Genomic DNA, 144,179 nt, shown 5'->3' on the forward strand with positions numbered 1-144,179 from the left:
ATTAATTATGAATTATTTAGAACATATAAACAATATAATGACTAATTATAGAACACCTTCAAGCTTAGAAAGCAAATGTGTACAAATCGATGGAATGTGGTAAAGAATCTGCCTGCCAGTGCAAGAGACATGGGTTCAATCCCTGGATCAGGAAGATCTCCTGGAGAAGGAAATGGAAATCCACTCCAGTATTCTTGCCTGGAGAATTGCATGAACAGGGGAGCTGGGTGGCCTACAGTCAATGGGCTCACCAAGAGTTGACCATGACTTAGCAACTAAAGAGCAGCGGTATGTGTAACATCACATGTGTCCTGTGCTGGTATGAACACTGTAGAGGTTTTCATTCATATACATATCATCATACTTGTAGTGCATATATGTGTATCCACAGAAAATACTGCTTTTTGATTCAATAGTATATATTTATGATATTTACATAAATGTAGCTCTGATTTGTTCATTTGATCTTGTGTATACTATTCTCCATTTCATGAGTACATAGAATATATGTTTACCATTCTCCAGTTTTTAGGCATTCACAGTTTACAAGGCTTCATTTTTAAAAATACAGTTATTACGAACAATCATAAGCATGCTAACTGACGCAATGCTCCAGAATGTTTTGCTCTGTATTTTTGTCAGAAGTTGATATAACCACACTTTTAAGTGCTCATCAACATCTCATGTGTAAAAGAAAGAGTATGTCTTTTCATTACTGATCTTGGCAAAACTAATACAATTATGTAAAGTTTAAAAATAAAATTAAATTAAAAAAAGAATAGAAGATATAGAAATCTAAAAAAAAAAAATAAAAAAAAAATAAAAAACTTTAATTTTACTCAATTCCCATCAAAATGAAGAGCTCGCATTGGAAAGACCATACTCCCTAAAATCTGGTGGAAATTTATCATTTAATTAATGTATCCAGCAAAACACCTTTCATATTCCTTTTTATTTTTTTGTGAAAGGAAAACTCCAGAGGTGGTTGAATGTAGAATTTATCCAGGCTGTTACTGTATAATTCATATAATAAAAATTTGGATTCATCCTTGTTAAGAAAAAGTAATACAGCTCTAGGATTTATTTAATGGGAATGTTTATTTTTCAAATATCTACTTTAAGCCATTAGACAAATGTCAATTTATCCTACGATAAAAAGTGATATATGTTTTTGTAGTGAGCTTCAGATTAATATTTTTTGACAAAAACCTCAATGTTAAACAATATGATTAAACTGTAAATTAAAAAGTGATGGTGCAAATAACAGCAAATTTCTGTATACAGATCATGTATCAGCCCTAAATTAGGATCACAATGGTGATCTTAGTTATGTAAGGCACTTATTGTTATATAAGACACTGCTACTTTTGTGAATGCCCTTTGTCCACTCTGTTTTATATTCCCAAGTTCTTTTTTTAATTTTATAAATGATTCAATGACCACTTGAAACATATTGTTCTTCTGTTATCTTAACATCTTGCTACTGACAGAACAGTTAATTTGGGGGTTTAATGTGTATGTGCTGTCTTATTTAGGTAATGTATTATGATGGCTTTAGGATCTGTAACATCCCATGCTTATGCAAAAGATATAAAAATATGCCAGTCAGCTTTGGTTGAAAATTAGCACTCATTCTTTGGGAGGTTTGGGTCTTTGTGTTTTCTTGTTGTTGTTGTTTTTTCCCTAGCAACAAGAGTTGTCTGAGAAATAAGACACAGAGACAAAGGAAAAAGACTGCACGTAAAAGTCAAATGACTTACCATCTGACTTACCTATGGCAAATAATTAGATATCTCAACCACTATTGCTTTTCAGAAAAGAAGAATGATGCTCACTTTACAAAGTTTTACTATGTCTCTTCAGTGTCTTGTTGATGAGCGTTCTAGTCAGAATATCAATCCAATGCGAACTAATGTTAATAACAAACGACATAAAATAACAAATTTGTAACATGTCACATTATGCCACATAATGCTTTTGAGGGCAAAGTATTTCTCTACAACAGAAATTTCTAAGTTACTATTTATTACACAGCTTTCTAGATGCCAAGGATCTGGCAATGTTTAATACTTCCATGTCCATACAATTTAGACCAAAATTTATTACATACATTCTGAACAATCTGGACATAAGCTCATGTAATTATGCTGGTTAATTCATATTTTTTTGTTTTACTTGTATTAGATATAAATATTCAGATCAGATAAGATCAGATCAGTCGCTCAGTCGTGTCCCAACTCTTTGCAACCCCATGATCGCAGCATGCCAGGCCTACCTGTCTATCACCAACTCCCGGAATTCATTCAGACTCACGTCCATTGAGTCAGTGATGCCATCCAGCCATCTCATCCTCTGTCATCCCCTTTTCCTCTTGCCCCCAATCCCTCCCAGCATCAGAGTCTTTTTCAATGAGTCAACTGTTCATATGAGGTGGCCAAAGTACTGGAGTTTCAGCTTTAGCATCATTCCTTCCAAAGAAATCCCAGGGCTGATCTCCTTCAGAATGGACTGGTTGGATCTCCCTGCAGTCCAAGGGACTCTCAAGAGTCTTCTCCAACACCACAGTTCAAAAGCATCAATTCTTCAGCGCTCAGCCTTCTTCACAGTCCAACTCTCACATCCATACATGACCACAGGAAAAATCATAGCCTTGACTAGATGAACCTTTGTTGGCAAAGTAATGTCTCTGCTTTTGAATATGCTATCTAGGTTGATCATAACTTTCCTTCCAAGGAGTAAGCGTCTTTTAATTTTATGGCTGCAGTCACCATCTGCAGTGATTTTGGAGCCCAGAAAAATGAAGTCTGACACTGTTTCCACTGTTTCCCCATCTATTTCCCATGAAGTGATGGGACCGGATGCCATGATCTTCGTTTTCTGAATGTTGAGCTTTAAGCCAACTTTTTCACTCTCCATTTATTAAGAGTACTAATTTTATTGGCAATGGTTAATAATAGACAAAAAGCTAAGTATATTTTGATGGTTAACTAAATGAGTTCACAAAGTTTGATTCCAATCCCATCACTTCATGGCAAACAGGAGAAAAAAATGGAATTAGTAACAGATTTTATTTTTCTGTTGGCTTTTCTGATTTTTGTGGCTCCAAAATCACTGTGGGTACTGACTGCAGCCCTGAAATTAAAAGACACTTGCTCCTTGAAAGGAAAACTATGACAAACCTAGACAATGTATTAAAAAAACAGAGACAGCAGTTTGTCAACAAAGGTCAGTATACTTAAAGCTATGATTTTTCCAATAGTCATGTATGGATGTGAGAACTGGGCCACAAAGACGGCTGAGGACTGAACAACTGATGCTTTTGAATTGTGGTGCTGGAGAAGACTCTTGAGAGTCCCTTAGACTGCAAGGAGATCAAACCAGTCAATCCTAAAGAAAATTAACCCTGAATATTCAGTGGAAGGACTGATGCTGAGGCTGAACTTCTAATACTTTAGCTATTAGAGAACCAACTTGAAGAACCAACTCATTGGAAAAGACCCTTAGGCTGGGAAAGATTTTAAAGTAAAAGGAGAAGAGGACTGTAGAGAATGAGATGGTTAATTAGCATCACAGACTCAATGGACGTGAATTTGAGCAAATTGCAGGAGATAGTGAAGGACAGGACAGCCTGGCATGGTGGAGCCCATAAGGTCACAAAAAGTTGGACACAAGTTAGCGACTGAACAACAACAAACCCTCCCCCCCCCCTTTTTTTTTGCAAGAGTTTGAAAATAATATATATGTGGTAGAAAAACTGTTTCCTATAGCATAAGCCAAAATGGTCATAATCCAAACAGCTAGGCGTTATCTCAGCCACTGTCAGAATCACATATGAGTATCAACAGCTGATACAAAGCTTAGACTCAACAGCTGAACTGTCTCATTAAAAAAAATGTATTACAGGAGCCAGTTTAAAAAGGAAGTTTCATGTTTAAATCTGGGAAAATTCGAGCATCAAAATAATTAAAGACTATAATGAATCACAAGTCTGTAGAAAAATAATGAAATCATGAGTCTGTACAACTTATAAGGTGAATTAGTAAACAGAAGAGAAGGAAAAGCTCTTACTACAGGAGAATGTTGAGTGCTGCAGTAGATGGCTCATCAGTTTGTATGTTTATCAAATCCACCACTTATATTCCAATTTTTTAATTGAAATGTTATTATCATCATGGTAAATATTGGATAGCAAAGGAAGATAAAAAATTAGATGCCTAATCTAGGGCAGGGTCCCCCAAACTCTGGACCAAGGGCCAGTATCTCCTGTCAGATCAGTGGCAGCACCAGATTAGAAACAAAATGCACAAATCATTTTGTGCAGATGGTGACTGCAAGCCATGAAAGTAAAAGGCACTTGCTCCTTGGAAGAAAATCTATGACTAACCTATACTTAACATTAAAAAGGAGAGACATTACTTTACCAACAAAGGTCTGGATGGTGAAGATCCCCTGGAGAAGGAAATGGCAACCCACTCCAGTAGTCTTGGCCTGGAAAATTCCATCAACAGAGGAACCTGGTACCTGACAGTCCATGGGATGGCAAAGAGTTGGACATGACTGAGCAACTTTATTTACTTAGTCAAAGCTATGGCGTTTCCCATAGTCATGTATGGATGTGAGAGTTGGACTATAAAAAAAGCTGAGCACTGAAGAATTGATGCTTTTGAACTGTGGTGTTGAATAAGACTCTTGAAAGTCCCTTGGACTGCAAAGAGATCCAACCAGTCAATCCTAAAGAAGATCAGTCCTGAATATTCTTCGGAAGGACAGATGCTTAAGCTGAAGCTCCACTACTTTGGCCACCTGATACAAAGAACATACTCATTGGAGAAGACCCTGATGCTGGGAGGGATTGAAGGCAGGAGGAGAAGGGAACGACAGAGGATGAGATGGTTGGATGGCATCACCGATGCGATGGACTTGAGTTTGAGTAAGCTGCAGGAGTTGGTGATGGACAGGGAAGCCTGGCATGCTTCAGTCCATAGGGTAGCAAGGAGTCGGACATGACTGAGTGACTGAACTGGACTGAACTAAACTGAAAGTGCACAATAAATGTAACAGGTTTGAATCACCCTGAAATAATCCTCTCTCCTGATCTGTGGGAAAACTGTTTTCCATGAAATGGGTCCCCACAGCAAAAAAGGTTAGGGACCACTGATCAAGGGAAATCTTTGGTAAGGAGCAAAATATTTGCATGACTCAAATTCCTTTGAATTTGGTTTTCAGTAGCTTGGTGGGATTTGAGCATAGTTTAGGCAGTATAAAACAGACTCTGTTGAATAAATCTAGGTTGATGAAATCATTTTCATTCACTCATTTAAAAGTATTTATTGAGTACTTAGATGTATCATGAGCTGTTCTAGCCACTGGATACCAAAATTTTGTCTTCTTAACACTCTTTACCAGAGAAGGCAATGGCACCCCACTCCAGTACTCTTGCCTGGAAAATCCCATGGATGGAGGAGGCTGGTAGGCTGCAGTCCATGGGGTCGCTAAGAGTCGGATACGATTGAGTGACTTCACTTTTGCTTTTCACTTTCATGCAGTGGAGAAAGAAATGGCAACCCACTCCAGTGTTCTTGCCTGGAGAATCCCAGGGATGGTGGAGCTTGAAGGGCAGCTGTCTATGGGGTTGCACAGATTCGGACAGGACTGAAGCGACTTAGCAGTAGCAGCAGCAGCAACACTCTTTACTTTGTAGCAAAGTCTTGGCTTATGATCAAAAAGACCTTCTTGTCACCTCTTTCATCAAAACCTTGAGAACATATTCTCTGAAAGAGGCATTACATTGCTAAGTATGCATTCCATAATTCATTCATTGGAGAGACAAGACATAAACTTAAGACAATGTATTAATATCTGCCAGTAAACTTTAAAGAAAAACAAAACAAAATCTGACAGTGTTTATAAAATAAAGTGATCCTTATTGACTCTAATAGTGCCAACCTTGAAAACTTGCATGAAAACTGAGCATGTGTATGCCTAGATGGAATTTCACTCAAAGCCTCTGCATCAAATCCAGCAATGAACCCTGTGGATGGGTTTGGTTCATAAAATGTGGCCAACTTTGGAAGGCATTCGCAGAGGCTTGAAGCTCTTATTACTGGCCCCATACAACACAATCTACTTTGGAGATGGTAGGAATCATTAGTCATTCTGGTTGAAAGCTAATGTATTGGATTTAGGTGAAAATTACCATAATGCAAAGCTCTAAAACGTAATATTCTTCCAATCAGTCTTTATGTAAATATGAGTGATGCTGATTAAACATTGAGTATAAAATCTGCTACTGCCTGAGTACAAAATTCATAGATAGGTTTTGTGAGACTGTCATCAACCACCTAATATAATTAAGCAATATAAAAAAAGTAAAAGAAGACACATCAAGAAAGTCATAATTACATTTTGCTCTTAATTTCATTAAAGCAGCATATAGTTCCCTGATTTTCCAGGAAGGAAGGGAGTTGAGTTTTCTGCTAAATTTGTGTTCTGCCGATGACCTTTTAGTCTGCATGCTTAGTTTATCATCTCCGTGTTCTCCTCTATTTTTTTTTTCACTAATAATTTACTAGAATTATCTTACAAATTATACATTATAGTGTAATGTCTGGCATTTTTGTAGTTGTATTAGGCTTTAAGGATGTATCACATTTTATGGACTATGTGTAATGAGTAATGAAACATTCTAATACATTTTGTACATGCAGGTTTAGTATACTAAATTTCCAAACTCTTTCTAGATAGGACTAATTAATTATTAACATTACCTGTAGCTATATCATAACCCAAATGATGGAATCATATATAGATATGAGTGTGTTTATGTATCTATTTATTTATGTATATACATATACATGTATATATCCATACCATTTTATATAATTTAAACATTTTAAACATTTAAAGTTATTCTGTTATGCATTGTTCTTTCTTTTCTTCCTCTACTTCCTAACGTACTCCAGACCTCTGCCTTACCCCAAAACCAAAGAGAAAATCTTTCCTGTGTTTTATTGAATATTTATTTTTCAATCCAGCATTATGCATAATCACAGAGAAAATGATTCTCCTGTAACAGTATTTTCTGATTCCATATTCATACTCCATAGCAAATCCCATCCTTTTTCAGTTATATCTTCAAATTGAAAAAAAAAATAATAAAAAAAACAATTTAAACAAAAATAAAGCAAAAACACTCTTTTTCGTTCAGTAGAGATTGGATTCCAAATCATAACTTCTGGAATAGGAGGAAGCTCAGTGACAGATTTTGTTGACTATGGCTCTATACATTTGTCATAAAGTAAGATTCCAATGAGTTTTATGTATTTTCACAGAGATGACAAACCTCAATGCCTGAGGATATCAGCCTCACATGTAATGTTTGCAGGATTATTACTTTAAGTTTTAAAGATTTTTAAAAAGACATAGACATGAAGATTAAAGCAAATACATTAGTTTCATTAAAGACTTGATCGAGTGGCACAATAATACTCCTGAAATCCTGCTTTCAATCTGCCCTCACTGTGCCTCCTTATGTATATTCCAGGGGCCTGTATTAAATCCAAAGCTATATACTTCCTTGTTCACGTCCAGCGAGAAAGAATATTTGTCTTCCCTCTGCTTTCAATGATATCTTTTGACTAGATGGTCCAAAGTTGGCTTGTTCTTTGTCTTATCAAAATAATTATTAGAGAATACCCTGGCAGTCCAGTGGTTAGGACTGTATTCTGTGCTTCCAAAGCAGGGGCTGCATGGGCCATCCCTAGTCTAGGAACTAAGATCCCACATGCCATGTGGTGTGGCCAAAGAAAGAAAGAAAGAAAGAAAGAAAGAAAATCATTAGCTAGTGCAATGGAGTGCACTGATTTATTTTGTCCCAAGTTTCTACATCCCTACAGTAACTGGCATGTAAGCACTTTCTCTGCTAGAGCCACATGAAGCCTGGAATGGAAACTCAAGTTGTTAGGAAAGAGAAGGGGAGCATAAATGCAAAATATTTCTACAGTAGACACTATTTAACAAGACATGTTTATGGCTATGCTCATTTATAGAAACAAAAGCACCTCTTCTTAATGAAAAAAAAAAGGCACTCAATTCACAAATTCTTTATGTATCACACAGTGCAATGTAATCCAGGTTACAGGGATAGATAAGACCTCACAGATTTTATAAACATGTCATACTATGAATAAGTGCTGCGATTCATGGGGTCGCAAAGAGTCGGACACGATTGAGTGACTGAACTGAACTGAACTGAATGGAATCATTAATTCAGAGAGAGGAAATTTGTCTAAAGCCAAACATCTAGATGGTGACAGACTAGAACTTATTCATCCCAGATTCATACTCCTTATATTAAGTGTCTCTTGAGAATTATTTGGAAGCAATGAATACAAGACAGAAAATCTCTTCTGCTGCAATTGATGAGAACAAAAACACTTGTATCCTCCCTTTGTCAGTGGGAACTGGAATTTCAGATGTAAATCCTTCACATAATGGTCTTCTAGTTTGGAAATCTGTTGTTGTTTAGTCACTAAGTCGGGTCTGACTCTTTTGATATCGACATGGACTGTATCCCACCAGGCTCCTCCGTCCATAGGATTTTCCAGGCAAGAATTCTGGAGCAGGTTGCCATTTCCTTCTCCAGGAGATCTTCCTGATCCAGGAATCAAACCCACATCTCCTGTGGCTCCTGCATTGGCAGGCAGATTCTTTACCACTGAGTCACTACTATTTCAGTTTGGAAATAGCTCTAAGTATAACTTTCCAAATTAAGAGCATTCACTTAAAATAATGCAACCGTATGTACTTTTTTAAAAGAAATACAAGCAATCATTATGAAAATACACTGCTTTGTACTTAGGAATTAACTTGTGTTAGTAATAGATCCACTATGCAAGCACATAATTCTTTACTTGGGGATTAGCTAGTGTAGGAGGAAAAAGGATTTTTCCATTAAATTGCTTTATTTGTTAACTGAGTATAAGTACATCACTTTGGAAAAGACATGTATTATTTCAAAGCACAAAAGAACAGTTGGTTAATAAATAATTCTCTTGTGCAATGATCTCTAACCTTTCTGGAGTTGCCTAGAGATAATTTCTCATAATTTGTTTGATTTTGTGATTTCCTCCAGTCTTTCTCTTGGGTCCAACTGAAATTCTACTTCTCTATGAAGCGTTAGGAAAAAAAAATTATTTAAACTGACAATTCCCAACTTATCTGTTCTCTCCCAGATCTAAACTTTGCAAAACTTGAACTTATGTACCACACAGCTTGGCATTTAATTGTATTTTGTTGACCTCATGGGACAAAATCTTGCTTCTAAAATACAATCATAAGCTACTCTATTTTCTAGAAACTGAGTATTTCTTTCCAACCTGATAGCTCTTAGATTTTCACAGTATTTAGAACATAATATATAATGAATACATGGTGAATGACTAGTTGAATCCAGAGAAAGAAAAGAGTTTTGGCTTTCTTTTTTTTTTAGCAAAAAAAAGTAGTCATTATTTTATTATATTTATTAAGATTTTTGTGACCTGAGAGAAATAAATAAATCCAGTAAGTGTCACAAAAGTGGATGAGGCTTTCTTAACTAAAAAAAAAGAAAAATAAAAACTTGAAATTGTATTTATGCATACAAATATTTGAAGCTTTTTTCAAAATTGGGCACTACAAGTGTAGAAATGTGCATAAAATATAAATGTAGATTTTAATGAATTATTTAAAACTGAACACTTGAATAAGAGCCTCCCTTGAGTAGAAACAGAATACACTAGCATCCCTTCATATCACAACCCCTCCCCTCTCCCTAATGCCTTTTAAAGCCTACTTCCTATCCTTATTTTTCTCATTATTTTCTCTACATAAATATACATGACTGAACACTACCAGCATGCATGGCTCCCTGCCTCTCTTGCTTCAATCAACCTTATGTTTATAAGATAAAATCACGAGTTGTGTGTAGCTAGAGTTTGTTCGTCTTTGTGGCTGTGTAGAGTACCGACTGAACGAGAATACCATAAGCATGGATTTACCACCATTTGCCTATTCTATAGTCATTAGACATTAGACTGGTTCCAAATTTAGACTATCATAAACACTTGATGGTCTTCTGTCTCCTGGAGCATGCATACATGCAGTTTTGTAGGTTTCCTACTTAGGACACGTTTTCTCAATGGAGGCATATTTGGGTATTTCAGGTACTATAATTCTTTCCATTTTTTTTTCTTTTTTAAATTTTATTTTCAATTGGAGAATAATTAGTTAATAATATAATGATGCTTTCTACCATACATTAACATGAATCAACCATAGGTATACATATATCCCCTCCCCCTTGACAATAATTTTTTTTTTTAATGAGCTATTCTGTGAATTATAAAATGTCTGGCCCCTACCCACTGGATCCCAGTGTTATTAACACTACCACCATCACCCCTAGATGTGAACAGCCAAGAATGTCTCCAGGCACTTCCCTGGTGGTCCAGTGGTTAGGAGTCCATGCTTCTACTTCAGGGGGCATGAGTTTGATCCCTGGGCTGGGAAACTTCCCACATGCCATGCAGAGTGGACAATACACAATGCCTCCAGATACTGGCAGATGTCTTGGGGGAGTGGTGAGTGACACCTGCCCCAGGGGAGAAATACTGACCTTAGGAAAATTTCTATAAATAATAGCAAATATACTTTTCTAAGAGAAATTTCCAATTTTTACTTCAACCTGAGATTTCCCATTACTCACCCTTCTCACCGGTGCTTGATGTGTTTGTTTTCTAGGACTGTCATAACAAACCCACAGACTGGGCGACAGAAATTTATTTTCTCAAGTTCTGGGGGCTGAAAGTCTAAGATCAAGGCACTGAAGGGATTGGCTCTCCTGAGACCTCTCTTTCCTTGGCTTTCATATGCTCACTTTCTCACTGTATTCTCACGTCCTTTTTTCTGTACGTGAGAATCCCTGGTGTCTCTTTCTCTTTCAAGAACACCAGTCTTATTGGATTAGAGCTTCACACTTATGATCCCAAATAATCTTAATTACCTCTTTAAAGGCCCTATCTTCAAATACAGTCACATTGAGGGTCAAGGCTCAAACACAGGAATTTTGAGAAGAGCCACTGCTTAGTACATAACACTTTGTATTATCAGTGTTTCAGTCTGCAATTCTGGATATGTGTCTTTTATCCATAGTGAGTCACTCAATTATGCCCACTTCTTTGCACCCCATGGACTGTAGCCCACCACGAAGCTCCTCTATCCATGGAATTCTCCAGGCAAGAATACTGGAGCAGGAAGGCATTCCCTTCTCCAGGGCACCTTCCTAGCCCAGGGATCAGATAGACCCAGGTCTCCTGCATGGCAGACAGATTCTTTACCATCTGAGCCACTGGGGAAGCTCCTTCTATCCCTAGTAATTTTGATTTTTGTTTTCTTAATAATTAAGGAGCTTGACACTTTTTCAAATGCCAATCGCTTATGCAAATTCTTAAGTAGGTGACCTTTCTGTTTGAATCTTTTAGTCCATTGGCTTTTTATAATATCTTTTAAATAGCTTTTTATTTACATTTTTTTTCTTATGGATTTGTCAAAGTGCTCTAAACATTCTCTTTGTCAGTTATTGTCATTACAGGCATCTCCTCCCCCTTTGAGGCTTTACTTTTTATTCCCTTAATTGTGTTATTGAAGAAGTAAAATTTTAGTTTAACTGTAGTTACGTTCTTCAGTCTTTTTCATTCTGTCCTTTGATTTGTGTATGTGGCACTTAGTGTGAGGTTAGAGTCAAGTTTTACTTTTTCTTTATGGACATCAATGTGACAGATATTATTTAGTGAAAGATCATTCTAGCATGTTTTTCTGTCATGTCTAACTTCGTCCAACTTTGTCATATATCAAACTGAAGTAACTAAAATTACTTTGTGTCCTATTTTTAAAAAATATATAAAATTATTAAACCCTGGAATGTGAAAACTCTCTTCAACTTGCTTTGAACAGCATTCAGTACATACTTCTAAGCAGAAGTATTTTCGGCAGCATGATTAGGTGGAAATTTTGATAAATTACAAGAGATTGTCTCTCCTTTTACATGCCTAGTCTCTGAGCTCAGTGTTCTGTTCTATTTCAACAACATTGGAGAGAGGTTAAATTCCTAACAATTGAAAACAGAATGGAAATTTCATTCCCAGAAGTTGGACCAAATTATTGTAAGCCAACCTAGATGTCATAAAAGGGCTTATTTGAGGGAGTTCATATCATGTCAGATATTAATAAAGCTATGTGTTTTTTTTTTAATTTTAAGATTTAATAGCACTGATACTGCGGGGTTTTTTTGTTTTTGTTTTTTTTTTTTTTTTTTTTTTTTTTTTTGTAACCCTCAAAGCAGCCCAATAAATTAGGTCATTATATTAGACTTGCTATCTGGTAGGAAACTTGTGTGCCCAAAGTTTTTTCAGCTAGTAATGTAAAGTCCAGATTCAACTCTTTTCTGCCTTAATTCAGAGTCTACATTCCTGAACAGTTATTTATAATGTATCCAGATTGATAGGAAAAAAAGAAAAAAAAAATACAAGAGGAAGCCTCATTAAGTATTTTGGAGTATTTGAAGTTTCATCACTGAAAAATACTGTAATATTCCAATAATTGGAGACCAACTATTAAGAGTTTTAAGGTGCTAGATTTTGTCTCTATCTTAGAAAAAAACAAACTTAATTGAATAACAATTCTGAAAACAAAAACAGCTCCCTTAAGACTCGAGAGTTTTCTGGCACCAGTGGCATTTTGATTTAAAAGGTGGAGGATTAAAAACAAAAAGCTAGAAGAGATTTCGTCATTGAATGGGATGTCTTAGTAGAGGACTTCTAAGTATTCTCTAGATTAAAGGTGTTGCAATTTATATTATTAAATACTATATATATATAATATTTTACTTAGCTTTGTGTGCATGGGATGAAGATTCTGTAAAAGAAAAATATGCATATATCTACCTCCTATTGACGTATGATAAAGAATTCACAAATATAATTGGTAGATAATAGATTTAAACTGAAATATTTAAAAATAGCTACTATACTTGACTTAGATACTTGACAAAGATAGCTTTTAAAATGTATCTCATTATGTGCATGAGACACTTCCCAGGTGGCTCAGTGGTAAGAATCTTCCTGCCAGCCAAGGAATGTAGGAGACGCAGTTTCGATCCCTGGGTCCGGAAGATCCCCTGGAGAAAGAAATGGCAACCTACTACAATATTCTTGCCTGGGAAATCCCACGGACAGAGGAGCCTGGTGGGCTACAGTCCATGAGGTCACAAAGAGTGGCACACGATTCAGGGACTGAGCACACATGAGAGATAATGGAGTTTCAGTTCTCCCCTTTGTGCTGTTTACAAAGTGTTATACTGTTTAAAATGTAAACCAAAAACCCATGCCATTAATACCATGCTTATAAAGCTAGAAAGTTTATTTCATTAAGGCATTGATCAACTGGAGATGTTATACAAAATAGAATTATAATTTAAAAAGAGTACAATAACAAAAAAAATTAGGCCCTAATAGTTTTCCTCTAATCACTAAATCCATAAAGATTACAAATTTGACATTAATAAACATTTACACTCTCAAACATTTCTGAAAATTTATAATACTATGTCATATTAAAATAATTATTATCTATACATTTTTCCCATATAGGATAATCCATTAACTGCTGATACTGTACAGAAGGATATTGATAAGATTAGGACAGACTATACTGTTCTAACAAACATCTCCTGAAACTAAGAATATTTGCTGAGATGTATGACTTACACAATGCCTCCTGTAGATTGGGACTTCTCTATGGGACAGCTCTCTCCTTTTCACAGAACTAGACCATTGATTAAGCTTCCATTATATGAAGACATAATCATAGCAAGTGAAGTGATAGATTCCACCAATTACAATTACATAAATGTGTTGTTGCTGTTCAGTCGCTAAGCCATGTCTGACTCTTTGACATTCCACGAACTGCAGCATGCTAGTCTCCTCTGTCCTTCACCATCTACCAGAGCTTGCTCCAATTCCTGTCCATTGAGTCACTGATGCTATCTACTATCTCATCCTCTGCCATCCCCTTTACATAAATTGTGTAAATAATTCAATAGTGAAGTGAAGTTGTTCAGTCGTGTCCAACTCTTTGCGACTCCATGGACTGTAGCCTACCAGGCTCCTCCACCCATGGAATTTTCCAGGCAAGAGTATTGGAGTGGGTTGCCTTTTCCTTCTCCAGGGGATCTTCCTGACCCAGGGATCAAACCCAGTTCTCCCACATTGCAGGCAGACGCTTTACCATCTGAGCCACCAGGGAATAATTCAATAGTTAATGCCAAATCACAATGATAAAAAAGTTTAAAAAGGAAGAGTCATCTATTTCACATTAAATTGCTAAAAATATGATCAAAATCAAAGACCTTGATTGCTTTGAATCAGAGAATATAGTTTTCATCTGTATCTTGTGTTGTGATTGAATATGAAAGGAAAACACAAGGATTTTTAAGAATTAAATTCTATGCACTATGGAGAAAATGATCACATGAATAGCCATAAGCATCATGGATGAAATATATTTGTAAATTCTTGGCAGTCATACTGTTTAGGTTTATGGTCATAGAATTGTACTTATCTTAAATAATAATGACATCCATTAAGGTCAAAATTGTTAGACTAAATCTCTTGTTTCATCTGGCAAAGTTCAGTTAAACTGTCATTCAGTATTTTTTTTTTAATTGTATCACATATTAATATTACTACTTAGGTAATAAAATATAAATAGAATTTAAATACACTTTATTTTTGTTCCATAAGAGACAACTTATTAGATTTAAAGGAGGCATAAAAGTGAAATGTGCCATCAGATGAGGTAATAATTTGAAAAATTATTTTGTTAAAGTATCATTTCAGTAAAGTTTAACAGAAAAGATAATCCATAAAATGCCAGTTCACACTCCCATTCTGGAAATCAGACCTGATGTATTTCAGAATTTAGATTTTTCTGATTAGAGAAAGATGAGGCAGAATTCAACACCCAAACAGTTTGAAATTTCTCCAGCAAATATAATAAAATTCAATATAAATGTCATGCATCAACAATACATTGCCATATCTATGTGGGACAGTTTTTTCAACATGAGTTTTGGTCAGGTCAAATTTGCCAATAAATGAATTAAAAAAAAAAAAAAAAAAACCCTGGATTTTCTGAGTATTTTGGATTTTAGCATGATAGATAAAATTTGTAGATGTGTATTAGTTTGTGATTACTGTCTGTTAAATGCGTAGACAATAGCAAATGCATAGCTATTTTTGTTGGTTTCATAGAGAGTAGTGACCAATTCATGTAATTGATCAGAGAGCTGGATTGTCCTTAGTGGCGATCAGCATCACTTTCATCTCCACCTTGTAAAGCTCCAGTGTAATAGATTGTTCCAGAGAAGAGTCTGGGACTACATTTCCCAAAACTCCCTTCTTCTGCCTTTGACAAAGAGTCATACAACAGTTAAAAGTTGGAAGAGAAAAATAAGTGTTTCAACTGAGGTTTACTGAGTTGATGAATTAATGGCAGGAGTAAATTTCTAAGTGGTTTGTTGATGAGAGCCTGAGAATCACACATCCAAGTGCTACATTCTAAAATAGGATAAGGCTCTTCCTAGACTAACACATTCACTTTCAGACATTCCAGAGGACCCAGGGAGTTTCTCTGTGAGCTCTGGAGGACCCACCCCACCCATCCCTCTGAGGCTGTGGTTGGTGATGGTTTCCCTGTAAATCTAGCCGAAATCTTTAAAACCAAAGTGACTTCTGTTTTTCTGAGTGAATCCTAAGTACACTTAATGAATCGAATATACTCAATGAAGGACCAGTTTCAAATAGTTAAGAGGGCTACAATTTGTTGTGTTAATTTTTAAATTTATTTAAAAGCAAATAGAATGTTAATGTAATAATCTCAGATTTTCTATATTTAACTTATCTAACCTATTTAAACAAGGGAATTTTCATTGAGTATTCTTTCATGCCCACAAGGATCTTCACTGTAGACTCATGCCTCCAATTTTTTTTTATAAAATTAATCTGTTGTGGATCAAACAAGAAATTGTTAGAATTATAAAAATGCTGCTCTCTCAAGACATTTATTATTATTATTATTTAGTAAAAAATATCAGGTGGCCAAAGTATCAGAGCTTCAGTTGCAACATCAAAAGCCCTTCCAATGAATATTCAGGGTTGATTTCCTTTAGGACTGACTGGTGTGAGCTCCTTGCAGTCCAAGGGACTCTCAAGAATCTTCTCCAACACCATAATTTGAAAGCATGAATTCTTTGGTGCTCAGGCTTCATCAACCCTATGATGAATCCCAAATCAAAATCTTCAATATAATTTTTAAGTTCTTTAGGGTTAACTTAGACATAAAGAATTTTGCTGAATGATGATTGTATTATATATCTGAAGTTGCTAACACAACATTCTTTAGGCTTAACTTAGGCTTCAAAAGGGTGTTGTTGAATTTATGAAAGTGTATTTCTCTATTCCAAAATGAGAGTTTGTAAAATGAAGTGCTAATCAAAGTTAAATGCTTCCAAAGACCTCCATGTGATATTACTGCTAATTTAAGATTTATGCTACTAAATATATGCTGACTAATAAATCCATCCTGGAATGATAACTCTACAGACTATTTGGCATGGGGACAATTATTCACAGCTGCATGCAAGATGCCACTAAATGAAAAGTGGCATAAATACTTATGTTTGGCATACTGTTAACCACTTCCTGTCAAAAAATAAAAATAAAACAAATCTACCAAATCCTCTTTTTTCAATAAGTTTTGAAGAGGGGGAAAGAACTACAGCTGAAGAAAAAAAAATAAAATGGAAAAGATAAGTTCTACAGACATGTTGGAGAGAAATTATTTAACTGGGTATTTACAGGGCTCATGGACACCATCTCTGTCTTTGTTTCATTATATAGACTGGATTCCTACCATAGGAATGCTATCATAACCTGACATCAGAGACTAACAGAGATGGGTGAACAAGTCCACTCTGGATAAATGTCACCTTACTTCACATAAGTGAACTCATTGACTGTTTCATGTAATCTTCAAACCCTGTTGATGAATTAGGCTACATATATGGGTGTGTGTGTGTGTGTGTGTGTGTGTGTATAATGCTAATTTTCTAGAGATTATCTTTTATTTTCATTTGTTTCCAGACTTATTTTCTCACATTACATTTATATTCCTTCACTCTTCCGCAAATTTCACTGTGATCTTTTAGAAAATAGAAAGAGGTTTACACTGAGAAAATGTCTGGGCTGTGTTTTAGGTTTGTTTTATTTTAGGTTAAGAAATAAATTACAAACTGTATTTCAATAACATTTCGGTAGAAATTAAAACCAACTGGCAACTTTTGAAATAAATGCTAAAGAAAAAAGTATGTGCCAAATATTTAGCTGTTAACTTCAAATGATGACCTTATTATAAACACCAAGATGACCTTTGAAACTTAAAGTCTTTTATTTAAACATCTCACAATCTATTGCATGACTATTAACTTTCTCAGACAAATCAGTAGCTTTTTCACCATCATATCATTCTGAAAATTTCAAAAAAATGGTGTAGAATATACCATTGAGAATATACTTAACAATTATCATAATAAATTATATTCTATATTGCAAGCAGTTGCTTTTTCTTCCAATGAGTTGACCTCCTGTTTGAGGAAAAGGAAGGAAACAAACACAAAAAAAAGTATTCTTTTATTTTGGAGTTAAATGGTAGAAAGCAAAATAAGTCCTACTAAAGTGAACCTTTTTTCAAATGCATTGAATTTACAGAACAGGCTAAGGGAGAGTTGGCTGTCAGCAAGCTGTTAGAGTTTATTGTGTGTTGAACTTCACACAATTGTGAAGTTATTGTGTGTTATCTCTTTCCTAAGATGACCTTGATGGAAACTACAACTGGAAAAACTAGAGTAGTTAAATAGAAATAATGCCGTGTCCAAATTAGATTTTATATTTTTATGTGATATTACCAAATGCCAAAACTATTTTTAAAAACAATAAATACATAAGAGTGATTCACTTTTGCCCATAGCAAATGGTTTTCTTGAATTTTTCAAGAGGGCGGCCTTGTGCAGAAAATATCATTCATGGGGATTTGGCTTAGATGAGCTTATTATGCACTGGAGAACAATAGGAATGGAAAGAGAGGATACTGATAAAAAATTTTATCAAGTGTTTCTGGCTGAAAATCACATTTTTCTCAAGATTTGAGTTAATAAATGTAACACATTTTGTGCTGATTGTAGGATGAGAATAATGCATGATTGTAAATCTGTGTCATCACTGAGCATCATGGCTGCTGTGAATTGACCTTTGATGATGACACCTCATTCTCAAGAAAATGTCTGTTCTCTCCGTCCACTCAAATTTGTTGTTACTGTTATTTAGTTACTAAGTCATATCGGACTCTTTGTGACCCTATAGACTGTAGCCCACCAGGCTCCTCCATCTGTGGGATTTCTCAGGCAAGAACATTGAAGTGGGTTGCCATTTCCTGCCCCTGAGACTCTTTCTAACCCAGGAATTGAACCTACATTTCTTCATTGGCAGGTAGGTCTTTTACCACTAAACCACTGGGAAGCCCAGTCTTTTTTTTTTTTTTTTCTTTAAATCTTTTTATCACTTTGCAAAAGGAACCCTTAGCTCTCTACAAGCACTGAGTTGACATCCTCCTGTGACACTTTTAAGGGATTTTGTTTTAAAGTTCTGGCAGTGTGGCAGTGTCTGTAGTAAAAACAGAGACAGATGACATTGACCTGTTCTACGTTCATAAACATTAGTGATCTTTCTTTTAAATTTTTGCAATAAAGTTGAATAGACAAGATGGTAGCCAATTATTTAAAATTGCTTTTTTTAAAAATGAATCTTGACTAGCTCTAATGCCAAATAGAATATATTTTGATACCACCATGTGTGATAAAACTGAACTTGATGCCCTTGACCTGCTACTAATGGGTCAGGTACTATTCTTTCCAGGTTTTGTGACATCCCTGGAAGGACCAATATTCAATAAATGGCAGGTTTGAGTGAAGACTAAATTCATGGAAAAGTCCCCTGGACTTTCTGGATGTTCAGTTCAGTTCAGTTCAGTTGCTCAGTCGTATCCGACTCTTTGGAACCCCATGAATCGCAGCACATCAGGCCTCCCGGTCCATTACCAACTTCTGGAGTTCACTCAAACTGACATCCATCAAGTCAGTGATGGCATCCCGCCATCTCATCTTCTGTTGTCCCCTTCTCCTCCTGCCCCCAATCTCTCCCAGCATCAGAGTCTTTTCCAACGAGTCAACTCTTCGCATGAGGTGGCCAAAGTACTGGAGTTTCAGCTTTAGCATCATTCCTTCCAAAGAAATCCCAGGGTTGATCTCCTTTAGAATGAACTGGTTGGATCTCCTTGCAGTCCAAGGGACTCTCAAGAGTCTTCTCCAACACCACAGTTCAAAAGCATCAATTCTTCAGTGTTCAGCTGTCTTCACAGTCCAACTGTCACATCCATACATGACCACAGGAAAAACCATAGCCTTGACTAGACGAATCTTTGTTGGCAAAGTAATGTCTCTGCTTTTGAATATGCTATCTAGGTTGGTCATAACTTTCCTCCCAAGGAGTAAGCATCTTTTAATTTCATGGCTGCAGTCACCATCTTCAGTGATTTTGAAGCCCCAAAAAATAAAGTCTGACACTGTTTCCACTGTTTCCCATCTATTTTTCTTGAAGTGATGGGACCAGATGCCATGATCTTTGTTTTCTGAATGTTGAGCTTTAAGCCAACTTTTTCACTCTCCTCTTTCACTTTCATCAAGAGGCTTTTGAAAGGTTGTTTTTGAATCACGCGAATACACCAGGATTCTTGGCTCCCGGAGGAGAAGAATTCAATCCGGGGCCAGAGACAAGGCTTGATAGCTCAGAGCTTTTGTGTAATAAAGTTTTATTAAAGTATAAAGGAGATAGAGAAAGCTTCTGACATAGGCATCAGAAGGGGGCAAAAAGAGTACCCCCCTGCTAGTCTTCAGCTGGATGTTATATAGTCACTAGCAGTCTGTTAATGAAAGAAAGGAATGTCTTATAATTCAGAATAGCACCAGGCCCCTCGCCCATAAGATGCATTTTGGGATAATCTTGGCACCAAATGGTTTATCTTGGGCCATAAAATAATTAACTTGAATCTTAAAGAAGGGCAGACCACCATACAAATAGTTTCATTTACATAGATTAGGGGAACAATATCTGAGTATAACATACTGGTTTGTCAAGTAGGTTTTGGGCCAAGAGGCGGAACCGACTTGGAGACAGAGTTTGGGGTAAAGGCGTAGTACATTAGCATAGCTTAAGACAAACATTTCCATAAGAAAAAGGCATTGGTTATCTCTAGGCTCAAGAATAGCTAACTGTCATTATGGCAACACAGTATTTTAAGAGAAACCTCTCTTTAAATTTGTATAGAGAAGGAAAAAAATATTGCTAGTTTGTTTCCTCCTGCCGCTTAAGAGAGATAAAAATGTCTGACACTTGCAGGCTATGTCCTCCATTTGGAGACCCCTGGCCTTCCTGCCTGTTACCCTCTCACTTTTTAGTTCCTCTTCACTTTCTGCATATCTGAGGTTATTGGTATTTCTCCCGGCAATCTTGATTCCAGCTTGTGCTTCTTCCAGCCCAGCGTTTCTCTTGATGTATTCTGCATATAAGTTAAATAAGCAGGGTGACAATATATAGCCTTGACATACTCCTTTTCCTGTTTGGAACCAGTCTGTTGTTCCATGTCCAGTTCTGTTACTTCTTGACCTGCATATAGGTTTCTCAAGAAGCAGGTCAGGTGATCTGGTATGCCCATCTCTTTCAGAATTTTCAAGTTTATTGTGATCCACACAGTCAAAGGCTTTGGCATAGTCAATAAAGCAGAAATAGACATTTTTATGGAACTCTCTTGCTTTTTCAATGATCCAGCAGATGTTGGCAATTTGATCTCTGGTTCCTCTGCCTCTCCTAAAACCAGCTTGAACATCTGGAAGTTCACTATTCACATATTGCTGAAGCCCGGCTTGGAGAATTTTGAGCATTACTTTACTAGCATATGAAATGAGTGCAATGTGCAGTAGTTTGAGCATTCTTTGGCATTGCCTTTCTTTGGGATTGGAATGAAAACTGACCTTTTCCAGTCCTGTGGCCACTGCTGAGTTTTCCAAATTTGCTGGCATATTGAGTGCAGCACTTTCACAGCATCATCTTTCAGGATTTGAAATAGCTCAACTGGATGTTAAGTTGCCCCATTTCCAGTATATAATCAACTGAAATATCAGGCATAATTCAAACTTTAAAATAATCATAGATGCATATATTTTGTTCTGATAGCCAACCTAGACAACATATTAAAAAGTAGAGACATTACTTTGCCAACAAACATTCCTCTAGTCAAAGCTATGGTTTCTCCAGTTATGTATGGATATAAGAGTTGGACTATAAAGAAAGCTGAGTGCTGAGGAATTGATGCATTTGTACTGTGGTATTGGAGAAGACTCTTGGAAGTCCCTTGCACTGCAAGGAGTTCCAACCAGTCCATCCTAAAGGAGACCAATCCTGAATGTTCATTGGAAGCACTGATGTTGAAGTTGAAACTCCAATATTTTGGCCACCTGATTCGAAGAGCTGACTCATTGGAAAAGACTCTGATGTGGGGAAAAATTGAAGGTGGCAGGAGAAGGGGATGACAGAGGATGAGATGGTTGGATGGCATCACTGACTCAATGGACATGAGTCTGGATAAACGCCGGGAGTTGGTGATGGACAGGGAGGTCTGGCGTACTGCAGTCCATGGGGTCACAAAGAGTCAGACATGACTGAGTGACTGAACTGAGCTGAACTGAAAGTGAACAATAAATGTAGCAGGCAAATTTGGCCTAGGAGCACAGAATGAAGCAGGGCAAAGGGTAATAGAGTTTTGCCAAAAGAACTCACTGTTCATAACACACTCTTCCAACTACATAAGAAAAGACTCTAACTCTGAGCTTAGGATTAAGAGGTTAAAACCACAGTATCTTATTTAAAGGTCCTTTGAACGTACCTAGCTACATGGGCTTCTATCACTAGACATTCTCTATGTACAATCCCTTGATGGGTAGTTCCTTTTTTCATGTTGATGTATGGCAAAACCAATACAATATTGTAAAGTAATTAACCTCCAATTAAAATTAAAAAAAGAAAATAAAAAGTTAAAAAAAATATATATATATATATACATATAGTTAAATTACAAGATATTGGCTACCCTCAAAGCAGTATTTTTTTTTTTTTGCAAATATAATGTTTATATTTTATTTTTTAATGATGTACTCCTACAGGCTAATTGCCCTGTAGTCCTCTCTTTTGACCATTGCCCTTAGTCCTATCCATCAAGTGTGAATTATGATTTTATCACAGGCAATGGCATTCACATAGCTGATGAACTGATATGCCCCTGTGTATGAAACTGAACTGTGAAACAGATATTGGCAAAAAAAGAAAAGACAGAAACAAGGATAAGTAAAATAAAACGAGGATACATTGGATCATCACATAGCCAAACACAGGCAGGGTAGGAATGCCACTTTTAGGGAATTATGGGAACAAGACTTGGTGCCCCTAGAGCTCTTTCTCTGGACTGTGCTTCTCCATGTGGTTGACTGAAGTCCTAGTCTTCTTTGCTTAAATTGTTGTGGATTTTTAACCTATGTGATTAATCTAGAAGTAGGAACTTGCATTCCTCCATTATCACAATTCAGTTTTTAGAAAACATCAAACTGCATTAAAAATGGTTGAAATGAGAAAAAAGGTATTTCTCTCTCTAGTAAAAAGAACAAAAAAATTCAGAAGTTGCTGATATGGGGATGGCATGATCAACTGTCATTCATTAGAACCACAGATGCCTAGCTGAAGAAAGATGCTGGGTCTCCAGCTCTGAACTGTATTTCTGCTAGCAGAATGGAAGTTCCAGAAGTACAACATGCCCCACTTTGATAAAGAATTTCAAGAAACTCCATAGATCATATCAGCCCTTGCAGCAACAAGGGAGCCTGAAAAGTGTCACCTTTTAGGTGGAGAGCAATGTACTGGTTATAAATTTGTGTTCTGTTGCTAAGGAACCAAAAGAGAATAGATGTGAAAGCACTGAGTGGTCTCTGAGCTATGCAAATATGAATGTATGTGTATTTTGATACATTTTTTTTTTTCTTATTTTTAAAAGTTGTAGTGAAAATGTATAATTGACTTTTTCATGGCACTTAACTGAGAAACTTTGAATAAAGGAACTCTAAGGAAGGCTTTTTTGAGAAAGCAAAGCTCTGAGTTCCTTATTAGATTTGCTTAGTTATAAAACTTAGTCTAGAAAACATTTACATTTTAGTTACTATAAAATTTAAATCTATGTGATTTGTATTTTTTATCATGACTTCAATTTTCTGGATGTTTTCTCAAATGTCCAGTAGATTTTCTATAAAAACTGCATAAATAATTCCAAGGATCATTAATTTGGTAATTTCATATTATTTAAGGTATTAAATTTATTAGAATCTATCTATATAAAACTTTATAGAATCAAGATTGCCGGGAGAAATATCAATAACCTCAGATATGCAGATGACACCACCCTTATGGCAGAAAGTGAAGAGGAACTCAAAAGCCTCTTGATGAAAGTGAAAGTGGAGAGTAAAAAAGTTGACTTAAAGTTCAACATTCACAAAACGAAGATCATGGCATCTGGTCCCATCACTTCATGGGAAATAGATGGGGAAACAGTGAAAACAGTGTCAGACTTTATTTTTCTGGGCTCCAAAATCACTACAGATGGTGACTGCAGCCATGAAATTAAAAGACGCTTACTCCTTGGAAGCAAAGTTATGACCAACCTAGATAGCATATTCAAAAGCAGAGACATTACTTTGCCAACAAAGGTTCGTCTAGTCAAGGCTATGGTTTTTCCTGTGGTCATGTATGGATGTGAGAGTTGGACTGTGAAGAAGGCTGAGCGCTGAAGAATTGATGCTTTTGAACTGTGGTGTTGGAGAAGACTCTTGAGAGTCCCTTGGACTGCAAGGAGATCCAACCAGTCCATTCTAAAGGAGATCAGCCCTGGAATTTCTTTGGAAGGAATGATGCTAAAGCTGAAACTCCAGTACTTTGGCCACCTCATGCGAAGAGTTGACTCACTGGAAAAGACTCTGATGCTGGGAGGGATTGGGGGCAGGAGGAGAAGGGGATGACAGAGGATGAGATGGTTGGATGGCATCACTGATTCGATGGACGTGAGTCTGAGTGAACTCTGGGAGTTGGTGATGACAGGGAGGCCTGGCATGCTGTGATTCATGGGGTCGCAAAGAGTCGGACATGATTGAGCGACTGATCTGATCTGATCTGATATAAAACTTTGCATTTTTATTTAAAGGTGGGACTATATTTGAAATAGGAAGTTTATTTTACTTGCCCACTTTGTAATAATTAATAAACTGACTACAAACTCATTAATCTTTTATGGGTGGCAACTATTATATAGCACTAGAAAATTTTTGCAGAATTAGTTTTATATATGTGTATATATATATGGGTTTCCCAGGTGGCACAATGGTAAAGAATATACCTGTCAAATCATAAGATACAAGAGACACAGGTTCCATCCCTGGATCAGAAAGATCTCCTGGAGTAGGAAAGAACAACCAGCTCATATATTCTTGCCTGGAAAATTCCATGGACAGAGAAGCCTGGTGGGCTACCATCCAGGGAGTCACAAAGAGTTGAACACAACTGAGCACATACACATACACACACACCCCACACACAACTGTTCTTATATATGAGTGTGTATACATATATGTATATATGTGTAAACATAATGTACAGATACACATTTTTTCAAGCAAAATAATTTTAGTGTATTAATTTTGAAACACAGAACAGAATCTTCATTTTCTACAAAATTAATTGTTAGTTTGGCAAGACAAAATTTTCGTTGTGCTGTCAAGTATATATGAGATGGTTTAATGGCATCACCGACTTGATGGACATGAGTTTGAGCATTCTTTGGGAGCTGGTGATAGACAGGGAAACCAGGTGTGCTGCAGTCCATGGGGTCACAAAGAGCTGGACACAATTGAGCAGCTGAGCTGAACTGAATATTAAGAATCTTTGACATAAGAAACGGAGAGAGTCTAGGTTGCTGGATTCATCTGTGAACATGTGTTGAATATTATCAGTCAAGTAACACTGACACTCTGCAACTGTATTATCAGTCAGGCTAGATTCATGATATTATTCAATACTCATGCTGTTATTCAAAAGCTTATCACAATTTGGTATATAAAATGCCTTTCTGAAATGAAAGTGACCTATAGATGCCATTTTTCTAGAAAAAATATATCTATCCAAAAGAAACAAGATCAATTTGAATTATTCTTAATGAAACAATGATGACCTTTAGAAATTGAACTTTAATTGCAAGCCTTTATAAAATATCAGTTCAGGTTCCATTTCATAATCTTACCAGGCATTGTGTCCACAGAATTAAAATTATTTGCATGTTTTATTGTTGTTGAAGAATAATTGATTCACAAATTATATTAGTGTCATGTGTACAACATAGTGATTGAAAATTTATATAGGTTATAAGGCAATGCCAAAGAATGTTCAAACTATCGCACAATTGCACTCATCTCACATACTAGTAAAGTAATGCTCAAAATTCTCCAAGCCAGGCTTCAGCAATATGTGAACCATGAACTTCCTGATGTTCAAGCTGGTTTTAGAAAAGGCAGAGGAACCAGAGATCAAATTGCCAACATCCACTGGATCATGGAAAAAGCAAGAGAGTTCCAGAAAAACATCTACTTCTGCTTTATTGACTATGCCAAAGCCTTTGACTGTGTGGATCACAATAAACTGTGGAAAATTCTTCAAGAGATGGGAATACCAGACCACCTGATCTGCCTCTTGAGAAATTTGTATGCAGGTCAGGAAGCAACAGTTAGAACTGGACATGGAACAACAGACTGGCTCCAAATAGGAAAAGGAGTACATCAAGGCTGTGTATTGTCACCCTGATTATTTAACTTATATGCAGTGTACATCATAAGAAATGCTGGGCTGGAAGTGAGTCTGAGTGAACTCCGGGAGTTGGTGATGGACGGGGAGGCCTGACGTGCTGCAATTCATGGGGTCACAAAGAGTCGGACACGACTGAGCGACTGATCTGATCTGATGATACTTCATTTAAACATATTATAAAATATTGGCCATATTCTCTATGTTGTCCAATATGTTCTTGTAGCTTGTTCATTTTATGCAAATTAGTTGGTACCTCATAACTCCCTACCCTCTCTTTCACCTTCCTCCTTATCCCTCCCCACTGGTGACCACTAGTTTGTTTGCAGCAGGATAATTTACAACAGCCAAGACATGGAAGCCCCTTAAGTATCCATCAACAGATGAACAGATAAAGAAGATATTATATATAATATATATATATATATATATAGCAAAGCCATAAAAATAATGAAATTCTGACATTTGCAGCCACACAGATGGACCTAGAGGGTATTCTACTTTACTGAAATAGGTCAGATAAAAACATATACTGTATGTTATAATTTAAATCTGGAACTAAAAAAATAAAGCAACCAACTGAATATAAAAAAAAAATAGAAATACACTGGTCCTCAAGGACTGACCTACCTCTGTTCTGCCACTGTCATAAAAATCGTGCTGCAATGGCCACAGTGCTCCTTTTCAGACAGAGAACTTCCTCTGCCAGGGGTCAGGGCTGTGACCTGATGACAGCTTCAGCCTTCGCCCTCCCTTTGAGAACTGCCCTTGGCTAAAGAGGAAGCCTGGTCCAAGGTTATCCTTTTGCTTCCAGTGGTACCATATTTGCAATGACTGGTTGACGAGGCGATAGAAAGGCCCAAATGTTTGGACCCTTAGTCCCATGTGGGCACAACTCAGATGGACTAGCCAGCTTCAAATTATATCATATGATGTCCTATGATTGCAACTGAGTGTTCTTTATTACATAGGATTTAATTTTCTTGAAATGGCAAACTAAAGCTCATTTAATATAGTAACAACTTGACATTATTTTCTCATAATTATGTAGATGGAACAACAGACTGGTTCCAAATAGGAAAAGGAGTACGTCAAGGCTGTATATTGTCACCCTGCTTATTTAACTTATATGCAGAGTACATCATAAGAAATGCTGGGCTGGAAGAAACACAAGCTAGACTCAAGATTGCTGGGAGAAATATCAATAACCTCAGATATGCAGATGACACCACCCTTATGGAAGAAAGTGAAAGGGAAGTCAAAAGCCTCCTGATGAAAGTGAAAGAGGAGAGTGAAAAAGTTGGCTTAAAGCTCAACATTCAGAAAACGAAGATCATGGCATCTGGTCCCATCACTTCATGGGAAATAGATGGGGAAACAGTGGAAACAGTGTCAGACTTTATTTTGGGGGGCTCCAAAATCACTGCAGGTGGTGATTGCAGCCATGAAACTAAAAGATGCTTACTCCTTGGAAGGAAAGTTATGACCAACCTAGATAGCATATTCAAAAGCAGAGACATTACTTTGCCAACAAAGGTCTGTCTAGTCAAGGCTATGGTTTTTCCAGTGGTCATGTATGGATGTGAGAGCTGGACTGTGAAGAAAGCTGAGCACAAAAGAATTGATGCTTTTGAAGTGTGGTGTTGGAGAAGACTCTTGAGAGTCCCTTGAACTGCAAGGAGATCCAACCAGTCCATTCTGAAGGAGATCAGCCCTGGGATTTCTTTGGAAGGAATGATGCTAAAGCTGAAACTCCAGTACTTTAGCTACCTCATGCGAAGGGTTGACTCATTGGAAAAGACCCTGATGCTGGGAGGGATTGGGGGTGGGAGGAGAAAGGGATGACAGAGGATGAGATGGTTGGATGGCATCACTGACTCCATGGACATGAGTTGGGGTGAACTCCAGGAGTTGGTGATGGACAGGGAGGCCTGGCGTGCTGCAATTCATGGGGTCGCAGAGTTGGACACGACTGAGTGACTGAACTGAACTGAACTGAATTATATCTATTATTAACTTCATAATATCCAGTCAAATTTGCTTTACCTTGAATACAAAAGCAAAAAGTAGATTAAACTATTATTCTTCTTTATTCTAATAAGAAATATCTATCTTCTATCCTCTATGCATTATACAATGTGAAGTTTTCCGAGAAAATGAAAGGTTCGCTTAACATCTGAAAATAAAACAATTAAACTTAGCATATCAACATAAAAAAAGGAAAAAAGCTATTTCCATAAAGGCACAAAATAGTATTTATTAAAAGCCCTCTCTCCCTGCACCAACCGCCCACCCTGACACACACACACAAGCAAACAAAGAAAAGACATTCTCAGTAAATAAAATTAAAAGGGCATTTTACAAAAGTGAAGTTTACCTACAAAAAAAAAAAAATCTACATGTCTACAAAAACTCTATAGCTAAGATTATATTTAACAGGGAAAGGCTGAAAGCTTTCCCCTTAAGCTGGGGACAGGACTAAGGTGTCTATTCTTACTATAGCTACTTCTAAGAGTTCTGCTGCTGCTGCTGCTGCTAAGTCACTTCAGTCGTATCCAAACATGCAACCCCATAGAGGGCAGCTTACCAAACTCCCCATCCTTGGGATTCTCCAGGCAAGAACACTGGAGTGGGTTGCATTTCCTTCAATGCATGAAAGTGAAGTCACTCAGTTGTGTCCAACTCTTAGCGACCCCATGGACTGCAGCCTACCAGGCTCCTCCATCCATGGGATTTGCCAGGCAAGAGTACTGGAGTGGGGTGCCATTGCCTTCTCCATCTAGGGGTTCTAGGCATCACAAAAATAGAAATAAAGGGCATCTTGTTTGTAAAAGAAGAAACAGCACATTTCTTAATTGTCTATTTAGAAGATTTCATGAAATCAGTAGAAAAGCAACTAGAACTAATAATAGCTTTTGTATGGATATAAGATCAATATACAAAAACTGATTATATAACTACATATTTCCAATAGACCAGATTAAAAACGTAAATTCAATTTTTAAAATGCCATGTAAAATAGAACCAGATTCCGATACTCTAAGACATGCGAAGAGTTGACTCATTGGAAAAGACTCTGATATGGGAGTATTGAGAGCAGGAGGAAAAGGGGATGACAGAGGATGAGATGGCTGGATGGCATCACTGACTTGATGGACATGAGTTTGAGTGAACTCCAGGAGTTGGTGATGGACAGGGAGGCCTGGCGTGCTGCGATTCATGGGGTCGAAAACAGTCAGACACGACTGAGCAACTGAACTGAACTGAACTGAAGACATTAAGTGGACAATGGCTGTGTTAAGAGCTGTGCGTTGAAAACTACAAACTTTGCTGAGAGAGTTTAAGAAGACATAGTTCAATGGAAGACATTCTGTGTTCTTGGGTCAAAAGAATCAACTTTGCTAAGATGAAAATTCTCAAATTAATTCATAGATTCCACAAAATTTAAATACAAAATCTCATAGCATTTTGTGCTAAAGATTATGTGCCAAGCTTAGTTGCTCAGTCATGTCCTACTCTCAGCAACCCTATGAACTGTAGCCCGCCAGGCTCCTCTGTCCATGGGATTCTACAGGAAAGAATACCGGAGTGGGTTACCATGCCCTCCTCCAGGGGCTAATGTGATAAACTCTTTAAAACCCATAGAAATTCAACGAAGTAAAAGGAAAAGGCAGTTTTTCAGGACTTATACTATCTGAATCCAAGTCTCGTTACAAGTCTACAACATTCAAGAGGGTATGTATTGGTGTTAATTTAGACAGGTCAATAAAATTCAACACAGAAATAAAATCCAGAAAAAGCCCTACACATATCTGGTTAATTGATCAATTAAGCTGGAGCAATTAACTGCTGCTTCTGCTGCTAAGTCACTTCAGTCGTGTCTGACTCTGTGCAACCCCATAGATGGCAGCCCACCAGTCTCCCCCGTCCCTGGGATTCTCCAGGCAAGGATACTGGAATGGCTTGCCATTTCCTTCTGCAATGCATGAAAGTAAAAAGTGAAAGTGAAGTTGCTCAGTCGAGTCCAACTCTTTGCGACCCCATGGACTGTAGCCTACCAGGCTCCTCCATCCATGGGATTTTCCAGACAAGAGTACTGGAGTGGGTTGCCATTGCCTTCTCTGAGCAATTTACTAGCAATATATAAAAAATATAGTCATTAATCCCTGCTTCATACCATTTAAAAATGAATTTAAATGGATCATAGATCTTTACAAAAAGTGTATAATTGTAAAGCTTCTGCAAGAAATAAAGGAAGAAAAATATTTTGATTCTTGAGTTCTTGTGTACCACAGAAACAAAATTCATTAAAAAAAATCATTAATCGAATTGCTTACATTTTAAACCACCCATTCTTTAAAAGGACTTTCCCCATGACTCAGATGGTGAAGAATCTGCCTGCAATACAGGAGACCCAGGTTTGATCTCTGGGTCAGGAAGATCCCCTGGAGAAGGGAATGGCTACCCACTCCAGTATTCTCACCTGGAGAATTCCACGGACAGAGGAACCTGGCAGGGGTCGCAAAGAGTTGGACACGACTGAACAACCAACACTTCACTGTTAACAGAATGACATGACTGTCCTCAAACTTGGAGAAAAAATGTGTAAATGACATATCTGGAAAAGAATATGTGATTCAAAATATATAAAGAAAGTAAAAAAAAAAAAACATAAATGGCAAAAAAAAATGCTTTTCATTCTATATAGTCTTTTTTTTAAATTTTATTTTATTTTTGAACTTTACAATATTGTATTGGTTTTGCCAAATATCGAAATGAACCGCTTATATATACTTATAGTCTTTTACTTCCTTTTCCTCTCTTTATGGTACATCAGTACCAAATGGTTTTGATTTCATATATCATAAACTCTAGGGAATTTTATCTCAGCTGCACGTAGCATTCTGTTAATAATGCTCATCCACCCCTACACTTCATTTAGCTAATTAACACTTTCTCCTCAAGTGGCAATCCATCTGTCTATGACTCTTTCACCCAGGCTTGTTTTAGATGATTCTCTTCTGTGTTCTAATAGCATTCTCTGCGTATTTCTAGCAAAATTCTTAAAGGCTATGTGCACTTCCTTTACGGCACTTTTGGCTTCTTCAAATAGTGACCCTGAATCCCACAGCCTCTAGCAGAGGGAAAAACGCAAAGGAGGCATCATTTGAATGTTTGTTCAGCTGAACTCAACTCCACTTCCTTCATGAATTGCTCTGTTCCTCGGGAGAATCAATAAAATTCATGTGAGCTGTTTTCAATGTATGTGCATAATTAAATATCCAACTATTATATACATCTCTAGGCTCTTATTTCCACAAAACCCTAAGAATTGGGATTAAAAAAAAAACATAAGATATGTAAAGTAAAATGAGGCGATGTGAAGGAAGTAGAAAAAATGGTGTTTTGATTACATAGGTTAAGCCACACACAAATCAGGAAACATATTTTATTCTCAAATGGACTGATAAAAGAAACAGGCTAGATTTAGTGATCTTTTGGTGATGACATCTATCAAACATTCATGTGCAAAATTTTATTATTTTACTCATAAATTATGACATTAATTCTCAAGTTAATAAGTAATTATAAGTATTAAAAAGTGATACATTAAAAGCAATATAGCATAAGTAATAGAAATAATACAGTTAATGTTTAATTAAATTATAAATATTTTATAATTTATGGAAAATAATTCAGCCTATATTCATTACTTTTGTTTTGAAATATAAGTCAAGTGATGGAAAGTATAGTGGACTAAAACACCCCTTTAATTAGATTATTTTATATTACCTGTACTCATAAAAAATTAGATATTGAATCATAATTCTGGGAAGACATATCTCGGAGCTCCTGTGATCATACCTACATCTTTTCTGTTTCTGATAATGTAACAACAGTACAAGAAGAAAGCGGGTTGCTTAGATCAGATCAGTCACTCATTCGTGTCCGACTCTTTCCGACCCCATGAATCACAGCAGCCAGGCCTCCCTGTCAATCACCAACTCCCAGAGTTCACGCAGAGTCACGTCCATTGAGTCAGTGATGCCATCCAGCCATCTCATCCTCTGTCGTCCCCTTCTCCTCTGGCCCCAATCCCTCCCAGCATCAGAGTCTTTTCCAATAAGTCAACTCTTTGCATGAGGTGGCCAAAGTACTGGAGTTTCAGCTTCAGCATCATTCCTTCCAAAGAAATCCCAGGGCTGATCTCCTTTAGAATGGACTGGGTGGATCTCCTTGCAGTCCAAGGGACTCTCAAGAGTCTTCTCCAACACCACAGTTCAAAAGCATCAATTCTTTGGCGCTCAGCCTTCTTCACAGTCCAACTCTCACATCCATACATGACCACAGGAAAAACCATAGCCTTGACTAGATGGACCTTTGTTGGCAAAGTAATGTCTCTGCTTTTGAATATGCTATCTAGGTTGGTCATAACTTTCCTTCCAAGGAGTAAGCGTCTTTTAATTTCATGGTTGCAGTCACCATCTGCAGTGATTTTGGAGCCCAGAAAATAAAGTCTGACACTGTTTCCACAGTTTCCCCATCTATTTGCCATGAAGTGATGGGACCAGATGCCATGATCTTCGTTTTCTGAATGTTGAGCTTTAAGCCAACTTTTTCACTCTCCACTTTCACTTTCATCAAGAGGCTTTTGAGTTCCTCTTCACTTTCTGCCATAGGGTGATGTCATCTGCATATCTGAGGTTATTGATATTTCTCCCAGCAATCTTGATTCCAGCCTGTGTTTCTTCCAGCGCAGCGTTTCTCATGATGTACTCTGCATATAAGTTAAATAAACAGGGGGACAATATACAGCCATGACGAACTCCTTTTCCTATTTGGAACCAGTCTGTTGTTCCATGTCCAGTTCTAACTGTTGCTTCCTGACCTGCATACAAATTTCTCAAGAGGAAGATCAGGTGGTCTGGTATTCCCATCTCTTTCAGAATTTTCCACAGTTTATTGTGATCCACACAGTCAAAGGCTTTGGCATAGTCAATAAAGCAGAAATAGATGTTTTTCTGGAACTCTTGCTTTTTCAATGATCCAGCATATGTTGGCTATTTGATCTCTGGTTCTTCTGCCTTTTCTAAAACCAGCTTGAATATCAGGAAGTTCACGGTTCACATATTGCTGAAGCCTGGGTTGGAGAATTTTGAGCATTATTTTACTAGCGTGTGAGATGAGTGCAATTGTGCGGTAGTTTGAGCATGCTTTGGCATTGCCTTTCTTTGGGGTTGGAATGAAAACTGACCTTTTCCAGTCCTGTGGCCACTGCTGAGTTTTCCAAATTTGCTGGCATATTGAGTGCAGCACTTTCACAGCATCATCTTTCAGGATTTGGAATAGCTTAACTGGAACTCCATCACCTCCACTAGCTTTGTTCATAGTGATGCTTTCTAAGGCCCACTTGACTTCACATTCCAGGATGTCTGGCTCTAGGTCAGTGATCACACCATCGTGATTATCTGGGTTGTAAAGATCTTTTTTGTACATTTCTTCTGTGTATTCTTGCCATCTCTTCTTAATATCTTCTGCTTCTGTTAAGTCCATACCATTGCTGTCCTTTATTGAGCCCATCTTTGCATGAAATGTTCCTTTGGTATCTCTGATTTTCTTGAAGAAATCTCTAGTCTTTCCCATTCTGTTGTTTTCCTCTATTCTTTGCACTGATCGCTAAAGAAGGCTTTCTTATCTCTTCTTGCTATTCTTTGGAACTCTGCATTCAGATATTTATATCTTTCCTTTTCTCCTTTGCTTTTCACTTCTCTTCTTTTCACAGCTATTTGTAAGGCCTCCCCAGACAGCCATTTTTCTTTTTTGCATTTCTTTTCCAGGGGATGGTCTTGATCCCTGTCTCCTGTACAATGTCATGAAACTCATACCATAGTTCATCAGGCACTCTATCTATCAGATCTAGACCCTTAAATCTATTTCTCACTTCCACTGTATAATCATAAGGGATTTGATTTAGGTCATACCTGAATGGTCTAGTGGTTTTCCCTACTTTCTTCAATTTCAGTCTGAATTTGGCAATAAGAAGTTCATGGTCTGAGCCACAGTCAGCTCCTGGTCTTGTTTTTGCTGACTGTATAGAGCTTCTCCATCTTTGGCTGCAAAAATATAATCAATCTGATTTCGGTGTTGACCATCTGGTGATGTTCATATATAGAGTCTTCTCTTGTGTTGTTGGAAGAGGGTGTTTGTTATGACCAGTGCATTTTCTTGGCAAAACTCTATTAGTCTTTGCCCTGCTTCATTCTGTATTCCAAGGCCAAGTTTGCCTGTTCCTCCAGGTGTTTCTTGCCTTCCTATTTTGCATTCCAGTCCCCTATAAAGAAAAGGAAATCTTTTTTGGGTGTTAGTTCTAAAAGGTCTTGTAGGTCTTCATAGAACCATTCAACTTCAGCTTCTTCAGTGTTACTGGTTGGGGCATAGACTTGGATTAGTCTGATATTGAATGGTTTGCCTTGGGAACGAACAGAGATCATTCTGTCGTTTTTGAGATTGTATCCAAGTACTGCATTTCAGACTCTTTTTTTGACCATGAAGGCTACTCCATTTCTTCTGAGGATTCCTGCCCGCAGTAGTAGATATAATGGTCATCTGAGTTAAATTCCCCCATTCCAGTCCATTTCAGTTCGCTGATTCCTAGAATGTCGACATTCACTCTTGCCATCTCTTGTTTGACCACTTCCAATTTGCCTTGATTCATGGACCTGACATTCCAGGTTCCTATGCAATATTGCTCTTTTGAGCATTGGACCTTGTTTCTATCACCAGACACATCCACAGCTGGGTATTCTTTTTGCTTTGGCTCCATCCCTTCATTCTTTCTGGAGTTATTTCTCCACTGATCTCCAGTAGCATATTGGGCACCTACTGACCTGGGGAGTTTCTGTTTCAGTACCTATCATTTTGCCTTTTCATACTGTTGGTGGGGTTCTCATGGGAAGAATACTGAAGTGGTTTGCCATTCCCTTCTCCAGTGGACCACATTCTGTCAGATCTCTCCACCATGACCCGTCCATCTTGGGTTGCCCCACGGGTATGGCTTAGTTTCATTGAGTTAGACAAGGCTGTGGTCCTAGTGTGATTAGATTGACTAATTGGTGACTGCCAAAGTCACATGCTTGTACTTTTTAATACTTTGAATCATGGAAATATGTTTGTGTTATTTGAATTCCCTTGATTTGTACTACTCAACCTCAGTTTCATAAAGTAAAAATAAAATTTAAAAGTCTCTTTAAAGTGTGATTTGACAGAAAAATGGTAAAGGATACCAGTATCCTAGCATTTCTGGGGGCTTCCATTGGAAATGCCTCTCTAGTCCCATTGGGAAATTGCACAAGTTTCAGGAATCAAAAATGTCCTTGAAAGTCTCTTCTGTGTATTATTAACTGGAAGTGAAAGTGAAAGTCACTCAGCTGTGTCCAACTCTTTGGGACCCTATGCCTAAGAATATTGGAATGGGTAGCCTATCCCTTCTCCAGCAGATCTTTCTGACCCAGGAATCAAACCGGGGTCTCCTGCATTTCAGGCAGATTCTTAAAAGCACCAATACAAATAATGTACTGTTATGCTGATTTATTTTACAACAATTCCTCTTGGGCAAATGTTCTGAAGTCTTTATCATGTTTTTGTTATTGTGATCTGCTCACCTGCATGTCCTCTGATGACCAATTTGAGCCACCCTTCTCACATTAAGTCTCCCTGCTCCTACTACACTTCCACTGATGTACAGTTGTAGCTGAATTGCCATCATGATATTGTTGCTGGCTAAAATCTTGGCCTTCTCTGCCCACCAAAGCTGAATGAAGAATATAGAGATGGAGTTTAGAGAAAATAGAAAGGTGAATTTAATTCTTAGCCTGAGGAGAGGGGAACACTGTAGGCACATGCCTCAGGAACTGTGCCCCGCCCCTTTCCATGGGATTTTCCAGGCAAGAGTACTGGAGTGGGTTGCCATGTCCTTCTCCAGGGGCTCTTCCTGACCCAGGAATCGAACATGGGTCTTCAGCATTGTAGGCAGACACTTTACCATCTGAGCCACCAAAACTCCCCATGGGAGTCTCATTCAGTTAAGTTCAGGTGCTCAGTCGTGTCCGACTCTTTGTGACCCCGAGAATTGCAGCACGCCAGGCCTTCCTGTCCAACACCAACTCCTGGAGTCTACTCAAACTCATATCCATTAAGTCGGTGATATCATTCAGCCATCTCAGCCTCTGCTGTCCCCTTCTCCTCCTGCCCCCAATCCCTCCCAGCATCAGAGTCTTTTCCAATGAGTCAACTCTTCACATGAGGTGGCCAAAGTATTGGAGTTTCAGCTTTAGCATCAGTCCTTCCAATGAACAATCAGGACTGATCTCCATTAGAATGGACTGGTTGGATCTCCTTGCCATCCAAGGGACTCTCAAGAGTCTTCTCCAACACCACAGTTCAAAAGCATCAATTCTTCCATGCTCAGCTTTCTTCACAGTCCAACTCTCATATTCATACATGACCACTGGAAAAACTATAGCCTTGACTAGACAGACCTTTGTTGGCAAAGTAATGTCTCTGCTTTTTAATATGCTATCTAGGTTGCTGATAACTTTCCTTCCAAGAAGTAAGCATCTTTTAATTTCATGGCTGCAATCACCATCTGCAGTGATTTTGGAGCCCCCAAAAATAAAGTCCGACATGGTTTCCACTGTTTCCCCATATATTTCCTATGAAGTGATGGGACCATGAAGTGGTCATGTGAAGATGACCATGTGAAGATCACCATCAAGTGAAGATGCCATGATCTTCGTTTTCTGAATGTTGAGCTTTAAGCCAACTTTTTCACTCTCCTCTTTCATTTTAATCAAGAGGCTTTTTAGTTCCTCTTCACTTTCTGCCATAAGGGTGGTGTCATCTGCATATCTGAGGTTATTGAGATTTCTCCCGGCAATCTTGATTCCAGCTTGTGCTTCTTCCAGCCCAGCGTTTCTCATAATGTTCTCTGCATATAAGTCAAATAAGCAGGGTGACAATATACAGTCTTGATGTACACCTTTTCCTATTTGGAACCAGTCTGTTGTTCCATGTCCAGTTCTAACTGTTGCTTCCTGACCTGCATACAAATTTCTCAAGAGGCAGATCTGGTGGTCTGGTATTCCCATCTTTTTCAGAATCTTCCACAGTTTATTGTGATCCACATAGTCAAAGGCTTTGGCATAGTCAAAAAAGCAGAAATAGATGTTTTTCTGGAACTCTTGCTTTTTCGATGACCCAGCAGATTTTGGCATTTTGGTATCTAGTTCCTCTGCCTTTTCTAAAACCAGCTTTAACATCTTGAAGTTCATGGTTAATTTATTGCTGAAGCCTGGCATGGAGAATTTTGAGCATTACTTTACTAGTGTGTGAGATGAGTGCAATTGTGTGATAGTTTGAGCATTCTTTGGCATTGCCTTTGTTAGGGATTGGAATGAAAACTGACCTTTTCCAGTCCTGTGGCCACTGCTGAGTTTTCCAGATTTGCTGGCATATTGAGTGCAGCACAGCATCATCTTTTAGGATTTGAAATAGCTCAAATGGAATTCCATCACTTCCACTAGCTTTGTTCATAGTGATGCTTCCTAAGGCCCATTTGACTTCACATTCCCGAATATCTGTCTCTAGGTGTGTAATCACACCATTGTGGAAACTAGCATGAAATGGGAGGTGTTACCTACTAATGGAGCACTCTTCATTCCAGAGAAGGTCAGTTTTCCCATCATCACCTGGCACCAGATGATTTCTGGAATAAAGAAATGTGGAGCCTGTAGGACAACCTGATCCTTATTGGCAATCCTGCCCCCTTGAATACAAAAATCCTCACTGCCCCTCAAGGGAGCACACAGTTTTGAGGGTTTTAGCCTACTCTGCCTCCCCAGATTTAATCCAGTGTCTGCTGTATGGAAACTGGTATTTGCTTCAGGATCATAGTTAGAGCTCAAGGCAGATCAGAGTCTCGTTGCTTCCATGTTTGGATTGGCAATATGTATCTTGCTATTCTTGATGAAGTCTCATGTAGATTCTTATCTGATATGAGGAGAAAAATATGTGTCTTGCTTAGTACACTTTTCACTCATATAATATATAGATTTTTAAAGTGATCCCCAAAAGATACATTGCTAAAACTGAGATGCATGTATTTGTGCTCAGCTGTGTCTGATTCTGTGAACCTAAGTACTATAGCCCACCAGCTTCCTCTGCCCATGGGGTTTTCCAGGCAAGAATCCTGGAGTGGGTTGTGATTTCCTTCTCCAAAGTCTTCTCTGACCTGGGATCAAACCTGCATTTCCTTCATCTCCTGCACTGGCATGCAGATTCTTACCACTGGGTCTCCTGGGAAGCCCAAAATTGAGATACCTTCTAAGTAAAAACAACAACAACAACAAAGAAACATGGAATATAGAGCACAAAGATGGATTTACTTGACAATTTCACAGTCTCTGCATATATCATTTGTTTATTTTACAGACTACAATTTTTTTCAAATTTCTTTTTAAATAATTTTTCTACCAAATAGAAGATCAAAAGTAAAATCCTTAATTGCTAGGTAAATATTAAGATTTAAATATGCCTATTTGTTAGCAAGGTCTCTCAAATCAACCCAATTGGCAAACTTCTTTGAAGGAAGTTTGTCTATAATGCAAGTGTCATTTATGCTAGTTCAAGCCAAACTGCTCTTAGGCAAATACACATTAGAATGTATCTATTGAATATTAGAATTTGATAACTGTCTGATAAAACTAAGTATTGATTGAATTTGTTTTCAACTGAGTGGGTCTCATCATTTTATCTTTACATGTTGCATACATGCTAAGTCACTTCAGTCGTGTCTGACTCTTTGCAATCCTATGGACTGTAGCCCACCAAGCTTCTCTGTCCATAGGATACTCTAGCAAGAATACTGGAATGTATTGTCATTTCCTTCTCCAGGGGAACTTCCCTACCCAGGGTTCAAACCTGTGTCTCGTAAGTCTCCGGCATTGCCAAGAAAGTTCCTTTCCACTAGTGCCAACTGGTAAGCCCTAACTTTTCTTTAGTCATAATTAAACTGCTATTAGAATGTACCTATTTGAATGTACCCTGATATCAGGGCTTCCCTGGTGGGTCAGATAGTACAGAGTCTACCTGCAATGAGGGAGACCTAAGTTCAGTCTCTGGGCTGGGAAGATTCCCTGGAGAAGGAAATGACAACCCACTCCAGTACCCTTGCCTGGAAAATCCTGTGGACAGAGGAGCCTTGTAGGCTACAGTCCAAGGGGTCACAAAGAGTCAGCACAACCGAGCAACTTCACTTTCACTAAACTGCTATTCAGTTCAGTTCAGTTCAGTTCAGTTCAGTCGCTCAGTCGTGTCCGACTCTTTGCAACCCCATGAATTGCAGCATGCCAGGCCTCCCTGTCCATCACCAACTCCTGGAGTTCACTCAAACTCATGTCCATTGAGTCGGTGATGCCATCTAGCCATCTCATCCTCTGTCGTCTCCTTCTCTTCCTGCCCCCAATTCCTCCCAGCATCAGAATCTTTTCCAATGAGTCAACTCTTTGCATGAGGTGGCCAAAGTACTGGAGTTTCAGCTTTAGCATCATTCCTTCCAAAGAACACCCAGGACTGATCTCCTTTAGAATGGACTGGTTGGATCTCCTTGCAGTCCAAGGGACTCTCAAGAGTCTTCTCCAACACCACAGTTCAAAAGCATCAATTCTTTGGTGCTCAACTTTCTTCACAGTCCAAATTTTACATCCATACATGACCACTGTAAAAACCATAGCCTTGACTAGACGGACCTTTGTTGGCAAAGTAATGTCTCTGCTTTTTAATATGCTATCTAAGTTGGTAATAACTTTCCTACCAAGGAGTAAGCATCTTTTAATTTCATGGCTGCAGTCACTATCTGCAGTGATTTTGGAGCCCCAAAAATAAAGTCTGACACTGTTTCCACTGTTTCCCCATCTATTTCCCATGAAGTGATGGGACCAGATGCCATGATCTTAGTTTTCTGAATGTTGAGCTTTAAGCCAACTTTTTCACTCTCCTCTTTCACTTTCATCAAGAGGCTTTTTAGTTTCTCTTCACTTTCTTCCATAAGGGTGGTGTCATCTGCATATCTGAGGTTATTGATATTTTTCCCAGCAATCTTGATTACAGTTATTACTGCATCATAAAACTGTTATTGGTTGGGCTTCCCTGATAGCTCAGTTGGTAAAGAATCCACCTGCCATACAGGAGTCCTGGCTTAATTCCTAGGTGGGGAATATCCAGTGGAGAAGGGATAGGCTACCCATTCCAGTATTCTTGGGCTTCCCTTGTGGCTCAGCTGGTAAAGAATCCACCTGTAACGTGGGAGACCTGGGTTCAATCCCTGGGTTGGGAAGATCCCCTAGAGAAGGCAAAGGCTGCCCACTCCAGTATTCTGGCCTGGAGAATTCCATGCACTGTATAGTCCATGGGGGTCACAATGAGTTGGACAGGACTGAGCAAATTTCACTTTCACTTTCAAGCTGTTATTACCTTAAATTGCATTAAAATTGAACTGAACAAGGATGAGCTAGACAGAGCCAGCTAGAAATAAGTAAGTGAGTAAAATTACAGTTGCTTTTCCTCTAAAATGAATTACTCTTTTATTTTTTTTAAATAAATAATTTATTTTGCATTATCATTTCCCAAACTGTTCTACTTTATTTAGATGTATTATCTAAGTCTTATAAAATTCCTTAAACTTTATTATTATCATTATTTATTTACATTCAAGCTGGCCAGCAAGTTTATATGTATGCATGAATATTTTTATATATATAGAATTTGGCTGAATAAATATATACCTTACATTATTTTTTAAATTGGTCATAAAATTTTCCCCATTGGTATGGGGAGGGAGGAGGGAGGAGGGTTCAGGATGGGGAACACGTGTATACCTGTGGTGGATTCATGTTGATATATGGCAAAACCAATACAATATTGCAAAGTTAAAAATAATAATAATAATACCAACAATAGCTAATCAATACCAATTTTTGAAATAATGTAAAATATATTTTCATTCAGTGTAGGTGTGTGTGTATGTGTGTGTGTGTGTATATATATATATATATGGCATTCCCTGTTGGCTCAAATGATAAAGAATCTGCCTCTAATACAGGAGACCCAGGTTCAATCCCCCAGTCAAGAAGATCCCCTGGAGAAGGAAGTGAATATATGTGTACATGGTTCATTATTCTAGATGCCCTTGTTTATGGGAGTAATATGATTGTAGATCCTTAAAACAATTTTCAAGGCTTGAGATAGCCCCATCAATAGATAAAAATTGTCTCCACGTTCTGTAGACAAGAACTATGCCTACAGAGTTTACGCATGTGCTATGGTTACCTTGTTGTTATTGTTGTTAAGTGCTAAATCTTATCTGACTTTTTGTGACCCCATGAACTGCAACCCACCAAACGTCTCTGTCCATGGGATTTCCCATGCAAGAATACCAGAGTAGGTTGCAATTACTCTTTTAAACTTTAAATAAAAAGCAAAATTTGTTTTCATGATATATCTATTCGAAATACTAGTTTCTGTTCTTTCAAATTCACTTAAGGAAAAAAAAATTAACATAATACTGAAGAAAATTTCCAAGGTTTTATAAAGAGTAATAAATATAATATTTATTAGAGTAAATGTAACTTTATTAGAGTAGCCAAAAACTTTCTTATTATTTAAGATATGCCACCTTAAGCTGCCACCCTTCTTGTTTGAGGTTATCAGTGATTGGCTGAAAGAGTGCTGTCCATGGAGAAGAGCGACAGGGAAGGACAGGCAGCCTTAACAGTAGCTGCTTCACTTTATCCTGGTCATTTGGTATTTTAATCTCAAACTCCCTCTAGGAAAACAATAAAAAGGCCAAAATCATCATCATGATTAGTTACAGGTCCATTCCTGTTTCCCACACAAAGTGAATAGCTTACCTTAAATGTGAATCAAATACATCTCTTTTAGATAGGTGTATTTCCTCATTGTTGAGTCATATTCATATTCTTGCCTATGAATTCACCTGAGAATTCAAAGACAGGTTAAAAAGCTTAATTTCCTGGGAAGAAATAAGCAAAATTTAACAAATATTTGAACCAGAAGTAAGTTAGAAATTAATGAGATGTTATATGATGTTAGATTAAGTGCTCTGTAGTAAATACTAGGTTTTCCTTATTGGCAAAAGTTGCAAAGAATCCACCTGCTAATGCAAAAGACTTAGGTGTGATCCCTGGGTCAGGAAGATCCCCTGGAGAAGGAAATGGCAACCCATTCCTGTATTCTCAGCTGGGAAATCCCACTTACAGAGAAGCCTGATGGGCTACAGTCCATGTCATCACAAACTAATCAGACATGACTTAGCAAAGATCTTCATGTAGTCTATCTTTCTAAATAAAAGAAGTTAGAAATTAATATGAATAAATACAATTAACATTGAAATTCATACATCACTTTCATATAAGCTCTTGAAAAATGTACATTTATGACTGATCAATTTATCCTACTGAAGTGGAATATTAACTGCTACATACATTACTACTTTTTGATTCTGTAATCAGTCATTTGCAATGGGCTATTTCAACCAGAGAAATTTGGACCACCCTGGAGGTCAGAGGAAATTGCAGTTGTTTCTGCTTCCCCAGAGCAATTTTAGCAGCCAAGTTGCCACCCAGGGAATGACATTTTTATGTTCCATTAGTGATAAGTGTTATTTCTATACAGCTCATAATCATTTCTCACTCTACTTAGATATGTGCATTTACCTACACTACTCTCTCCTCATACCAATTATTTCCAATAATAAAAACTATGTAGTGCGTCTCAGAAATTCAGGATGGATGAGAAGCTAACAGTGGGCAATGTGAAAGCTGTGAATGAACAGAAATGAACTGTTGTGTAGTTATTGACATATAACTATTGTATAGTTGTATCATCCAGTACCTTTTGTATGGAGAACCTTAGTAGAGAAGACAGTTTCCATTTTCAACACATTTTTGGATCTCATTATTGCCCTGAAAATCAGTTACAAATATAGAATTATCCAAGCTTGTAAATAACAGATTTTTTTTTTCTTCAAGGGTATCTTAAAATACGGATGCATATGGACAGAATAAGACAAATATTTAACTGGAATTTAACTGAAATTTAAATAGGTGCAATTTTTAAGCCCCTATAGTAGTCCAGGCTTTCTGCAGCAGGAATGATCCTTTTGAGTTTATGCAGTAAGAGAACCTTGCATCTATACAACTGTAATTTGGACTTCCACACCTAAAAATATATGAGGCAACTCAGCTCAATATCCTCCGTATTACACTCAGCATTGTTTTCCTCACATACAGCCTTCTTCTCATAACGCTTAACTTGCTAAATGAAAGGGCTACCATCAATCATCCACTTGCCCAAGGCAAGGGTGTTTTGAGCATCTTTTCTCTCATCTCCATTGTCATTCTCTAATCAATTCCTATTGACTCTACCTTATTAAAAATTCACTGACAATGATCAGAAACTATACTAAATACATGTATTATTCCATTCAATTCTTATAACAATTATATGAGGTAGACATTACTGTTAATTTTGTTTTAGATGGAGAAAATGATATATAAAAAAATCTACCTGCAATGCAAGAGACCCAGGTGCAATCCCTGGGTCAGGAAGATCCCCTGGAAAAGAGAATGGCTGCCCACTCCTGTATTCTTACCTGGAGAACTTCATGGACAGAGGAGCCTGGTGGGCTACAGTTCATGGGGTCCACAAACAGTAGAACATGACTGAGCGACCAACACATTCACTTTTCCCATTCAGAAAAGTTAACTACCCCAAAAAAGAAAAGTTAACTCCCAGATCAAATGTCATGTAACTAACAGTGGTGAAGTCTAGATTTCGGCTGAGTCAAACTGACTGGAGATTGCATATACTTTCCTACTAAATATAAAACTTTCAGGATGTGCTGATGAGTTATAAGCAGACAGCTATGGTTCAGAGGGGGTGCAAAGTATCCTTTTAATCTTTGCTTGAACAACTGGACATACTTACTATCTGTGAGGACAGCTGGGAGAGTAAGTACAGGGGCAAGAGATATCAAATGTAAAATTTGACATCTATATTGGAAAATCATATGACATTTGCATATATGAGTCTGATGTTCTTGTAAAGGTTAGGGCAGGAGGTAGATATTTGGCAGCAGAGGACATATATAAATTGTATTTAAAACTATGGACCCGATGAAAACTTTTAGAGCTAATGTAGATGGGAAAAAATTTTTTTTCACTCTTTGTATTTATTCAGTTTCTAAACCAAAACAAGGGCTTCATAATCTTTGTTTAATAAATGAATATATAAATAAAATTCCATTATGTTCCAGGTACTATCCCCATGCTGCTGCTGCTAAGTTGCTTCAGTTGTGTCCAACTATGTGTGACCCCATGAACTGCAACCTACCAGGCTTCTCCGTCCATGGGATTCTCCAGGCAAGAACACTGGAGTGGGTTGCCATTTCCTTCTCCAATGCATGAAAGTGGAAAGTGAAAGTGAACTAGTCCCATATTAGGACATTAAAAAAAGAGCCTAAGGACATTATTATAAAATTCAGGAATCAGAATTATATTTGATTTTTGGCAAGTAACTTAATGACCAATATCATGGTTATGGATCAAAAAGATGAACTCAATGGCCTTTCTAACTTTAAAATTTTAGGAAAAGGAGATTAAAAAATATAAACTATCTAAGGTGAAACAATAAAAATACATTTAATAGCAAACCTAGAAGGCATATTAAAAAGCAGAACCATTACTTTGCCAAAAAAGGTCCATTTAGTCAAAGCTATGGTTTTTCCAGTAGTCATTTATGGATGTGAGAGTTGGACTATAAAGCATGGAAATTTACATTACTATGTATAAAATAGATAGCCAATGGGAGTTTGCTGTATGGCTCAGGAAACTCAAATAGGGGCTCTGTATCAACCTAGAAGGGTGGGATGGGGTGGGAGATGGGAGGGAGGTTCAAAAGGAAAGGGATATATGTATACCTATGGCTGATTCATGTTGAGGTTTGACAGAAAACAACAAAATTCTGTAAAGCAATTATCCTTCAATAAAAAATAAAAAGAAAAAAAAAAAGAAAAAAATAAAGAAAGCTGAGCACCGAAGAAGTGATGCTTTTGAACTGTGGTGTTGGAGAAGACTCTTGAGAGTCCCTTGGACAGCTAGGAGATCAAACCAGTCCATCCTAAAGAAAATCAATCCTGAATATTCATTGGAAGGACTGATGCTAAAGCTGAAACTCCAATACTTTGGTCACCTGATGTGAAGAACTGACTGTTGGAAAAGATCCTGATACTGGCAAGACTGAGGGCAGTAGGAGAAGGGGATGACAGAGGATGAGATGGTTGGATGCCATCACAGACTCAGTGGACATGAATTTGACCAAACTCTGGGAGTTGGTGATGGGCAGGGAAGCCTGGTGTGCTGCGGTCTATGAGGTTACAAAGAGTCAGACATGGCTGAGCAACTGAATTGACTGAATAAATGACACAGTTAAAGGGGGTGAATGTGTCTCAGGTAATATATCAGAGAAGTGATTTTAATTAAAAAAAAACCATAACTTTTGGTTTATATAAAAGACAAGGATTTCAGAAGAGTAAAGGGAGTTTGTTGTTGCACTCTCATGACCTCCAGCTTATCAACCTTATTTCTTGGGATGCATGCCAATAAATAATCTTTTTAATCATTGGAAAGAAACAGTATTATTACAGAGATGTATGTATCCCCCAGTTAAAGTTTTGTGAATTGACAGGCACCACTTTTGCCTCCATGGTTCTTAGATTTATTCTGCAAAACAGTCCTTATGATGATTGGGATCCATCATGGCTAATGACATTGCTATCAATTTCCTTTCTATATTGTTAAGAGAAGAGCAATTTTTCTTGTGTTTACATTACGAGTAACTTTTGTTGATAAAACCCAGCAATTAGTGAGATATGATCATTATTTTTATCTGATAGTGAAGAGTATTTGCCCATTCTTAAAATTAGCTCAAGGAGATCCAACCAGTCCATCCTAAAGGAGATCAGTCCTGAGTCACTGGAAGGACTGATGTTGAAGCTGAAACTCCAATACTTTGGCCACCTGATGCAAAGAGCTGACTCATTTGAAAAGACCCTGATGCTGGGAAAGACTGAGGGCAGGAGAAGAAGGGGATGACAGAGGATGAGACAGTTGGATGGCATCACTGACTCAATGGACATGGGTCTGAGTAGACTCCAGGAGTTGGTGATGGACAGGGAAGCCTGGCATGCTGCAGTTCATGGGGTCACAAAGAGTCAGACAAGACTGAGTGACTGAACTGAACTGAACTGAACTGAACATTAGTTTATATATACATTAGCAGAAATACACGGTTATCAAGAGAAGAAATGTTTTCCCACTCCTGCAAATATCTCTCCCAAACTGGAAATTTCTCACAAAGGATTCAGAAGAAAAGGAAAGAATGGAAGTCATAGCTGTTATTTTCCAGCTATGTTTTTTATCTATTCAGAAATTTTTAAAACATCTCATACTCATAGATAGCATAAACATAGATGAGTACTTATTTAGAAACAACAAAGTGTCAATTCAGAAAGTGCTTACCATGTAACACTTCTGAGAAAGGATCTGTGATAGATCTCTATTCCTTTTATTTGGACTCATATTGGACTAATAATGAGTTTAAATGAGGAAAATTGCACTCAGATATAAAATTTGAGTTCAAATTATTCTCTTTTCCAACACAGCTGCCAAATTCACTACAAATCTATAGTGTATTACTTCTAACAAGGCAATTACTTGTTTAATTTTTTCTTTCAGCATCATCAAGTTGTTAAGTGTGTACAATGATATATATATACTTTTTAATTCTTCTTAGGTGTTATTAGATGATGTGGACCCCAGGGATTTTATTTTAAATTTAGTGCAAGTTGTAAAATAATAAATGGGAGGGGGTGAATAAGCAAAGCTCCAGGATCAGAAATGTATTGAAGATTCCCTTCTACTCTCCTTTGAGCTCTCCAATGACTGTGGGAGTCAGTGATTCACATATATAGCTGGATTATATCATTCTTCATTTAATAATCACAGACAACATTCCTCGAATGGGAACTTGCCAAGCTAGGGAGCAATTAAAACAATTATTTTTTTTAAACAGAGTTCAAAAACTCCACAGATTTTGGAAAACTGAATTTCAATTGCTTTAGTGTTTCAAACTTCTCTTCTTTCAAAACATTCATTTTTCACTTAACAGTAGCAAATGTCATTAATATAATAAAATATTTTTCTGATACAATGTTGTGAGAATGATCTACCAAATAAGAAGATTCATCAGCTTCAATACATATGAAACACCAGATAGCCATACCTCATCTGCTCAGATTTTGGGGGAGTTGTAATACGCAAACAGACGATGTGGAGAAAAAAAAACATACCACACCAAGAAAGACAAAGTCCACTGTAGGATGTACGTTGCTATGAATTAGGTCAAATCTATTTACCTGGTTATATTGATTAAAAGTGCATTTGTTGGTCTAGTTGTTTATGTCATCTGTATATTGTTCTTGATTTAAGCATCAGATCAGATCAGTCGCTCAGTCGTGTCCGACTCTTTGCAACCCCATGATCGCAGCAGGCCAGGCCTCCCTGTCCATCACCAACTTGCAGAATTCACTCAGACTCACGTCCATCGAGTCAGAGATGCCATCCAGCCATCTCATCCTCTGTCATCCCCTTCTCCTCCTGCCCACAATCCCTCCCAGCATCAAAGTCTTTTCCAATGAGTCAACTCTTCGCATGAGGTGGCCAAAGTACTGGAGTTTCAGCTTTAGCATCATTCCTTCCAAAGAAATCCCAGGGCTGATCTCCTTCAGAATGGACTGGTTGGATCTCCTTACAGTCCAGGGGACTCTCAAGAGTCTTCTCCAACACCACAGTTCAAAAGCATCAATTCTTCGGCACTCAGCTTTCTTCACAGTCCAACTCTCACATCCATACATGACCACAGGAAAAACCATAGCCTTGACTAGACGAACCTTTGTTGGCAAAGTAATGTCTCTGCTTTTGAATATGCTATCTAGGTTGATCATAACTTTCCTTCCAAGGAGTAAGTGTCTTTTAATTTCTTGGCTGCAGTCACCATCTGCAGTGATTTTGGAGGCCCCCAAAATAAAGTCTGACACTGTTTCCACTGTTTCCCCATCTATTTGTCATGAAGTGATGGGACCGGATGCCATCTTTGTTTTCTGAATGTTGAGCTTTAAGCCAACTTTTTCACTCTCCACTTTCACTTTCATCAAGAGGCTTTTGAGTTCCTCTTCACTTTCTGCCATAAGGGTGGTGTCATCTGCATATCTGAGGTTATTGATATTTCTTCTGGCAATCTTGATTCCAGCTTGTGTTTCTTCCAGCCCAGCGTTTCTCATGATGTACTCTGCATATAAGTTAAATAAACAGGGTGACAACATAGAGCCATGACGAACTCCTTTTCCTATTTGGAACCAGTCTGTTGTTCCATATCCAGTTCTACCTGTTGCTTCCTGACCGGCATATAGATTTCTCAAAACACAGATCAGGTGGTCTGGTATTCCCATCTCTTTCAGAATTTTCCACAGTTTATTGTGATCCACACAGTCAAAGGCTTTGGCATAGTCAATAAAGCACAAATAGATGCTTTTCTGGAACTCTCTTGCTTTTTCCATGATCCAGCAGATGTTGGCAATTGGATCTCTGGTTCCTTTTCCTTTTCTAAAACCAGCTTGAACACCAGGAAGTTCATGGTTCACATATTGCTGAAGCCTGGCTTGGAGAATTTTGAGCATTATTTTAATAGCGTGTGAGATGAGTGCAATTGTGTGATAGTTTGAGCATTCTTTGGCATTGCCTTTGTTAGGAATTGGAATGAAAACTGACCTTTTCCAGTCCTGTGGCCACTGCTGAGTTTTCCAAATTTGCTGCATATTGAGTGCAGCACTTTCACGGCATCATCTTTCAGGATTTGGAATAGCTCAACTGGAATGCCATCACCTCCACTAGCTGTGTTCATAGTGATGCTTTCTAAGGCCCACTTGACTTCTCATTCCAGGATGTCTGGCTCTAGGTCAGTGATCACACCATCGTGATCTTCTGGGTCGTGAAGATCTTTTTTGTACAGTTCTTCTGTGTATTTTTGCCATCTCTTCTTAATATCTTCTGCTTCTGTTAGGTCCATACCATTGCTGTCCTTTATCGAGCCCATCTTTGCATGAAATGTTCCTTTGGTATCTCTGATTTTCTTGAAGAGATCTCTAGTGTTTCCCATTCTGTTGTTTTCCTCTATTTCTTTGCATTGATCGCTGAAGAAGGCTTTCTTATCTCTTCTTGCTATTCTTTGGAACTCTGCATTCAGATGTTTATATCTTTCCTTTTCTCCTTTGCTTTATGCTTCTCTTCTTTTCACAGCTATTTGTAAGGCCTCCCCAGACAGCCATTTTGCTTTTTTGCATTTCTTTTCCATGGGGATGGTCTTGATCCCTGTCTCCTGTACAATGTCACGAACCTCAGTCCATAGTTCATCAGGCACTCTATCTATCAGATCTAGACCCTTAAATCTATTTCTCACTTCCACTGTATAATCATAAGGGTTTTTATTTAGGTCATACCTGAATGGTCTAGTGGTTTTCCCTACTTTCTTCAATTTCAGTCTGAATTTGGCAATAAGGAGTGCATGGTCTGAGCCACAGTCAGCTCCTGGTCTTGTTTTTGCTGACTGTATAGAGATTCTCCATCTTTGGCTGCAAAGAATATAATCAATCTGATTTCGGTGTTGACCATCTGGTGATGTCCATGTATAGAGTTTTCTTTTGTGTTTTTGGAAGAGGGTGTTTGTTATGACCAGTGCATTTTGTTGGCAAAACTCTATTAGTCTTTGCCCTGCTTCCTTCCATATTCTAAGGCCAAATTTCCCTGTTCCTCCAGGTGTTTCTTGACTTCCTACTTTTGCATTCCAGTCCCCTATAATGAAAAGGACATCTCTTTTGGGTGTTAGTTCTAAACATAATCATCATTAAATTCTAGTATTAAGCATGATGTTTCATGCAATTCCTTCTAGGTTATGGAAACCATTTTTATTCTCATTATGAGATTTTTATCTTACATATTTATTAAAACTATGCCAAATGTTCTATTTTGAATTTTTTGAGATCCTTATTTTTCTTCTTTTTTCTCATTAAGTAATAAAATTCATGAATTCATTTTTCTAACTTTGAAACAACTTTACATTGTTGGTATAAACCAACTTAGCCATGATATTTTATTTTGCTTATATATTACTGAATTCAATTTCTCTTTATAATCCCTTCTATTAACTTTTTTTGAGAATATATATACATCTAATTTTGTTGTTCAGTTATGTCATTGTTGTTGTTCAGTCCCTAAGTCCTTTCTTTTTCTTTGCGACCCCATGGACTACAGCACATCAGGCTTCTCTGCCCTCCACTATCTCTCAGAGTTTGCTCAAATTCATATCCATCAAGTCAGTAACGGAATCTAACCATCTCATTCTCTTCTGCCCTCTTCTCTTTACTGTCAGTTTTTCTCAGCATCTGTGTCTTTTCTAATAAGACACAGATAATAGGACAGTGGAGAAGGAACTGGCAACCCACTCCAGTATTCTTGCCTGGAAAATCCCATGGACAGATGAGCCTAGCAGGCTACTGTCCATGGGGTCTCAAGAGTTGGACACAACTTGGTGACTAAACCACTAAACCACCACCACCACCTTTGCATCAGGTGACCAAAGTACTGGAGCTTCAGCATCAGTCCTTCCAGTGAGTATTCAGGGTTGACTTCCCTTAAGATTGATTGATTGGTTTGATCTCCATGACTAGAGTCTATGGGGTCGCAAAGAGTCAGACTCAACTGAGCACCCCACACAGCCCAATAGGATAAGGAATTATCTTATACTAGCCCCTGAAGAATGGATGGTACTGTCTGCCCATTCTGTCAACTGTCAATATCCATCAGTTTTCTTTGAATATTTAGAGGTGATGTTGAGTAAAACAATGCAAATAAGAGCTATGCATTCTTGGATTTCAGTAATTTATTTGATATTACTAAGAATACATATTCATAATACCTTCAGGGCTATGCATTTGGGCATATGTCTGCTGGTAAAATGTACAAATAGAAAGCTTTATATTTACTTTCCGTGGACAGAAACAAGACAAAAATATGAAATTCAACTCTACACAGAAGGTCAGTTGTGTGCATCTTGTTGTATCGTGGGCTTCAAATGGTTGTTTTGAGTTTAAAAAATGTAGATGAAGAAAAAAAGGAAATAAATACCAAGTGTAATACAAGTTATTCAAGAAAGTTATAATAGAAGTTATTCATATCTTAAATGGGTCAGAACCCAGAAAACAATGTAGTCTTAAAGTAAGTCAAAGTTTGCTATCATATTTCCTAAATGTTTTTTGATACCAAAAATTTTGAGATTCACTAATGATTTAAGGACAGCTTTGTAGAAGAAAGCAAAAGCAGAACATATTAATAAATAAGCACACTGCTAAAGCACATCTTTGATTTCAAATATTTAAGATGATGTTGCATGTTATAATACAGGAAATATACACTTGTCATACAAAAAAATCAGAAATTACTCGTATGCTCAGTCACAAGCATGTAAATAGAAAACACAGAATGCTTAGACATACATTCAGAAAAGACAAAGCATTCCAGTTTAGCGGGAAATTGAATACGTCTAATAAAAAGTCATAAAGATAAAATTCAGGAATCACAGAGTCATGTGACTGAAGAAACAAATAGAGAAAGCAGATGAAAGAATAGAAAAAAATATTCAGGGTTTGTAGAAGAGGAATTTTGTAATCTAGATGCCATGTTCCCAGTTGGTGAGGTAGCCACTAATAAACGCTAGCTGTGTTGCCTTAATAGGGTGCTGACCTATTCAGGGCGCCAAACAAGACATGCAAATGAGCCAAAAAGAGTTGTCCTTTCTCCAATTCTCAGGTCACTTCCTGTGATCATTAGTTTTATGTGTCAACTTGAGTGGCCATGGATTGCCCAGGTTAAACATTATTTCTGGGTGTTGAGAGTATTTCTGGATGAAATAAGCATTTGAATTCGTAGACTCAGAGAAGTAGGAACTGCTCATCCCAGTGTGGGTAGGCATCCTTCAACCCATTGATATGAATACCACAACAGACAGAAGAAGGACGACTTTGCCTTTTTTTCTGCCTTACTGGATGAGCTGAGACATCTGATCTTATCTTCTACCTTTGAGCCAGAATTTACACCATCAGCTCCGTTGGTTCACCGACTTTGGACTCAGATTTCCCCAAGTCTCTAGCCTGCAGACAGCAGTTTGTGGGACTTCTTTGCTTCCATAATTATGTGAACAAATTCCTCATAATAAATCTCCTTTTATATTGGTTCTGTTTCTCTCGAGAACCTAATCCAACTTGGAAGGCACATTGAATGCTTTGTTAATGGTTGCTCCCAGGAGACATACTATTTATAGTCATCATCATGGTCCTTGATAGGAATTGGATTGTCACCAGTTTCCTAGAATTTCATGACCATTGGAAAGGTTGGAAATATTTCCATTTTATTGCCCTCCATAACAGAGGTTCTAAATCTGGGTTCTTTGTCCACCAGTACTGTCTAGAGTTTCCAGTGACATAATCTCTCCCATTTTTGACTATTCCTTGATCTCTGAGATATACATATAGAACCAGGCAAATGATTTGGACCATAAAGAAGGCTGAGCACCTAAGAATTGATGCTTTAGAACTGTGGTGCTGGAGAAGAATCTTCAGAGTTCCTCGGACAGCAAGGAGCTCAAACTGGTCAATCATAAAGGAAATCAACCCTGTATATTCATTGGAAGGACTGATGCTGAAGCTGAGGCTCCAATACTTTGGCTACCTGATGGGAAGAGCTGATTCCTAAGAATAGACCCTGATGCTGGGAAAGACCAAAGGAGGGAGGAGAAGGGGACAACAGAGGATGAGATGGTTTGGTGGCATCACCGACTCAGTGTACATGAATTTGAGCAAACTCCAGGAGATGGTGATGGACAGGGAAGCCTGGCATACTGCAGTCCATGGGGTCTCAGAGTTGGACCTGACTTTGCAACTGAGCAACAACAGTCAGGTTATTCAAGATACAAGGATTTCCCCATATCTAAGTTTCTATTTATCTGCACGAATACTCCTAATTTAGCCTTATCTCAGATGACTATTCTTCTGTTGCTGTCATGAATACCCATATTTGTTTAATGTTCTGGATCCTTTGAATATTAGTCATATCTCCCATCAGTCATAAAACCAAAGTTGTGTTCAGCTTGAGAGATTAGTGAGAGCAAGTGATGGGGGTGCTTTCTTTGTTTCTATTTCATGGAACTCATTTTAAATTATAATTCCGGAGAAAATTATTACCAACATGCACATCTGAACTTTCTGAAAAACTGAGGAGGTGATGAGCAAGTCCTCAAAACTGTTATTGACAGCCTCGATGATAGAAAGTACATCTGATAAAGGATTGTGCCATATGATTGATACGTTTAAAATGTGGCAGTGTACATAGCCTTGTTCTCTTGTTTCCTGACAGAACATACTGGAAGTATTCAATATGGTGGTATAAAATATAAATGAAGTTATTTATTAGGTACTGTAAGTTACACTTTACCTCAAGTCACTAATATAAATGAAATTTATGCTTTGTAGGCTTTCATATATATCAGCAAAGTAAAAATAGCTGGATCATACTTTATCTGTAAATTATGCTAATTTTTTATGAAACCTTAAAATTATCTTGCTCATTGAAAAAATATATTCTAATATATAATTATCTGTATGACATGAAAGAAATGATATAAATGTTAAAATAAATTAATTTAGAAAACATACTACCCAAAGATGTGTATGGTAAAATTAGATTTTGAACTGATCTTTGAAAGCAGTTTTTGTCTCTATCCCACAGCTTTTTAAAAAAATTTTTTTGTGAAAAGTGGAATCCATATAAACAATGCAAATAAGGTTTTTGTCAAGGTCATGGAATAAATTATAGTTTAGAAATGAAACATCAAAATGGATGCATACAATGTTCAATTAAAATCTGTGATACTCATCAAATGACAATTCATCTCAACATATTTATATTCAAATTGAATTGAAACTACTTCCAAATAAGAACTGCCTATTGACTATTGCCGAAGTTTGATGAAAACCAGAACAAAAAATAATTAATAAAATTATACTTGCTGACACTTTTTGTTTTGTTCAGTGGTTGCAGATTCACTTGTACAGAGTTGTAAAATGATATGTTAAACAACTTTAATTTTATAAATATTTGCTATATACCACAATATCAGTTCAGTTCAGTCGCTCAGTCAAGTCCAGCCCTTTGCAACCCCATGGACTGAAGCATGCCAGGCCTCTCTGTCCATTGGCAACTCCCAGAGTTTCTCCAAACTCTGTCGATTGAATTGGTGATGCAATCCAACCATCTCATCCTCTGTTGTCTCCTTCTCCTCCTGCCTTCAATATTTCCCAGCATCAAGATCTTTTCTAATGAGTCAGTTCTTTGCATCAGGTGGCTCAAGTATTGGAGTTTCAGCTTCAGAATCAGTCCTTCAAGTGAACACTCAGAACTGACCTCCTTTAGGATGGACTGGTTGGATCTCCTTGCAGTCCAAGGGACTCTCAAGAGTCTTCTTCAACACCACAGTTCAAAAGCATCAATTCTTCAGCACTCAGCTTTCTTTATAGTCCAACTCTCACATCCATACATGACTACTGGAAAAATCATAGCCTTAACTAGACAAACATTTGTTGGCAAAGTAATGTCTCTGCTTCTTAGTATGCTGTCTAGGTTGGTCATAACTTTTCTTCCAAGGAGTAAGCGTCTTTTAATTTCATGGCTGCAGTCACCATCTGCAGTGATTTTGGAGGCCAAAAATATAAAGTCTGCCACTGTTTCCTCATCTATTTGCTATGAAGTGATGGGACTGGATGCCATGATCTTAGTTTTATGAATGTTGAGTTTTAAGCCAACTTTTTCACTCTCCATTTTCACTTTCATCAAGAGGCTCTTTCGTTCTTCTTCACTTTCTGCCATAAGGGTGGTGTCATCTGCATATCTGAGGTTACTGATATTTCTCCCAGCAATCTTGATTCCAGCTTGTGCTTCATCCAGCCGAGCATTTCTCATGATGTACTCTGCCTATACATTAAATAAGCAGGGTGACAATATACAGCCTTGACACACTCCCTTTCCTATTTGGAACCAGTTGTCTAAAACAATTTATTTCTATTTACAATAGCCAACCTAAGCACAATATATCTGAAATATGTTCCACTGCAAATTTGAGTCAATCAAAGCACAGGAAAAGAAAATTAGAGCTTTTGTGGCATACAGCCATTATGTCTCTAAGTGTAAAAGGCTTGTAGTGTGCCAAACACAGTGCTAGATGGCCAAGAGTTGGTGGTGAATGAGACGTAGTTTCTAGTGTTCAATAGTAGTATATTGTTACAAAAACATCAGCAAATGGAAAAGCCACAGATTGCACTACATGTTAAATTTCATTCAGTAGAGTCAGGCAGTGGAGAATGGATGAATGCAGTAGAGGCTAACCCCATTGAACTCTGTAATTAAATTGCAATATAAAGCCAATGAAAGTCATAACTCATTATGTCTCGTGTATCATAATATTTTTAGTGCCTTCCAGATAATCTGGCTCATGGTAACTCACAGCTGATACTCATGAACTGAATAAATGAATGAGTGATTTATTTTTCTAGAATGGTAAGGAATATCCTTTCTAAGGACATCACTTAAGTATAGACTTGAAGGATGAGGTGGAGTCCCGCTTGAGAAGAAGGAGAAAAATGTTCATAAAAAAGATACAGTAGGTAAAATGGCCAATGGTAGGAAAGACTGCAAATTTGAAAGGCTAGTGTGGCTTGAGTAGGTTTATCAGCGGGGGATATAGCAGAAGTTAAGCTGGAGTGGTTATCAGAGCTTCTTTTATGTATAGTGTTACAGGTCATGGCAAATTTAGGTGTTTGTCAAAGTCATCAAGGGGAATAAATTGCTGTTAAAAAGCTTCTGAAAGTTTTTAATTTATGAGATGGTCCCAGTGAATTATGTTGGATTATACAGCTCACAAGGTCACAAAGAGTCAGACACATGGATTATAAAAGAGAGCCCACTGTAGGCCTTAGGCTACTGTCTACTCCATTCCCTGCTATTACCCACATTTACTGAATATCCTATTTGAATAGCACAAGTTTAGGGTGAGTTTGGATAAATAAATATGGTATTATTTATTTTTTCTAAAAAAATTTTTTTTTGAGTTTGAAATAGTAGGTAGTGGGATGCCAGATAGTAAAGATTTCATTGAAAAATATAAAACCTGTTGAGTCTTGATTTCACATAGTGAGAGATTAAATAGCAACATTTGGGATGACAAAGATTCTCTGAGTATAAATTATACATAAGCAGTTTCATGCAGGAAGAGGATAAGGTTTTCGAAAAAGGTGGGATTTTCATTGAATCAGAGACCATGTGAATATATTTCATAATTCAAGATGACAGTCTGTTGGGGAGAAACAACTGTATCCTAGGGGAGTTAAAAAATACCTTTTACTTTTTTATTTATTTTTTGGCAAGCCATATGGCATGTGGTGTCCTTGTTCCCTGGCCAGAAGTGAGTCTTAACCACTGGACACCAGGGAGGTCTTTGCATTTTAAAAGCTGGTAGATGGTTTAGTCTCCAAGTCGTGTCTTACTCTTACAACCCCATGGACTGTAGCCCATCAGGCTTCTCTGATCCCAGGTTTCTCAGGCAAGGATACTGGAGTGCGCTGCCATTTCCTTCTCATTTTAAAAGAGAAAGATTTTCCACCTCCCTTTCATTCCCAAACACATGGACCAAAGAGGAAGTAAAACCTAGAGAAATGTTAATATATGTTATTATGTGTTAATGTTAAATGTTAAAAATGATATTTATTAAATGGTAATAAACATATTTAATGTATGTTATTAAATGTTAATAAATGTTAATACATTTGGGATATATGGTTACAAAAATGACCCAGTAATTTTTAAAGCTGATTAACTCTTGCCTCATGTAAATGTATCACATTGGTTTGAATAAGATCCATTGGCTTGATTCTTTTGGCATCGTCTTCAGTTTCTTCCATCACCATCATTATCATTAAACTATATTGTGTTTTCTCTAAAAAAAAAAAAAAAAAAAAAAAAAAAAAAAGAGAGAAAGAATGATCCATTTACACACCGATACAAATGGAGAAGGAAAGGATTAGACAAAAGACAGAAGGGATGAGATCTTTAGGCAGAGCTGCAGAACCATTTTATGGGCATAGCAATCAGACAGAAATTCAAACTGCTGTATAGAGCAGAAATTGCAAATTGGGCCAAATCATGTCTTACTGCATCTATATATCTATATCTATCTATCTATATTTAAGAATTGAGGCCCATAGGGAAATATGGAAAACTGAGCAGTGGCCACAGGACTGGAAATAATCAGTTTTAATTCCAGTCCCAAAGAAATTGAAGGTCATTCAGTCGTGTGTGACTCTTTGTGACCCCACAGACAGAATACTGAAGTGGGTAGACTTTCCCTTCTCCAGGGATTTTCCCAACCCAGATTGAATATAGGTCTCCCACATCGCAGGAGGATTCTTTACCAGGTGAGCTACCAGGGAAGCCCAATCCCAAAGAAGGTCAATGCCAAAGAATATTCAAACTACTGCCCAACTGCACTCATTTCACATTCTAGCAAAGTAATGTTCAAAATTCTCCAAACCAGGTTTCAGCAGTACATCAACTAAGAACTTCCAGATGTCCAAGCTGGAGTTAGAAAAGGCAGAGGAACCAGAGATCAAATTGTCAATATCAGCTGGATCATGGAAAAAGCAAGAGAATTTTGCAAAAAAAAAAAAAAAAAAACACACACACAAAAAAAACACACCAAAAAAACTGCTTTTGCTTCACTGACTATGCCAGGGCCTTTGACTGTGCAGATCATAACACACTGTGGAAAATTCTTAAGGAGATGGGAATACTAGAACACTTTATCTGCCTCCTATGAAACCTGTATACAGGTCAAGAAGCAACAGTTAGAAGTGGATATGGAACAATGGACTGGTTCAAAATTGGAAAAGGAGTATGTCAATGTTGTATATTGTCACTCTTCTTAGTTAACTTATATGCAGAGTACATCAGGTGAAATGCTGGGCTGGATGAAGTACAAGCTGGAATCAAGATTGCCAGGAGAAATATCAATAACCTCAGATATGCAGATGACACCACCCTTATGGCAGAAAGTGAAGAGGAAATAAAGAGCCTCTTGATGAAGGGGAAAGAAAAGCTGACTCAAAACTCAGCATTCAGAAAACTAAGATTATGGCATCCAGTCCCATAACTTCATGGCAAATAGATGGGGAGACAATGGAAAGAGTGAGAGACTTTATTTTCTTGGGCTCCAAAATCACTGCAGATGGTGACTGCAGCCATAATATTAAAAGACTCTTGTTCCTTGGAAGAAAAGCTATAACAATCTAGACAGCATATTAAAAAGCAGAAACATTACTTTGCCAACAAAGGCCTGTCTAGTCAAAGCTATGGTTTCTCCAGTAGTCATGTATGGATGTGAGAGTTGGACTATAAAGAGAGTTGAGTGCTGAAGAATTGATGCTTTTGAACTGTGGTGTTGGAGAAGACTCTTGAGAGTCCTTTGGACAGCAAGGAGATCCAACCAGTCAATCCTAAAGGAAATCAATCCTGAATATTCATTGGAAGGACTGATTCTGAAGCTGAAACTCCAATACTTTGATCACCTGATTCAAAGAGCTGACTCATTGGAAAAGACTCTGAAGCAGGGAAAGATTGAAGGCAGGAGGAGAAGGGGATGGCAGAGGATGAGATGGCTGGATGGCATCACTGACTTAATGGGACACGAGTTTGAGCAAGCTTGGGGATATGGTGAAGGACAGGGAAGCCTGGTGTGCTGTAGTCCATGGGGTCTCAAAGAGGCGGACATGACTGAGGAACTGACCAACAGCAACAAAGTCTTAAGTTAAAGCTTCCCAGGTGGGGTTAGTGGTAAAGAACCTGTCTGCCAATGCAGGAGACATATGAGACTGGGTTCCATCCTTGGTTGGGAAAGATACCCTGGAGGAGGGTATGGCAACTCACGCCAGTGTTATTGCCTGGAGAATCCCATGGACAGAGGAGTTTGGCAGGATACAGTCCACAGGGTCGCAAAGAGTCAGACACAACTGAAGGGACAGCACACAAGCTTAAGTTAATCATTAGGTTCATCATACTTTATGATATTGTACTATTTCAGTTTTATATATTTAACTGACTTCCTGGCCTTTGCTAACACCTGAGTTTATAAGCCTGGAAGAGGAACTGAAAGGAAAAAAATTGTATGTATTACTCTATGTGAAATCGATGTGCTCAGTTGCTCAGTCCTGCCTGACTCTTTGAGACCCTTTGTACTGTGGTCTGCCAGGCTCCTCCGTCCATGGGATTTCCTGGCAAGAATACTGGAGAGAGTTGCTATTTCCTCCTCCAGGGGATCTTCCTGAAAGCCAGTGGGAATTTGCTTAACTTGTGTCTCTGTGACAACCTAGAGGCTTGAAATGAGGTGGGAGACTAGAGGGAGGTTTAACAGGGAGGGGCATATATATACCTATGGCTGATTCATGCTGATGTATTAGAAAAACCAACACAACATTGATAAGCACTTATCCTCGAATTAAAATTTTTAAAAAGGAGTTTTCAAATGCACTCTATGTAGTACTACACTAAGTAAAAGGCATGGTTCTTAAACATTTATTCTACCCTTAGAAATAATTTACTTCTGAGTTCAGCGAACTCTAACTCAAGGGCCTTTTTGAAACTTTCTTGTGTTTTTTAAAGACAGTTTCATTGAGACACAGCCATGCATATTCAATCGCATATTATCAATGGTTGTTTTCACACTACAAGGGCAAAGATCATATTGTCTGTAAAGCTGAAAATATCTAGTATTTTGTCTTTTCAAAGACAAAGCTTGCCAATCACAGAAATGATATAAACTTATTTAATTATTTATTAATATTGATACTTTCCTATCAATATACATAATATACAGGGAACTTCCAATGACCTTTGTGCCTGTATAGATAGATCCTTTATGCTCTAATTTGTCCAAAGATTTCCTACATGAATCTAGAGACATAAATGGAACTCATTTGCTGGTTTATCAACAACAGCTCTATTAGTATCATTCTCCAATCCACCTACATGCTGTTTGGTGGAATCTGAAGGGTTCACTGGAGAAGGCAATGGCATCCCACTCCAGTACTCCTGCCTGGAAAATCCCATGGACAGAGGAGCCTGGAAAGCTGCAGTCCATGGGGTCGCTGAGGGTCGGACACGACTGAGCAACTTCATTTTCACTTTTCACTTTCATGCATTGGAGAAGGAAATGGAAACCCACTCCAGTGTTCTTGCCTGGAGAATCCCAGGGATGGGGGAGCCTGGTGGGCTGCCATCTATGGGGTCGCACAGAGTTGGATACGACTGAAGTGACTTAGCGGCGGTAGCAGAAGAGTTCACTACAGAGATGATCAAGCTCTTCACATGTCCTCTTAACACCCCACTTGCACAAAACATAAACACCTGAAGTTCAGTACAAATAAGAATGCTGGGTTTTAAATTATGTTAAAAAATAATAGTGTAAAAAAAAGTATGGCTTGAAAATAAAATAGATTTGAAAAATATAACTATATGCACACCCTGACCTTAATATTTCCTGTAAATACTGGCAAGTAGAAAGAGAGATGAATAAATCATAGCACCATCATTCCAACCTCATTTTTAGTGTCTGTCTGTCTATCCGTTTGGCTTTTTAAAATAAAGTGCAGGCAGATATTTTAAAGCAACCCACAACATGATTAATAAGGGCAGCACAGTAACGAAACATAAAATGGTCCTGTGTCCTTCATCTGTTCTTCTGGTGCAGCGATTAACCTTTGAGTTTATGAGTATTTTTGCACTTCCTTCAGATAAAGTATTTTATGAGTTCTTCCCTCCCAGGCAACTTGGATTAAACTTATCAGGCCCGCGAAGATAGTGACCCATAATGGCTGTTCCCTTTGAAATCTTAATCTTCCCCTTTGCTGCATTATCTGAACATTCCTTGCACAAACCAGATGGAAACATCAAGGCAGAGATAAGACAACTTGTTAAGGTCACATTCTACACCATATACATCATTCATGCTTAATTGATTTGCAGCCCCACCTAAAGACAGATTGCCATACATTATGAAGCCTGAGAATATGAGAAAGATCATTTGTGTTCCCCATTAATTCCCATTTGGAATGGCTCCTGACTTTACAAAACTTTCTGGCAGCACACTCACTGATGACGGATCACTCCTTTTCAGAGTAGAAATAGGGCAGATGTAGAGAGATTTATCTTTCAGTAAATTTCTAATGAAATAACAAAGTATGTTAGACTGACTCCAGTACCATACAACCCTACAAAAATAGCAAGTCAAAAATGCCTGACTTCACCACTAGTCTGAAATTCTGCAGACTATCATCTAAAGGGGCACTTGCTCAGCTAGCACCTTGTCATGGTAAAGGAATTCGGTTGGTTTCTGTGTCCACATTCCGACAGTCTGCATCTTCATGTGTGTCATGAAGGTTTATCATCCTTTCCCCTCTCCAAACCTGGGCTTTCACCAGGACCAGTGCACATCTGATCTGAGGTAACTCAGGACCTCCTTAGCGTTAAATGGACCCTGCCAACTGTCCCTGCTCCTCCTCAACATGAATAAAGGACACCAATGAGAAAAATAACACTGAGGAAAGAATGCCCATGGACCTCTACTATCATCTGTGCTTTCTAGTGAAACAGTGTTCTAGGAAAAAGAAAAGAAAAAACAGACAGAGAGAAAGAGGCTTACAGTAGTCAGATGGGCTGACTCCTAAGTCAAGTAGAGTAAGACATAAAAAATAGTGTTGCAGAGAATGCTCCATCATCAGAAAAAAAATTGAACAGAGAGGATATCCTGGTAGCACATGTTGTGTCTCCAGGAAGAGCTTCTGTTGAGAAAACAAAACAATACACACACTAAAAATTATTTTTTATAAGCAGTATGTCATAATAAAGGGGATGTGTGAATGAGCTAAGAGATGATTCCAAGCCAGAAATTCAGAAGCTGAATACCTAACAGAGGCCAGCATGAGCAGCACCAAGTACTGGTTTATAAGATGCCAACTTGACCTGTATCCAGAGAGATTGTGAATGACAGTCATTATAATGCTTATATTCACCACACAGAAGCATGCAGTTAATTTTTGTCTGATGATACTTTCTAATAACTCAACCTCTTTGAAAACATCACTTTAAGAAGTTTTATCTATAAGCAAAACAGGTCTCTAACAAAAGGATATACAAATTTAGGGTTTTAATAGAATTTCTAATTAATTGTTGGTCTCTCCTTGGTTAAAAAAAAAATCTAAATTCTTCTATCTAAATCATGAATCACAGAAGGAAAGTATGAAAAAAATTCTGGGGCTAATTTTAAATACTTGGAGAACAGATATATAAACATTTGTCAAAATCACAGTGTTTGTTTTCCTGAAAAAAAAAAAATCAAGCCAATAGTTCCAAAAAGAAATCTATTGTGCCAAAATCTATTCTGCTAGTATTAACATCACATACACGCACCTGTTTCCATGTTGCATTGTTCAGTTGCTCAGTCGTATCCGAATCTTTCTGACTGCATGGACTGTAGCACGCCAGGTTTCTCTGTCCATCACTACCTCCCGGAGTTTGCTCAAACTCATGTCCATTGAGTTGATGATGCCAACCAACCATCTCATCCTCTGTCACCCTCTTCTCCTCCTGCCCTCAGTCTTTCCCAGCATCAGGGTCTTTTCTAATGATTTGGCTCTTCACATCATGCGGCCAAAATATTGAAGCTTCAGTTTCAGCATCAGTCCTTCCAATGAGTATTCAGGGTTGGTTTTCTTTAGGATTGACTGGTTTGATCTTGCTATACAAGGGATTCTCAAAAGTCTTCTCCAGCACTATAGTTCTAAAGAATCAATTCTTTGGTGCTCAATCTTGTTTATGGTCCAGCTCTCACATCTGTAGATGACTACTGAAAAAAACCAAAGTTTTGACTATATGGACCTTTGTCAGCAAAGAGATGTCTTTGCTTCTTAATACAATGTAATCTTGGTTTATTAGAGAACCATACTGGTCTGATGGGGAAGTTAAAGGGATAAAGAGGTAGCTCTGGTTTGGAGTTTGACAATCCTACATGGGCAGACAACAAGACTGTGTCTGTGTTGTCTGGGAAACACTCCCCTCTGGGGCTGCTACAACTTCTATCAGCTGAGTCTGGTGGAGAAAAGAATTTTATATGCCCCTGAGAGGGAAAATACTATCAACAGACTTCAGAGTCACCACTACTCTCTGTTTTAGAATCAGTGGGACAATTATTTCTTTGCTTTATCAATGTTCTCACCAATCACCATTAAAAAAAAAAAAAAAAAAAAACCTTGAAAAAAACAGGTCATTCAGATGATGGTGTCAACCATTGGACTTTATAAATCCATCTCTTCCTAACTCTGAAATTTCTTCCTCTGTGCTCTCTGATAGCCATTCTCAGTCATCAGCAAAATCCCTTACAAACAAGAAAATGTATCTGAAAGTTTTTTTTTATCATCTGTATTTATTGGAAACTTGATGCTCTGAGTTCATCTTGCCTTGAAGTCCTCTATGTAAAGTTGATTTTTCTTCTTACTCTACCCCCACTACTTCACCTGAAGTAAAAATAGCAACATTTGAAATTCATAGCATCAGGCAACAACATATTCATCTCTGCATATGGAAGTCATTCGCCCATTCCCAGGACACATCTCTTCCTTTGTGAATGTTTTACCTCCAGGATCACTGTCCCTTTTCCTTACACTGTTTCTTCCAGAATTCTTGGTGATTTCAACATCCACATTGATGAAACTTCCAGCAAATTGTGATTGTTGTTCAGTCGCTAAGTTGTGTCTGACTCTGTGACTCCATGGACTTCAGCATGCCAGGCTCCTTGTCCTCCACTATCTCCCACAGTTTGCTCAAATTTCTGCCCTTTGAGTAAGTGATGCTATCTAACCATCCCATGAATTGGCCTCTCAAGTTAGTTATATTCTTGTTTCTCATCCCACCAAAACCACTCAATATCATAATGATACTCTAGTAGAAACTACTCGTAACTTTAGCCCTCCTAAAACTGAATTACAAAATCTCCACTCTCTGACAAACAATTTCCATCTAGCTAGTTTACTCCGTCTACTTCTTTCTGTCCAATACCCTTTGCAGCGACTGACATATGTAAAATTGCATTTCATTTATTTCCAATATTTCACTCCACTGGTTCCAATCATTATTCTCTCTTGTCTCCTTACTTAGCCTAAATTCAATATTCAACCATATTAAACACTTTTTTTCTGATACCTTGAAATTTCTCTTTGTTCTGCATTTTTACTTTAACAAAACCACAACTCTGATTTTACCTGGTTTTTTTTTTTCTTACATTGTTCCTGTACTGCTGCTGCTTCTGCTGCTAAGTCGCTTTAGCCGTGTCCAACTCTGTGCGACCCCATAGACAGCCTCCTACCAGGCTCCTCTGTCCCTGGGATTCTCCAGGCAAGAACACTGGACTGGGTTGCCATTTCCTTCTCCAATGCATGAAAGTGAAAAGTGAAAGTGAAGTCGCTCAGTCGTATCCAACTCTTAGCGACCCCATGGACTGCAGCCCACCAGGCTCCTCCATCCATGGGATTCTCCAGGCAAGAGTCCTGTACTAGTGGCAAGCAATTCAGAGGGATGGAAAACACAACTATGCTGATCTCTATGGCTTTAAATGTATAATCACTCATTGCAGGGTGTCAGATTAATGTCTCTAAATACCATACTTCTCTTATCTATTTAATTTCTAAATCATCTAAATGATTATTCCATCTGACTTCAAAACACTTATCTTTCTTTTCAGCTTTTGATCAACTTTCCTCTTCCATTTATGAAAGCATTTCTAGGAAGGAAATCCTTTATATTGCTAGGAAGGAAATGTTCCTCAGTTTACTAAACTTTCACCATTGTATTCCCCAGGGCTCAATCCCTATGCCTCTGTGCTTTTCTACTTTTGGTCTCATCTAACCTTTTTGTTTTAGAGAACATCTATTTGCTGATAACAAATACAGAGCCAAGAACGACCTTGATGCTGGGCAAGATTGAAGGCAGGAGGAGAAGGGGATGACAGAGGACAAGATGGTTGAATGGCATCAATGACTCAATGGACATGAGTTTGAGCAAGCTCCAGGAGTTGTTGATGGGCAGGGAGGACTGACGTGCTGCAGCCCATGGGGTTGAAAAGAGTTGGATATTACTGAGAGACTGAACTGAACTGAGCCAAGAACAATTTCCCCTTGAAATACAGACTTTTAAAATCTATCTGCTACTTGATGGCAATCTCCACTTAATTGTCTAATGGTTGCCTTGACTTTCACAAATTCAAAGTTCAAATCTGCTCCTCTCTTCCAAAGCTTTTCTTTCTATGCCTTTTATGTCTCAGTTTGCAGCAGCTCCTTTCTTCTAGTTGCCCAGGATGAAAACTGTGAAGTAATCCCTTCTTCTTTTTCCTTTATATTACACATCCAATCAGTTAGCATATTGAGTTTTTATTCAAAATACACCCAAACTTCTACTACTTTTGCCATCTTCAGATTATTGACCTGTGCCTGTACACCATGATCTTTTGCTCCATCACTTGCTATCACCTCCAAATTGATTTCTGTGATTCTACCCTTGAGAACCTTTAGTCTAGTCTCAATATTGCATAGTCATAGCAAGAATAGATCAGATCCTATTGCCTCTCTGCTGGATGCTTTCCCATTGTTCTTCATTTCATCCAGAAACAAAGTGAAAGTCCTTACAATGGCACATAAAGCCTTCCAGGGTTTGAACCCAGTCCAGATCTGACTCATATTCACTACAAACTGAATCTTGGTCTCTTGTTTGAACATGCCAGGCATGTTTCAACCTCAAGGTCATTGCACCTGTTCTCTCTGCCCATATCCTAAATATCCACTTCACTCACTTCCTCACCATCTGTAAGTCTACAACAATAATACTTGCTTGTAAAGACTTCCTTTATTTCCTACATAAAACTGGGCCTAGCATAGCCCTTGATTTGTCTCCATAGTAGCTCATATTAATATAAAGTACTATACACTTTATCATTCTTTAAAAGAATTTTATCTGTCTCCAACACAAATGTGAGTTTCATGAGGGAAGGAATTTTAGTCTCTTGCGTTTCTTTCCATATCATGCTCCCCATCCACAGTCACACCTAGAATTGTGCCCAGTTCATAGAATATTCTCTATAACTATCATCTGAATGAATGAATAAAAATACTCTTTGTCCTTCATTCAGTCCATGCCAAATTTTGAGTTTTAAGAATAGAAGTAAAAGAGACAGAACATTTCAACTTAGAAAAGACTTTGTGAAACGTTCACTACAGAAGATTCAGCAAGTTACAGAATTCAAGTAATAATATATACCACACACATGAAGAGAAAGCCCTTTTCCCCACTTCTCTCCAGACCCCCTCCCCAACCGCCAGTTTATCTGGCAATCCTAAAGACCAGCATTATTTTGAAATTTTCATTTTTGATGATGAATGATTGTAACAAGATTTTCTACTTTATATTAAAGGGCAGGCTGTATGACTCTGTGGAAAAAAAAAAAATTACAAAGAAATAGTGTGTGGATCCTGCAAATGACAAGTTCTATGTTAGCATACACAAAACCAGAATTTTGCAATCTCAGAAACAGCTAATAACTTTCTGAGAGATAGCTGATCTCCAACAATACAGCCTGTGGGGGTTCATTCCAGAGTTTGAGGACAGCAGTAAGTGTTCCCCTATAGACATGTAAAGACAGGGTCGGTAATAATGGTTTTGCACAGTATATTAACTCACTGAAATTTCATTCATCCAGAAGTAAAATTAAAGATCTTAGTTCAGAACACAAGGGATGTTATCACCGAGGGCACTTACAGAAGCTTCTCCCCAGAGGCAGGAATACTGCAGCCAGGCTGACACTGTACTTTCAGGGGTGTCAGTCACATCTAAATCTTGTTGACATGATTTAGTTGGAAGGTTAGCTCATCCTCAACAACACATATTTAGTTCATGATTTAAATAATATAGAATTTTTGAGGAATTTGCTTTAAAATTATAATACATAGCTGCAGGACATTTGCTTTATAGTCTTAAAAATCTGTGACTAGTTTCTTCCTTAACAGAAGTATTAACATACATAGTAAATCATGACTCATGAGGTTACCTCCAGTTATGATAGATGTTTCACTCTTTGAGACAGGCTCTGATCACTTGTGTAGGATTTGTTTTCTCATTGTATTTGTAGGCATCAAAATATTATTATGTATACATAGCTGTTTACATATGAGCCAGAAACGAGAAACAGGGAAGAGAACCACTCCCATTTTTGCATACCAAATACATTGACAAGAGATTTTTTTTGTTGTTGTTTGCAAGTTACAGATAGTTTGAAAAAAATATTTTTTCTTGCCCTTACTGAAAAGGTGTATTGCATATCATTGTAGTATGAGGAAAACATAGTTTGTAGAGGTCTGGTTATGAGTTTTGCTTATTTGAAACACCATCCACATTTAAAAATCTTTCCCAGCGGCACTAGTGCTGAAGAACTTGCCTGCTTGTGCAGGAGGCACGAGACATAGATTCAGTCCCCGGGTCACAAAGATCCCCTGGAGGAGGGCATGGCAACCCACTCCAGTATTCTTGCCTGGAGAATCCCATGGACAGAGGAGCCTGGCGGGCTACAGTCCATGGGGCCATAAAGAGACATGACTGGACTGAGCGATTAACACTTCCACTTCCACATTTAAAATAGGATTGTTACTATTTCAGGTTGTAAATTCCATTTTAATACCAATTTTACAATTTACTTAGGATTGATTTAAGTGATAATTCTGTGGCAGGGGTAATTTTTGAAATAATCTAAGGCTGTATTTACTGAATAAACAATTTAAGAACATCAATCCTCTTTTGGAGAAAATATTTTAAAATTCAGGGTTACCTACTTTAGCAAACAAAAAAGACAGCTTTATAACTAAAGTTCTTTTCTTTTTAGAAAGCATGTTTTGTGAGGCAAAATTCCTCATGAGACTGGGGACTCTTTTATTCATCACAGTGCAATCTGGTGACCAAGAGAGGCCTTTAGTAAGAGTTTGCATCCAGGAAGGAAATTGCTATCTCTGTGTCATGCGTCTGAATGGAATGGCACGGTTCACACTATCAGGCTAGGAGAGAGAAGGGTCCAAGTTAACATGTCTATGTCACAAGGGCCACTTGTTCTATTACATCCATCCCTTTCTGAAAATGTGAACCAGATGGTCTCTGACCATGTAAGACCAGGACTCCACATCCAGGAGAAATCTTTCCTTTTGTTTGTGTCTGCAGCTAACACCTGCCTCATTACCTTTAACTCCCCTAACAGCCTTTTGTGTGGCATTCAGGGATAAAAAGCAGAAAAAACTGATTAGGAATTGGGAAGAAGGGAATCTGCCTTTCTGCAGTTTTTCTGACAACTGCAAAGATGAGATGCTCAATCCCACTGAGGAGAGGCCAGGGTAGACCATCTAATGCAAAAGAGAGTTTATTTATTGAGCTCCACCTTTTAGATATAAGCTGTCATTTCTTCATGGCAAGATGTCCTCTCTTCCTTTCCACTTTGCTCAAAGGAGCTGTCAGGTCAGGAAAGGGGAAAAATGAAGCAAATGCTTTTCCCCTTTCAATTTCCCAGCGGGGGAAGCCCTGTTGAAATGCCAGGCATGCCCTGCTGGTTTCTGCATCAACAGATGGCAGATGGCTCCATTCCTTGCGTTTGTTTCCCATTCAGCAAATTGCAGGTCACATCTGGTCCAGCCTCTGCTTGGTCTGAGCAGATGGGAGTTCACATTCTTTATAGGTGGCTGGCTTAAAAAAATAAATAAATAAAAAAGTAAAAAGGGAGGGCAAGAGGATAGAAATAAACGAAAAAGACAGAGAACCCTTTAAAATGGTGACAAGAAAATCTGAACAGCTGGTGTGATTTCAGTATCAGCAAACCATTTAGCTAGACCCCAGCCAACAATGAATGGAAGAGAATCTCACTTAGAGACAGCCAAGCAGTCCAGAACACTGAAAAGCAAACTTCCAGATGTGGCAGAGGAGATATACACTCAGTTCAATTTACCCTCCAGAGATGCTGAGCTTTCTTCTACCCTGATGTTTCATGAGTAAGTCTTAGGAAAATAGCTTGTGCTTCAGAGTGTTAAAATACACTTTTATATATTGTTCTAATTGACTCTAGCTCTGGCTGAAATTGAGGAGCATTCTGTTGAATGACCATCCAGGCAAAACAGTAGACCATAGAAGTCATGATGTTGCGCTTCAGGGAAATAAGATTGTTCCTGAGCTGAATTTGTGTTGTAAAAAAAACAGTTCTCAAATTTGGATGTTCATGATAAACATCAGCTGTGGTTATTAGACATGCAGACATCAGAGTTCCAGCCCAGCTATTCTGATTCAGTGGGTTTAAACCAGTGTTTCTAAAACTTGCGTGTGTGCTCAGCATGCTCCTTGTGACCCGATGGATGGTAGCCAGCCAGGCTCCTCTGTCCATGGCATTCTCCAGGCAAGAGTATTGGAGTGGGTTACCATATCCTCTTTCAGGGGATCTTCCTGACCCAGGGATTGAACCCCTGTCTCTTATGTCTCCTGTACTGGCAGGCAGATTCTTTACCACTAGCACCACCTGGGAAGCCCTTTCTAAAACATACTTTGCATAAAAATCACCTTATGTGTTTGTTAAATAGGTTTAATAAACATGGGTTCTGGACCTCAAGTATATCTCCTAAGACTCTGCTTCAGTGGTTCCGGGAAAACAGTAATGTACATTTTTAATAAATATTCCAAAATAGTTTATACCAATGAAAATTTTAAGACCTCTGGTTTAGAAAAAGTCTTTGAGGTCTTGCTATATTAAAAGTCACATGGATCACCTGTGGCGGATTCATTTTGATATTTGGCAAAACTAATACAGTTATGTAAAGTTTAAAAATAAAATTAAATTAAAAAATAAATAAATAAAAGTCACATGGATAGTTCAGGCATTCAGAGAAGTTCATCGGTTTATGACTTACAGGTTAATGTTTGGCAATACAGTTTAGAGTGTATAACATCAACTCTAATATAGGTATTTAATCATCAAAATATCACTTATTAACCCTGGTCATTTTCAGACACCATGAAATTTCCTAAATAAGAAACAAGGGACAGGAGAGTATAATTAGTAAGTAAGTTACCTCTGTGTAACAAAGGATATAAGCATACATATCTGTATTCATATTTGCTTGTACAGTCAGCTTTGCCATAACACTTGTTTTGAAAATGTGAATTTGTTCCAATGCGTTTGACATATTAGAGAGCAACCTGAGCATAACTTGAATTTCACATTTGCTTAGGCATGATTTTGTCTGTAAGAAACACTAGAAAAATGCAGAAAACAGCATTTAGCTTAACTAAGTAGGAATGTACAAGATATGAAGGTACGCGTGCATGCAGGCATAGAAACACAAGCGTGCACACACAGCCCTACAGCAACTACCAGCTACAGGCACACCAGTTCACCTCTTCCATTATGAGCCACACCTATCCACATCTGGCCTTAAAGCTTTCAATCCAGTTTCGCTTAATCCACCTCTGCAAAGTCACAACAGCTCACAAGATACAGCCCTTCAGACCTAGCCAAAGACCCTCTGCTCTTTTTAATTCATTTTTTTTATCAGCTTGTTTTTTCTTTCTTTCCATCAATATTTTTTTCTATTTTTGTCTCTCTCTCTTTTTAGTACACAAGGCAGCAGATATGGGAGTCCAGTGGGCAGCCCATAAGGGAACAGGTTTCCTTTCCACCAGGAAGCTAAGGTCAACTTTGAGGTAAAGAGCAACTTATTTAAGTACTTAGGACTTCCTTAGCTATTCAATATGTGTCAAATTATACTAGCTTCCTGTAAGTTTCCTAAGTTTTTTTTTTTTTAACATGTTTCTATCAAAGTTTTTGAATGTTGCACTCTAATCTCATATTTAACTTAAGCCCTATGTACTTTATTTATTTATTTATTTATTTTTGAGAGGTAGGGGGGCTTCCCTGGTGGCTCAGATGTTAAAGCATCTGCCTACAATGTGGGAGACCCAGGTTCAATCCCTGGGTGGTGAAGATACCCTGGAGAAGGAAATGGCAACCCACTCCAGTACTCTTGCCTGGAAAATTCCATGGATGGAGGAGCCTGGTAGACTACAGTCCATAGAGTCAAAAAAAGTTGGACATGATTGAGCGACTTCACTTCACTTCTTCACTTTTTTTTTTTTTTTTAGTAAACTTTCATTCCAGAGACAGTTTTAGATTAACAGAAACTATGAAGAATGTGGGGAGAGTTCCCAGATATGTCAAACCCAGTTTCACTTACAATTAACATCTTATGCTAGAATGGGCTTCCCCAGTGGCTCAGAGGTAAAGAATCAACCTGCAGTGCAGGAGTTTCAGGAGATACAGGTTCCATCCCCAGGCTGGGAAGATCCTCTGTAGGAGGGCATGGCAACCCGCTCCAGTATGCTTGCCTGGAGAATTGTCATGGACAGAGGAACCTGGTGGGCTACAGTCCTTAGGGTCACAAAGAGTCAGACACGACTGAAGAGACTTTGAATGCATGTGTGTTAGAATGGTCCATTCGTCATATATATGTGCCAGTGTTAATGCATGATCATTAAATAAAGCTCATACTTCATTTTCCTTTCTTTAGTTTTTCCCTAATATCTTTTTTTATTGTTTTTGCCCCAAGATCCGTTCCAGATCACCACATTACATTTAATCTTTATGTCTCCTTAAATTTCTTGGCTTGGACAGTTTCTTAGACTTTCCTAGGGTCTTACAATTTTAACATTTTAGAAGCATTGTTCAGGTGTTTTGCAAAACACCTGTCAACTGAGATATACCTAATGTTCCCCGATGATAAGACTAGGGATGTGTGTTTCTGAGGGAAAACCACAGACGTCCAAAAGGTAAAATGCCTTTCATCATCTTGTGTCAAGGATGTCTACTATCAGTGCAGTTTATGACTATATTAACCTAGATCTCCTGGATGAGGTTTGACAGATTTTTCTATCATAAGCCTCTTTTTTATCCCCCTTCTGAGGCTGTGTTTATTGGAAGGATGTTATTATCTATTGTTGTTGTTTAGTCATTAAGTTGTATCCAGCTCTTTTGCGACCAATGGACTGTAGCCTGCCAGGCTCTTCTGTCCATGAGATTTTCCAGGCAAGAAGATTGCAGTGGGTTGCCATTTCCTTCAGGGGATCTTCTGGACCCAGGGACTGAACCCTTGTCTCCTGCGTTGGCAGGCAGATTCTTTACCACTGATTCATCTGGGAAGCCCGTTACTATATGTATCACACATTAAGGAGTTAAACTCTCCTCCTCCTTAAGAGCAAAATATCTACATAATTTATTTGGAATTTTTCTAAACAGGAGGTGTTTTTTTTTTTTTCTCTTGTCTTTCATTATGTGTTTATTCAATCACTTGTTTTTTACCATTTTCTGTGTGTTTCTAGCACTTTTTTTGTTTGTTTTTTTGTTTATTTTATTTAAATTTATTTATTTTGATTGGAGGCTAATTACTTTACAATATTGTATTGGTTCTGCCACCTATCAACATGAATCTGCCACAGGCGTACACGTGTTCCCCATCCTGAACCCACCCTCCCACCTCCCTCCCTGTACCATCACAATATTTTAAAGTAATTAGCCTCCAATTAAAATAAATTAATTAATTTTTTAAAATAACAACATGAAAAGATGTTATTTTTTAAAATTAATTAATTTATTTTAACTGGAGGCTAATTAAAATATTGTGGTGGTTTTTGCTATACATCGACATGAATCAGCTTCAGGTGTACATGTGACCCCCATCCCTAACCCCGCTCCCACCTCCCTCCCCATCCCATCCCTCTGGGTTGTCCCAGTGCACCGGCTTTGAGTGCCCTGCTTCACGCATCAAACTTGGACTGGTCATCCATTTCACCTACTTTTTTTTACTTTCCAGTATTAGAGACACTCCAGGCTCTTCTTGTATACTTCATCGCTAGTCTTAGAATTAGTCATTTCTCCAAGGAGACCTGGTTCTTTTTATTGGAGAATAGTATTAAAAACTAAGACCCAGGTTCTAGCTGTGCTGTTGCCACAGGGTGTCCTTGTTTGTAGGGCGTCTCAGCTGAGATACCATGAAAACTATCTGTGTATATTAACTTGTATATATGCAAATGCCTACAAACATGCCTAAATGTGAAGCTCTGTGTCGATACAAAGCAAAACGAGAATTGGAACTGATCTTTCGAACTGTAAAGTATTATCACATGGGTCATTTTAGCCTCCTTCCCTTCCTTATCTGTAACTTCCCAGTATATCAGTGAGAAAACTGGTTCCTACCATCTGCCTTTCATTTACTGAATTGTTCGTTTTCAATGTACATGAATGGTAGTATCGTATTTGTTAACCCATACACTGGAAATTATTTTATCAAGTAGAGTACAGTCTTAACGTCTAGTCTCTTTTGTCTCTACTCTTCCAAACTTCACTTATTTCTCAGGTCAGCAACTTCAGTGAAATTATTTTATACATTTGTAACACATTGTATTACATTACATTATACATTGTAATTTTGGGGGCTACTGAGGTGGTGCTAGAGGTAAAGAACATGCCTGCCAATGCAGGAGACATAAGAGATGCAGGTTCAATCCCTGGGTTGGGAAGATCCCCTGGGGAAGGGCCTCTAGTATTCCTATCTCCAGAATCACATGGACAAGGAAGCCTTGCAGGCTACGGTCCACAAGGTTGCAAATAGCTAGATATAACTGAAGCATCTTAGCATGCACACGTGCAATATGGGTAGGTTGTTTCATCATATCCTGCCTTTAGTTTTGAACACTGAATCTACTAAATGTTTTCTGTAAATTTATGTGAAGTTCACTCTACGTAATGTCAGGTTCTATGGATGTTGACAAATGCATACTGTCATATACCTTTAATTACAGTATCACATTTAGTTTTATTGCCATAACAAATCCTGTGTTCACCTATTCAATACTTGTCTGTGGCCCTCAAGCTCCTAGGAACTGCTAGTATTTTTATAGTAGCTATAAGTTTTACCTTTCCAAAATGTTATATAATTAAAACCATATATTGTATAACATTTCAGATGGACTTCTAACATGAAGCAATACACCATTAAGATGAATCTGTGTTTATGTGGCTTGGTAGCTCACATGTTAAAATAACTGATATTATCCACAGGGATATTTCAGATGTTTATCTGTTAATTCTAGGGCATGCTAGTTGCTTCCCTTTTTTTGGCAATTATGAATTAAACTCTATAAACACTCGTTTCTGTGTGTGTGTGTGTGCACATGTGTAGCTGCACTCAGTCACTAAGTCATTTCTGACTCTTTGCGACGCCGTGGACTGTAGCCTGCCAGGTTCTTCTGTCCATGGAATTTTCCAGGCAAGAATACTGGAGCAGGTTCCCATTTCCTTCTTCAGAGGATCTTGACCCAGGGATCAAACTTGCGTCTCCTGAGTCTCCTGCATTGGTAGGCGGATTCTTTTACCACTGAGCTACCACATGCAGGAAGATAAATTAGTTTAATAATAAGAGCATAAGTACTGGATCACAAAACAAGACTTTGTAAGAAACTATGACATAATCTTTCAAAGTGAGAGTATAATTCTGAATTTTAAAAAGTAATAGATGAGAGGTTCCAGCTGGTTTTCATCTGTGCCAGGAACTGGTACTCTTAGGGTTTTTGTTGTTGTTGTTGTTGTTGTTTTCCTTTTAGGGGCTTATTTGATGGCTCAGATGGTAAAGAATATGCCTGTGATGTAGGAAACCCGGGTTCAGTCTCTGGGTTTGATCCCTGGGTTGGGAAGATCTCCTGGATCAGGTAATGGCAACCCATTCCAGTATTCTTACCTGGAGAATTCCACAGACAGAGGAGCCTGGCAGGCTACAGTCCAAGGGGTTGCAAAGGTTGCACATGACAGAGAGACTAACACTGTCACTTTCACTTTAAATAAATGATAGTCATACCTTACTGATTTTTTAATCTGTTATTCCATAATGAAAAGGCATGTTATATCTTACTGATGTTTTAATTTGTTATTCCATAATGAAAAGGCATGTTAAATGTCTTTCCCTATACTTATTTTCCATCCGAATGTTTTCTTAGGTGAAGTGTCTGTTCAGATAATTTGCTCATTCTTAAAATGAGTTATTTTCATGTGATGGCTTTTAGGAGTTATTTGTGTACTTCAGATACTAAAACCTTATCAGATGTTTGCTTTGAAAAATCTTCCCAGTCTATTTTTTTTTTTAATTTTAACAATGTCTTTTACATAGTCAAAAATTTTAGTGTTAATAAAGCCCTAGTCAGTAATATTTATTTCATGGAATGTGATTTTGATATTCTTTCTAAAAACGCATTAAGACCTAGTGTTATTAACATTTTATCTTATTTTATCTGCTAGAAATCTTATAGTTTTTTTTCATTTTACATTTAATTTGATGATTAATTTTGAGCATATTTTTGCAAAAGTGAAAGTGCTGTGTCTAGATTCATTCCTTTGCATTCTACATCCAATTGTTCCATCACCATTTGTTGAAAAGAATATCCTTTCCACATTATATTGACTTGATCTTTTATCAAATATCAGTGCCTTCCATTTGTATGGGTTTATTTGTAGGCTCTGCATTTTGTTCCACAAATGCATTTATTTGTTCTTTCACCCAAACCACACTGTCTTGAACGCTATAGTTTCATAAATTGGGTGATGTCAGTCCAACTCTGTTCTACATTTTCACACTAACGTTTGCTATTCTGATTCTTTGGCTTTTTATATAAACATTATAATCCATTTGCTGGTATCCACAAAATAACTAGCTTAGGTTTTGATCAGGATTGAAATGAAACCATGGATCACTTTGGGGAGAGTTAACATCTAAACCACACTGACCTTGAATACAGAATATCTAAGACTACTAAACAGAATATCTAAGACTACTGAAAATACAAAACACAACCTAAGAACACAGAGTATCTTTTTATTTATTGGATAAATTTGATTTCTTTCATCAGAGTTTTATAGTTTTCCACATATAGACCCTGTAAATAATTTGTTAGATTTATACTTAAGCATTTTGCATTTCTGATATTAATGCTGTTCTGTTTTTTCAAGTATTAAATTCTAACTGTTCATTGCTGGCATAAGGGAAGAAAAAACTTTTGTATATTAAATTTATATCCTGATAACTTGATATATTTGCTTATACATTCCAGGAGTTTTTTCTGTTATTTCTTTGAGACTTTGCATAGACCATCATGCATTCAGGGAACAAAACATGTTTTATTTCTGCCTTACCAATCTGTATACCTTTTCTTTCCTTTTCTATTTTTCTTCATAGTCCTATCAGATTCTTTTCTCATATATTTTGACATTCATATTAGTTGAATAACATTAAAGTAATAATGTCTTCTTCTAGATCAGGCCCAATTACCATTAGTATATGCTTCTATTTTTCCCTAATAACTTTCTTGTTCTAAAATCTGCTTAGTCTGAAATTATTATAGCTGTTCTTATTAAATTTTAATTGGTGTTATCATGATATACTTTTTTCCATTAAAAAAATTCAGAATCTTTATATTTTAAGTAGTTTCTTATAGACAACAACCTATAGCTATCTTGTTTTAATATTATTCTTGCTTATTAATGAATAATATTATTTTTATAGGCTACTATATTATTTTATGACTGAAAAACTCTGCATTTGAATTTTTGTATCTAGACAATTCACATTTAAAGTGATTATTTAGAAACTAATATTTATGATGTAAATGTTTTCTGTTTGTTGTATCTGTTTCTCCTCCTCATTTCCTGTGTTCTATGGCTTTAATCGCAAATTTTAAATGATCCCATGTTATTTCCTCTTGTATCACATCACAGTACTTTTTAAAACAAACAATGCTTTCTATAGAACATGCAGTATACCTTATCAACTAGTCTAGATCCACTTTGAAATAACATTATGCCATATTTACACATAGTACAAGCCCTAGAGTATTCCTAATCCCTTCCTCCTATTATAAGTTGGCTGTGATTCATTTCACTTATCCTTATGCTAAAATTGAAACAAACTTAAGCAGATGGCTCTACTACTAAAGTGTAAGATATTAAAATTTCCTTTCCTTTAATCAATGTTATATATTGATATGTAATATCCTCAGAGCAGCAATGTAAATAGGGCAGCCATCACACACAAAAATAAACTCAAAATGGATTAAAAATCCAAATGTAAGACCAGAACATACCTCAACATAATAAAAGCTACGTATGACAAACCCACAGCAAACTTTATCTTCAATGGTGAAAAATTGAAAGCATTGCCCATAAAGTCAGGAAAAAGACAAGGGTGCCCACTTTCACCACTACTATTCAACATAGTTTTGGAAGTTTTGGCCACAGCAATCAGAGCAGAAAAAGAAATAAAAGGAATCCAAATTGGAAAAGAGGAAGTAAAATTCTCACTGTTTGCAGATGACATGATCCTCTACATAGAAAATCCTAAAGACTCCACCAGAAAATTACTAGAGCTAATCAAAGAATATAGTAAAGTTGCAGGATATAAAATCAACACACAAAAATCCCTTGCATTCCTATACACTAATAATGAGAAAATAGAAAGAGAAATTAAGGAAACAATTCCATTCACCATTGCAACGAAGATAATAAAATATTTAGGAATATATCTACCCAAAGAAACAAAAGACCTATAAATAGAAAACTATAAAACACTGGTGAAAGAAATTAAAGAGAACACTAATAGATGGAGAAATGTACCATGTTCATGGATCAGAAGAATCAGTATAGTAAAAATGAGTAAAATACCGAAAGCAATCTATGGATTCAATGCAATCCCTATCAAGCTACCAACGGTATTTTTCAGAGCTAGAACAAATATTTTCACAAATATATGGAAATACAAAAAGCCTCGAATAGCCAAAACAATCTTGAGAAAGAAGAATGGAACTGAAAGAATCAACCTGCCTGACTTCAGGATCTACTATAAAGCCACAGTCATCAAGACAGTATGAGACTGGCATAATGACAGAAATATAGGTCAATGGAACAAAATAGAAAGCCCAGAGGTAAATCCACACATCTATGGACACCTTATCTTTGACAAAGGAGGCAAGGCTATACAATGGAGAAAAGACAGTCTCTTTAACAAGTGGTGCTGGGAAAACTGGCTAACCACTTGTAAAAGAATGAAACTAGAACACTTTCTAACACCATACACAAAAATAAGCTCAAAATGGATTAAAGATCTAAACATAAGACCAGAAACTATAAAACTCTTAGAGGAGAACATAGGCAAAACACTCTCCGACATAAATCACAGCAGGATCCTCCATGACCCACCTCCCAGAATATTGGAAATAAAAGCAAAAATAAACAAAGGGGATCTAATTAAACTTAAAAGCTTCTGCAAAACAAAGGAAACTATAAGCAAGATGAAAAGACAGCCTTCAGAATGGGAGAAAATAATAGCAAATGAAGCAACTGACAAACAACTAATCTCAAAAATATATGAGCAATTCCTACAGCTCAATTCCTGAAAAATAAACAACCCAATCAAAAAATGGGCCAAAGAACTAAACAGACAATTCTCCAAAGAAGACATATAGATGGCTAAAAAACACATGAAAAGATGGTCAACATCACTCATTATCAGAGAAATGCAAACCAAAACCACAATAAGGTACCATTTCACACCAGTCAGAATGACTACTATTCAAAAGTCTACAAGCAATAAATGCTGGAGAGGGTGTGGAGAAAAAGGAACCCTCTTACACTGTTGGTGGGAATGCAAACTAGTACAGCCACTATGGAGAACAGTGTGGAGATTCCTTAAAAAACTGGAAATAGAACTGCCTTATGACCCAGCGATCCCACTGCTGGGCATACACACTGAGGAAACCAGAATTGAAAGAGACATAAGAACCCCAAAGTTCACTGCAGCACTGTTTACAATAGCCAGGACATTGAAGCAACCTAGATGTCCATCAGCAGATGAATGGATAAGAAAGCTGTGGTACATATATACAATGGAGTATTACTCAGCCATTAAAAGAATACATTTGAATCAGTTCTAATGAGGTGGATGAAACTGGAGCCTATTATACAGAGTGAAGTAAGCCAGAAAGAAAAACACCAATACAGTATACTAACACATATATATGGAATTTAGAAATATGGTAACAACAACCCTGTATGTGAGACAGCAAAAGAGACACTGATGTATAGAACAGTCTTTTGGACTCTGTGGGAGAAGGCGAGGGTGGAATGATTTGGGACAATGGCATTGAAACATGTATAATATCATATGTGAAATGAATTACCAGTCGAGGTTCAATGCATGATACAGGATGCTCGGGACTGGTGCCCTAGGATGACCCAGAGGGATGGCATGGGGAGGGAGGTGGGAGGGGGGTTCAGGATGGGGAACACGTGTGTGTGCACCCATGGCAGATTCATGTTCATGTATGGCAAAACCAATACAATATTGTAAAGTAATTAGCCTCCAATTAAAATTAATAAATTTATATTAAAAATAAATAAATGTAAGACCAGAAATTATAAAACTCAGAGGAAAACATAGGCAGAACACTCTCTGACATAAATCACAGCAAGATCCTTTATGACCCACCTCCCAGAGTAATGGAAACAAAAACAAAAATAAACAAATGGGTCTTAATTAAACTTAAAAGCTTCTGCACAACAAAGGAAACTATAAGCAAGGTAAAAAGGCAGCCTTCAGAATGGCAGAAAATAATAGCAAACAAAATAACTGACAAAGAATTAATCTCCCAACTATACAAGCAGCCTATACAGCTCAATACCAGAAAAATAAACAACCCAATCAAAAAATGGGCCAAAGAACTAAACAGACATTTCTCCAAAGAAAGCATACAGATGGCTAACAAATGCATGCAAAGATGCTCAACATCACTCATTAGCAGAGAAATGCAAATCACAACCACAGTGAGGTACAAACTCATGCTGGTTAGAATGGCTGCTATCAAAAAGTCTACAAACAGTAAAAGCTGGAGAGGGTGCAGAGAAAAGGGAACCCTCTTACACTGTTAGTGGGAATGCAAACTAGTACAGCCACTATGGAGAACAGTGTCGAGATTACTTAAAAAAATGGAAATAGAACTGCCATAAGACCCAGCAATCCCACTGCTGGGCATACACATCGAGAAAACCAGAATTGAAAGAGATACAAGTATCCCAATGTTCATTGCAGAACCGTTTACAATAGCTAAGGCATGGAAGCAACCTAGATGTCCATATGCAGATGAATGGATAAGGAAGTTGTGATACATATACACAATGGAATATTACTCAGCTATTAAAAAGAACACATTTGAACCAGTTCTAATGAGGTGGATGAAACTGGAGCCTATTATACAGGGTGAGTTCAGTTCAGTCACTCAGTCATGTCCAACTCTTTGCAACCCGATGGGCTTTAGCATACCAGGCCTCCCTGTCCATCACCAACTCTTGGAATTTACTCAAATTCATGACCATTGAGTCAATGATGCCATCCAACCATCTCATCCTCTGCCATTCCCTTCTCCTCCCACCTTCAATCTTTCCCAGCATCAGGGTCTTTTCTAGTGAGTCATGTCTTCACATCAGGTGGCCAAAGTATTGGAGTTTCAGCTTCAGCATCAGTCCTTCCAATTAATATTCAGGACGGCTTTTCTTCAGAATGGACTGGTTGGATCTTCTTGCTGTCCAAGGGACTCTCAAGAGTCTTCTCCCAACACCACAGTAGAGTGAAGTAAGCCAGAAAGAGAAACACTAAAACAATATATTAACACATACATATGGAATTTAGAAAGGCAGTAACAACAACCCTATGTGCAAGACAGCAAAAGAGACACAGATGCAAAGAATAGACTTTTAGACTGTGTGGGAGAAGGTGAGGGTGGGACAATATGAGGGAATAGCATTGAAATGTATATATTACCCCATGTAAAATAGATGGCCAGTGCAAGTTTAATGCATGAAACAGGGCACTCAAAACTGGTGCTCTGGGACAACCCAGAGGGATGGGGTGGGGAGGGAGGTGGGAGGGGTTTCAGGATGAGGGAACACATGTGCACCTGTGGCTGATTCATGTCCATGTATGGCAAAAACCACCACAATGTTGTAACTAACCTCCAATTAAAATAAATTAATTAATTAAAAAAAATAGCCCAGCCAGGCAGGCAATAGATGACAGAAGATAGTATAAACCAATAAAGTAGTTTAAAGTAAAGTGACATTAAAATTCTAAAGTAAAGTAACATTCTGCCTCTCAGGTCCTATATATCTTCTGTTAAAAGAAATAGTCTTCAGGTTTATATTTGGTAAAATGCGACTGATAACAACACTGAATGTTTTTGTAAGAATAAAGCATTCCTACAAAACAGTGCCTGATGGTATGTGCATGAGTGCTAAGTGGCTGCAGCTATGTCTGTATGTTTGTGACCCTGTGGACCATAGCCTGCCAGGCTCCTCTGTCCATGGGATTTTCCAGATAGGACTACTGGAGTGGACTGCAATGACTTTCTCTAGGGGATCTTCCTGACCCAGGGATTGAATCTGGAAAGCCTGATGGCATAGTGCCTGATGGTATAGTGCGGAAAAACAAAAAATGATGATTGTAATTATTTTATTGCAATTTAGCATATCACAGGGGACTTCCCCTTCTACTATCCCTTCCACCAAGTTTATGATTGAGGGCTATACTTTCCTTAATTGTTCTTCAACATGCTCAAACTCTTTCTTCTTCCTCACTTTTGCTTCCCCTATTTTCCAAGACTCAACATTCTTCAAAGCATCTAACAGATATTTATATTCTAGATCCCCTGTTTAACCATTTGCTATTATCATTTTTACCTAAATCTAATACAGAGCACTTAACCATTCCATGATTGGCTTTCTCCTTTGTATAATGGGGGAACTTGTAGAACTTATCTCAGAAAATTTTATAAGTATGAGAGGAAAAGTCCATACATGAGATACACAAAAACAATCACATACATCAGTTGAACATAGTGGAGAACCAAGAAATAAACCCACATGTAAATGATCAGTTAACCTACAAAAAGGCAAGAATATGAAGGGGGGAAAAAAAAGACAGCCTATTCAGTAAATGGTACTAGAAAAACTGGACAGTTACATGCAAAAGAATAAAAATGTACTATTTTTTTCACATCATATTAAAATAAACTAAAAATCAATTAAAATCTTGACTATACAACCTGAAACAATAAAAGTCTTAGAAGAAAACATTTTCAGCAATATATTTTTGGTTCTGACTACTTAGTCAAGGGCAACAAAATTTAAAAAGTAAATAAAATGGACTTCATCAAATTAAAAACACTTGGCACAGTGAAGGAAATGATCAATTAAATAAAAAGACAAACGACTGAATGGGAGAAGGTATTTGCAAATGATATTTCTCAGAAAAGGTTAATATAAAAATATATAATGAGCACACATACCTCAATATCAAGAAAGCATTACTGATTTACAAATGTGCAGATAACATAAATAGATTTTTTTTTCAAGGAATACATACATATTGCCAAGAGGTGCATGAAAAGATGTTAAACATCACTAATCATCAGGGAAATATAAATTAAAACCACAATAAAATATCACCTCACACCTGTCAGAATGGCTATTATCAACATGATGAAATAACAAATGTTGGGGAGGATGTAAAGAAAAGAAAACCCTCATGAACTTTAGATGGGAATGAAAATTGGGGCAGCCACTAGGGAAAATAGTGAGGATGTTCCTCAAAAAAGAAAAAAAAAATGCAAATAGAACTACCATAAGATTCAGGAAATCTATTTTGGGTATTTATGGGAAGAAAACAAAAACACTAATTTTAAAAGATGTATGCAACCTCAGTAGTCATGTACGGATGCCACAACTGGACCATAAAGAAGGCTGAGTGTGAAAGAATTGATGTTTTTGAACTGTGGTGTTGGAGAAGACTTGAGAATCCCTTGGACAGCAAGGAGATCCAACCAGTCCATCTTGAGGAAATCAACTCTGAATATTCATTGGAAGGACTGATGCTGAAGCTGAAGCTCAATACTTTGACCACCTGATGTGAAGAGCTGACTCATTGGAAAAGATCCTCATGCTGGGAAAGATTGAGGGCAGGAGAAGAAGGGGGCAATAGAGGATGAGATGGTTGTTTGACATCCTCGACTCAATGGACATGAGTTTGACTAAACTCAGAAAGATAGTTAAGGACAGGAAAGACTTGCATGCTGTAGTCCATGGGGTCCCAAGGAGTTGGACAGGGCTGAGCAAGTGAACAATAACAACAATGCAAGCCCATGTTTCTAGAAGTGTTATTACAAGTACCCAGTGTGGAAGCAATCTGATTGTGTCCATCAGAAGATGAATGGAAAAAAAAAAAAAAAGAAGATGAATGGATTTAAAAAAAATATGGCATACATATATACCACAAAACAAAACAAGTCACATGGACTTGCCCTAACATGAAATCTGCACAGACTAGAATTGAGCTTGGACTAGATATAAGTGGAGCACTAATACCATCTAATTTGAAAAGCCCCTGATGCTGGGAAAGATTGAAGGTGGGAGGAAAAGGGGATGGTAGAGGATGAGATGGTTGGATGGCATCACCAACTCAATGGACATGAGTTTGAGTAAACTCCAGGAGTTGGTGATGGACAGGGAGGCCTGGTGTGCTGCAGTCCATGGGGTCGCAAAGAGCTGGACATGACTGAGAGACTGAATTGAATTGAATAGCATCTAATACAGTCTTTATGCTATGTGTGAATGTCCACGCTATTTGTTCAAACCATAATATCCTGTTATTTTTTTTTTTAATTACTAAATATTGGAAGGACTAATGCTGAAGCTGAAACTCCAATACTTTGGCCGCTTCATGCGAAGAGTTGACTCATTGGAAAAGACCCTGATGCTGGGAGGGATTGGGGGCAGGAGGAGAAGGGGATGACAGGGGATGAGATGGCTGGATGGCATCACTGACTCGATGGACATGAGTTTGGGTAAACTCCAGGAGTTGGTGATGGACAGGGAGGCCTGGTGTACTGCAATTCATGGGGTCCCAAAGAGTTGGACACGACTGAGTGAGTGAACTGAACTGAACTGAAATATTAACTTATAATTCATAACTCATCTCAAGAGATACCTCCTCTAGAAGCCTTGATGATATAATTTCTGAAGCAGCTGTCCTATGCTTCATGATAACATGTAAGGTGGGCATCATAACATCCTGCGCTTTCTTCAAAGAAAAAGTGAAAGTGAAAGTTGCTCAGTCATGTCCAACTCTTTGGAACCTCATAAACTATAGCCCGCTAGGCTTCTCTGTTTATGGAATTCTCCAAGCAAGAATACTGGAGTGGGTTGTCACTTCCTTCTCCAGGGAATCTTCCTGAACCAGGGATCAAACCCAGGTCTCCTGCTTTGCAGGCAGATTCTTTACCATCTGAGCCACACAGTGCTTTCTTCTATAAGACCATTTAAATGATCATGTTTTAATGATCAATTAATTTTCCTCCTGCTGAACTTGACTTTAAACTCCTTAAAAGCAGAGATGTGTTGTTGTACATGGAGTTTTGTATGGTATTTGACAAACAGTTTCTCAACAAGTATTAGTTAAGTATTTATTTATAACTACCAAATCTTTAAAAATCTTTCAGCACAATCAGGGGTGATAAAAATGACATTCACTGAATTCTTATTAGAAATACACATCTGAGGTCAGGATATTTACCTGTTTTCACAAGTGAACACATTTGCCCTGAAATAAAGTGCTATTCTCTTTTGTGATCATTTTTAGCAATCATACAATAACTCTTTTAATAGGAAAAAATGGTAACTTTCTCAGCAATATAGCAGGGACTTTTTTTTTTTCTCCTACATCATTCTCTATGTTATTCTCTATTCCAAGAGTATACTCCCCTTTGTGTCACTGTATTCTATGTTATGCCATTAATATTGCCTGCAAGGAATGAGATTAGCTCATGCTAAGTAATTTAAAGTTATTCAAGCAGGCTTCTTTGTTATGCACAGAAGTGAAAAGCAAAAGGGAAGTCCAACCCAGCCATCATAGATTCTATTCTGAGAATAGGAGCTACTAACATTCCATCAATGCAAATAATGTATCAAGAGATACAATTGCTGGAACCCTGTCATTTACTACTTTCCCACATATATGACTATAAAATAACATAGCACAGTCTTTCATAAGAAGGGAAAAGGAAGATGTAGGTACAGATGATACACAGGCCTTGCTTGTTCAACAATAAATGGGTTCAGAGAATCACCAAACCACCATAGGGAGTGGAAACAATATAGATGATAGATAGATATTAATTTAGAGTGTTGAAATTCTGTATTATCACTGCTGTTTTCATTAATTGTACTAACACTAAAATAACTTTTGTATAGCCCTCTAGGGGCTTTTAAGTATATTTCAAATTTATAGAAAGAACAATCTCAGTAACTGTAACCATCAACAGATACCTTAATTGGCTTTATTTTCATGGTTTCTTTTAAGTACACAATCAGAATTTTCTCTCCTTGGGAGGAATCATGGGAATATAATTTTTAACGGGTTGAAAATGCTTGATGAGAAATGGACTTGGATATTTTCTTTTTGGGGTTTTATTTTATCCATAATCAAGATTATTCATCCCCAATAATGCTTTCCCCTGTATATAAGAATATCTAACAAAGCTTATTTTACATCTATTCACGGATATTAGTTGTTAAATATGTTGTGGCAAAGTCTTTTAAAATTAGTGAATAAATGAAGTAGAACATTAATTACATATGCATTTGATACATCCTGTTTCAAAATTGGAAAAGAGATTTTTCTGTACATTTTTAGCTCCCATTTCTGAGATCTTAAACACAGAATTCTAAAATTAACTATGAATTCTACTGCAATTCATGTGTTACACAGCAAACATATGTTAAATTCTGTCCAATAGTTTTTGCTCAGTAGGCGATTAGTTGATTTACTTATAAAGATCAATTTTCTAATATATAAAAATGCTTTATGTAAATTAATTCAAGTTTGGGTACTTTTCATATGAAAATGGCTACCAAAATTTTTTCCAGCTTTGTGTTTTCATCAGTTCAGTTCAGTTGCTCTGTCCTGTCCGACTCTTTGTGACCCCATGAATCGCAGTACACCAGGCCTCCCTGTCCATCACCATCTCCCAGAGTCCACTCAAACTCATGTCCATCGAGCCAGAGATGCCATCCAGCCATCTCATCCTCTGTCGTCCCCTTCTCCTCCTGCCCCCAATCTCTCCCAGCATCAGAGTCTTTTCCAATGAGCTAACTCTTCGCATGAGGTGGCCAAAGTACAGGAGTTTCAGCTTCAGCATCATTCCTTCCAAAGAAAACCCAGGGATGATCTCCTTTAGAATGGACTGGTTGGATCTCCTTGCAGTCCAAGGGACTCTCAAGAGTCTTTTCCAACACCACAGTTCAAAAGAATCAATTCTTTGGTGCTCAGCTTTCTTCACAGTCCAACACATCCATACATGACCACACTTCGGACACGACTTCACTTTCTTTCTTTTCTTAAGTCACTTTACTTTGTGATAACTTGTTGGCTAATATGCTATCAGGATTGTAAGCTATTGCCATTTTAAAAGACATCCCTCCACTGCTAAAATCATTCCTGATGAATCCTGAGTAAAACCATGAAGTTTCCCCTTTATGCCTTGGTAGCCACATGCTGCTTCCAGGCTTTCACCATGAAAACGTCATGCGATGCCTTCTTCTTCCAGAGTATCTCAGAGTGCTCCCTGGACCAAATGTGTCAGATTTATCTGGGGTGATTGTGAAATTTAAAATCTCAAACCATTCCCTTGACCTGCTAAATCCAAATGATAGGAAAGAATCTGGGAAAGTGTATTTAAAACCAACACAATTGTTTGCCATCTTTTTCTTTTCAGTGAATTATTGGCAATAACTACTGTCGATCCATGCATTTTATCAAAGCTAATTTGCGCATCACAGTCAAGCTAAGATGTTACTGAAGGGCGAATGTTTAATTTGAACAGCTTCCAAAATACTACTCACCTTTGACTGTTACCCTACAGTGACTTGCCCTTGTAATGCTGGATTTACATACTCTGGGTGAGAAAGCTTTGAGGTTGGGTGCTGATTTTAGGTTTCTCTTCTAATTTTGTAATATAGTATGCAAATCACTCCTAGAGAACCTACTTACCAGGTCAGTGAGGAAGGAGGTTTCCACCAATGATTCTTAACTTCAGGGAGACAGTAATTTGTTTTAGAGACAAATTCTCCTGATGTGTAATGCTGCACTCAGTGTACTCTGAAATATGACATGTTGTAGATCCACCCCTTCTGTGGACCAGTGCCTGTTTCAGAAACAAGGATGCAGCTGGCTTGATTAAGCTGACAGCACCAAGATATGTGAGAATTTATGATGTGATGATTTTTATATATACTTCATCAGCCAAATATGAAGATAAATTGTATTGAACTAGCAGCTTTCCAGCTGAAGAGTTTAAATTGTTAGTGTGAAACCGCAACTTAATAATGCCAGGATAAGAACCAGGTTTTATTATTGGTGATAGAGTTTGGGTGGATAAATTCTAACCAATTCATTTAAACTTTCCAACTTTATCTTATGCGTGAGATAGAACAAAATGGAAAAAAATATAGCAATAGGGGAATGTGAAAATAAAAGAAATTTTTAAAAATTCAAAGCATTACAAAGGTCAGCTTCTCTAGGATAAAACATATTTCTGCATTTTAAATTCAACCATGAAGTTTGAGAAGAAATTTATATCATTTGGTCCTACCCTAAACTTACAGAAGGGAGAAGATCAATTGAAAAAACTGATTTGCTTTCTGACTTTGTCAGTACTTTTCTATGGAATCCCAGGCATATTATGCATCTCTCTGGATTACAGTTTCCTTTTATTTAAATTTAGCTCAGTAAATAAGACTTTGCACCCCCATGGACTGTAGCCCTCTGGGCTCCTCTGGCCCATAGAAATCTCCAGGCAAGGATCCTGAAGTGGGTTGCCATTCCTTTCTCCAGGGGATTTTCTTGACCCAGGGATCAAACCCAGATTTCCTACATTGCAGGCAGATTTTTTACTCTCTGAGAGACTAGGGAAACCTGAAAAAATGAGGAGAAAGCCCTTGATTTTGGAGAATTTTCTTGATAATCCATACAGATTTAGTGTACATAAGCAAATTATTTTAAAAATAGGTTCTATACTTAATATTTAAGATAGAAAAAGCCAGCTCAATAAATTATGAATTTTATTGAGAATTTTTAATTTACCAATCACTGTGCTAAGCTGAGATACATTTTCTATTTTTAACATTCACTGCGACAATAAGTTGTAGTATAATCTGCCCACAGTTTCACAATCGGTAAAGTTGTAGCTTGGATACCCCAAAGATTGTGATTGTGAAGTTGTGGTCTTAAAGCTGTTGCCATTATAAATAACTTACCACCTTACTGTGTATATAGTGAGTGCTTGTGTCAGAATAATGAGGCTGTCTTTTAATTCTCTAGCAAATACTTGATGGAATAGATTCCAAATCACAATTTTTTTTTTCCTTCTCTGCTACCTGTCCTTATTAAAGGTTAGTGTCTGTCAAGCATGTCCTGAAAAAGGAAGTGATGAAGGTTGATTAATTCTACCAGATACGTGTACATTCTATAAAATCTCTAAAATTAAAATAGTATAGAACTATACTATTCTATACTACTATGTCTGTAGGAATAGACAGACCAATTATATGGAATAAAAAATTCAGAAAGAGATCCAAGAATATTTGAAAATTTTATGTAAGATTGGCATTTCAAATACTGCAAAAATAGATTATCATTTCAATAAATAGCGTTGGAACAGCTATATAGTCATTTGGGCAAACAAAAAAGTTGGATCCATAACACACACTATGCAACACAGTAACCCCCAACAACTTCAGTGATATAAATATAAAATCATACAAGCAGGGGAAGTAACCATGAGAAAAAGGTGTTACTGGGATTGGAGTCAGCTTTCTAACTTTGTCTGAAAAAAACAGAGGAAGTAAAAGATAATTGGTTCCATTAAAGCAAAACAAACAGGAAAAAAAGGAAAAAAAGTTTTGCATGATAGGAACACTGGAGTCAAAATCAAAAGACCGTAAGCTGGAAGAAACATATCTGTTGCCTTTTATTTTTATCTTAAAAAAGAAACTAATAGACCCAAGAATAAAAATACTAAAACTCACTTAGCAATAATTTTACAAAATAATACACAGATTTCAAAAATTAAAAAATGTTTAAAGACTTAAGAGCATCTGAGAAGATGTTCAGATCCAAATTAAATTTTTCCAGAGATGAGACTGTTTATATTTCTGATTGGCAAGATCCAAAATTTGTCAACACACACTCTTCAGCAAGATGATAAAAAATTTGACATCTTCAAAACTGCTCATGAGAATGCAAAATGAAGAATATATTATGGAAATTATCTGGAAGTATTTAATAAACATCCATAACCTTTCATATTTTATCTAAGAATTTTATTTGTAAAAGTCAAAAAAAGGAAAAACAATTGAAATAAAGTTTACATATTAAAAAAAATTCATGACCATATTATGCCAAGAGAAAATGTATACACAAATTTATTTGTAAAAGAAAATATTAAAAACAGCACAAGCATCCTCCCAAAAGAGGCTAATTGAGCATACTCCAGCATATTCACACAATTATATACTTAAAAAATCATTTATTCAAAAAAATTGAGGAGGGTTTATAATTATCTTAAGATTTGTGCTTAAGAATTTTTTTCTCTCACTTGCCAATACAATTTATTTTTGAATTTTTATACAAGAAAAAAAGAAATAGACCTTACAATTCTACAGACATATACCTCCCTACCTCCTTTTTATTTCTGGATGTATTTTCTTTGCATTTAACAACATCCAGAAGGAAAAAATGAGTGAAATGACAGAAATAGCTACTCTTTATATATTTATGGGTGATGTGAAAAAAACCAATACATATAATAAATCTTAAAAGAAAATAAGATTAAAATGTCAATAGCTATGACACATACATGTAAAAAAAATGTAAGCAAATTTGCTAAATTGTAATTTGGTGGCTTTTCCTATTAACTGAATCAGCTCCACCAAGGTTCAGAAATTTAGAATAGTTCCAAAAACTCTTCACTATCTCTGTCAAGGCTTGTTTTATTTTGCATTTGTGTAAATAAGTATGAGATTAGAGATACCGTAATTATTTAGTTTATGTTGCAAATATAATTGAAATAAAGCCAAAAATAGTGTTACATTGCAGATATTTTAAAAGTATTTAGGAGAAGAAATAAAAGTCAGTTCCAGTTAATAAAGAGTATTTTTTGTTTGTTTTAGCAGTCACAGAAAGAGGTTAAAATCTAGATTGAATGAAATATAGACTGATATCAATAAAATTGGTGTTCAGTTCAGTCGCTCAGTTGTGTCTGACTCTTTGTGACCCCATAAATTGCAGCACGCCAGGCCTCCATGTCCATCACCAATTCCCGGAGTTCACTCAGACTCACGTCCATCGAGTCAGTGATGCCATCCAGCCATCTCACCCTGTGTCCTCCCCTTCTCCACCTGCCCCCATCCCTCCCAGCATCAGAGTCTTTTCCAATGAGTCAACTCTTCGCATGAGGTGGCCAAAGTACTGGAGTTTCAGCTTTAGCATAATTCCTTCCAAAGAAATCCCAGGGCTGATCTCCTTCAGAATGGACTGGTTGGACCTCCTTGCAATCCAAGGGACTCTCAAGAGTCTTTTCCAACACCACAATTCAAAAGCATCAATTCTTCGGTGCTCAGCCTTCTTCACAGTCCAACTCTCACATCCATACATGACCACTGGAAAAAACATTATGAAAAAACATAAATGGGTGTTAGAAACTCCAAAATCCATTCCTCAATAAAAGAAACTAAAATGTTGGCAAAACCATCAGAATCAACTTGTTGTAACTCTATCAAAAGTAACTTGGAAAGTAGTTTATAAAAATTACTGAAGAGCAGTAAAAACACAGCTTTTAATTTGCCCTTCTCCCATTTCCCACTCCCAACCTCAGTGGTAGACTCAAAAATAACAGCTCTCTGTAACAGTAGCAGTACAAAACAAATTCCTAGAAGTACACACTCAACCGACACTGAGTCAAAGAGAAATAGAAAATTAGAGTAAATCTATAACAAGTAAAAGGATTGAATCAGTTAAAACAAACAAACAAGCTTCCAACAACAGAACACAAGACCAAGAAGACTTCACCATTGAATTCTGCCAAGTGTTATAATGAAAAGTTAATGCCAATCTTTCACAAACTTCAAAAGAATAGAAGAGGTAAGCATACTTGCTAAAACAATCTATGAGGCCAGCATTGCCCTTATAGACAAGACAGACAAAGACATCACAAGAACAGAAAACTACAGGCCAATTATCTTATTTCTTATATAAACATTAATCCCTTGACAGATCCCAGCAAACCTAATCCAGAAACATATTAAAATTATTACACACCATGACCAAGTGGGATTTATCTCAGAATTTTGAAGGTGGTTCAATACAGAAAAAACTGGTCAGTGTCCATACCATAGCAATAGCTTAAAAAAAAAAAAAAGTAATTTCTATAGATGCAGAAAAAGACCTTCATAAAATCTCACATGTTTTCATGATAAATAAACTAAAAAAAAATAAGAAGAGGAAACCAGAATTGAAAGAGACATGTGTACCCCAATGTTCATCGCAGCACTGCTTACAATAGCCAGGATATGGAAGCAACCGAGATGTCCATCAGCAGAGGAATGGATAAGAAAGCTTTGGTACATATACACAATGGAGTATGACTCAGCCATTAAAAATAGTATATTTGAATCAGTTCTAATGTGACGGATGAAACTGGAGCCTATTATACAGAGTGAAGTAAGCTAGAAAGAAAAACACCAATACAGTATACTAACGCATATATATGGAATTTATAAAGATGGTAACAATAATCCTGTATACGAGACAGCAAAAGAGACACTGATGTATAGAACAGTCTTTTGGACTCTGTGGGAGAGGGAGAGGGTGGGATGATTTGGGAGAATGGCATTGAAATATGTATAATATCATATATGAAACGAGTCGCCAGACCAGGTTTGATGCATGATACTGGATGCTTGGGACTGGTGCACTGGGATGACCCAGAGGGATGGTATGGGGAGGAAGGAGGGAGGAGGGTTCAGGATGGGGAACACATGTATACCTGTGGCAGATTCATTTTGATATATGGCAAAACCAATACAATATTGTAAAGTTAAATTAAATAAAATTAAAAAATAAATAAAAATATATAATAAAAAATAAGAATAGAAGGAAATGTTCTCACTCTGATAAAAGGCAAATATGAAAATTCCACACAAGTACTATTATACTTAATAATTAAAGACTCAAACTTGTCCCTTGAGGTCAGCTCTAGTCACTTCCATTTAACATAATAATAAATGCTCCAGCTGTAGATATGAAGATGATACCATTCTAATGGCAGTAAGAGAAGAGGACCTAAAGAGATTCTTGATGAAGGTGAAACAGGAGAGTGAAAAAAATGGCTAAAATGCAACATTCAAAAAAGTTAAGATCATGACATCCAGTCTGATCATGGAAGTAGTGACAGGTTTTATTTTCTTGAGCTCCAAAGTCACTGCAGATGCTGAGTGCAGCCATGAAATTAAAAGATACATGTTCCTTAAAAGGAAAACTATGACAAACCTATACAGCATAGCAAAACCAGAGATATCAGTCAGTCAGTTCAGTAGCTCAGTTGTGTCCAACTCTTTGAGACCCCATGGACTGCAGCACTCCAGGCTTCCCTGTCCATCACCAACTCCTGGAGCTTACTCAAACTCATGTTCATAGAGTCGGAGATGCCATCCAACCATCTCATCGTCTGTTGTTCCTTTCTCCTCCTGCCTTCAATCTTTCCCAGTATCAGGGTCTTTTCAAATGAGTCAGTTCTTCATATCAGGTGGCCAAAGTATCAGAGTTTCAGCTCCAGCATCAGCCCTTCCAATGAATATTCAGGACTGATTTCCTTTAGAATGGACTGGTTGGATCTCCTTGCAGTCCAAGGGACTCTCAAGAGTCTTCTCCAACACCAGACTTCAAAATCATCAATTCTTGGGCATTCAGCTTTCCTTATGGCTCAACTCTCACATTCATAGATGACTACTGGAAAAACCATAGCTTTGACTAGATGAACCTTTATCAACAAAGATGGACCTCTGTTGGGAGAGGGACCGCTTTGCTGAAAAAATTCCATACAGTCAAAGCTATGTTTTTTCCAGCAGTCATGTACAGATGTGAGTGTTGGGCCATAAAGGATGAGCACCAAAGAATTGATGCTTTTGAACTGTGGTGCTGAAGAAGACTCTTGAGAGTCCCTTGGACTGCAAGGAGATCGAACCAGTCTATCTTCAAGGAAATCAACCCTGAGTATTCTTTGGAAGGACTGATACTGAAGCTGAAGCTCTGATACTTTGTCCATCTGATGCCAAAAGCTGCTCACTGGAAAAGACCCCTGATGCTGGGAAAGATTGAAGGCAGGAGAAAAGGGTGGTAGAGGAAGCGATGGTTATATAGCATCAGTGACTCTATGGATATGAATTTGAGCACTCTCTGGGAGAGAGTGGCAGACAGGGAAGCCTGTCATATTGCATTCCATGGGGTTGCAAAGAGTCAGGCGTGACTTGGTGACTGAACAACAACAACAACAAAGCTAGCCAGAACAAGTAAGCTGGAAAAATGGAGATTGGAAAGGAAGAACTGAACCTAGTCTAATTGCAAATAACATGAATGTATATGGTGAAGGACAGGAAAGCCTGGCATGCTGCAATTCATGGGGTCACAGATTTGGGCACGACTGAGTGACTGAACAAAAAAATGAACTTATATATGGAAAAGTCTAATAAAGTCATACTTTAAAAAATCTGTAAGAGATAATCAGCAAAGTCAATCAGCTGATCAGCAAAATAATAATCAGCAAGATAATCAACAAAATCAAATCAGCAAGATCAATATACAAAACAGTTGTTTCTATGCTTCAGAAATGAGTAACTCAAAAATGAAATTAAGAATACAACTCCATTTACAATAGCATATAAAAGAATTATCTAGTAATCACATTTTAAGAGAAGAAAAAAGATAAAATGTTTAAATAAAATATTTTATTCTACACAAATGTTCAAAATAGTACCATCTTAACAGATCAATGTAAAATTGTTAATGAGAAATTTTGTATTCATTTTTCATAATACCTTCAAAATATGATGTGTATTTTACACTTGAAGCATATCTCAGTTTGTATGAATCATATGCTAGTTGCTCAATAGCCTCTTGTGACTAGTGGCAATGTATCAAACAGTGTGGACGTAGATGTTTCGGGAGGATTTCTCAACCTTAGCACTACTGATATTGGTGGATAGATAATTCCTTTTTCTTGGGGAGCTATCCTGTGCATGGTAAGATGTTGGTAGCATCTGTGGCTTCTACTCACTAGATTCCATCACCCTCACAACCCAGGTGTGACAAACAATATGTATATACACAGACATTGCCAACTGTGTCCTGAGGAGCAGAATTATTGCCAGGCAAGAATCACTACTCTAGGGGAAGAGCTGTTCTTTCTTCTGAGACTGCTGGCCATAGGAATGAAATAAACCTAGAGTCCCTGGGGCTATCAAGTGGACACCGAGTATGAAGCCAATAGAGCAGTGGCCAAGACACAAAAATGGGACGATAGACATCTTGGTGACATTTTTTTTAGTCACTTGATCAAGACTCACCTGAATGCTATTATATTATCTCTGGATCTTTCTGTGAAATAAACACATTTCTTTCCTTGACCTAAACCACTTTGAATGGCTTTCCTTTAATTGACAGCTGAAATAATCTTAAGCAATTTGTCATTACAACCTAAATACATAAATGCTCCCTTTCATATGATTTTTTTGATAGCTTTCAATTTCCTTCCAAGAGTTACTATCTACAGGATGAACGTTATTTTGCATGCTTTATGATTCAGGTAAAAGTATGCAACTATAAATTTGGGTTCTTTGCTAAGGTATTTGCATTACCTAGGTCCATTGTTAACAAAATCTATTCACCAAAACTCTGTGATAAGAGACTGTTTGTATAACCTTAATTGACTATTGTTTTATTTATTCCCATACCTTCAAAAGATGAAAATTATGCATCCAGTGTGGCAGTTCCCACTGGGAATACAATTGTAGTATTTCTTACATGATCCAAATCACTTTTATCTGAGTTGTACTCAACAATTATGTTACCCTTGGGTGGTTCTAAAAAGTGGGGATGCAAACTGAATAAAGCTTTAATCATGGAGTAAGCATGTGTCACCTTCACGGTGTGTGGTGTTCTAAGAAAGATACTGGATTTTTCTTTCAAGGGTTTGCTTGATTACTATTAAAGATTGAACACACTTCTTTGAAATAGATGTAGGTAAAATAATAATTATTTTAAAAGTAAAGATGGATAAAAGTGTGACTTAAAAGAGAAAATTCTATCTTCATTATGTCACTTCTTAACTCAATTTCAGGTATTTTAACTCAATCACATGATTTTTTCCTCCACATAAACTCTGCAGTACTTTCACACATACTTATGCTTCTCAACATGTAATATATGCAACTATTTTTCAAAAATCACATTAGAAAAGTTAGTAGAGAGCATTTTCAGTGAGATATAATGGGTCATCTTTTCCTTCTTAAACTTAATGTATCTACACACAGTGAAAGATTTTACTCTCTTGGGCTCCAAAATCACTGCAGACGGTGACTGCAGCCATGGAATTAAAAGACACTTACTCCTTGGAAGGAAAGTTATGACCAACCTAGACAGCATATTAAAAAGCAGAGATGTTACTTTGCTGACAAATGCCCATATAGTAAATATTACGGTTTTTCCAGTAGTCAAATATGGATGTGAGAGTTGGACTATAAAAAAAGCTGAGCACCGAAGAATTGATGCTTTTAAATTGTGGTATTGGAGAAGACTCTTGAGAGTCCCTTGGACTGCAAGGAGGTCCAACCAGTCCATTGTAAAGGAGATCAGTCCTGGGTGTTCATTGGAGGGACTGATGTTGAAGCTGAACCTGCAGTACTTTGGCCACCTCATGCGAAGAGCTGACTCATTAGAAAAGACGCTGACACTGGGAAAGATTGAAGGCAGGAGGAGAAGGGGATGACAGAGGGTGAGATGCTTGGATGGCATCACCAACGCCATGGACATGAGTTTGAACAAGCTCCAAGAGATGGGAACGGCCACCCACTCCAGTATTCTGGCCTGGAAAATCCCATGGACAGAGGAGCTTAGCAGGCTTATAATCAGATTTAGAATTCTAGAGGGTTTTATCTTTTAAGAATATGGTATATTTAAATTGTCTTAATCTTATGCCTTCTAAGAATATGTATGTATGTATGTATGTAGGTATGAATGTATCTCTCTACTTACTTATCTCAATCTATCTATATCTTTATCAGGGTGCCATTGATCTAATATTTTGCAAAGTTTACATGATTCCCCATATGACTGCTCATAGCAGAGCTTACATTGTGATGAAATTGTTAACAAACATGCTAGGTTTCTCCTATGAAATATCTGTATCCAATAAAATTAATTTGGAAGAATAAAGAAGCTTAAAGATTTTCAAAGAGCAAGAGCTGGAAAAAATGTAATTCCAGTGAGGACACCTTGTTATTTTTTTTAAAAGTGACATTTTAAATCCAGCTTTCCATTCTGTTCTCTCCTTCTCACTCTGTGTGTGTGTGTGTGTGTGTGTGTGTGTGTGTGAGTGAGTATTTGAGCCTAGAAAAATAAAAAAAGAACATGACAGAAACGTCCCAAGTAATGGACTTTCAGGGAAACAACTGTAGAATGGTAAACAGCTGTGTCAGAGTTGGAGATTTAGCTCCTTGTTTAGAACACAACTTTCTAAAAGGAAGCTACTAGATACACTTCTATTTCCAAAAGGAGGGGGATCCTTGACACCTCAAACACAGTTCATTGCTGCTGTTACCTGGAGAATTTAGAATGCATTTTGAGATTCTCTGAGAAGAGGGAAAAATAACAACAAATAACCAAAAACGCTTGACTTTGTCTCATTCATAACAATCTCACTCAGACAGTCAAAACTGCTAAATTAAATTTAATGGGTGTTAAAAAACAGAGCATGTCTTTAATTACCAAAATTACAGCCATAGATAGAGTGTCTCATATTAAGTGTGTACATGAGTTGGATGAAAGAGAGAATTATATAATTGAAGACATAATTTATTCAAATAATTTAAATGGTTTAAAAAAATAAAGTAGAAAAATCTCCTGTTCTTATTCTTAGAGGATGCATATGTGTTGATGGTGTTGCACCCTTATGTAAATTGCTGAGAGGAAGAAGAAAGAGGTACAGGAATGGGTGTGGCAGTATAACCTGACTACCTGCTTTTTGTTTCACCAACTTTCTTAAACAATAAAACTTTTTTATGTGAAATATTCTCACTGGTTATAAACTGGAATCATTAAGAAAGATCACATATAAAGCACCAAAAAAGGACCTGAAAATTCTGATTGTCAAACTTTTCCATTTCCATTCAGGCATGCTATAGTGATACAAGCTATAAACAGGGTTTCCCTGGTGGCTCAGTGGTGAAGAATCTGCCTGCCATGCAAGAGAGGCGGGTTTAATCCCTGGGTCTGGAAGATCCCTTGGGGAAAGAAATAGCATCTTATTCCAGCATTCTTGCCTGGGCAATCCTGTGGACAGAGGAGCCTGGCAGGCTACAATCCATGGGGTCACAAAGAGTTGGACATGACTTAGCAACTGAGATTGCACACAAGCCACCATACTGAAAAGACTAATAATCTGACTCAAGTTATAGATTGGAAGAGGTTCTAGAAGACAATGATTCCAAAAAATAAGGTTCCAAAAGAAATTACCTCGTTGGGCTGATGTCAAGCAAAATTTAATTTGACCAGGAAGTTATTAATTCTAATAAAACACATGAAAGTCTGATTTGTCCTGATTGAAAATCGTATTGCTAACTAAGAGATATTTCTGAGCAGAGTATTATTTGTTCTTAGCTGTTTTGAACCTAAGTATTTAAAAGCAATGCTTCCCTATGGGGGGGAAAAAAGGAAAAAAAGAGTATCTTATTACCCAGCTCAAGCCAATTTTCTTGTGTGGTTTTCTCTATGTTTGTTGTAATGAATATTTATTTCATAATACTGTTCAAATTCTATGTAGAGGAAAACTAATGATTTCTAAATTCAGTCTCTCTTAACTGATTCCTAAGAGACTAGAGAGAGCTAGGGCAGAAAGGGAAGGATGACTCTGTGCATGAAATGTTTTCCCTTGAAAGGCAAAAGACCCATTTTTGCTGTTCCTAGAAAAGTAAATTTTAAATATTTTTGCTTACAAAAGCATAAGATTTTTACCTTTTTATAAATAAGCTTTATGAATTAATTCATCTATTTTTTTTATTCTGGGATCATTTTATTGAATCTTTGAATTTAAGGTTCAAGGAGTGATGAGTTTCAAATGGAGAGCATATTTCAAATATTATGTATTAAAAAAATAAGCTCGTGGAACATTTTTCAAATAAATGGGAAATGTTTCAGCATTGATCCAGCTTTGTATTTCATAAAAATACAAACTTATGTCACCTTCAGGTTTTCATACGTGTTACTAGTTGAGGAAACAAAATGATTTTGAGACACGTAAAATTATATCTATGATATGTCAGCCATCATATTCACAATATAGAAAATCAAATTTGCCAATTCATTAAATTGTGATTCATATTAGTGACTTTTACATGCATTCAATGGTTTAAGGCAAAAATGTTATGATTTAAAATAATAAATGTAAATTGGCCTCCCAATAATTCTAGGATCTTAATACATTGAGCTTATTGTGTATATATATAGTTTTTAATTTTTGGCATCAATGCTTTTAACAGGTTGGACTGATTGGCATTACATCCATTGAACATTTGATTGCCAGTTTTCTTTTTCAGTGAAGAGCAAATGAGATGCTTATTAAGGTCAGTAAGTTATGGTTATTAGATCTCAGAGCATACCATCCATCAGATGAGACAGTTATATAAATGGATAATTACAGGAGATAGTGATATGTGCTAGATAAAGTGTACACACACAAAAGCTTTGCAACCACAAATAAGATAGGGAATGAAAAGTATGTAGCTCACTGAAAGCCATGCTAAGGAGGCAATTCTTGAAATAGGCTTGCAAGAAACGATGCTTATCTAACGCAGTTCTTTCTCTTACCCTACTCCTTCCAGCCCACAGCCTATGTTTTAGTTGCTTCCCTAAATGTGGTTTCTCAGATCTTCCAGAATTATCATAGATCATACTTGATACTTTTACAGCACATCTGCATGTATGACGGTATATTTGAGTCATAATGTCAATCTGCCTCATCACACCGATCTTCTTGATGACCAGAGGAAAACTGTTTTATATAGCAGCAACATACAAAAAAATGCCTGTGATGACATTAAAAAGAATAAATGAATAAATTAATATAATATTACGGGAAAACTAGGAGAAAGGTCTTTCCTGAAAGCCGAAATAACACCTACAAAATGTGATGAAGAACATAGCAAGAATTATTTTGTGACACTAGAACTTAGTATGGTTGGAAGTGCCTTACCTTCTTCTACTTTATTTTCCAAAACATCAACTTTAGATAGTTTATGTAATTTATATAGTTATTGCATTAATTTTCTCACCCAATTAAAACACAAGATCATCATAGTAAGCATCTAGTTCTCTTTTGATTTTGATGTCCCACCAGAACCAAGAAAAAATCCAAGGGCAATTTCAATTGGACAATATTAGAACTGAAATTCAAACTCAGGTCTCAGCTATTCATAAAGTAACTTTTTGAAACCAACACTCAAAAATAGACATAATAACTAATGATACTCTTCATAATTTATTTCAACTAAACAATTGCATATTGATAGTTTACTATCTTCAAAATGAATTCTAATAATAAAATGTGCAAAAATGAACAAAGTAGAATCTATTATCTTGAGTTAATCATGTTCTACTGTGTAATTCAGATAATTACAGATCTAGTTATAGGCAGAAGAGATATTAATTATGATCAAGATAAGAAAGCATTCTATGAAAGAACAGAAATCAATCCTATTTGGGATGGTTTTTAAAAGGTTATTAGATGAGATTTTACTTGAGCTAAAACTTTGAAAATATGCCTTTGTTTTAAAATAAGTTGATAAAAAATAAATCCATGCTCTCTAAGGCTAACACCAAAATAATTTATACAAGATAAGAGAAGTTGTAGATACATTTTCTGCTTATATGTTTATCATCTGAGGTTCATCATTCAGTTATTTATTACCTGACAACACTTATTCTTGTCTCAGGGATGAAAAATAAGAAGTACCCTATAGAAAGACAAATCATGAGAAACGGAATCTTGCCTAAACTTTTTAACTTCCCATGCCTGGGTGAATTTTCTCCTTGCAGTGAAAGTTTCTATAGCATTTATTTTATTGTTCTTTAAAGAAATATGATAGTTTCTTTACAAAGTGTAAAATTTTAAAAAAAAGAAACATGGCATAGACCTTTCAGCCTGAAGAAATCAGACACAAAAACACAACCCCACAAAGAAAATACTGGCAAATGGAGGATGATTCCAAAGTTACCATGTGGGATAGCTGGGATATTGTGTAATGGGAAAATGGGAAAAGTAGATAAAGGAGTGGATTTCTAGTGACACTGATATGTTGGATTTGATTAAACAAGCAACGGGGAGTTAGGAATATGTGCCAATTTCCAGTGTAACAGTTGAATTGGAGAGATCAGAAAATAAACACGTAGATCCTCTGGATAATATTTCAGCAAGAAGCTATTGCCCCAGCTAGGGCAAGAGAAGCCAAGTAATGCGTGTGAGAGTTCTGTGTGGTTTCTATAAAACTTCAAACAGGAACACCGAGGAACAGACAGCAGTGTGTGGCTTGTCTTCTTCTGTGTTGTGCCCAGCGAACTCCAGACAGACAACATGAATGGAGAAAAGGTGTTTCGGCTGAAAGCGATCATAAAATTATCTCAGAAGTTTTATAATAATGAGATGAAGCTCAGAAGGTCCTTTTGAAATAGTTGAATCCCAATATAAATTGGCCAAGCAAAATCACAGACATTGTGAACTTGATAAAGAATTTTCTTTCTAAAAATCCCCCTCCCAAAGATTTTCAGTTAAGAATAGCAAAACTAACTTGAAAAAAAAAAAAAAAAGAAGAAGCAATCATAGCTTAAAACCCCGAATATGTAAATCCTCTCTATATCTGAATGAAAATCTTAGTAATGTAATAGTAAAAAATACAGTGATGGACTCCAACGAGATGACTTATCAGATCCATATATATATCACAAATGTTTGCTTGATATTTAACTTTGTTTACTTTTTAACATGCAAACCTTTCATGGATAATTAATTATTGTTCTGTCTTTTGTAAAATTTTATGTACACTGAGCCATCTATATTTCTACTTTTGCTTTCATAAATAAAAAAGCAGTCATCAGCTTGAGGTGAAAATACTGATAATTATTCACAGATTTTTTTCTAGTTGTATTATTTTAGATCTATGTATTTACCCTTTTTAATTAAGTGACAACTATTTTCAGATATGTTGCAAGATAAGAATCCAGCACTGTATTTCAAAACGGTTAGCTTTAACCTCAACATCATTTATCCAATGTTCTATATCTCCCTCATTGAATTCAGATGCATTTTTGTTATGTAATGGCTAATTGCAAAAACACTACCAAATATTGTTATTCATTGAAATTAAAAAGACCATTCAAATGAATATATTGAGCATATAGGTAAGACCTTACAAGAAAAGAATGTGAAAGATTATCAGTCTCTGAAAAATATTCAACTTTTTTAGGCTAATGTAGTCTATTTACTCTCAGAATGTGTTTATAGCCACTGAAATGCTTTTGATCTTTGTGCCCTTTTTTTAGGGGAAGGGGTGATTGCTTTTAATTGGAGAAAGAAAGGGTCATTTGTCTTGGAAAGAAAAAGACAATAAGTAGACAAACTGAGGAAAACAGAATTTAAGGGATGCTATCTCATTTTCGGATCCTAGACAATTTTTTGTTCTGCTTTGGATATAAGACAAAAGATTCCAAAGAGACAGAACTGTTCATGATGGACTTTGAAGACTATTGACATAGCAAATCAACTTTGAGTGCAGATGATAGACTGGGATGAGAAACTGCTCTGACTGTCTTTTAGGAATCTAGCAGCCTCCAGAGGTTTGGGAGATTTAGGCAAAGCCAAAGATCACCCTCAGTAGACACTGCATTTCTTACTTTGCCCAGCGGAAGCCCGTATTTTGTATTAAGTGCCTTAGGAGGGGGCATTCCTAGTGGCTCAATGGTAGAGAATCTCCTGCCAATGCAGGAGACACAGGAGACATGGGTTCAATATCTGGGTTGGGAGATCCCCTGAAGGAAGAAATGGCAACCCATTCCAGTATTTGGATTGTCCATGATGGACAGGTGGGCTACAGTCCATAGGATCATAAAGAGTCTGACAGGACTGAGCCACTGAGCATGCATGCCTTAGTAGGATTAGGAATAAGAAAGGGAGAATAAAATGTTACTTAGTAGGCACATCTGAGGCCAACCTTTGAGAATTTGAGCAAATAAATGGGCACTCAGACCTTCTCTCTTAGCATATTGGCTTGTGGGGGTGGGAATCACCACAATTTTGCCTGTAATGTCAAATGCTATTCTATTTTGTAGAAACAGAATAGATATCAAGGATAAATTTGAAATCAAAGAAATCCCAAGGAAATTATATGATCATAATGGCTAATATGATTTGAACTTTCATTTTGCTGCTGCTGCTGCTAAGTCGCTTCAGTCGTGTCCGACTCTGTGCGACCCCATAGACGACAGCCCAGCGGGCTCCCACCAGATGACAGCCTGGTAGGCTGCCATCTCAGGGGTCGCACAGAGTCGGACACGACTGAAGCGACTTAGCAGCAGCAGCATGCACTGTGACTATAATTCATTCTCTTCACGTCCTTATATGGAAATGACTGTCTTAAAATACGTGATGACAGTAGATTTGTAGGTTTGTGTCAGACAAATGCCAACCAGTTATACCTTAAATATCTACAGTAGCATTAACATTTAGAAATTTTAAGAACATAATTAGGATCACATGAAGCAGTAAATAGGCTAGCTGAATTCACCAAACGGTAGAGCTGTCTAGGTTGGTGATACTCATTGTAATCTGATCTGAAAATTAAGTAATTAGATGGCTTATTCTCAAGTATGTGGGTCTCTACATTAACTTTTAGAATTTAAGAACATGCTATGCTATGCTAAGTCACTTCAGTCGTGTCCAACTCTGTGGGACCCCATAGACGGCACCCCACCAGGCTCCCCCGTCCCTGGGATTCTCCAGGCAAGAACACTGGAGTGGGTTGCCATTTCCTTCTCCAATGCATGAAAGTGAAAAGTGAAAGTGAAGTCGCTCACTCGTGTCCGACTCTTAGCGACCCCATGGATTGCAGCCTAACAGGCTCCTCTGTCCATGGGATTTTCCAAGCAAGAGTACTGGAGTGGGGTGCCATTGCCTTGTTAAGAACATAGTAACTATATAAAAAAGCTTAACCTGATATATTTATATTAAAAATCTCTTTAAAAGGGATAGTTTTATGAAAAACTGAAAGTTTCTAACAAAGTGAAAACTTCTCTTAGGTTGGAGCAATCCCACTCCTAGATATCTACCTTAGATAAATAAATACTTATGTTCACATTAATTCCATACATAGATGCTTGGAATGGCTTTATTTATAATCCTCCCAAACTGAAAACCATTCAGTATATTTCAGCAGGTGAAGGAATAAACATATTGACTTCATCCGTACAATGGAATATTAACAATTAAAAGGAAAGAACAATTGATAAACACAACAAGGGTTGACTCTCAAAGCATTATGCTAAGAAAGTAAGCTGGTTTCAAAAAATTAAATGTTGTACTGTATGAGCTCTTCTATATGACTTTCTAAAAAGCAGAACTATGGGCCAGGAGAAGAATTTGGTGGTTTATGGAAGTAAAGACTGGAGGGGATATGTGACTAAAAGGGCAACACAAGATAATTTTGGAGGATGTGATAATGGAAATCTGTGTCCTAATTGTCTGTACATAATTCTACACATGCGTTAAAATTCATGGAAGTGTAGATCACAAAAGAGTCCATTTTATTTTGAATTAACTTTAAATAAGCTGTGTCTTTTAAGAACTTAAAACATTTTACTAATACGATATGCCCCAAACATAAATATTTATATATAAATGAACAAATTTTAAATCAGGAAAATTTAGAATTCAATGAAGAAATATTTGAGAAAAACAAATACTTCATTACTTTACTAGAGAAAGGAAATATTTTCATCTGAGATAAATTGAAGACAAGTAATTACTTCATAAGAAAATCTAGTCTATAAATTTAATGTAATAGCTTCATAACTGTAATTTCAAATATGTTGTGGGAAAGTGAAAGTGTTAGTCACTCAGTAATGTCCAGCTCTTTGTGACCCCATGTGCTATAGCCCATCAGACTCCTCTGTCCATGGAATTCTCTAGGCAAGAATACTGGAGTGAATTGCCATTCCCTTCTGCAAGGGATCTTCCCAATAAAGGAATGGAATCTGGGTCTCGTGCATTGCAGGCAGATTCTTTACCATCTGAGCCACCATAGTCTATTAGAATTTTCATTTGAAACTTTATTGTTTTTATACAGCATTACATGCCTCCAACAATTTATTTTACTATATTTATAAAGGTATTGTACTTTTATCAATTCTTAAGTAGGTATAAATATTTTAAGTAGATTGAATGATTTAAAATATAATGACATAAATTTAACTTAGAATAGTCTGCCTTTATTTATGTGTATTAATGATGCCAGGCCTTATTCAAAGGCCATTTACAATATTTTTCAAATTTCTTAGCCTTGTAAATACAATGACAACAACCATGAATTGAATATAAAAGCTTAAGGAGGATCTAGGCAATTAGAAAATGTGTTTGCTATTTCTAATACCAAAATAACACCTAAATGACCTTTCCCTAACAAAAATTTCCTGGAGGAGGAAATAGCAACCCACTCCAGTATTCTTTTCTGGAAAATCCCATGAACAGGGGAGTCTGGTGAACGACAGTCCACGGGGTTGCACAGAGCTGGACACGACTGAGCACACACAGGGCACTAACAAAAATCTACTCTCAAGAACATCAAAGACCTGACACACACAGGTGCTATTATTATTCCCATTTTACAAATGAGGAAAAAGTCATAGACAGACTAATTTACATGTCTCATGCCAAACAGAAATACCATCCAATACTCCTGGAAGTAAAGAAAGAAGAGCCTTTCAATGGTTCTGCTATTGTAAATTATGAAACCCTGGAGGGCAATATAGCAACATAAATTTAAAAACATATGTCATTTTATCTGATAATTCCCTCACTGGCCATTGTTGTTGTTTAATCGCTAACTCACATCCAACACTATTTGCAACCCCATGGAATACAGCCAGCCAGTCTCTTCTGCCCATGGGATTTTTCCAGGCAAGAATATTGGAGTAGCCTGCCATTTCCCACTCCAGGGGATCTTCCTGACCCAGGGATCGAACCCACATCTCCTGCAAGTCTCCTGCAATGCAGGCATATTCTTTAATGCTGAGCCACCTGGGAAACATTCTTGGAAAGATACCATAATCCAAATCAGATTTTTGAAGATTGCTACCTTTCCTCAAAAGGGCTGGAGACACCCTTGTTCCTCTCTTTGCTATTTTCTTTCAGTCAGCTCAATTTTTCAACAGGGTCATGTCCAATGTACCAGAATAATCTTCTCCTGAAAATAGCATTTCCCTAGCAGTGGTTAATCCATAAAAGGCTCAAAATTAAAGGAAATCTTTAGACTTCAAGTAACATGAAGCAGGGAATTTGGAATAGTGTGTCATTCTTTTGTTTTGCTTTTGATATTTAGATCCCTTCTTGATCCCACTTAGACCTGTGCTAGACCTCCAGGTATGTGAGATGCACTTTGTTTTGACATCACAGTTCAAGAGCAGAGTGTAGAATGCCAACAAGCACTTTGAGCTCCAAAGAACATCATTAAGCTGTAACTGGTAAGCCAGAGGCAGCTCAGAGAATAAGCAATAGGACAGAACACTCAACCTAATAAATAAAATAAAAATAATGTCATCTGATTTATCCTTTCTTTTTTATTTGTCCTCTTTTTTTTTTATAATAGTGGACAGCTAATAACAGGAAGCACAGAGTTATTGATGTTTTTGCAGAGGTGACTGATTAAGATAATAACCGAAGGCAAGCAGAACAGATTAAATATTTGTCACAGGAAACTGGATTAAAAGATCACAGACCCTGAAACAGGGTTATTTCCAGTTTGGTTACAGCACAGCAGAATACACTATGACTCATCATCTATAGCACACTGCTCATGAAACTGTTTCCTGTACTGCTGGTACAGCAATGTGTGGTGGTCTATGGAGTCTGTGGTCCACCCTCCTGCATCCAGCCAAGCAGGCCCTGAATCCACCCTGCAGCTCCAGGAAGTGAAGCCATTTATCTGGGCAGTAGCACAACAGGAACTCAATGGGAAGAGAATCCAATTGCCAGTAGTGATTGCTTCATAACTGCTGCTGCTGCTGCTCGCTTCAGTCGTGTCCGACTCTGTGTGACCCCAGAGACGGCAGCCCACCAGGCTCCCCCATCCCTGGGATTCTCCAGGCAAGAACACTGGAGTGGGTTGCCATTTCCTTCTCCAATACATGAAAGTGAAAAGTGAAAGTGAAGTCGCTCAGTTGTGTCTGACTTTTCACGACCCCATGGACTGCAGCCTACCAGGCTCCTCCACCCATGGGATTTTCCAGGCAAGAGTGCTGGAGTGGGGTGCCATTGCTTGCTTCACAACTAGCCAGCCCCTGTTTGCAAGGAGCTGAGAAAAGATTGGCACTCAGGATGGAATTAAGACTGATACTGAAACGCTGTGTCATAGAAGAATCTACTGAATAGCTCTCGGTCCAGTGTTTTGAAAGTTACATTAGAACAAGGGCTTTCACCATTAAAAAATATAAATAAAGAAAAAATATTCTAATCTAGTTCCACCTTCCATCTTAAATATTGGAGAGTGTCATGGTGGATTTCGCTACTATTTTTTTTTTTTTCCTAACCTGAAATTTTCTTCTGAACAAGTTGTGTGTGAGTGTGTGTGTGCGTGTGCGTGCGTGAGAGTTTGGGTTGTATCTGTTGTACCATTGTTTCTTTATGTTTTATGGTTCATGTTTGTCACTTGTGAAATCCGTTTAATGGTTTAAGTAGAGTGTAAAGTCCTTTCCAGCTCATTAATATTATCAATTTTACCAATTCCTTGGTTAAAGACACATAATGGGTTAGATTAGCTAAAGTTTGTCAGAGAAAATGATTTCTTATTTGATTTTCATATGCAATATAAAAGAATTTCCATCCTTTTAAAGTTAAAAATAATTTATACATGAAAGTCAATTTTTTTTTCCTGACAAGCTAGGGAAATATATGAAAGTTTCTTTAATAAAAATGTTTACAAGAGATTTTTGTCAATAATAGAATACTGTCGAGTCCTGCAATTTGTTCCTGCTCACAGTTCTTTAAACAATCAGCAATTTGCTGTTATTAACAGTGACTGCTCCTTTTTGCCCAATTCTAACAACTGATGAATGTTAACTATCCTCTTTTACAAACTCTATAACCTGATTGGTGAAAAAAAATTTTTTTAATTCATTTGATTAGTACTGAGCTTAATTTGAATACTTACAGATTTTTTCCCTAATTTCTGTTCATCTCTCTTATCATTCTGGTATTCACATATTATTTATTTATGAGTTTATGTATTAGAATATCACTCTGTTATAATCATTTATATTTATCCAGATTTTTAAAACAACTTTAATGAAGTATGATTTACATGCAAAAAGCTGCACATAGGTAACATGTGCAACTTGTTGAATTTAGAGAAAACCATCACCATAGTCTATGCCATAAACATATCCATCACTTTCAAAAATTTCATATAATCTTCTTTATGTTTACTGTTGTTTTTGTTATAAAACAACATAAGATTTACTCTTACAAACTTTCAAGTATACAAAGCAGTACTGTAAAATATAGACACTGCTATACAATAGATCTCTAAAACTTATTCATCTTATATAACCCAAGTATTATTCTTTGACTAACACCATCCCCATAAATCCCCTTCAGTTCAGTTCAGTCGCTCAGTCATGTCTGACTCTTTGCGACCCCATGAATTGCAGCACGCCAGGCCTTCCTGTCCATCACCAACTCCCGGAGTTTTTTTATTGTGATTTTGCATTCTTTTATTGATGTTTGTTTTAAATTTAGTCATATATACTGTTGGAAAAGGTTTAATTTCAATCAACTTCTCTACTTCATAGAAGCTTATAATTACACTTTAAATATTGTAGCTGTAGAAGATATATTATTAGTTCATTCTTTCATTAAATAAATATGAATATATATATATATATGATTATTCCCCGAAATACAGATATCTACATAGAGAGAAAGAGAGGTTAGATATAGATTATACCTACAGTGTGCAAGCACTGTTAGGAAATTTCAGATAAAAATTTCTTCTTGGTATACCACAGCTTATCTTCACAGGGCAGGTCAAAACTTATTTCTAGTTAAATAGTAATTTATCTGCAAACACTTTCCCTGTCAACCAAGTCTGAAGATGTAAAAGGGGTTTTCTAATATTCACACAAAAAGCTGAGCAGACAAATGTACTATCTTTTAATAAATGAGATTCCCTTTGCATGTGACTAAAGTTTTTGTTACAAATATAAAAAGCTATATATTTTGCATCTGTTTATGGGTCATTGAGTTGAATAGAAGTGAAGTTTCAATCAGATTGAAGAGAAACGTGCTCTAATAGCTCACATTGCTTAGATTAAGACATATTTCGTCAGAGTGATCTGAGTAGAGCATCAGTAAATGGAGAACTTGTGGCAGATTATGCATAGCACTACAGTGTAATTCTTTGTCCACACTGACTTACAATTATTTAAGAGTCTATTTACAGAATACTAATAAATAAGCTTCTAGTTACCCCATGTAGTGCATTTCCTAACTTTATTTCTTAGTTTACAAGGTGTCAACTTGAAATTGGTGGGTTTTTTCCTTCAAATATTTGAGTAAAGTAGAAAATCATGTCCAGGTTGATGTTTGGAAACCAAACAAGATGACACTTCAATCAGAAAATTTGGATATATTTGCACAGTCTTTGTAACTTTACTTATTTGGGAAATGGAAGATCAAGTGTTAAAATAAAGTGCTTCCATGGGTGTGTGCTTTGTTTTGTTTTGTTTTTTGATTCATGAAAGGATAATTATATTACAGCGACTAAATATTTAATTACTGTTCCACATATTTGGGCCACGGATTTGATAAGACATAAAAATATATTAAAATATATTAACATGAAAGTATCTGATAAGTAAAGGGTAGTTGCTCAAACTTTGTAAAATCTAGAAAGTCTGCAAGATTTAGGTTTGAACTAAATGATGTGAAATCATATTCTTGCTTCTATTGTTTGGACTCACGCTATTAATTTTGTTTGGAAAGTCCTAACATGATTGGGCACAGATTTTTTTTTTTTCTTTTTTTTCAAATTTGTATTGAAGACCCTTTCTCAGAATTGATCTCTCTTTTTGTACACTTGTATCATATACTCACTTCAGTTTAATGCACATGATGATTGTCGATGCATATGTCTTCTCCCATACATTTGTATATTCCCCATAAAAATGAGTTATTCTTTCCAGCTACCCAGAATCAAATATGCTGCTGTGTGAAGAGCATACATTGAATCTTTGTTGAAACTTCCTGAATTTTTTCTTCACTGAAATAAATGTCTAGATCACATGTCACCAATTAATACTTATTAAACACAGTGAATGTTACTAAAACATTTAAGCAGAGAGAAACAGTGTGTATTCCTGCCACCCAGTTTAATCCTGTCACTTCCTAAATTTTTCATGAAATTTCCATAATCCTAGTGGGGGCAATAATTTAGCAAACATAAGTGACAATAAACACTATACATCTTCTCTGTTTGTTGCTGTTGTTTACTTGCTAAGTCATGTCTACTCTTTAGTGACCCCATGGACTGTAGCCCACCAGGCTCCTCTGCCCATGGGATTTCCCAGGCAAGAATACTGGAAGTGGATTGCCACTTCTTTCTCCAGGGGATCTTTTCAACACAGGAACTGAACCTGTGTCTCATGCTCGGCATGTGGATTCTTTACCATCTGAGCCACCTGGGAAGTCCTATATACTTTGTTAACAAGGTTTTATTCTCATAATTCTATAGTTCTTTACTATCTGACCCTTGACATCAATAGATGAGACAAAGATTCCCAAGAATGAAAGTTAATTTTGCTAAAATTCAAGCTGTTAGCAAATGGTTAGAATTGTACTAGTTACTGTTTCAGTTTGAATTATGATTTACCTGCAAAGCTATTTAGGGTTTTATGAACTTTGAGTAATATGGAGAAGGGAAACACTTGATAGAAATATCTCCAACCTCCTTAACCTTATTAATTAAGGTAATGCTGTATTGAAAATAATCACAGAGAAAGTGTTACAGGAAATAATCAGGACAGAAATTGGGCATATATTTTTATGACCTATATTGTTTAAAATACTGTCCATTCATTTATTTATTTATGAATTTATCCATAAGACATTTATTAAATATCTGTAATTTGGAAGCCATTATGCATTGTGACTAAATACAATTTTCTGTTCTACATCAAAATATTGAAATATAGGAGCTTTATTTATTTAATTGGTTTATATGGATTTATTAAATATGTTCATTGTTGTTTGTTCAAAATAAATGTAGTTGTATTTAAAAAAGAAAAAAATGAAATACTAGAAATGAGAATGATCTCAAAAATTTACATAATCAAAAAAATTTGAGACACATTTTTATAAAGTATTTTTATTTTACTTATATGCTTTGTTAGTCCCTTAGAAAGTATGTATTTAGCACCTATCATAATGCAAAGAGCCGACTCATTAGAAAAGACCTTGATGCTGGGAAAGATGAATGCAGGAGGAGAAGGGTACAACAGAGGACAAGATGGTTGGATGGCATCACCAACTCATTAACATGAGTTTGAGCAAGCTCCAGGAGATGATGAAGGACAGGGAAGCCTAGTGTGCTGAAGTCCATGGGGTTGCAAAGAGTCGGACACGACTGAGTGACTGAACAACAACAATAATGTCAAAAGTGCATTATAAACTGGGGTTACAATGGTGAGCAAAACAAATACAGTCTGATTTCATGGAAAATTCAGACTACTGGAGGATTCCATAATGATTATATTTTAAGGGGAATACATAATTGATTACATAATATTTTAAGTTTTACTTAAGTATAGAGAGCTATAGAAATATATGATACAAGAGCAGAACTTAATGACTAATTGTATGTGGGAGAAAAAGGTAAAGGATTAAACCTTGGTTCTAGGCTGCATACACTGTTGAAGACATTCACAGATACAGGGATCTTAGATCATTGATTTCACATTTTCATAGGGTATTATTCACAGGTTTGCAATGAAAATCATCAACCTCAGTTTTGGACATAAACTTGATATGCATTTGAAAGCTGTACATTTGATAAGGAGACAATTGTATATATGTGTTGTAAACTTCAATGAAGAAATAATCATGTAACTGATGGGCCACAGAGAATAAATGAAACCGTAAGATTATAGAAAAAAGATACAGAGTGAGAAAAAAATAGCACCTCAGATACTGAAATGTTTTAATTTCTAATAGTGGTCCTGAGCAAAGAATACAGACTAAAAATATCCAGATAAATAGAATGAAAATCAAAACAGTACACTGTTAGCTTGATGATGATAATTATCTCACAATATATTAAAGCATCACATTGTACACATTAAATATGAACCTTTTTTTGTCAGTGATACCTCAATAAATTTATTCTTAATTAATCTTAGTTAGATACAATTTCTTTGCTAATATCAAGTTTTCACTGTGATAAATATAAGATACTGTACTGCTACTTAATAAATTAGATTTGTGTACCAAATTGCCTTTTTCTGGCCTTCACTCAGATGAACTATATTTCACAATTCTGGTGTTCAAATCAAACTCTTGATATTAAACATAACCTTCACATAACCATTCTTTCTATGTCTCCTCCTTTTTTTTTTTTTTTGAGTGCAAATATATTTATTTGGAAAGTCATCCAGAAAATACTGTGAGGGAGAGAAAATCTGAGCCAGAAACAGGAGAAAAACCAATAACCTAGAGGTACATGAATGAACAGGTTCCCACTAAAATCCACAATCTATGTATTAATTGCTCAAGATAAAGATGAGAATACGTTGTTAGCAAGGAGACATTTGTGTCCTATGTTACATATATATATATATATATATATATATATATAATTTTTTTTTTTTACTATTTCACAAATGCTCCAATAACATTATTTTTGAAAATTAACAATTCTTTTCCCCTGAAATGTTTTGATCAAAGTTGACCAAGCTGCTCCTATTCTGGAATTTTAAACAAAATCTAACTAAATCATAAAGTTCTCTGGATGGGGTTAGGCTGTTTTCTGAATACACACGACTCTTCTGCTCTGCCTGTAAAGAGCTCTCAGCCTTGCATTTTGCTGACTTTTCCTTCGGGCTGGCCCTTGATCACTCTTAAGGATCTCCAGCTGTATCACTTCCCTGTCTGCTTTAACCCCAGTTGGCCTGGCCTCACAGGCCAGACTCTGAAAAGTCTGGGGGACAAATGAAGCCAATTTGACCAGCACCTCCTTAATGTAGTCCCTGATAATAGGTGGTAATAGACATTTAATCATTTATTTTGTTCCTCTATATGTGCTATGAAAATTAATAACCTGTAGTTTTTTGTTTTCATTTTTGTTTAGTCAGGAATAAAAGATAACAATGTGGTATGTTTGTCAGTCTGGTTGCTACTATATCACTATTCCTAACCTCTCTTACCCACTTCGTTATTTTAAATATGTTTATAAACCTGCCAGCATAGCATCGCGGCTGTGGCTGAAAGGTTGTGAAAATCTGTTCAGAATTGGCCACAGATGTGTGAAGGCCTCAAAACCCATGTGTACCTCCTCTATAACCTACTATTTCTAAAACTGACCCTTTCTAGGAGATACCTATTCATGAAAATCACAGACTGTATTATTAGTAGGCCATATTAATTTATTTAAGTTAATATTAAGAAAGTATCAAAAATCAAGTGATAGGCCTGAAGATTGGCAAAGGGTGAACTTGCAGTATTCAGCTCTTAGCCTTTATCAGAAAGGAATCAGGACCCTCTGTCCTATAGGCAGATATTAACAGATACAAACTTCGCTGAAGGCTGGGAGGTTATATGCAGTCCAGGGACTACTGATAAATAAGTAGCCCAAACTTGCAAAGACACCCCTTAAATGTTATACATCCTAGCTTGCCGAGGTCCAGCCCCGGCTGATCCAGGGAGTTTGAAGAGGAGGCAGCTTCGGCGATCAGGATACGATAGCTTTAATTAAATATTAATTAGAGATATAAAGAGTAATAGAATGAGGATAGCTCAGCAGGAAAATTCAGTGGAGAAAAGAGGCTGAATAACTTGGTTTATGTGGAAAGCTAATAAAATTCCAAGGCAAGGAATTTACGTCACCTACATAGGCCGCAGGCGTCCTCCCGTTCTCCCAAAGGAGAGGAGACACTAAGGCCTCCCAGGTCAGATGTTAGAAGCCCAGGCATAATTTGTAGGCTTGACGAGCCTCCATGTTCCAGATGGGGGTTCAGCCAGAAGGTGAGAGAAAGAACGACATGGGGAGACCAGTCTTTCGAGGAAATGATCACATTTTTTATTTTTCCAGGGTCTGTTTTTTTTTTTTTAATTTTATTTTTTTTTAAACTTTACAAAATTGTATTGGCTATGCCAAATATCATAATGAGTCCGCCACAGGTATACATGTGTTCCCCATCCTGAACTCTCCTCCCTCCTCCCTCCCCATACCATCCCTCTGGGTCGTCCCAGTGCTCTCGCCCCAAGCATCCAGTATCGTGCATCGAACCTGGACTGGCAATTCATTTCATACATGATATTTTACATGTTTCAAAACACTGAGATGTTATACAAAATTCACGCAGGGTCAGCAGTCCTGACTTTTATCAAAGTCAGGTGCTTCATACAGATGTATAGAGAGGTCTTAGGGGTGTTACATCATCTTCTGGCCAGGGGGCCTGCTGACAATTTATGACCCTCTCCTTGTGACAGTGGTCAGTCAACCAGAATACTTATTTCTCCAGGGGTGATTATTCTTAAAACAGACGCCACCTTCTGAAGGTACCAGATAAAGTTACATTCCTATAGGGTGAGGGTGTAGTGGGTTTTAATTAAGGAAAGAATTTGCTTAGCCTAAGGTCTAACGTGATTAATATCAAAGGTTAATACTTATTTCTTCTATATATTCATTAATGTGTATAAGGGCAGGGGATGTGGAGACTTAGCAGTAAACATTGGCTCAAAAAATGAAAAACCCTTCACCAATACAATTTCTGATCAGCCCACTATACTTATACTAATAGTTTTCTAACTTCTCTAAAGAACCTGTTTTTAGAAAGTTTAAAGCATCTCGTGCCTCTCACAGTTGGGAGGCTGTGAGCAATCACATGTGGCCGGACAAGGCTGTCAGGCAGGCTAGAGAACCTTCGGAGGAGTTTGTAGGTTGAAACACTCCTATCACCCCCAGGAATTATTATTAACTAGAGCTCTAAGTTAACTCCTTTTCCGAAAGAGGTGGTGGGGGACAGCCACCTGTAAAGTCAGAGGTGTAGGTGAGAGCACAAAGTAGTAAAGTAGACAGGCTCTGGTTTTGGGGGTAGATGCTCGAGAATTTCCAGGGGGACTCCTGAGGCTCGATCCCGCCTTTGCGTATGTCGAGCCTCCTTCCTCATGACCTTTGCCACGGGTGGAGGTCCCCACGCCGGGTCCTGGCACTAGCTAATGTCAATCAATTGCCCAACTTTGCTCAAATTATCAGTTTATACCTGCATTGACACAGTCTCACACAGTGTTCATTCTCATTAGAAATTGTCATTATTGTTGAGTTTCAATTTTTTTTCTCTTTAAACAGGAATTGTAAAAAGGAAAGAGATCTAGTTGGTCACTTTCTCATCTCAGGAGACAGTTCAGATTTGCCAACAGCTTCACGGGTACCATGATCATCACCCAAAAATCAGTCTTCATGATTAGCCTTAGCCGCAATATTAGAACATGATGATGGAGAAAAGAGAAATCATGGACTTGAAAAGAAATGTTTTAAAGTATCATCCATTAATTTTCCTAAGAAATTCTGTCAGCATGCATAATGGTAATATAATAAGCAAAACTTTATTTTAAAAAATGTACCTGACACATACATTTTATTTTTTTCTTGATAACCAAGGACAGATAATTTGAAAAGTTGAAGATATGTATATGTTTGTTAAATTCATGTTTCATTTACATGTATGCTTTTATTCTATGTGTAGTTATACCTGCCGTGTGTATGTGTATACACATATGTACACATGTATATGTATGGACTACTTGCATCTCTATTATTGTATTATTATTATACTGGTTAAGACTGAGTTCCAAAGTGTTTCCTGTTCATATTCACTTTGAAAATAATTTTTAGAGATAATCATCCTTTGAACAATGTTTCCAGCTAGATATACACTTATTTATAATGCTATGTGAATTTAGTTTTGGTCCTTTGAGTTATGTGAAAAAAAAACATGAAGTTATTAAATAATGTTATTTGAATTAATCATCTCACTGCCTTTTCTATAGAAACCAGCTTTTATTGCATGTACTTATATACCAGATATGATTCTGCACTTTGATATTTATGCCACAAAACTCCTCTGAAGACTGAACTGAAATCACCAGGAATAGAATTCAGCTTAAACTTTCCACATAGCTGGCTGGCAGAAAATTTACTTATAACCTTATACTCATGATATCATAGTTGGATTCTCAATGAAAGATTTTCCTGTGAACACTGATTTCTATGACTGAGGAAAAAGGGTGTCTTTTTTGTTTCTGTGTGTGTGTGAGTGTGTGTGTGTGAAGTTAATAGTATGAATTGTTTTATTTCTAGCCCCTGAGATTTTCTATTTACACCTACTTAAATCAATAGTACTGCTTTGCATAGTACTACTATGTAAAGCATTTTAAGCCAAATTCAGACTTAAATTGAAGAAAGTCGGGAAAACCTGTAGACCATTCAGGTATGACCTAACTCAAATCCCTTACAACTATACAGTGGAAGTGACAAATAGATTCAAGAGATTAGATCTGATAGGGAACTTGAAGAACTAACGACGAAGGTTAATGCCATTGTACGGGAAGCAACGATCAAGACCATCCCAAAGAAATATCAAGGGAACATTTCAGGCAAAGATGGGCACAATAAAGGACAGAAATTGTATGGACCTAACAGAAGCAGAAGATATTAAGAAGAGGTGGCACGAATACACAGACAACTATACAAAAAAGATATTCATGACCCAGATAACCACGATGGTGTGATCACTCATCTAGAGATAGACATCCTGGTATGCGAAGTCAAGTGGGCCTTAGGACATCACTACAAACAAAGCTAGGGGAAGTGATGGAATTCCAGTTGAGGTATTTCAAATCCTGAAAGATGATGCTGTGAAAGTGCTGCACTCAATATGCCAGCAAATTTGGAAAATTCAGCAGTGCAAACAGGACTGGAAGAGGTTAGTCTTTGTTCCAATCCCAAAGAAAGGCAATGATAAAGAATTCTCAGACTACCACAGAATTGAACTAATCTCACATGCTAGCAAAGTAATGCCTCTGGTGGATTCATTTTGATATTTGGCAAAACTAATACAATTATGTAAAGTTTAAAAATAAAATAAAATTTAAAAAAAAAGAAGTAAAAAAAAATTTTAATTTAAATAAATGTATGTAATACAAAAAAAAAAAAAAAAATTCTACAATCCAGGCTTCAACAGTACATGAACTGTGAACTACCAGATGTTCAACATGGATTTAAAAAATGCAGAGGAATCAGAAATCAAATTGCTAACATCAGTTGGACTATCAAAAAAGCAAGAGAGTTCCAGAAAAACATCTACTTCTGCTTTATGACTATGCCAAAGTTTTGACTGTGTGGATCACAACAAACTGTGGAAAAATCTTCAAAATATGGGAATACCAGGCTGTCTGACCTGCCTCCTGAGGAATCTGTATGCAGGTCAAGAAGCAACAGTTAGAACTGGACATGGAACAACAGACTGGTTCCAAATTGGGAAAGGAGTATATCAAGCCTGTATATTGTGAACCTGCTTCTTTAATTTACATGAGGAGTACATCATGAGAAATGCTGGGTTGGATGAAGCACAAGCTGGAATCAAGAATGCTGGGAGAAATATCAATAACCTTAGACAGGCAGATGACACCACCATGATGGCAGAAAGCAAAGCAGAACTAAAGAGGCTCTCAATGAAAGTGAAATAGGGGAGTAAAATAGTTGGCTTAAAACTCAACATTTAGAAAACTAAGATCATGGCATCTGGTCCAATCACTTCATGGCATATAGATAAGGAAACTGTAGAAACAGTGGCAGGCTTTACTTTGGGGGGCTCCAAAATCACTGCAGATGGTGATTCAGTTCAGTTCAGCCACTCAGTCATGTCTGACTCTTTGTGACCCCATGAATTGCAGCACGCCAGGCCTCCCTACCATCACCAACTCCCAGAGTTTACACAAACTCATGTTTATCAAGTTGGTGATGCCATCCAGCCAACTCATCCTCTGTTGTCCCCTTCTCCTTCTGAACCCAATCCCTTCCAGCATCAGGGTCTTTTCCAATGAGTCAACTCTTTGCATGAGGTGGCCAAAGTACTGGAGTTGCAGCTTTAGCATCAGTCCTTACAAAGAACACCCAGGACTGATCTCCTTTAGGATGGACTGGTTGGATCTCCTTGCAGTCCAAGGGACTCTCAAGAGTCTTCTCCAACACCACAGTTCAAAAGCATCATGAACTCCTTATTGCCAAATTCAAACTTAAATTGAAGAAAGTAGGGAAAACCACTGGACCATTCATGTGTGACCTAAATCAAATCCCTTATGATTATATAGTGGAAGTGAGAAATAGATTTAAGGGACTAGATCTGATAGACAGAGTGCCTGATGAACTATGGACAGCCTGATGAACTATTTGACATTGTACAGGAGACAGGGATCAAGACCATCCCCATGGAAAAGAAATACAAAAAAGCAAAATGGCTGTCTTAGGAGGCCTTACAAATAGCTGTGAAAAGAAGGAAAGTGAAAAGCAAAGGAGAAAAGGAAAGATATTCCCATTTGAATGCAGAGTTCCAAAAAATAGCAAGGAGAGATAAGAAAGACTTCCTCAGCAATCAATGCAAAGAAATAGAGGAAAACAGTAGAATGGGAAAGACTAGAGATCTCTTCAAGAAAATTAGAGATACTAAGGGAACACTTCATGCAAAGATGGGCTCGATGAAGGACAGAAATGGCACGGACCTAACAGAAGCAGAAGATATTCAGAAAAGGTGGCAAGAATACACAGAAGAACTGTACAAAAAGATCTTCACAACCCAGATAATCACGATGGTGTGATCACTCACCTAGAGCCAGATATCCTGGAATGTGAAGTCAAGTGGGCCTTAGAAAGCATCATTATGAATAAAGCTAGTGGAGGTGATAGAATTCCAGTTGAGCTATTTCAGATCCTGAAAGATGATGCTGTGAAAGTACTGCACTCAATATGCCAGCAAATTTGGAAAACTCAGCAGTGGCCACAGGACTGGAAAAGGTCAGTTTTCATTCCCATCCCAAGGAAAGGCAATGCCAAAGAATGCTCAGACTACCACACAGTTGCACTCATCTCACACGCTAGTAAAGTCATGGTCAAAATTCTCCAAGCCAGGCTTCAGCAATACGTGAAACATGAACTTCAAGAGGGTGACTGCAACCATCTAATTAAAAGATGCTTACTCTTTGGAAGAATCTATGGCCAACCTAGACAGCATATTAAAAAGCAGAGATGTTACTTTGCCAACAAAGTTCGGTCTAGTCAATGGTATGGTTTCTCCAGCAGTCATGTGAGAGTTGGGCTGTAAAGAAAGCTGAGTGCCAAAGAACTGATGCTTTTGAACTATGGTGTGGAGAAGACTCTTGAGAGTCCCTTGGACTGCAAGGAGATCCAACCAGTCCGCCCTAAACAGAATCAGTCCTGAATATTCACTGGAAGGACTGACCCTGAAGCTAAAACTCAAATACTTTGGCCACCTGATGCCATTTGAATAAAACTAACTCATTTGAAAAGACCCTGATGCTGGGAAGATTGAAGGCAGGAGGAAAAGGGGATGACAGATGATGAGATGGTTGGATGGCATCACCGACTGAATCGACTTGAGTTTGAGTAAACTCTGGGAGCTGGTGATGGACAGGGAGGCCTGGCACGCTGCAGTCCATGTGGTCTCAGAGTCAGACACGACTGAGCAACTGAACTGACTGACTGAGCTAACTATGTAAAGCATTTTAAGTCTCTGAATTGCAAAGGACTATTGTAAATGAAAGAGTTATTTGGTTCAAACCAAACCCTTGATATCTAAACATAACCTTCATGTAAATTTCCTTTCTATATCTCCCTTTTTTAGGTTCATCTTTAAATCCTGCCTCAAAACATTCTGGATTTTTCTATTACTGCATTTTTGACTATGCCCGTCATAAACTGGGACTTCACTGGTGGCTCAATGCTAAAGAATCTGCCTGCTAATGCAGGAGATGCTGGTTCAATCTCTGGGTCAGGAAGATCCCATGAAGAAGGAAATGGCAGTCCACTCCAGGATTCTTGCCTGCGAAATCCCATGGACAGAGAAGCCTTGCAGGCTCCAGTACAAGAGGTCACAAAAGAGACACCCATGACTTGGTGATTAGATAACAGCAGCAACAATCATAAACTAAGCCATTGCTCCTTGCCTGGGCAACTACAACAACTGCTCATTTGATCTTCCATGGAATAACCCTTGTCACAAACATTCAACGCCCACACTACATTTGTAACAATCTACCGCATACCTAGCTTCTAGAAAGCTTTCCTTTTATTGGGCCAAATCATATTTCCCAGCCTACCACCAAGTTATAGCATCTTGTATGACTTTCTATCACAATTAAAATAAAATCTAAATGCAAACTCCAGACTTTCATGTCACTTCATTATTTTAAAATGCCCTCTAACTCAACAGATGTCCTCAGTTTGTTGAAAATGCCAGACTCTTCATTGCCTGAAATGTTCTCCTTGCTGTTATTAGTAGGTTTTCCTTTCTTTTACAGGTCTTAAAGTTACCTTGCCTAATCTCCCACTAAAATGGAGCCTGTTTTGGTTCTTAATATAAAGTGATGATTGACTCCATTGTATCATGATTTCTAATTATCTTTTTTCTTTATTTAGTTTGTTGTTCTATTTTTTTTTAAGACTTGAAGATAGTTTCATATAGTTTTTTTTTTATTTTATTTTTAAACTTTACAAAATTGTATTAGTTTTGCCGAATATCAAAATGAATCTGCCACAGGTATATTTTTTTATCAGACGTGCCTCAAAGCTTTAAGCTGCATGAACAAGGGATGAGGTCTCTTTTATTGTCTCTCATCTTTTATATTTAGCTAAATGCCTATACATTGTATAGGCTCAATAAATACTAGTTAAAAGGCTAAATGACAGTTTCTCCCTACACCTCAGCTTATTAATCTTTTTAAAATAAAGGCAAAGAGCTAGATAATCCATATTGTTCTTTTTCACATCAGTGAAAGTAATGTAGTATACTTGAGTAAAATAACTTGATGTTTAATTATTTTACCCATATTAACTGTTGAGACCATCCTGTTTGAATCATATTTAATTAATATATTTGTTGGGTTAGTGGGGTGGGTTAGGGTAAATGTTCATTCCAGTCCAAATCAATTACTATATTGCTTTTATGAAAAGGAGAAACAGTTCAAGGAATGCTGTGTGCCACCATTTTTCATTTCACAGTCTTTACTCTGACAGTTTTGAAACTAAAGTGCTGATACACTACTTCCAGTTCACTCAAAAGCAGGAAACCACAAAAATATTGCAGGATGGGGGTACACTATTTTATCAGGTACTGGTTTACTCTTGCTGACTCTAAAGTTTAGATGTTTCAGATTGGAAGTAATATGTGATTTTATCCATGTAACCTACAACTGAAGTATAAACTTAAGTAGCTGGATCCTGAAGAAATGGAACCAATTTAAAATATCAAATAGATACTTTTTGGTGAATCAGGTCATGCACTCTAAATTTCTCCTCTTGGAGTAAGGCACTCCATGCCCTAGGTTGCCAGATGTATTAATATTAGTTCTCATAACTCAGGTCTAAGTTCTTCTCCAGGAATTCCTCCATGTTCTCCCTGAAAGATATCCCTTCACCCAATATTACTCATTTCCCAGAGTAGATCCACATTCAATCACCGGTAAATGTACATGATAGGGTCTGGTACTCAAGGAAGAACTAAAGGAGAAATTAGAATATCTGAAAATCTTGGATTGGTTCTCTGCTGACATCCAGCTTAGTACGTGATATTTGGAAACATTTTAGATAATATAACTGGTCTTTATTGTGATTGGTCTGGTGGGGTGGGATGGGGAGGGAGGTGGAAGGGAGGTTCAAGACAAAGGGGACATATATATACCTATGACTGATTCATGTTGTTGAATGGCAGAAGCCATCACAATATTGTAAAGTAATTTTTTTCTAATTTAAAATAAAATAAAATTTAAGAAACAATACACAAAGAAAATTTCCCCCAAGCCAGGTATGCTAAAATACAGAATAATGGAAAACAGAACTACCTAACCTAAACAAAACATTGGGGCTGATACTACTCTTAGTATTAACATTACTGCTATTTTTACATATTCAGGCTGGAAGATTCTATTTTCCTACAATATTAAACTTACAGCCAAGTGCCTATTTGAAGAAAAAGATTATGTGATCCATATACATAAGCTTGCAAACTTGCCTTCAGGTTTCTAGAGCTGGAAATTTAAATGTCTTCTAATTTTTGTATATGATTATATATATATTTTTAATTTTATTTTATTTTTAAACTTTACATAATTGTATTAGTTTTGATTGACATGTCTCTCAAATCATGAACTATATCCCATAGACTTGTATGCAACAATACATTAACAAAGAGATTGCCTTGACCTTCATTTATTCACAGTAGGCATCTTTGAAAGCCTGTGCTACAAGAAAGGTTTCTGGTTACCTTTTAATTTTCCTGTGGATTTGAATGAGGACTGCTGCTGATGCCAAGTGCACAGGGTGATTTTGCACATTTCAAGAGCAGGCAGACGGTAGCAGCAGATGGGACATATTTATAATCCCGAACATCCCCATTGAGCAGCCATTTAAACATCTGGATTTGAGAAAGGGTCACCACTGCTGGAATGAGTTCAAATGTGATAGAACCTGTTTCATATACCCCATCATGTACATAATGATGGTTAGCAATTCTCAAAAGCATCAGGCTTCTCCTGCCTTCATTCTGATTTTTATTTTTTTCCTGAAGCAAGGAATCCTCACTGAGCTGAAAAAAAAAAAAAAAAAACAGGATTATGTAGTTAGTACATCCATACAAGCAATGCACAACCTTCTATACACTTAGTATATGCCAGACATTGTGATATATTTCACTTAATCCACTAAAAAATCCTTGAGGTAAACCCTATCGTTACCTTATTCCCTAAATTCTTCAGAGTAAAAAGACATATGAAAAGAAATCCAATAACCTTGCAATAAGGTGAATTCAAGTTTCTTTGGCCTTTGCTCCTCCTCCCCTGGGATACTGTAATAAATTTTCAAATTATTTAATCAGTGTTACACCTGGATTTCCCTGGTGGCTCAGACTGTAAAGCTTCGGCCTACAATGATGTGGAAAGTGAAGAAAGTGAAAGTGGAAAGTGAAAAAGTTGGCTTAAAGCTCAACATTCAGAAAACGAGGATCATGGCATCCGGTCCCATCACTTCATGGGAAATAGATGGGGAAACAGTGAAAACAGTGTCAGACTTTATTTTTCTGGGCTCCAAAATCACTGCAGATAGTAACTGCAGCCATGAAATTAAAAGACGCTTACTCCTTGGAAGGAAAATTATGACCAACCTAGATTGCATATTCAAAAGCAGAGACATTACTTTGCCAACAAAGGTCCGTCTAGTCAAGGCTATGGTTTTTCCTGCTGTTATGTATGGATGTGAGAGTTGGACTGTAAAGAAGGCTGAGCGCCAAAGAATTGATGCTTTTAAACTGTGGTGTTGGAGAAGACTCTTGAAAGTCCCTTGGACTGCAAGGAGATCCAACCAGTCCATTCTGAAGGAGATCAGCCCTGGGATTTCTTTGGAAGGAATGATGCTAAAGCTGAAACTCTAGTACTTTGGCCACCTCATGTGAAGAGTTGACTCATTGGAAAAGACTCTAATGCTGGGAGGGATTGGGGGCAGGAGGAGATGGGGATGATAGAGGATGAGATGGCTGAATGGCATCACTGATTCGATGGATGTGAGTCTCAGTGAACTCCGGGAGTTGGTGTTGGACAGGGAGGCCTGGCGTGCTGTGATTCATGGGGTCGCAAAGAGTCGGACATGACTGATCTGATATATATATATATATATATATATATATATATATATATATATGAATATATGTGTGTTGATTTAGGGTTCAATTCAGTTCATTCTCTAAGTCATGTCTGACTTTTTGCAACCATATGGACTGCCACATACAGGCTTCCCTGTCCATCACCAACTCCTGGAACTTGCTCAGACCCATGTCCGTCGAGTTGGTGATGCCATCCAATCATCTCATGTTCTGTCATCCCCTTCTCCTACAGTCAATATTTCCCAGCAACAGAGTCTTTCCCAATGAGTCAGTTCTTCGCATCAGATGGCCAGAGTATTGGAGTTTCAGGTTCAGCATTAGTCCTTCCAATGAATATTCCTTTCAAAGGACTGATTTCCTTTAGGATTAACTGGTTTGATCTCCTTGCTGTCCAAGGGACTCTCAAGAGTCTTCTCCAATACCTCACAGTTCAAAGGAATCAATTCTTTGGCAATCAGCTTTCTTTATGGTCCAACTCTCACATTCATACATGACTATGGAAAAACCATAGCTTTGTCTAGACAGATGTTTACTGGCAAAGTAATGTCTCAGCTTTTTAATATGCTGTTTAAGTTTGTCATAACTTTTCTTCCAAGGAGCAAGCATCTTTTAATTTCATGGCTATAGTCACCATCTGCAGTGATTTTGGAGCCCAAGAAAGTAAAGTCTGTCACTGTTTCCATTGTTTCCCATCTATTTGCCATGAAGTGGTGGGACCAGATGCCATGATATTCGTTTTTTAGTGTTGAGTTTTAAGTCAGCGTTTTCACTCCCCTCTTTCACTTTCATCAAGACTCTCTTTAGTTCCTCTTCACTTTCTGCCATAATGGTTGTGTCATCTGCATATCTGAGGTTATTGATTTAGGGTTGAAGTGAATTGAAAATCTCTCAGTCGTGTCCAACTTTTTGCAACCCCATGAACTATATGCAGTCCATGCACTTCTCCAGGCCAGAATACTGGAGGAGGTAGCCATTCCCTTCTCCAGGGGATCTTCCCAACCCAGGAATCAAACCCAGGTCTCCCGCATTGCAGGCAGATTCTTTACCAGGTGAACCACAAGCGAAGCCCAATTTAAGGATAGGATTACTATATCAGAGGAGTGAGGGACATAAATCTATTGATATATTAATGCGTTTATAACTAAAACTAGTTTGCAAAGCTATTTACTTAATCAAATATCACTGCTTAAGCTGGAAACTGGGTGGGTTTCTTGAAATGATGGCTAAGCCGTAAGAGGACAGAACCATCCCCTACAGACATCACATCCCTGAGTGCCCTTCCCTGGGATTACCTCCTTCTCATCTGGTGGCTGTGAGCTTAGGGCTTCCATCTCTTACCCTCTTTTGCTTGGATTGGCTGCTTCTCATAGGACAGTGCTTTGTTGACTTGTGTAGCAGGAACTCAGCACAGTGCAGAGTATGAACACAATATTGCCAGCAGTTGAATTAGCCACCTCTTCCCATACAAGAAAGCTTTTTCTTTCTATAATATATATTCTGACAACCATTCATCTAATTTGTCTCAATGGAATTCTTGTTTCATTCTTATGGGCTACAGAGACATTAATCATTTTCTAAAAAAAATAGTCTCTTATAGCAATTGAACAACAAATGTAACTAACAGTTATTTGCACCTCTGAGCTATCTACTGGATTATGTGCTGTGATGATACAATGATAAAAACTGAACACAGTCTACTGAGAAATGTGGTTGTTGTTTTCCAGTCTCTCAGTCATGTCCAACTCTTTGTGACCCCCATGGACTGCAGGCTGTGCGGCCTCGCTGTCCCTCGCCATCTCCTGGAGTTTGCCCAAGTTCACGTCTACTGCAGCGGTGGTGCCATCCAGCCGTCTCACCCTCTGATGCCCTCTTCTCCTCCTGCCCTCAACCTTTCCCAGCATCAGGGACTTTTCCAATCAGTCGGCTGTTCGCATCGGGTGACCAAAATACTGGAGCTTCTCCTTCAGCATCAGTCCTTCCAATGAGTATTCAGGGTTGATTTCCTTAAAGATTGACTGGTTTGAACTCCTTGCTGTCCAAGGGATTCTCATTTCTACATCACCGAGAAATGTAAACATACACAGATATCAAAAAGTTTCACATAAAGTATTTTTTAACATGTAGACTATAAAAAACAATCCTGTGTCAAAGCACATTTTAGGGAACAGAGATAATCTTTAAATGAAACAATAGAAGGACTGTCCTAACATATGGCAGGAATGGGGAGTATTGTAAGAGAGAAAACAGAGAGGTAGAAAATGATGGAGGCAGAAGGTAGGAAATTTGTGAGACCTATGTAAGAATAAATAGCTCATCAACATGCTTTAACTCCTTTGACATTAACCAGCACTAATTCAGGCTAAATCAGTAAAGAATGGAAAATTATAACTTAATATTTCAAATGTAATAATTATTCATTTTATTTTTATTGATTTTGGGTTGTAACTAAAAGACATTTATACTTGACTTCGACAATGTTTGATTTTATTTTAAAATCAATACCAAGAGATTTGGGGGGAGACAAAATTCTTTTGCAGAATATTGAAGGATTAAGTTCAACTTCCAAAGTTTTATTATCCCATTAAATAAATCTCTACAAAGTAGATCCTGTCAGTCTTATAGACTACTTTATCTTTTATGATGCGGAACAAATGATGCATTTGTCAATATGCACCATACTTAATTTTCCACTGCCTATTTTTCAACTCTCAAAGGATTCATTTTTTTAAACATCACTTAACTTTAAGATTTGACACTGACCAGGAGTTTGTTCGGAGAAGGCAATGGCACCCCACTCCAGTACTCTTGCCTGGAAAATCCCATGGATGGAGGAGCCTTGGTGGGCTGCAGTCCATGGGGTCGCTGAGAGTCGGACACGACTGAGTGACTTCACTTTCACTTTTAATTTTCATGCATTGGAGAGGGAAATGGCAACCCACTCTGGTGTTCTTGCCTGAAGCATCCCAGGGATGGGGGAGCCTGGTGGGCTGCCGTCTATGGGGTCACGCAGAGTCAGACATGACTGAAGTGACTTAGCAGCAGCAGCAGGAATTTGTTAGTGCTCCATCACTAGTCTATTCTCTACTCATCACCAGGGAACAATGATTATTTCTTTCCAAAGAAAAAATCACATACCCTTAAAGTGGCCAGTTACAATTCTTGTGACATTTCTCTTTGACTGTTATGAAAGGGGAGAAGATGGGAGAGTTATTCATATCAAGCTCCAACAAAATCTCAATAAACTAACTGCTCCCTCAGGACAAAATTTGTTGCCTTAATGAGATAATCACCCAAGCAATGGGGCCTGTCATTGTGACTTTCTTTCTTTCTTTTTTTTTTTGGTAATTTTCATTGGAGTGCATAGTTGTTTTACAACATTAGTTTCTTGCTATACAGCAAAGTGAATCAATCGTACATATACATATATCCACTCTTTTTCACATTTCCTTCCCATTTAAGTCACTACAGAGCATTGAGTTCCCTGTGCTATACCATAGCTTTTAATTAGTTATCTATCTTATATATAGTAGTGTATATATGTCAATCCTAACTTCCAATTAGTCCAATCCCCCTTCCTCCCTTGGTAGTCATAAGATTGTTCTCTACATCTGTGACTATTTCTACTTTGCAAATAAGTTCATCCATACCATTTTCCTAGATTCCACATTTAAGTGATATATTATGTAATATTTGTTTAATCTTCCTAACTTGTCATTGTGACTTCTAATTTTTCTCAAATAATTTCATTTGCCGAAAATGAAGCTTTAGATGATGTAATATATACAATTCACCTGTAGATTAATTGCACATGGATTAGCTATTTTTGGCAATAATCAAAACGTTTCTCGTAGCAGGACTTGGCTCTTTTCACTCCATACTTTCCCAACAGGGTATATATCTATAATCCCTTAACTGAAATTTGAAAATCCATAGGCTTTTAAAAGCTTCAATTTACATAATTTGAGACAAATTTATTTTAAGGCTAAACCTGGTTTGAGCTGCTGTGAGCCTATTTTTGATCTTTGCCTACTTAATGTGAAAATGTACACATTTCAGCTCAAAAATATTAATTCTTTGGTATGCATTCAGATTATTTCTGAAATACATTAGAACCATTGCATAAGCGCATGAGGCCCTTTACTGTTGGAAGAAAAACAAGAGCATATTTGCCCTTCAACTGAAGCTTTATTATTTATAACTTGAGGGCTCCCTTTGTCTCAATATATTGTTAGTTCATATTTTCTTATATAATAATGATTATCCATTTGTGAACTTACTATGAGAAAGTAAAAATTATTATTACTTCTTTCAATCCTAAAGGAAATCAAACCTGAATTTTCATTGGAAGGCCTGAGGCTGAATCTGAAGTTCCAATGTTTTGGCCACTTGATGCAAAGAGCTAACTCATTGGAAAAGACCTGATATTGGGAAAATTTGAAGGCAGGAGGAGAAGTAAGCAACAGAGGATGAGATGGTTGGATGGCATCATTGATTCAATGGACATGAACCTGAGCAAACTCCAGGAGATAGTGAAGGACAGGGAAGCCTGGTGTGCTGCAGTCTATGGGGTCTCAAAGAGTTGGACATAACTGAGTGACATAACAATTAGATAAGAAAAGAGAGCCTTGAGAGGCAAAATAACAGAACCACAGCACCACAACTAGAAATTAGAAGTTAGTGGAGGAAAAGTTCAAATTCCAGGAATTTGACTCAAAAATGCTCCATCTTCACCTATTTTCTGACCTTTGCTCCATCCTTTCTAACTTTAGAAGGTAACTTAAAGAAAGATTATCTCAACTTTGATGTTAGAAAAAGCATTTAAATCTATTTAACTAAATAATTCAGTTCCTTAAATAGACTACCCTAAAATATATCTAATTTATTTTGAAGAGACAATGGGACTTTATCCTGTTTAGGACACAATGTGAGTGTTTCCATGACACATTTAACGACCACTTATATGGACAACATTCTCTAACTTATATTTCCCTCCTCTTTGTTATTAATTATTTCCTACTTTATAATTCTGAGCATTTTCAGACCTAAATCATCCTCACTGGGGACCAACTGGTCAGATAAACAATATTTTAATCATGTTTCTTTTGTTGTTCAGGTGCAATAAATATCATAGCTAACATGTTGAGCTCTTTCACATCATTGGTCATTAACTAGTTGCATTGTAATATTCTTAGCTTCATGCAATTAACAAGCAGTATATCAAAAGAGAAAACATTTCTCTTAATATGTATATGTATTTGTGAAATAATGGAATGGCTCCTTGACTAATAGAAATACAAATTTCAGTTGTCCCTACATTTTTTTTTTAAAGTTTTTAAGTATTATCAAAAATACCATTGTTTAGTACTTGAAAGAAAAATTTGTGTGAGAGAAAAAAAAAATTAGCCTAACATCTGGCCTCTTAACAAATGGGACACAGGGATAAAAATTATTTTGTCATGATTTCACCAGATATTAATTTACAGATATTTTAGTGTCAGTGACATGTACAGAGCCAGAGTTTTGTAATGCTTATTTTCTAAGGTAAGTGTAGATAATTTATTCTGGAGGCTAAGGGTTTAAACAGAAAGCATGGAATGGATCAACTCTATACTTCAGCATCGAAGTGAGTTCTAGGGTCATATTTTTATGACATTTGTACCTTGAGCAATAATGTGGGGCCGCCTGAACTTGATTAGCTCAAAGTATACTAATATCAGAAAAACCTTTAATGTACCTTTTGCTCCCAGCCTCCAATCACCCAGGGTTCTTCCTTTACCCTTAGACAGATAGTTACTAGCATTTAGCCAATCTAAGCAACATTCAAGAGTTTTGTCCCCCCTCCCCCCAGAAACTCTGTATGGTTTTGGCTAAACCACCTCTGTCGATATTGTGACCTGAAGTAAAAGAATACTTGACTAAGAACTTATTATTTTTTTTACTCACAACTGAAACTTGTAAATGTCAGGGAAATAAATTCTATATGGGAAACAGGATCACAAGGAGTTAATGGATCAATCTCTAACTTTGGTAGACTTGTGAGAAGTTCTGGAACATGTTAAAATCTGACCTGAACCTGTTGAACTTTCACCTCTTGTTTTAAATCTCTGTGCTGGGCACAGTCGTTTCAGAATATCCTTGCTTATACCTAACTTCAAGGAAAAAAAAGAAAAACCTGGGGGATTTAAGGCCTCTCTGGAATGAAGAATAACTAATAAGGGAATCAACATGAATCAGACCTAAACACACACAATTTGTTAACAAGCAAAAGCCATGAAAACTGGGGTCATCTACTATAATCATTAGGCATCAAGAGACCTGAGGATAAAACTTTATGGAGCTCAAAGGTCAACATTAAATTGATCATCAGCTTTCACCACCATGTCATTCACCAGCTGCGATCAAATTAATTTTGCTTATTTAACTTACACTGATTATTTTTCATATCTCTGTGAATGAAAGATCATAAAACAGGATGGCATATTTTTACTTTAGTGTTGCATGAACTCATTAGGGTAGTAGAGGCAATTCATTTTTGCAATCTTCAATTTGATGCTCTAAACTTATTCCATGGCAAAACATCACCATCTTATGTAGCTTTAAGGAAAATGTGGCTCTTAAAAATGGCTATTATTAATTTCCAAGTATCAAAAAAGTTTTTTTTATGTTAATAAATAAGCAATAAAAAAGGCATGGCAACCCACTCCAATATTCTTGCCTGGAGAATCCCAAGGATAGAGGAGTTTGGGAGGCTACAGTCCATGGGATCACAAAGAGTCCAACACAACTGAAGTGACTTAGCATAAAAAATGTTAAAGTGTAAATACCCATGGATAGAAGAAGGCAATAAAACCATTGATGCCTTTTGATTTGCAAATTGATAAAACTAATTTTAGAAAGTAAGTTTATTGCTTGTCATTAACCACCAAAACAATTTTATTGAGCTTTTTATTCAGTAATCATACATTTTAGAACTTATCATAGGTAAATAATATTAAATATTTGGCAAAACTAATACAATTATGTAAAGTTTAAAAACAAAATAAAATTTAAAAAAATAAATAATAAAAGCAATTCATGCTCACACAGTAACAGTATAAAATAAGTTGATTCACACCTTTCCTTTAAAATTAGCATTCCTGAACAGATTAAAAAGTTTTTTTCATTGAAGTATAAAAAAATAAATAAATAAATAAATACATGAACTTAGATACTATTTATAATTATAAAATGTTAAATATTCTATATATCTTATAATAAAAGAAATAGGCAAATTATTTGTATATCTATTTGATGGATGATACCGCTGGTGTAAAAATAATGAACAGTATGCTATATAGAAGCTTAATAGCTATAATGGTATTGCAACATTTCCATAATAATTATTTTGATCAAACTTACATGGAAAATAATGTAAATAAAAAAATACAGAATATGTGAATATATCAACAATACTAAATGAGCATAGAATTACACATAAAGACCAAAAATACATTTCTGATGACAATATATTCTGAAAGTGTAAGTTGCTCAGTGGTATCTGATTCTCTGTGACCCCATGGACTGTAGCCCGCCAGGCTCCTCTGTCCACGGAATTCTCTAGGCAAGAATACTGGAGTGGGTTGCCATTCTCTTCTCCAGTGGATCTTCCTGACCCAGGGATTGAACTTTGGTCTCCTGCATTACAGGCAGATTCTTTACTGTCTGAGCCATTAGGGATGGTAAAGTATTTTTTTTTTTTTTTTTTAATGGTTGAATCACAAAGCATGTGGGATCTTTATATCCTGGAGTGAAAGCACAGTCTTAACTATTAGATCACCAGGCAAGTCCACTTTTTTAAACTGTTTGTATGAGTGCTAGTGTAATAAATAAAAGTATTTTCATACTCAATATTCACTGTATTTTACAGACATTATTTTCCTTTATGTTAAGTACATGTGTGTGTTAGTCACTCAGTCATGTCCAACTCTTTGTGAGCCCATGGACTGTAGCAGGCCAGGCTCCTCTGTCTATGGGATTTCCCAAGCAAGAATGCTGGAGTGGGTTGCCATTTATCCACTGTTAAATGCAAATGATACATCACCAAGTCAAGGAAATACTTAGTGTAGTTAAATATAACCCATAGAGTCTCAGGAAATGTTAAATGGCAATAATAATAGAGATTATGAATTATTAGACACATAAGCAGTCTAAGAAACAAAATACTGCCCTAAGCCTTGTTATCTTGAAAGTAAAAGTGAAAGTGTTAGTTGCTCAGTGGTATCCCATTCTTTGTGACCCCATGGACTGAGCCCTTCATACTCCTCCAACACTGGAATTCTCCAGGCCAAAATACTGGAGTGGGTAGCCATTCCCTTCTCCTAGTCTAATATTCTGGCCTGGAGAATTCCATGGACTACATAGTCCTTGGGGTTGCAAAGAGTCGGACACGACTGAGAAACTTTCACTTTACTTCACTTCTCCAAGGGATCTTCCCAACCCAGGGATGGAACCCAGGTCTCCTGTATTGCAGGCAGATTCTTCATTGTCTGAGCCACCAGGGAAGCCCTTCTTGTATTACTCTGTGCAAAGATAAAGTCTTTCGAAAATGAGAAACAGATAATCATAGCAATTCTTTAAAATCAGAAACTAACTAGAAGAAATTTCTAATTAAGTGAGATTTGGCAGAGGTCATAGTCTAATTTTAAAGCAATGCACAAAATGATAAGGAAAGAAATGCTATTGATATTTCAAACCAAAAAGAATTTGGAGATTGTTCTAATGGGTTAGTGAGCATTCCTGAATTCTTACAACAGCAACAAAAACAACCAAACAAAAAGACCACATAATTTTGACACACATTTATAATAAATGTCAAAGATTTGCAAAAACCTAGATATAACTTACTTTATGTAGTAATCTTTCAGCTCTGTAATGGCAGAGTTCAGAAAATCTTTCTATATGGGAAGAATAAAAGTATGAAATTAAATTTTAAATTATTTTATTCAAGAGATAAGCTGTAAACCACTATGCTCTAGAGTTTGCTCAAATTCATGTCCATTGAGTCAGTATCTCATCCTCTGCTGCCCCCTTCTCCTTTTGCCATTAATCTTTCCCAACATCAGGGTCTTTTCCAATGAGTTGGCTCTTTATATCAGGTGGTCAAAATATTAGAGCTTCAGCATCAGTCCTTCCAATGAATAGTAAGGGTTGATTTCCATCCAAGGGACTCCCAAGAGTCTTCTCTAGAACCAAAATTCAAATTTTTTGGCCCTTTAAATTCTTTGGCCCTTGGCCTTCTTTATAGTCCAGCTATCACATCCATACATGATTGCTAGAAAAACCATCGCTTTGACTCTACAGACCTTTGTTAGCAAACTAATGTCTGCTTTTTAATATGCTGTCTAGTTCTGTCACAGCTTTTCTTCCAAGGAGCAAGTGACTTTTAATGTCATGGTTAAATTTTGACATCCCCACTTGCTGGTTATGCAATTATGAGTAAGTTATTTAAACTTTCCAAGCCTCAGTTTCCATGTAGACAAAATAGAATTTATAGTAATTCTTTCACATTGGTTTTCCTAGAAAGAAATTAGGGCTTTCCGGGTAGCTCAGCTGATAAGGAATCCACCTGCAATACAGGAGACACTGGTTTGAATCCTGGGTTGGGAAGATCCACTAGAGAAGAGATAGGCTACCCAATCCAGTGTTCTTAGGCTTCCCTGGTGCTTCAGATGATAAAGAATCCACCTGCAATGAGGGAGACCTGGGTTCTATCCCTGGATTGGAAAGATCCCTTGGAGGGGGGCATTTTATTCTTGCCTGGAGTGTCCCATGGACAGAGGAGCCTGGTGGGCTTCAGTCCGTGGGGTCGCAAAGAGTCAGACACCGCTGAGTGACTAAGTACACCACAGGAAGAGTGAGTGACAGAGGATGAGATGGTTGGATAGCATCACCAACTCAGTGGGCGTGAGTTTGAGCAAACTCCATGAGAAAGTGAAAGACAAGAAAGCTTGGTGTGCTGCAATGCTTGAATTGCAAACAGTCGGACACAACTTAGTGACTAAACAACAACAAATGCTCAAACTACTGCACAATTGCACTCATCTCATAGACTAGTAAAGTAATGCTCAAAATTCTCCAAGCCAGGCTTCAACAATACATGAACTGTGAACTTCCAGATGTTGAAGCTAGTTTTAGAAAAGGCAAAGGAACCAGATATCAAATTGCCAACATCCACTGGATCATCAAAAAACCAAGAGAGTTCCAGAAAAATATCTACTTCTTCTTTATTGACTATGTCAAAGCCTTTGACTGTGTGGATCATAATAAACTGTGGAAAATCCTGAAAGAGATGGGAATACCAGACTACCTGACCTACCTTTTGAGAAATCTGTATACAGGTCAGGAAGCAACAGTTAGAACTGTGGACATAGAATGACAGACTAGTTCCAAATAGGAAAAGGAGTTCATCAAGGCTGTATATTGTCACCCTGCTTATTTAACTTATATGCAGAGTACATCATGAGAAACGCTGGGCTGGATGAAGCACAGGCTGGAATCAATATTGCCAGGAGAAATATCAATAATCTCATATATGCAGATGACACCACCCTTATGGCAGAAAGTGAAGAAGAACTAAAGAGCCTCTTGATGAAAGTGAAAGAGGAGAATGAAAAAGTTGGCTTAAAGTTCAACATTCAGAAAACTAAGATCATGGCATCCAGTCCCATCACTTCCTGGCAAATAGCTGGGGAAACAGTAGAAACAGTGAGAAACTTTATTTTGGGGGGTCCAAAATCACTGCAGATGGTGACTGCAGCCATGAAATTAGAAGACACTTACTCCTTGGAAGGAAAGTTATGACCAACCTATACAGCATATTTAAAAGCAGAGACATTCCTTTGCCAACAAAGATCCATCTAATTAAGGTTATGGTTTTTCCAGTAGTCATGTATGGATATGAGAGCTAGACTATAAAGAAAGCTGAGTGCTGAAGAGTGGATGCTTTTGAACGGTGGTGTTGGACAAGACTCTTGAGAGTCCCTTGGACTGCAAGGAGATCCAATCAGTCCATCCTAAAGGAAATCAGTCCTGGATATTCATTGGAAGAACTGATGCTAAAGCTGAAACTCCAGTACTTTGGCCACCTGATGTGAAGAACTGACTCATTTGAAAAGCCCCTGATGCTGGGAAAGATTGAAGGCAGGACAAGGGGATGACAGAGGATGAAATGGTTGGATAGCTTCATGGACTCAATGGACATGAGTTTGAGTAAAGTCCGAGAGTTGGCGATGAACAAGGAGGCCTGGCGTGCTGCAGTCCATGGGGTCACAAAGAGTCAGACAAAACTGAATGACTGAAGTGAACTGAACTGAACAACCACAAAGATATCACAGAGCTATTAAGCCAAAGATGACTTATGTTTTATGTGTAATTGCTAGATCCAAGGAAAGAAAATCTGAAAAGTTGAGGCCAGTATTGAAAACTGATTTTTTCCTAGAGGCATCTGCCATTTCCTGAAGAGAAGATTGAGACATTGAGAAGGTACATTATGCTTTTGACAACTTTGTCATGTTAGTTATACAAAGGTTAGGATCTAGGGTCCTTGATTTTGAGGCCTTGGTAAAGTTTCTGGGAACAGTTATTAGGATTCCAAAGAATTACACTCTATGAGTTAGAATTCTGAAAGATTATATTCTGAGGGTAAGGGTAAACCAAATATAAGTAAAATTGCAAAGATTGAAGACTAGATTTGACTTTTTTTTAGAAAAATTAAAGTACTAATACTTTTTAGACATTAAAATTATTTACTTCATCACATTAAAAACATAACAACTGAGTAGAATAAAAACTCACATATCAAAAAATGGGGAGGAATCACACACAATATAAAAAGCACTGTAAACTAGTTTTGTTAAGCATAAGGAAATAGAAGAAAATATACTATAATATTAACTAATATCCAGAAGGGCTATTATGTATATTAGGCTTTTTATCTCTGAATGCTTATGTCTTATACTCATTCTTCTGTATTTTCCATATTTCTCTATTCATGATTGACTACGGATACTTTTATGACATTTCTTCAGGATTATTAGGCCGAGGTTTGGCTGTGTCATGAATAATTTTAAAATAAACCATCCATTTAAATTCCCTTCTTTTTTTCTGATACTTCAACTTTTCTTCTCCTCTTAGTTATTATGTTTTATCTGATAATATCATTTTTAAGTCTGAGAAAGAGTTATAATTTCATTTTTGGAAAAAAATTCAACACTGTCTTTCACTGTTGCAATTCCACATCCTTCCAGTTCATTCTTACTCTCAAAATAGAATCCTCTGCAGTTTTATCTCTTAGGGTGTTATTCTTTGGAATCCTAATCCTACTCAGGGGAAATTGTCCAGAACCTCCACATCCAGCTCCCTGGATTCTAATACTTAAACAATCAACAGCATAAGGTTGTCAAAAGCCAAGTGTAGTTTCCCAGCTTCTCAGTTATCTCTCAGGAAATGGAAGATGCCATCTGACAAATACATAGTTGCTTAGTGGATACTAATGATCTAATATCCCAATATGTTTGCCAACACAAAATTGATGCTTTGATAATTACTTGAAATATGAAATTTCAGGATAATGTGATGAGTCCAGAGAGAGATGATTTAGAACAACAAAAGGTTGTCTTTGGTATATAAAATGTGCTCTTAGATGAATTTTTATAAGTAATTTAATCCATTTATATCTCTAAATATGTTATTAGTAGCTTCTAACAGAGGAGACAATGTATATTTTTACTTATGGATTCTTATACGTTTGATTCCCACACAATTTGTTTTATTTGTTAATATAATAGGTCTTACTTAACAATAATCATTTTATTTTCAGGAACCATCAGTTCAGCTCAGCCGCCCAGTCGTGTCTGACCATACCAGGGCTCCCTGTCCATCACCAACTCCCGGAGTTTATTCAAACTCATGTCTATTGAGTCGGTGATGCCATCCAATCCTTTCATCCTCTGTTGTCCCCTTCTCCTGCCTTAAATCTTTCCCAGCATCAAGGGCTTTTCCAATGAGTCAGCTCTTTGCATCAGGTGGCCAAATTATTGGAGTTTCAGCTTCAGCATCAGTCCTTCCAATGAATATTCAGGACTGATTTCCTTTAGGGTGGACTGGTTGGATCTTCTTGCAGTCCAAGGGACTCTCAAGAGTTTTCTCCAACACCACAGTTCAAAAGCATCCATTCTTCAGCACTCAGCTTTCTTTATAGTCCAGCTCTCACATCCATACATGACTACTAGAGGAAAACCATAGCCTTAACTAGATGGACCTTTGTTGGCAAAGTAATGTTTCTGCTTTTTAATATGCTGTCTAAGCTGGTCATAGCTTTTCTTCCGAGGAGCAAGTTTCTTTTAATTTCATGGCTGCAATCACCATCTGCAGCCAGTGATTTTGGAGTCCAAGAAAATAAAGTCTGTCACTGTTTCCATTGCTTCTCCATCTATTTTCTATGAAGTGATGGGACTGGATGCCATGAACTTAGTTTTCTGAATGTTGAGCTTTAAGCCAAAATTTTCACTCTCTACTTTCACTTTCATCAAGAGGCTCTTTATTCTTCTTCACTGTCTGCCATTAGAGTGGTATCATCTGTATATCTGAGGTTATTAATATTTCTCCCAGCAATATTGATTCCAGCTTGTGCTTCCACCAGCCCAGCTTTTCACATGATATACTCTGCATATAAGTTAAATAAGCAGGGTATATTACCTTGAAGTACTCCTTTCACTATTTGGAACGAGTCTGTTTTTCCATGTCCAGTTCTCAATGTTGCTTCTTGACCTGCGTTCAGATTTTTAAGGAGGCAGGTAAGGTGGTCTGGTATTCCCATCTCTTGAAGAATTTTCCACAGTTGTTTTTTGTGTGTGTGTGTGATCTATATAGTCAAAGCCTTTGGTGTAGTCAATAAAGCAGAAGTAGATGTTTTTCAGGAACTCTCTTACTTTTTTGATGACCACAAGATGTTGTCAATTTGATCTCTGGTTTCTCTGCCTTTTCTAAATCCAGGTTGTACATCTGTAAGTTCATGATTCACATACCGCCAAAGCTTGGCTTGGAGAATTTTGAGCATTACTCTGCTAGCATGTGAGATGAGTGCAATTGGGTGGTAGTTTGAACATTGCTTGGCATCATATTTCTTTGGAATGAAATGAAAACTACCTTTTGCAGTCCTGTTACCACTGCTGAGTTTTCCAAATTTGCTGGCATATTGAGAGCAGCACTTTCACAGCATCATCTTTAGAATTTGAAATAGCCCAGCTGGAATTACATCATCTCCACTAGCTTAGTTTGCAGTGATGCATCCAAAGCCCACTTGACTTTGCATTTCTGGATGTCTGGCTCTAGGTGAGTGATCACACCATTCTGATTATCTGGTGCATGAACATCTTTTTTTGTATAGTTTTTCTGGGTATTTTTGTCACCTCTTCTTAGTCTCTTCTGCTTCTGTTAGGGCCATAACATTTCTGTCCTTTATTGTCCCCATCTTTGCATGAAATGTTCCCTTGGTATCTCTAATATTTTTGAAGAGCTCTCTAGTCTTTTCCATTTTATTGCTTTCCTCTATTTCTTTGCATTGATCATGAATAAGGCTTTCTTATCTCTCCTTGCTATTCTTTGGAACTCTGCATTCAAATGGGTATATCTTTCCTTTGTTCCTTTGCCTTTGGCTTCTCTTCTTTTCTCAGCTGTTTGTAAGCCCTCCTCAGACAACCAGTTTGACTTTTTGAATTTTTTTTTTCCCCTTGGGGATGCTCTTGATCCCTGTCTCCTGTACAATGTCACAAACCTCCGTCCACAGTTCCTCAGGCACTCTATCAAATTTAACCACTTGAATCTATTTCTCACTTCCCCTGTATAATCGTAAGGGATTTGATTTAGGTCATACTTGGATGTTCTAATGGTTTTCCCTACTTTCTTCAAAATAAGTCTGAATTTTGGAATAAGGAGTTCATGATCTGAGCCACAGTCAGCTTCTGGTCTTGTTTCTGCTGACTGTATAACATTTCTCCATCTTTGGCTGCAAAGAATATAATCAATCTGATTTAGGTATTGACCGTCTGGTGACGTCCATGTGCAGAGTCTTCCCCTGTGTTGCTGGAAGAGAATGTTTGCTATAACCAGTGCGTTCTCTCAGAGAAGGCAATGGCACCCCACTCCAGGGTTCTTGCCTGGAGAATCCCAGGGACGGGGGACCCTGGTGGGCTGCCGTCTATGGGCTCGCACAGAGTCGGACATAACTGAAGCGACTTAGCAGCAGCAACAGTGCATTATCTTGGCAAAACTCTGGTGGCCTTTGTCTTGCTTTGTTTTGTACTCCAAGGCCAAATTTGCCTGGTACTCCAGGTATCTCTTAGCTTTCTACTTTTGCATTCTAGTCCTCTATAATGAAAAAGACATCTTTTGGGGGTATTAGTTTTAGAAGGTCTTGTAGGTCTTCATAGAACCATTCAACTTCAGCTTCTTTGGCATCAGTGATTGGGACATAAACTTGGATTACAGTATATTGTATGGTTTGCCTTGGAAATGAACAGAGATCATTCTGTCATTTTTGAGATTGCATCCAAGTACTGCATTTCGGGCTCTTTTGTTTACTATGATGGTGACTCCATTTCTTTATGTTTTACCTTACATAAAAGGTAACCAATATATTCTGATGTTCATTTTGATGATAAGAACGGGTAAACAATCTAAAAAACTGGAATAGCTTTTATAGTGTTTTGTGCCATAATATCATAATGTAGACTCAAGTTGCTAATTAATTTTTAAATTCAGTGTTTTGTTAGAAAATAGAAAAGAACTCTACAGAATAAAATTGCTAATGTCTTTTTCAGTTAGTTTACCTAAAATGTGCTTTTGCTCATTTGCTAAGTTGTGTCCAACTCTCTGCAACCCCATAGACTGCAGCATGCCAGGCTCCTCTGTCCTACACTCTTTTCCAGAGTTTGCTCAAATTCATACCCATTTAGTCGGTGATGCTTCTAGCCATCTCATCCTCTACTACCCTCTTCTTCTTTTGCCTTCAGTCTTGCCCAGCATCAGGATCTTTTCTAATGAGTTGGCTCTTTGCATCAGGTAGAGTTGAGATCAATCTATATGTATTATATAGGTATGTATTTTGATGTTTGAGTATATATACACACTTATACACATATACATATATATACACACATGCATGCAAATACAAACATGCACCTATGCATAAATTAATTACACAGGTATAATTTTAAAGTAACTATATTATTATTTCAAAACCAATGATAAGAAGACTTTGGTTACCAGGGTGTTTTTCATTTAATATATTTTGTCTTTTATAACGGTTTATCTTTCATTTGTTAGTGATTTGTTAGAAAACAAATATAACACCCAAGGTATTGACTAAATTTAATTTACCTTTAATTCAGCCTCTATGAGGCTCCAAAATCTTGTATAATATTTAGAACTACCCTATGAAATGGCTAGATTCTGACCAGTTAATACAACAGGTAGGTGTATTAGACATAATATAATCTCAGAGGGAAAATAGTTTTATTGCTAACTTTAAGAACCATGCTGCTGCTGCTGCTAAGTCGCTTCAGTCGTGTCCGACTCTGTGCGACCCCATAGACGGCAACCTATCAGGCTCCTCCGTCCCTGGGATTCTCCAGGCAAGAACACTGGAGTGGGTTGCCATTTCCTTCTCCAATGCATGAAAGTGAAAAGTGAAAGTGAATTCGCTTAGTCGTGCCTGACTCTTATCGACCCCATGGACTGCAGCCTACCAGGCTCCTCCGTCCATGGGATTTTCCAGGCAAGAGTACTGGAGTGGGTTGCCATTGCCTTCTCCATAAGAACCATGGTATTCTATAATTAAACTAAATTCTGAAGGCTTAGCATATTTCCAATAATTGTGGGTTTATTTTATTTTACGTCTGACCTACTATACCAGTTTAGAAAAAGAAGCATCAAATGCATTAAAATTGTTTAAGAATACAAGTTAAATATACTGCGTTTTAAATTTTGCATTCACAAATAACATATGTGCTTTAAACATCTGAACTAATATTGTTATCTATCTAAAACTACTAATTAACTAATGTCGTTCTTAAAATGTTTCTTTAATTATCACTCAAGGTCAGATTCAAGATATCCAAAATTTATATTTCTCTTCTTACATCTTCCAAAATGGGACAGTTTCCCTAAAGCTCATCTGTTGTCTGTTCATGGCTTCCAATATTATTAACTGTTTTAATACATTATTAGTTGCACTCATTAACTACTGTTAATTTACTGCTTAACAGGTGTATGGCAAGCTTCCCAGGTGGCACCAGTGGTAACAACAACAAAAACCTGCCTGCCAAGGCAGGAGACATAAGAGACATGGGTCAGATCCTTAAGTTGAGAAAATCCCTTGGAGGAGAGCATAGCAACCCACTCCAGTATTCTTGCCTGGAGAATCCCATGGACAGAGGAGCCTGGAGGGCTACAGTCTATAGGGTCACAAAGAGTCAGACACGACTGAAGTGACTGAGGACACAAGCATGCAAGAAAGCACTTTCTAAACCTTTTATTTATATTTCTTCATTCACTGTTAATATTCTTATCCTCAACTTGCTGATGAAGGAACTAAACCTAAAAGAGAACAAGTAATTTGTCTAAAGACATAAAGCCAAAAAGGCAGAATTGAAATCCAAGTTCAGATGCATTTGACATCAAAGCCCAGGTTCATGGTCACTACATGTCAACTTCACACTTGTACTTTATTAAAGATAAATCTATGGAGCAATGGAAGAGACACTTAGCCTTTTAAAAAGAATGCAGGTTTGAGGGAATAGCATTGAAACATGTAAATTACCATATGTGAAATAGATTGCCAGTCCAAGTTCGATGCATGAAACAGGGCACTCAAAGCCAGTGCACTGGGACAACCCTGAGGGATGGGATGGGGAGGGAGGTTTAGGATGGGGGACACAGGTCCACCCATAGCTGAATCATGTATGGCAAAAAACACTACAGTATTGTAAAGTAATTAGCCTCTAATTAAAATAAATAAGTTACTTTAAATAATTTAAAAAAATAATGCAGGTATGTCACTGATGATGTGATCTATTCTTTCTAGGAAATAAGTAAAACTTCTTATAATTGGAAACCATCAGATTGTCTGTGCTACTGTGACAAGTCCAGTGAACTGCAAAAGATATTACTTCTATGAAAATTTTGCTGATATGTTAACATTGACAAGATTGGTTATCAAAATAATCACAACTTTACTGAGTTGTATTGGGCAAATAATACTAGACAGAGATCAAAACGAAAAGAGAAAAGGGAAAATGACATATAAAATTTAGCAAAACTTTTTTTGGCAGAGTCTGACTTTCACTCTTTTTTTAATAAATTCTGGGGGAAGGGGGCCGGGGGCGGGGGGAACTAGACATATAATTTCACCATGGCCTCAAAGAGTTTATAGTGGGAAATGCCTGTGATATTAACTCAAACATTTAAACTAATAGGCTAAAAGAGGGGAGGAAATTTGTGGAGAGAGAAACAAATCCCTCAGTCATAAAGTTATGTGATGCCAATTAAAATGCACTCCCAGGTTGCAAAGCAGCTGCCGAACTGCTGAGTGTTTTCAGAAAATAATTCTGGAGAGGGTCTAGGTGTCACAAGCGCTTTTAACATTCGTCCTCAGAGTATTTCATCCACAAAATAACTCCATGCAAAAGGAAAGCAAGTTTGCCAAGCACAGAATTTCATTTAGCACCCTGGTAGTTCACTTAATTAGAATAAACCCAGACTTCTTTAAGACTCTTCTGTAAGCCTAAACCTCATCGGCACAAACTGACTTTTTAATTATGTGGTTCTTAAGAGCCTTTGGGCATGTAATAGGACAGACTGTAAATATAGCCATTAACACACACACACACACACACGCACACACACACACACACACAGTGCTTTTGGAGAATCTCGCAATGGATTATGATGCTGTTCATGTTACTCTGTCATGATATCAATTTAGTAAAAACAAATATTAACTTCTACAATACTCAATTTCCTTCTCACAAAGGAAGAATGATCTAGGTGCTGTTTCAAAGTTACTGTTTTGTTTTCAAGATTAAGTAAGATATTTGCAAAGTGCATAGTAGAGTACTTATGTTACGAATACAACATAATTAACATAACATAATAAGGTAACTAGCAAATAACATTTAAGCTAGTGTTAGTGAAAATACTGATGAGTGGAAGTCAAAAGTCCTTAATTAGAGTCTTTTCACTGTCATTAGCTAGATGTACAATCTTAGAAAAATCTCATTATTATGGTTATCCTCAGGATCCATATAGGTAGCACCAGAACACACTCAGAATCTGAGAGTCCTTAATGTTTTACAATTTAGCTACAGCTAGACCTATTAAGAATTCTCAGGACTTAATATAGCTAAAGTTAAGTTATATAAGCCTTCTCATTAGGCTGTCCTTTTAAATTCACATTTGAGAGAACTTGTACATGATAAGAACCTTTTATTAATTTACTTTGGAAAAAATATCAAGAATAAGTCAATTATAATCTTATGTTACTCTCAAGAGTAGATTGACTCAGTTACTTAGTCCTTGTTTTCAGGCAGTAT

Source organism: Bubalus bubalis, chromosome 11 (assembly GCF_019923935.1).
Source record: "Bubalus bubalis isolate 160015118507 breed Murrah chromosome 11, NDDB_SH_1, whole genome shotgun sequence".
NCBI classification, from domain to species: domain Eukaryota; kingdom Metazoa; phylum Chordata; class Mammalia; order Artiodactyla; family Bovidae; genus Bubalus; species Bubalus bubalis.